This window comes from Cyrtonyx montezumae, unplaced genomic scaffold (genome assembly GCF_038088225.1).
Source record: "Cyrtonyx montezumae isolate F1298 unplaced genomic scaffold, pur_monq_1.0 scaffold_8, whole genome shotgun sequence".
NCBI lineage: Eukaryota > Metazoa > Chordata > Aves > Galliformes > Odontophoridae > Cyrtonyx > Cyrtonyx montezumae.
Window position 1 is genome coordinate 95,791,290 of NW_027072089.1, and position 112,153 is coordinate 95,903,442.

At 40.9% G+C, this 112,153-nt stretch overlaps 1 protein-coding gene and 1 long non-coding RNA gene across 3 annotated transcripts; both read left to right on the forward strand.

Moving 5' to 3' along the window:
• Positions 1-21,893: 21,893 nt before the first annotated feature.
• LOC136058930 (uncharacterized) lies at positions 21,894-24,473 on the forward strand. Its single transcript, XR_010623169.1, has 3 exons — positions 21,894-21,988; positions 22,739-22,860; positions 24,425-24,473. It is a non-coding gene; the product is annotated as an uncharacterized LOC136058930 (long non-coding RNA).
• A 6,403-nt stretch (positions 24,474-30,876) lies between these two features.
• On the forward strand, positions 30,877-98,998 carry LOC136058914 (golgin subfamily A member 4-like). Of its 2 annotated transcripts, XM_065752700.1 has the most exons (25): positions 30,877-30,964; positions 34,763-34,858; positions 56,148-56,246; positions 60,678-60,743; positions 61,693-62,007; positions 64,785-64,832; positions 65,834-65,890; positions 68,262-68,360; positions 68,854-68,992; positions 70,149-70,336; positions 70,845-70,928; positions 71,736-71,883; positions 77,543-77,721; positions 78,750-78,881; positions 79,925-80,080; positions 81,016-85,217; positions 85,967-86,088; positions 87,649-87,779; positions 88,950-89,063; positions 89,998-90,018; positions 90,183-90,251; positions 90,756-90,831; positions 92,423-92,526; positions 96,701-96,787; positions 98,912-98,998. In XM_065752700.1, exons 1-25 carry the CDS (start codon positions 30,878-30,880, stop codon positions 98,939-98,941), a joined length of 6,849 nt encoding a protein of 2,282 aa, XP_065608772.1. In that variant the 5' UTR covers position 30,877; the 3' UTR covers positions 98,942-98,998. The 2 variants fall into 2 exon arrangements, with proteins under 2 accessions (XP_065608772.1, XP_065608771.1); XM_065752699.1 differs by lacking the exons at positions 30,877-30,964; positions 34,763-34,858; positions 56,148-56,246; ... (1 more) ...; positions 96,701-96,787; positions 98,912-98,998 and having other exon boundaries at positions 60,685-60,743; positions 90,729-90,770.
• Positions 98,999-112,153: the final 13,155 nt, after the last annotated feature.

Sequence of the window (112,153 nt, forward strand, 5' to 3'; positions counted from 1 at the left end):
GATACCATCAAATCACCCCTGAAGCTTCTTAGAGAAAACCTACTAAAATCTTCCAACATTCTATGCTTCAAACACGCTCCAGGGTAAATCAACTCTCTATTCCATACTCACTTTTAATTCTGGTACCAAATTAAGAGAGTGATATTGCTGATCTTTCATCATAATACAGACCTTTTACTTTGTCTTACTGACCAACAACAAACATTTCTACTTTTCAGATAAAGCTGTAAGTGAGGTGAATTAAGTAATAAACCAAGACACCAAGTGATGCTACACTTCTTTAAGTACTGTGTATCACTGAAGAGTTAATCGTTCTTCAGAACTTCAGAAATACAATTTCTTTGGCCCTCAAGTCTGGTTTTGGTTAAGCAGTCTTGTTCTCTAAAGACTGTCTGAAACACAGAACCAATCAAGTTTATAGTTTTTGCTACTCTTCCTCTCTCTGAAGAATTACCATGCTCAAATCTTCTTCTGCTCCGATGACGCTGATGAATGGGATGCCTAAACTAAAGCAGGTAAGATCCCTACATCAAAGAACTTTCTTAGTAGGCTGGGAAACAAAAGACAATTTAATGGCATTATAGCACAACCCGAATCTTAACTGTTCATTGAAGATGGGAGTAGTTGCATCAGTGCATGTTACATGCATGTAACACTTGTTTTACTGTCAAAGGCAGTCATTATTTCCTTTCAGAAAGGGTTTCAGATGAACATGCTGTCATGCAAACTTGCAAATTCATACTTCTCATTAGTCAGGTACATACACTGCGGTGTGCATGCATTTCTAGTATATCAATGCTAAGAAGCTTCTCTAATTGTGTGTGTGCAGTTTTCCATGCGTATCTGCACGGTAAAGGGAATGGCACTATACTACAAGCTTGACTAAAGGCCATTTACTCATCCTGCTCAAGGAGCCACAGATATCAGGTGTAACAAACAAGAGTAAGTAATTGGCCAGCAATAGGAAAAAAAAAGAAGGAAAAAAGTTTATTTGCCCAATGTGGAAAAAGACAGAAAAGCTGTGAATAATACAGTAATTTGCCAACCTTACGCAAATATTTTATAGGTTTGTGCAATTCATAGTGATCTTTTTATGCCTCATTCCTACTGTGTTCACAGATTTTAAACACAGGAGAAAGAACTCAAAGTTCAAGAGTTCTCTCAACAGTTAAAAAAATGTCTCAATCTACAGGTTCAGAACTGCATTTTCTGGAGGAAGCAATACAGAAATTGAACAGTCCTTTCCTCATCTGCTTTTATTTTCATGAGCTATCTAAACAAATCCATGCACGCATCAAGAGCCATACAAAACAAGCTCCAGATAAGAATTAGATTAAGATTAGACAGCCTCCAAAACTCATCAGTTTTAAAGTGGCATGTAACGAAGAGACAGTCAAAATCACCACTACTTCTTCAAGACAGCGTTTATTTGGAAGTACTTCAAATGGGATGAATAGAAAGAAGACGTAGCACTAACAAAGGTAGCAAACCAAAAACATTTCCAGATTTATCTGTCTTGCTCTATTATTGCCCTAGGCTAGAAAAATGTTTATATCTAAACAGCATACATAAAAAAAGACTGAGAAGTCCGCTGCTAGTTTATCTTTAGCTCTAAAGGGAGCAAAATAGACAGTGCTCTGCTGTTACTTCCATGACGCTCCTGAGGATGCGAGTGACATTTGAACAACTGACAAGTTCTACACAGCAAGCTATCAGCTGCTTGCTCTCCCTTGGTGGCTCCAAACTACCTTTGTTATCTTTACGGGGCGGGCATGACTTGCAAAGTCATACTGGTACTACATAGGTCATGTGTTGCTCCCAAAGTAATGTCTCCCATGTAGCTTCCATGGAAGCTACAACAGATACAAAGAACACAACAACAGCATTTAATAGAAAGAGCAAATTAAAAAGCTGCACGGCTGTGCAGAACATGGCTCGTCTTTCAAGCTGCTGTCACCACTCCCCTGTCCCACATCAACAAAATCCACATCTGACATAGCAGGCCAAAATAACAAAATTGGAGGCATTACTTTTGCAGCAGCCCTTCTTCATAGGAAACCAAAAAATTCTGAACCTCTAGGGAAGATAATGAGCACAATCAATGCATCTGCCCTCAAATGCTGTTCAAGAATCGATGCAGTAGCAGACTGAAATTTGAAAACCAACCCCTACTAGACGGGAAGTAGCAGGAATTCAGTTTTAATCATGCAGATCTGTTTCGAATGACACTAAGTCCAACAACTTGCTTGAAGAAGTCCTAGGTTAAGTATCAATACATGCTTTTATCTCACATTCAGGCTATATTTTGCAGGCTACTTGCGAGCAGACACTTCTGCTTTTTCCTTACACAGAAAACAAAAGAGCTTATCTGCAACCTCTATGGAGAGCCATGGCTTCATTCAAACAGAAGCTGGAGAAGAAAGAAGGTAGGAATAAAAGAAACTTAACGCTAGTGTTCCCTGAATGAAGTGCACAAGTTTTTAATATCTGAAAGCATTCTTAATAAAAAAAATAAAAATAAAAAAATAAAACCAGAAACTTATCACTGAAGAATATCAAGTAAGAACATCTGTCTGCAGGTTTTATTGTAATTCCCCGATCACATTCACTTTGTCAGCTACAATCTTAATTCACTCTGGTTTTTTTAAATTCTAAGACTATTGAAATTACATCAAAGTTTTCACATGCAATACCTGTAGGCTTGATATTGTAGCACCAGAACTCTGAAAACATGTACCTATTAAAGTATCTATTAGTCTATACATACTAAAATACAATAGATGAGAGGTGAGAAAACACACACCAGAACTCCGAAAAACAGCGAGTTCTGTTTAAGCTTTCTGTAAGCTGGTTAGCGATTATTCGTGTACTACAGAAACACTTCAGCATTCTTCAAAGCCAAACATTTTCAGAGCATTAAATACTGTCTAGTCTCGATTCTTTTTAATACCACTGACAACTGTATATATATATAACTGTATATATAGTGATTTTAACACCACTGACATCAAGAACATTGTTTAAAATGCACTCCTCCTACCACGTAATTAGTATGTATATTTTCAGAGATGGTCCATAGTATCTGCCTCTACTTTCAAGCACGATAAATACTGCCACTGACCTGAATTTTAGGAAGGTTCCACAAATACACGTGACACACTTTTTGCTTCTAACCAGTCTAAATACTTATGAGGAATATTTGTGAAAAGAAGCTTTCACATCATTTATCTTCCTTTTAGTAAAACTTTCCATTTGACGTGAAAACAATCCTCATTAAAAAGCAGAGGTTTTATTCTTCGGCATCCTTGCTGGATTTCAGAATTTTAAGTACAGAATGTGTTTCATAAATAAAATTGCTCATAACAACTCCCTATGCCAAGGGATAACTATAAATCTGAGGTCACTTTAGTACTCTGCTTCCACTCTTAATTCTCCCTCTCTCTCTCTCATCATTCCAAGTGTAATCACTGTATTTAGAGCACGATAATGTTCTTCCAGCAAAACCTGGCATTCCCTGTGGGGCATTCTATGCTTCTCCTGTTTCTCTTGAAGAATAAACTAGAAAAAACAAACTGAGGCATCATAAAATCAAATGAAGTAACAGGAGGCAAAACAGGCAGGAACGATGAACAGTGCAGGAAGCATTGAGATATATATATATGATAGTATGTTATTAGAATGGTGAAGAGAAATGGGGTATACTCATTTTAATATTTTTTATTAAATCAATTAAAGAAGAAGATAAGCTTTTAAGAACATTGTCACCGGTTTGCGGGACAGTTTGACCCAGTACCGTGACAACTGAGGCAGGGGACCCACGGGCCCACACCCCGGGGAAGGGGAAAGGGGAAAGGGAAAAAGGAGAAGGGAGATGGGCCTAGGAACAAAACAGCAGATACGATCTGAGGAGGAAAGCTAATTTACTAAATAGATATCAGAAAGGAAAATAACATAATATAATATAATATAATTGGAATTGAGGCAAATGGATCAAATAAAATGAGCAAGAGAGAGAGTGTCCGATAAACCGAAGGCCTTACGCTAACACTGAAGGCGGATGGCTGCAACAAACACCCACTGCCGAGCTGTGTCCCGAAGGGAAGAGAGAGTCCCGTGACCGCAGACAGTTTTTATCTTTCCCTCTGGGCGGAAATATGTAAACATGCAAAGCATCGCAAAGTCCTCTGGGGAATGTAGTTCTTCTTCTCTTCTGAGACAGGTACACCCGGAACTATCGATGATCCACAGAGCTGGAGCATTAACTCTTTAACTCCCAATACTCCACATAATGTTATGATGTGGAATATTAATAATACAACAGAAATCATAGAACCATAACAAACATGAACATTCTTCAGATGGGGAACAGAAGCAGCCATTTTCAAAACTAAATACAAGTTAAAGAAAACTACTCTGAGTTTGACTCACTGAGTAAGTTGCGCTATTTGAGTGGACAAATACTTGTATCATAAAAGGGAAGAGGAGCATAACCACTTATGTCTTTCCCCTTGTTATTTGTCACTGAAAACAGGAAAATATTTTGTTGGCGGTGCCAAGTCAACGACAGACAAAATCCAGTGAAGCAGTCACACCAACATCACTACGTCTCACAGCTTCACCAAGCAGATTCCACGAAGCTTTGGCCGCTTAAAAGCATCCAACCGCCTTAGCCAAATCGCTCCTTTAACCTTTATCACGTTCTAGTAGATGTCTCGACGCACTTAAAAACAAACGAAAACAGCAAAGTACTCTGTTAAAATGCTTCATAATTTGTCATGGGTTAAACACTGCTTGCTGACACTACGGAGCCCCAGTTAAAAGGAAGGGTCTCTCAGTGACAAATTGAGTCATTCCGTACGTGCAGCAGTACAGAAAAAATAACATTTACTAGAAAACCTAATACTGCTGTTCTGAAGCACAAAACCAAACCACAAGGTAGTCTTCATCTTGTTCCTGCTACTGCTGCAGAAAATAAACTGTCAAGCTGTAATCACTGGTGGTGTTTTCAACAGTCTATGCCAAATTTCAGGGTAACTGGTTACCTCCTGACAAAAATGAGTTAAAAATTGAAATAAATGGGTCCACTGGAAGAAAGCGTATCTTTTTCTCTTTTCCCCAGTCAAATCCAGAAAGTTTTGTTTCACAGCTAGGAGCCTACAATCTCCTCTGACGAGTTTCAGAGAATGACCAGCATTCCCTGCTTTACTGCACCAGTGTACTTTCACATTCTCAAAATCAGTCTTTTGCAGTTTATTTTTAATATGTCCATTAAAACAAGCAAACCACAGTGCTCCATCTAAACCAGAATGAGTGCAGACTGTCTCTAGTTTGTTTATGCAAGCCATTGCACATTTAATCATATTTTATGCTTGATCATTTAGGCTGGTGTTTTCTTGTGGGTTTTGGGGTTTTTTTTTGTTTGTTTTGAAATTTGATAATTATTACTAGTATGCTTAGAAACGTTCATAAGGGTTCACTTTAATACTTTAGTCTACTCTGCCTCAGTTTACTCCAACAGCTAACAGAACTCTCCCAACTTGTCAAACAAAAGGGACAGAAAAACAACCTCCCTGAACGTAAGTTATGTCACAGTAGTTTACTGAATTTAGTAACCCTTGGAGAAGGATTGTAAACGTTTCTTAATCTGGGAGTTGACTGCTACAGCTTTAAGATCCACTTCAGTAGCATTCAACACTACGGGATTTAACCTATAAATTATGACTGTTCTTGTGTAGGAATGCACAGGAAATAGAGTGAGAAACAAAGAAAAAGTCAATCAAAACAAAGTTGGTGGGTTTTTTTTTTTTTTTTTTTTTTAAGTATATATTAAAGCTAAAAAAATAGACAAAATTAGTTGTCAACTGACCTTTTGTTCTGGTGTTAAAGTGCCTTCATCGTTCCACTCTGACAACAAAGATGATCTGCTTCTTTTGCCAGACAGTGAAGGAGACCTGTGGGGGATCTATACAGAGATCACACATATCAGTAACTAATAACGTTACCAATTCAGAACTAACTATTCCATGCTGTCATTTATTTTAACAATTACTAGCTATTACATGTCAGTAAAGCCCTGAGTACATCTTCCTTTTAATGAAACCAAAATCAGCTCCCTATACTGCCTGTGACAGCAGTTCCCCAAACAAAGTCTCAGCAGAAAACGTTTCATGAAACAGCCATGAAAGCATGCAACAAAATACTTATTTTGATTATTAGCAACCGTGGTGCTCTTGGCACAGACTTGAAACTCAAGCTTCATAATACAAAAAGTATATAATAAATCATCAAGTGTTAATATATTTATTTATGCCTCGGAAGTTTTCCACACTGACAGGCGTTTGATCGTTTAAATAAGGAGTACCGTGTGATTACTTTAAGAAATTAATAAAAAAACTGACAGAAGAAAAACTTTTTCTAAAAGACCGATGAAAATAATCTAAGCAAAAGAAAAGGGCAGTGGCAAAACATGACGCATTTTCTGATGCCAGTACAAACTATTTCCTGTCAGTACTGAACATCCATTCAAAGACATTTCACAACTACACGCTAAGAGAGGTTGCAACAAGCCAAGCCAACCCAAGCATAGCTTGCCAGCCTCACCCTCCAACATTTACTCAGAGGACTTCAATATTAAAGTAAGTTCAAGTAAGGAACGTGAAAATATCAGCAAGTTTTACATACTAAGAAACTAACAGATACATATAACGGGACCAGAATTAACAGTGTTACCAAGAAAAAAAGTCTCAAATCCTTTCACGCTTTGTGGCAGCACTGTCATACAGGTTGAGCACACAAATTCCTCCTTTTAAAATGCCTACCTCAAGACTCAAGACTGAGCTGGATGCTCTATATCACGAACATCATGCTATCAGTCCACTGAAAATATATTACCAAAAAAAGAGAGAAATCTTTAGAAGAACTACGCTCACAATACTGCCAAAGCCCATAGGTTCATTTTGCCAAATCTGGATAGCAATAAAGTCCAGTATCACAGAAAATACACGATTATATCAAAATCAGTCACAGTTACGGGCAAGACCAAACACTTACAAAGTCCCCTCTTGAGAGCATAACTCCCCTTAATTCAAACATCCCATTCAGAACCAAATAACTGTTTGCCACGATAGCTCCACATCCTGCTCCAGATCGATACACAGTTGGAACAACAGCAGCAATGCAGTCCTGCCAGTAGTCTGCTTTCCTCTTCCACCCACTGTCTAGCCTAAAACGAGCTGTATGAAGAAGAGATCTTCTCACCAAACAGCGTGAAAGAAATTCAAGAATGTCCATCATCATTTAGCTGCCGTTTAGGAGTACAAAGGCCTCTCCTTCCTCTATACCCGGGGGCTTCTGCACTTGTTATTGCTGCACACACACAGCCCTCTGGACAATTCTGAGCCTCTGAGCCAGGGGCACTACCATGGCAACAGGAGGGACAATTGAGGCTATGTAACAAACGGAACCATTCCGGAACTCAAGTTTGGAAGATCAAACAGATGCCTGCAACTGCAGAAGCAGTTTTTTTCTCCATGTCAGCAGTCAGAAGCTGACATGTCCCCCACCAGACAGGCTTTCAGATGCAGACATCTAGCCCCCATCTGCCAGCTGCTCACGTGGAAGAGGAAGGCCCACAAAGACCTTGTGAGAAATAGCGTTCAGGTGAATGTTATGATGGGAGAAATGGCACCAGCAGCTTTAGTGAGTGTTAGGCTGGTAAACACAGCCTCAGACAACACAGCCAGAGACCAGCTGACAAAGTCCTGTGTCCCTGAGAAGGGATGGTTAAGTGAGGCCTTCCTGTGACAGGGCACAGGAACAAAAAGAGCAAAAATGAACACAGATCCAAGTCCCACAGAACGAAAAATTTCAAGTATCCGGAAAAGCTGGTTTGAAAGTACTTCACTACGAGGTAGCCCATAGTCTCTGTGATGACAGAACGTATGCATAAGTAAACTGCATTCAGGTTACTATCCAGTAACAGCAAGGGAACAGAGGTGTTTCCTACAGCCTGGCGGGGCTCGCAGCACTCTACAGGCCTCGGTAGCTTTGCCCTCCTTCCTCAGTTACAGAATCTATTTTGAAACGAGGCACAAGGAGCTAACAGATCAGTCCGTTTTAGGAACAAATTCAAAGCCAATTTTCTGCTAGTAGTACCAGAGATCAATCGAAAAATAACAACCACAAGAAAATTTTCATACACAAACAAAAATCTGTTCTTGTTCTGTCTGCTCATCATGTCAACCATTGAGTTGCACAGCACTGCAGACCAGGTGAAAGTATCTAGGTTTCATAAGACTTATCTTAAGGCTTTGTCAGTGTTGACTTTAACAGCCAAGTAAAGACTACAACATACCGAACTGGTGGGCACTGGTGGATGCGAGAAAGAAATAAAGAAATGCAACCACATCCACCTGGGCCCAAATTTCTCCACAACATCTATTTCTATTAAGCACTCACACACAGTGAGTATACTAACGTATGACTGTGCTGCTGACTGGGCAACAATACTGTGTACAAAGTACTGTAATCTGACTGCTTTTAAGTAAGTTTTGCAGCTCTCTTTCAATTGCACTTGAAAATTCAGCACATATGCCAACTCAGTATGCTAGTCTGAACCATGAAAAAACCATACATTTTTAACACTCTAGAGAAGACCTAAAATGAATACATATGAAAGGGCTTGTAATTAAACTTGACAAACTATAAAGAGCTTTGCAGGCATTCCATCTCCAGAAGCACCACCCTTACTTGACAAATAAGCAATTAAAAGAAAACTTAAGTAGCTGGATATCAGCAGGGTCGAAACCATGAGACCACACAACTCAGATCACCCATGCATCATGTTACACTCAGCCCAGGCGCAGGGAGCTGACAGCTGATCTGTCAGAAGAGCGCAGTTTCAGCCTGCAGCCTGCCATCCACACCATAATGAGTTCACATCACTTCTACTCTGGTAGTTCCAAGGTTTAAAGGATGCCTAACCCAGCAAAAACCCAAAGAGGCACGGGCTGCCAGTATCACAGAATTGTAGGGGTTGGAAGGGATCTCTAAGGGATATCTAGAGATCATCGAGTCCAACCCCCCTGCCAAAGCAGCTCCCTAGAGCAGGTTGCACAGGTAGCTGTCCAGCCACGTATCTGTCCCAGCACAAAGTCTGATGAAGTAAACTTGTCAAGCTCTTTGTACCCAAATCTAAACAGGCACAGAGAAGATTTCTGCTTCAGCACATGCGTGAAATCATCACAGCATTCCTGGCCACGGCCACTACCAGACAGAGATTGTGAACACAGCAAACCGAATGCTCAGCACTTCAATATGAAACATATCTTCATTTCATTATAAACATATCTTCATCATTCGTCCCCCCGCCCTCGGCAGGTGAGCACGGCGCTGCGCCTGCGCGGCCAACGTGGAGCCGAGAGTTCGGGGCGCTACGGAGCGCAGCGAGGCACAAACTTCCCTTGGGAATACGCTGCCGGGCTCGGCTCGGCTCGGCTCGGCTCGGCTGTGGGGGTGGCTAAAGGCGCGCCCGAGGCCCCGTGGGGCCGGGACCGGGAGGGGAGCGCGGTGGCGGTGGTATGGAGCGTGGGTGAATCGGCGGCCAGCAATGCGTGGTGCGGCGAATCAGGGCCGGGATGTGAGAGGGAATCGGCATGGAACAGGCTCCCCAGAGCAGTGGGCACGGCCCCAGGCTGCTAGAGTTGAAGGAGCGCTTGGACGACGCTCTCAGACTTAGGGTTTGGATTTCGGGTGGTCCTGTGTGGAGGCAGAACCCGATGACCCAGCTCGCGATATCCTGTGATCCTGTGACTCACTGAAGCGCCAGTCAGAGCTCGCTAAACCCTCCGTCGAGTGACAGAGCTCTTCTCTGACGCGCCTGTTGCTGGGTGTGTGAGGGTTTGGAAAACACGCTTGGATTCTGCAGCTGGCTGAAAACCTGCCTGCTGGCAGCCACCTCCTGAAACCTTGTGGGTCCTCTTCTATCTGCACACCTGAGGTGTGTTGTTTACAGATAGGATGTGTGCCCTCAGTGAGACACAGAGAGCTGTTCAAGCAGCTGCCATTCATTCTCCAACAGTGGGATTATTTCAAAACTGCCGTGTTGCCTGTGATGTCATATGAGAGCTAGAAATACACGATGGGATTTGCAAGAAATGCTGAACCGTGATCCTTCTATATCCCACCGCTGTGCGAACAGTGTACCTGGTAATCACAGGCATCCTGACATATTTACACTGACATACGTTGCTGTCACCCTTAAGTAAACTGAGGGAAAAAAAAGTATGTAGATGATTAGTTTGCTGCACTGACCACAAAATGAGCAAGATGCATTCACAGCAAATACATATATAGGTTTTCCTGATTTTTTGCTGCATGTGAGAAAAGGAATCTTTAGTAGAAAATAAACTGAAGGACCGGTTGTGATACTTTTGTATAGGCCGACTTGGAAACAGAGGTCTAGGAAAGAGTTTCTGTCACTTTTGAGGAGGGGAAAAATGTTGAGGAGCAGCCCACACGGAAATGAGGTAGAGTGGGTGATTATATTTAACTGTAGCTTTAAAAAGCAAAAATTTGCTACTTAGGCCTGATGGTTTCTCAACTCCTTCTAAAGCTGGCTTGCATTGACACAGAGCATTCCCAGGCAGTAAGTGAGGGCACTGCCTGGGATACTCTAACCTTTGCACCTCCAGCCTCACCTCCGGTCTTCCAACAGATCCCTGATTCCCACACCTCTGTGCTTTTTCTCAGTGCTGCCCAGTCTCTGCAGCACGTGTAATTACACTCTAATTTTAAACATGTCACTAAGTATACTGTGTGAATTTGATGGCTTGATGCAGATTAAAAGGAAGCTAACTCATACAGTCATCAGATAGAAAAGCAGAGCAGAGCTTACAGCTGCCTTTTGTCTCATAGGGCATCATTATCCTGGTGGGTTATCTGTTCAGATATCAATGGGGTAAGTCAAGTCTTTCAACCTTTCTCTCATCATGTCTTCTACTATTATTGCCACTGCCTGCCCTTACTTTTGTCATTTTTACTTAATGGTTTCTTTTTTTTTTTATCATTTATAACTTTGTTCATTTCTTCATAAAATGTACAAAACATGAAACCAAGCTCTGTATTGTTTCCTTGGAACATTTAGTTGCTGTGTTCTGAACATACCTATTCAAATTCTGAAGATATATCTGATAATTCCACAAAATATGTTCATAAACCTTCAAATTTTGTAGCGCCTGGGCAAGGTTGATTTAAACACATTGCAATATACAAAGAATTTACTTCAAGCTCAATCAGGTCCTGGGGGGAACTGTCTGGAATCACATTAATTCCCACCCCTTCTGGGTTACAATACCTTTTATGTAACTGAATAGTACTTTCTTTCTAGAGGGCAAGTCAGTGAAAGATAAATGTATTTCTGCACAGTTCTGGATATGGTAGATAATCGAGAATAAAAGTCTGTTCCCAAGTGAATCTGTAGCAGTTGTTAATGTATCTCCGTGGGAATGGAAACTGAGCATTAACGTAAAAGACTGTGCTTTCATAGCAGTCTAGACTTCCCTAATTGTCAGTGACAGGGGCCCACATATCCCTGCAGTGCCATTCCTCACCTTGTGCTAGAGCCAGTGCTTGTCAGGCCTTTCCCTCAGCAATTGCTGTGTGTTGACTGTGCAGAAATCTGAACTGACAAAAGAGCAAATAACTTTCTGCTGACTTACTGTGCTGAGTTTCACGACTGCAGGAGAAACAGAGGCAGCCAAAAGCTAGATAGCTTTACATTGCCAGAGTTCTTATTTCACGTCACTCAGGAATGTATCGCTCAGGTCTTTGTGGAGCAATTTGCTTACTTTTAAACTGAAGTAATCCCACTAACTGCTATTTCAAGATAGCTAACAAGCGACTCTGTTTCTCAATCAGTAACTTATCTTGGCTACTAATGACAGCTAAAGTGTTCAAGAAATGGCCTTCAGTCAGCCTAACCTGATTTTCAGAACGCTCTCTTTAAGTTATTGCAGCTCTGTGGAAGTCACAAGAAAGCCCTGGGGATGAATTATGAATGTGGCTTTGAGTACTCTTTTTCCACACCTCAATTCCAAGTACTTTGTGACAAATGTATGAATTTGCTTACAGTTAGTTCTTTCAATCCACTCCTCCATCACAGGTATGGAAAGACCTAAGGAAGTGTCACATATGTGTCATTTCTGATAACTTGTTCTGCTGGTTCAAATTTTTTGAAAGGTTTGCAATCAAGAATGCTTGAATTTTTCTTTAAATCGTCATCGCATTGTTAATGTAATGTCTGATAAAAGCATTACCATTACTCCTACTTAATCTTATTTGATGTAGAAGGAATTGCTATAAGAACAAATTAATGTGAACTGGTAGTAACATAAATGTAAGCAGAAGGAGTCCTAACCAAACAACAGGAGTTACTGACCAGAGCTTACAATGCACACTGCTGCTCTTTACAGACAGCTTAGAGAATGTGTCATTTTGTTGTAACTGCAGTGTTTACAACTCATAACGTTCAAAATATGAATGTTGCTATCGAGTAGTCATGCAATGGAACATACACAGGTGCAGAGGTAGTCAGTATCAGTCAGGAAGTATCTTTATTTCAGCACAAAGTTTTCTAACAGCCACACATTATCTCATAGTACAGTGAAAGTGGTGACAACTTTTTGTGGATGCACCTTACAGAGTGAGAAGAATCACAAAATCACAGAACTGAAGGGGTTGGAGGGGACCTCCAGAGATAAGCAAGTCCAACTCCCATGCAAAGCAGGGCCCCTACAGCAAGCTACGGAGGTATAAAAAGTAGTTGTGCTAGATACATCCTTTAAGTGTATTAATGTGACTAGAACCCTGCCGGTTTAAAAAACAAAGCTGGACTTAGTGAATCCTCAGAGTATGACTTCAGCCTGATTTGACAGTTTTAGGTTTCTGTATAAACGTCATTACTCCCAACTACCAGAAGATGTCAGTGTTCCAGAAGATTACGACCGCCTCTGTAGTCATTGTCAGTAATGCAAGTGCAAAACTATACCAGCAACGGAATGAGAGTTGTAAACTATGCAGAACAGATAATAGCAAAACAAACAAACACATACAACAACTACCTAATCATCTCATCCTTGTGTACGAAGAGCAGACTGCTTTAAGCAGCCTGCTGGATATCTAATACTACATTTCTTTACCATGTGTCTGGCTTGATGGTTGCTTAGCAGTCTATTTATGTATTTATATGTTCATCTGTGGTGCCCGGTTATTGTTCTGAGCTCATTGAAGGAAAAAATGAGCAAAAAGGTTCATCAACAACCATGTGAAAAATATATACGTGAGAGGAATAAGATCTGTGAACTTGCTGAAAATGCTCAAAAATTGAGCATTTTGAGACTCCAAGAGAAAAAGAGAGTCTATGTCCTCTGGAAGATGGGTCAGGCTACTTGGGGTGACCACAGAGAACTGGGCAAGATCTGCAGGCAGAAAATTAGAAATGCTAAAGCCCAGCTTGAAATTAGGCTGGCTACTGCTGTAAAGGAGAACAGGAAACCCTTTTACAAATATATTAACAGCAGGAGAAAAACTAAGGAAAATTTCCCTCCTTTACTCAACGAGGCAGGCAATATAACCACAGATGATAAGGAAAAGGCTGAGGTTCTCAATGCCTTCTTCACATCTGTCTTTAATAGACAGGACAGTTATCCACACGGTACTTGCCCTGACCTGGAAGTCCGGGACGGGGCGCATAATGCACCCCCTGTGATTCAAGCAGAGACGGTCAGAGATCTGCTCCTCCATCTGAACTGCCACAAGTCCATGGGGCCAGATGGGATCCACCCAAGGATGCTGAAGGAGCTAGCAGAGGTGATTGCCGAGCCACTTTCTGCCATCTATCAGCATTCCTGGTTATCTGGAGAGGTCCCACAAGATTGGAGGCTTGCCGATGTGACTCCCATCTACAAGAAAGGCCGTAAGGAAGACCCGGGGAACTACAGGCCTGTCAGCCTGACCTCGGTATCAGGGAAAGTTATGGAGCAGATGATCTTGAGGGAGATCACACGACACGTGCATGGCAATAAAGGGATCAGACCCAGCCAGCACGGGTTCACCAGGGGCAGGTCGTGCTTGTCCAACCTCATCTCCTTCTATGACTGGGTGACCAGACAGGTAGATGAGGGAAAGGCTGTTGATGTAGTCTACCTGGACTTCAGCAAGGCCTTTGACACGGTCTCCCACAGTATTCTCCTAAGGAAACTGGCAGCCCGTGGTGTGGACAGGTTCACTCTTCTCTGGGTGGAGAACTGGCTGGAGGGCCATGCCCAGAGGGTAGTGGTTAATGGAGTTAAGTCCAGCTGGCGTCCTGTTATGAGTGGTGTCCCCCAAGGGTCAGTTTTGGGGCCCATCTTGTTTAATATCTTTATTGATGACCTAGACGAGGGAATTGAGTGTACCCTCAGTAAGTTTGCAGATGACACCAAGTTGGGAGGATGTGTCAAACTGCCTGAGGGTAGGGAGGCCCTTCAGAGGGATTTGGATAGGCTGATTAGCTGGGCTGAGCAAAATGGGATGAGGTTCAATAAGACCAAGTGCCGGGTCCTGCACTTTGGCCACAATAACCCCATGCAATGCTATAGGCTTGGGGCAGAATGGCTTGAAGAATGTAGAGAGGAAAAGGACCTGGGGGTGTTGGTTGATGCTCGGCTTAACATGAGCCAGCAGTGTGCCCAGGTGGCCAAGAAGGCCAACAGCATCCTGGCCTGTATTAGAAATAGTGTAGCCAGCAGGAGCAGGGAGGTGATCATCCCCCTGTACTCAGCTCTGGTACGGCCGCACCTCGAGTACTGTGTTCAGTTTTGGGCCCCTCACTACAAGAAGGACATTGAGGCCCTGGAGCGTGTTCAGAGAAGGGCAACAAAACTGGTGAGGGGTCTGGAGCACAAGTCTTATGAGGAGCGGCTGAGGGAGCTGGGATTGTTTAGTCTGGAGAAGAGGAGGCTCAGAGGAGACCTTATTGCACTCTACCACTTCCTGAAGGGGGGTTGTGGTGAGGAGGGGGTGGGCCTCTTCTCTCTGATAAATAACGACAGGACGAGAGGGAATGGCCACAAGTTGCTCCGGGGAAGATTTAGATTAGACCTGAGGAAGCATTTATTTTCTGAAAGAGTGGTCAGGCACTGGAATGGCCTGCCTAGGGAGGTGGTTGAGGCACCATCCCTAGCGCTGTTCAAGAAGCATTTAGATGAGGTGCTAAGGGATTTAATTTAGTAGTTGGGTAGAGATAGTGATAGGAGGATGGTTGGACTAGATGATCTTATAGGTCCTTTCCAACCTTATGAACTTATGAACTTATAAGGACTTATCACAGATCAGAGCTGGGGACTGATTTTTGCTGTTCTTACTCATTCCAGAAATACAAATCAATCTTTTAATTGGAAACTGGGTCTGCCACGTTCGAAAAGTATAATTCAATCAGCAAGATTCAAAAGATTTTGCTAAAATGCATTAGTTTTCTGGGCAGTTCTGCAACGAAAAAAAGAGGGGTTATTTTGAAATGTATGTAGCCATATCACTTTACAGACAGATACCTCAAGGATTTCTTCATATTTTTTCACAGTTCTTTTCAGGTCATCGTCTTTTTCTGCAATTTTTCTATGCAACTGTGTTGTTTCTATCTGATGATTTTCTATCAATTCAGATTCTACCTCCTAGGCTTTACCTATTAAAAAAAAAAAAAAAAAGAGAAGAGAAGGCAAAATCAAAAGGATTTGGATAATATTTGGATATTATCAATATTTTAAATAAAAAATAAATATTTTGATAAATATTTGGATAAATTAAGTCACAAAATTATTTAAGAAAACTTAAAAATATAAAATTGAAGTAGGTATCTATAAAGAAAACTGTTCAGGAAACTTTACTTTCCACCACGCCAGTGACAATTATATCGCTTGATTCTAATCCATACAAATTTTGTTGTTAGCATTCCAACATGCAAATCACATTTTTTCTGTCTGATGCTGGAACTTCTCTAGAAGTTAAGATCACAATCACTGTTTTCCAACTAATTGTATGTCCTCCTTTATACAGAGAAAAGATTTGAAACAGCTGCAAGTTTTCAGAAATCCCTCACTCTTAGGAGCACTTCCAGTAAGCATGCTGTCAAAAGATTCTTTCTTCTCCAAACCCCAAATTACATTACGGTAGGAAAAGATCAAGAGTGGAAAGAAAGCTGAAATACACTGTACTCTAGTTATAAACACAGGGCACAGCTATCAGGCATTCTGCTTTGCTTGTGCCTGTTCGCAGTAACAGTGAATGAAGCCTATACAGCTCAGCTAAGAAAATGCAATACTGATTCTGTTCTGGTGCGGCCTCACCTCAGGCACTGTGTGCAGTTTGGGGCATCACAATATAAGAAGAACATAAATCTAATACAAATCATCCACTGGAGGGATATGAGTATGGTGAAGGGTCCAGGGGATGAGGCACATGAGGAGCAACTGAGGTCCCTTGGTTTCCTCAAGTCCAGAGCAGGGGAGGCCTCATGGCAGACTACATCTTTCTCACAAGGAGAATGGAGGGGCAGCACTGAGCTCTGCACAGGGCTTCAGGAAATGGCATGGAGCTTTGTCAAGGGAGGGCCAAGTTGGGGGTTAGGAAAAGGTTCTTCACCAGAGGGTGGTGGGGATGGAACACACTTCTGAGGGGAGTGGACACAGCCCCAAGCTGCCAGAGTTCAAGGAGTGTTTGGCCAATGGTCTCAGGTACAAAGTACAAATTTTGTGCGGTCCTTTTTGGAGCCACAAGTTGGACTTCATGATCTTTGTGGAACCCTGACAATTTAGGATATTCTATAGTTCAAGTTTCACTGAAAGGCTTCCTTCAGTGCTGCACAGTCAACTATGCAGCATTACACACCTATACTGCTGAAACCAAAGCAGTATTACAATGGAAATGCTTTCATCTCTGAAAACATTTCTTTTTTGTACATATAAAAAAAAAATTAGTATCAGTGATCTCTTGCTTGCCACTTCATGTTATCTAGATCTGTATGCGCTTGAAAGTTGGGTTGTTGAGACATTAACATCAGCAAGTTTCATTATTTCAGAACAGAAAATGCAGAGGGGGCCGGGGCTAGAATACCTGGGTTATCGATTTGGGCCTGATACTGTGCACCCAAGCGGCTTGGACATCAAGCCTCACATCTCTAACCTCTGGGATGTACAGTGCCTAGTAGGGGCTTTACAGTGGGTCCGAGGGGCCCTGGGAATTGCGCCTCATTTGATGAAGCCATTTTATGATCAGCTTAAAGGAACCGACCCAAATGAACCCCGAGAATTCAATGCGAGCATGAGTGCCGCTTGGCAGGAGATCTTTACGCAGTGCATGGATAAATCTTTGGCGTGCTGGGATCCTAAGCAGCCACTGGAGGTAGCGGTCTCACGGTGCAAAGAAGGGCCCACGGCAGTTATAGGGCACACCTTGAGTGCAACCCCTAAGCTACTGTGGTGGTTGTTCTCTGTGCAGGCAACGCGCGCCTTTACCCCTTGGATCCAGATCCTGGCAGCTTTAATTCAGAAATCGCGTATGTTTACAATCAGAGTCTTTGCTAAAGAGCCTGACGCAATCTATCTGCAGAGTGCCTTTCATGATATCCAGCCTTTACCAGACCTCTTTCTGTTAGCGCTACAGGGTTTTGGAGGGGAGGTGCTCTACTCAGATGCACTGTCAATCTTTGAACTAGCCAGACCTCTCAACATCTCCTTAAGATTTCGCGTTCTGCTAATGCCTCTGGAAGGGCCAACGCTTTTTACCGACGCTTCCTCGGTGACTAAGCAGGGGGCGGTTGTTTGGCATGGCTCTGATGGAAAATGGGAGACCATCATTTTTCACAGATCCTTCTGTTAGTGTCCAAATTCTTGAGGTCAGAGCTGTTGCTATGGCCCTTTGTCTATGGTGGCACATTCCGTGTAATATTGTGACTGACTCGGCATTCGCTGCTAGGCTATTGGTAAAGATGGGAAAAGAGGGGCTACCTAGCTCAGAAGCGGCTTGCATATTGGAGGAAGCCCTAGTGGCCCGCTCAGCCCCTGTTGCGATTTTACATGTTCGAAGCCACTCAGAGGTTCCGGATTTCTTTACAGAGGGCAACGCAATAGCGGACAAGGCTGCAGGTGTTGCAGTTTACTCCATTCGGACAGCACATGATTTACACGCGTCCCTCCATATCGGGGCCAAGGCGCTGGCTCGAACCTGTTCAATTTCTCTTTCGGCAGCCCGTGGTATTGTCCAAGCATGCCCACATTGTAATTCTGCTCCTGTCATTGGTGCTGGTGTAAATCCTCGCGGCGTAAGGCCGTTACAAATTTGGCAGACTGATTTTACATTCGAATCCCGCATGGCCCCACGGGCCTGGCTTGCAGTTACTATAGATACAGCCTCTACCATGATTTCAGTTACGCAGCATGCAAGGTCAAATTCAGCGGCGGCCCAGAATCACTGGGCCACCACTATCGCAGCATTAGGCGTCCCTGCTCAGATTAAAACAGATAACGGCTCCTGCTTCGTCTCGAAATCCACCCAAGCGTGGCTAGAGGCCTGGGGAATTTCCCACGCAACTGGTATCCCCTACAACTCCCAGGGACAGGCGATTGTTGAACGTGCAAATCGCCTCCTTAAGGAGAAGATACGCGTGCTAGGAGAGGGGGAGGGACACAGGGACCGTATTCCGATTAATCGGCAAACAGAAATCCTGTCCAAAGCTATCTATTCGCTCAATCACTTTGAACGGGGCAATAACAACCAGTGTCCAATACAGAAACACTGGCAGCTGAGAATCATAACGGAGGGACCACCGGTGAAGATTAAGACAGATGGAGGACTTTGGGAAAAGGGTTGGTCAATATTGGTATGGGGTAGAGGATTTGCCGCAGTAAAACATCAGGAAACAGGGAACATCGTATGGGTCCCCTCGAGAAAGATTAAACCAGATACGGCAAGTAAAACATTAGACACCTCAGTTTCCCATTTAGGTTCTTCTTGTGGGCCGAAGGTGACCTACGGAGGAGAAGCAGCCGTTGCTGATGAGGCCTCCAGCTCTCAACCTGGATAACCTGCAGGGCAGACAGAGCGTGAAAAGAACGACGAGGGACTGGATGAACATAGCCCAGAGTTTCACACAGCGACGGAGCAGAAGGTCAATGCACACATTGAAGGAGGACTGTGGTGACGAGGTACGGCTATGGGGACCTACTGCTCGGATTTTTGCCTCCATTATCACCCCAATTGGCACAGCCCATGCCCTGAAAGAAATTGAGAGACTGGCGTGTTGGTCGGCGAAGCAAGCAAACGTCACCTCGCAGCTTCTGACGGATCTTCTAACGGACGTCGACAGTATCAGACATGCCGTACTGCAAAACAGAGCTGCAATCAACTTCCTGCTTTTGTCTCAAGGTCATGGTTGTACAGACTTAGAAGGAATGTGCTGCTTCAATCTTAGCGACCACTCAGCATCGTTGCATAAATGGTTGGACTGGTTGAAGCAACACATGCAAAAGATAACAGTTCAAAACGACCCGATTGGGGACTGGCTGAGGAATATCTTTGGGAACTGGGCTAGTTGGTTATCCCCTGTATTCAAGTGGCTAGGAGGTGCCCTCCTGACACTTGCCATATTGTTGTTGATCATTCCATGCATATTCCGATGCACACAGAATTGCTTGCAGAATGCAATAGATCGCGCTTTTGATCAAAGAATAGATTATCATAGGGTCAAAGAAAGCTTGTAGATTAAGGCACAAAAGTAGCCATTAGATAAAAGGGTGTAGGATTGGGAAAATTGCGTTCGCAGTGTAACGGGGCAAGGCTTACATGGCTTACTTGAGAGGACAATAGTATGTATAGGCACAATGCGTAGATTTCGGGATGTACGCGATAGGGTCCTCTTGAGTTGTATTAGACTTGCTTTGGCAAAAAGGGGGGGGAGATGTTGCAGGCACAGAACAAGATCTCGCGAGAAGAGACAATTCCTCGCTTTTGCAAAGTTGCTTCTAGAAAGTCTTAGAAGGTAGAATGCTGCGTCACTTAGGAGTAGTAATGCGCACGCGCGATCCTAACTTATATAGGGATGCTACTGCTAACAATAAACACATTTACTGCTCACTACATTGATGTGAAGTGCAGTCATTTGGCTCCAGCCAGGCAGGTCGGTTGCGCAGACGCTAGCAAGGCTGGATCCGTAGGCCACTAACTCCTGGAAAGGGCAACAGTTAACCAGACCAGGAATTAAGAATTTACCTGATTTTCTTCTCCATTTCTTCCAAGGACTCCTTCTTAACTATGTCGAGCTCCTGCTGATGTTCTTTTCGCAGAGTACGCAAGTCCTTTTGAAGACTGTTACATCCTTACGCAGTTTCTGTTTCTCCCTTTCAGTCTCTTCCAGTTTAGCTTGCAAGTCCTTCTGCTGGTTCTGCATATCACCTAGTAGCTTCTGCAGCTCCAAATCAGATTTAGTTTTTTCTTCAGCATTTTCTTCAAAAGCTTTCAAGCGTTCATTTCTTTCTTCCAGCTGTTGCTCTAAACTTTTTAGGTTTTCTTCGTATTTCAAACTTGTATCTTCCACCTCTATCTTGTGTGCTTCATTTACTTTAGCTAGTGAACTTAAAAGGCATAAAAAACAAAAAGACATGGAGCAAACAGAAGTAGTTAGGCAACTCCAGCAGGCAGAGAAGGTTGCTTTTGAAAAAGGCAGTAGATTTAAGGAGACTGAAGAAAAAGTGCTCAGTCTTGAGAAGAAAATAGGTTCACTGACAGCTGAATGTGAAGCAAAAGAGAGAGAATTTGGTCAAATGAAATCGGCAATACTTAAAAGCAAAGCGGAAGAACTGAAAGAGTTAGAAGAGAGACTGAATGCAGAGAACAGCACTAAGTTGGCAGATCTGAAAAGGAAGGCAGAGCAAAAAATGGGTTCTATTAGAAAGCAATTGATGTCTCAGATGGAAGAAAAGGAACAGCAATTGAAACAAGATAGAGAAAATCAGGTAAGACATTTGGAACAAAAAGTGCAGGAAAGAGAGGCCAAAATTGAATCCCTTGAAGAAAAGATGAAGTCAACAAGAGATTCTGCAGAATTAGAGAGAGAAATGCTACAAAAAGTAGAGTGTGCAAAAGCTGCTGTAGAGCAAGAAAAGAATGAAATACTTAAGAGTGTCCAGCAGATGTACGAAGAGAAAGTTAATGTGTTACAGAAGGACTTGATAGAAGAAGATAAGTCGTTGCACAAGTATGAAAGCGAACAAAAAGAAGGTATCGATTCTCTTCTAGAAATGCAAAACAAACAGAAAGAGCTCCTTAAAAAATTAGAGCGTGCTGAGAAGAGACAGAGAGCAGCAGAGTGTGAATGAAAGCCTCAGGGAAGAGCTTGAAGAGCAGACGAAGAAGTACTCCTCGTTAGTGAATGAGCATGCTCGGTGCAGTGGTGATTTAGCAAGTTCCAGGGAAGAATTGAAAGCTAAAGGAGAAAAACATCTGGATGTGGAGAATGTAATTGGAGATTACTAGAAAAAAATGCAGGAAAAAGAGGCCGTCACTCACTCTTTAGAACAGAAGGTGAGAGAATTGGAAGATAATCTAGCTAAAGTAAATGAAGCACACAAGATAGAGGTGGAAGATACAAGTTTGAAATACAGAGAAAACCTAGAAAGTTTAGAGCAACAGCTGGAAGAAAGAAATGAACGCTTGAAAGCTTTTGAAGAAAATGCCGAAGAAAAAACTAAATCTGATTTGGAGCTGCAGAAGCTACTAGGTGATATGCAGAACCAGCAGAAGGACTTGCAAGCTAAACTGGAAGAGACTGAAAGGGAGAAACAGAAACTGCGTAAGGATGTAACAGTCTTCAAAAGGACTTGCGTACTCTGCGAAAAGAACATCAGCAGGAGCTCGACATAGTTAAGAAGGAGTCCTTGGAAGAAATGGAGAAGAAAATCAGGTAAATTCTTAATTCCTGGTCTGGTTAACACATCGTTTCTTTATTTTTAACCACTTAAATGTTAAGAAGACCTTTTTATAGCTCAATTTTTAGCATGGTAGCACTTCGTGGACACGTGAAACGTTATTTGATTCGTCAGTTTAAAATTTGGTTTCTCATTTGACAAAGCACCACTTGAAATGTTTGTTGATGCTTATTTTCAGCATTACCAGAACAAAAAATTCAGTTTTAGTTTCTTGAAACAAGAAACAAAGTTTATTAAAGCTCAGTTCTGAGAGCTCCGTGTCACTACTCTGTATCTCAAGATCAGTTGAAAGTTCAGACTGTGAATTATGGTGGTGGCAGGAAAGCAAGTGGAACCAAGCATCGTTCATATGCACTGAAGAAAATGTGGTATGCTGTTCAGTGTTCTGATAGCTTATCAGGCAAGGAAGTTCCTAGAATCTGTACCGTGGGGGCCCATTTAATTCCAATGTTTGAGCAAAAAAATTGTGTCTTTCTGGGAAGGAGAATGGGAGGACAATGACACATGATAGTTCAATTCTGGTTTGGTTGTTTTGTTTTGTTCAAATGAAGCACCTGTGTTTTCCAGATGAATTAGATGGGAAGGAGAATCCCACAGAATCCAGAACTAACCCATTCTAAAATGGTTTTGGAAACTTTCCCAAATTTCTTCCCTTGTGAAACTGTTCTCATACTTCTCAGACCTTTATTTTCTCAGTGATTTTTTTTTTACTTTTTTTTGTACAGATGTGAGCAGGAAGACATTGAATTAAAGCACAGCTCTACGTTAAAGCAGCTAATGAGAGAGTTCAATACTCAGCTTGCTCAAAAAGAAATGGAATTAGAAAGAGCTGTAAAAGAGACGATAAGTAAGTGATATACTAATGTAACTGTAAACGGGAAAGGCTGAAAAGTAACTGGGTGTTTTGGTTAAGATATTTTACTTGGAACTGTGATATGTATGCAATGATTTGCTGCTTCCTAGAGAAATCGGGGAAAACTTCTCTTAACATTTAAATGTTAATTGTAACACAATTAGGAAAACATGTAAGTAGTTTTTCTTCCTGAACCTGCAGACTCTATCTTTGATCTACCACTGTCTGTATCTGTCATGGTAACAGTTACCCAAGATAGCCACTGATACTAATTTTTTTTTATATGTACAAAAAAGAAATGTTTTCAGAGATGAAAGCATTTCCATTGTAATACTGCTTTGGTTTCAGCAGTATAGGTGTGTAATGCTGCATAGTTGACTGTGCAGCACTGAAGGAAGCCTTTCAGTGAAACTTGAACTATAGAATATCCTAAATTGTCAGGGTTCCACAAAGATCATGAAGTCCAACTTGTGGCTCCAAAAAGGACCGCACAAAATTTGTACTTTGTACCTGAGACCATTGGCCAAACACTCCTTGAACTCTGGCAGCTTGGGGCTGTGTCCACTCCCCTCAGAAGTGTGTTCCATCCCCACCACCCTCTGGTGAAGAACCTTTTCCTAACCCCCAACTTGGCCCTCCCTTGACAAAGCTCCATGCCATTTCCTGAAGCCCTGTGCAGAGCTCAGTGCTGCCCCTCCATTCTCCTTGTGAGAAAGATGTAGTCTGCCATGAGGCCTCCCCTGCTCTGGACTTGAGGAAACCAAGGGACCTCAGTTGCTCCTCATGTGCCTCATCCCCTGGACCCTTCACCATACTCATATCCCTCCAGTGGATGATTTGTATTAGATTTATGTTTTTCTTATATTGTGATGCCCCAAACTGCACACAGTGCCTGAGGTGAGGCCGCACCAGAACAGAATGAGTATTGCATTTTCTTAGCTGAGCTGTATAGGCTTCATTCACTGTTACTGCGAACAGGCACAAGCAAAGCAGAATGCCTGATAGCTGTGCCCTGTGTTTATAACTAGAGTACAGTGTATTTCAGCTTTCTTTCCACTCTTGATCTTTTCCTACCGTAATGTAATTTGGGGTTTGGAGAAGAAAGAATCTTTTGACAGCATGCTTACTGGAAGTGCTCCTAAGAGTGAGGGATTTCTGAAAACTTGCAGCTGTTTCAAATCTTTTCTCTGTATAAAGGAGGACATACAATTAGTTGGAAAACAGTGATTGTGATCTTAACTTCTAGAGAAGTTCCAGCATCAGACAGAAAAAATGTGATTTGCATGTTGGAATGCTAACAACAAAATTTGTATGGATTAGAATCAAGCGATATAATTGTCACTGGCGTGGTGGAAAGTAAAGTTTCCTGAACAGTTTTCTTTATAGATACCTACTTCAATTTTATATTTTTAAGTTTTCTTAAATAATTTTGTGACTTAATTTATCCAAATATTTATCAAAATATTTATTTTTTATTTAAAATATTGATAATATCCAAATATTATCCAAATCCTTTTGATTTTGCCTTCTCTTCTCTTTTTTTTTTTTTTTTTAATAGGTAAAGCCCAGGAGGTAGAATCTGAATTGATAGAAAATCATCAGATAGAAACAACACAGTTGCATAGAAAAATTGCAGAAAAAGACGATGACCTGAAAAGAACTGTGAAAAAATATGAAGAAATCCTTGAGGTATCTGTCTGTAAAGTGATATGGCTACATACATTTCAAAATAACCCCTCTTTTTTTCGTTGCAGAACTGCCCAGAAAACTAATGCATTTTAGCAAAATCTTTTGAATCTTGCTGATTGAATTATACTTTTCGAACGTGGCAGACCCAGTTTCCAATTAAAAGATTGATTTGTATTTCTGGAATGAGTAAGAACAGCAAAAATCAGTCCCCAGCTCTGATCTGTGATAAGTCCTTATAAGTTCATAAGTTCATAAGTTCATAAGGTTGGAAAGGACCTATAAGATCATCTAGTCCAACCATCCTCCTATCACTATCTCTACCCAACTACTAAATTAAATCCCTTAGCACCTCATCTAAATGCTTCTTGAACAGCGCTAGGGATGGTGCTTCAACCACCTCCCTAGGCAGGCCATTCCAGTGCCTGACCACTCTTTCAGAAAATAAATGCTTCCTCAGGTCTAATCTAAATCTTCCCCGGAGCAACTTGTGGCCATTCCCTCTCGTCCTGTCGTTATTTATCAGAGAGAAGAGGCCCACCCCCTCCTCACCACAACCCCCCTTCAGGAAGTGGTAGAGTGCAATAAGGTCTCCTCTGAGCCTCCTCCAGACTAAACAATCCCAGCTCCCTCAGCCGCTCCTCATAAGACTTGTGCTCCAGACCCCTCACCAGTTTTGTTGCCCTTCTCTGAACACGCTCCAGGGCCTCAATGTCCTTGTAGTGAGGGGCCCAAAACTGAACACAGTACTCGAGGTGCGGCCGTACCAGAGCTGAGTACAGGGGGATGATCACCTCCCTGCTCCTGCTGGCTACACTATTTCTAATACAGGCCAGGATGCTGTTGGCCTTCTTGGCCACCTGGGCACACTGCCGGCTCATGTTAAGCCGAGCATCAACCAACACCCCCAGGTCCATTTCCTCTCTACATTCTTCAAGCCATTCTGCCCCAAGCCTATAGCATTGCATGGGGTTATTGTGGCCAAAGTGCAGGACCCGGCACTTGGTCTTATTGAACCTCATCCCATTTTGCTCAGCCCAGCTATTCAGCCTATCCAAATCCCTCTGAAGGGCCTCCCTACCCTCAGGCAGTTTGACACATCCTCCCAACTTGGTGTCATCTGCAAACTTACTGAGGGTACACTCAATTCCCTCGTCTAGGTCATCAATAAAGATATTAAACAAGATGGGCCCCAAAACTGACCCTTGGGGGACACCACTCATAACAGGACGCCAGCTGGACTTAACTCCATTAACCACTACCCTCTGGGCACGGCCCTCCAGCCAGTTCTCCACCCAGAGAAGAGTGAACCTGTCCACACCACGGGCTGACAGTTTCCTTAGGAGAATACTGTGGGAGACCGTGTCAAAGGCCTTGCTGAAGTCCAGGTAGACTACATCAACAGCCTTTCCCTCATCTACCTGTCTGGTCACCCAGTCATAGAAGGAGATGAGGTTGGACAAGCACGACCTGCCCCTGGTGAACCCGTGCTGGCTGGGTCTGATCCCTTTATTGCCATGCACGTGTCGTGTGATTTCCCTCAAGATCATCTGTTCCATAACTTTCCCTGATACCGAGGTCAGGCTGACAGGCCTGTAGTTCCCCGGGTCTTCCTTACGGCCTTTCTTGTAGATGGGAGTCACATCGGCAAGCCTCCAATCTTGTGGGACCTCTCCAGATAACCAGGAATGCTGATAGATGGCAGAAAGTGGCTCGGCAATCACCTCTGCTAGCTCCTTCAGCACCCTTGGGTGGATCCCATCTGGCCCCATGGACTTGTGGCAGTTCAGATGGAGGAGTAGATCTCTGACCATCTCTGCTTGAATCACAGGGGGTGCATTATGCGCCCCGTCCCGGACTTCCAGGTCAGGGCAAGTACTGTGTGGATAACTGTCCTGTCTATTAAAGACAGATGTGAAGAAGGCATTGAGAACCTCAGCCTTTTCCTTATCATCTGTGGTTATATTGCCTGCCTCGTTGAGTAAAGGAGGGAAATTTTCCTTAGTTTTTCTCCTGCTGTTAATATATTTGTAAAAGGGTTTCCTGTTCTCCTTTACAGCAGTAGCCAGCCTAATTTCAAGCTGGGCTTTAGCATTTCTAATTTTCTGCCTTCAGATCTTGCCCAGTTCTCTGTGGTCACCCCAAGTAGCCTGACCCATCTTCCAGAGGACATAGACTCTCTTTTTCTCTTGGAGTCTCAAAATGCTCAATTTTTGAGCATTTTCAGCAAGTTCACAGATCTTATTCCTCTCACGTATATATTTTTCACATGGTTGTTGATGAACCTTTTTGCTCATTTTTTCCTTCAATGAGCTCAGAACAATAACCGGGCACCACAGATGAACATATAAATACATAAATAGACTGCTAAGCAACCATCAAGCCAGACACATGGTAAAGAAATGTAGTATTAGATATCCAGCAGGCTGCTTAAAGCAGTCTGCTCTTCGTACACAAGGATGAGATGATTAGGTAGTTGTTGTATGTGTTTGTTTGTTTTGCTATTATCTGTTCTGCATAGTTTACAACTCTCATTCCGTTGCTGGTACAGTTTTGCACTTGCATTACTGACAATGACTACAGAGGCGGTCGTAATCTTCTGGAACACTGACATCTTCTGGTAGTTGGGAGTAATGACGTTTATACAGAAACCTAAAACTGTCAAATCAGGCTGAAGTCATACTGTGAGGATTCACTAAGTCCAGCTTTGTTTTTTAAACCGGCAGGGTTCTAGTCACATTAATACACTTAAAGGATGTATCTAGCACAACTACTTTTTATACCTCCGTAGCTTGCTGTAGGGGCCCTGCTTTGCATGGGAGTTGGACTTGCTTATCTCTGGAGGTCCCCTCCAACCCCTTCAGTTCTGTGATTTTGTGATTCTTCTCACTCTGTAAGGTGCATCCACAAAAAGTTGTCACCACTTTCACTGTACTATGAGATAATGTGTGGCTGTTAGAAAACTTTGTGCTGAAATAAAGATACTTCCTGACTGATACTGACTACCTCTGCACCTGTGTATGTTCCATTGCATGACTACTCAATAGCAACATTCATATTTTGAACGTTATGAGTTGTAAACACTGCAGTTACAACAAAATGACACATTCTCTAAGCTGTCTGTAAAGAGCAGCAGTGTGCATTGTAAACTCTGGTCAGTAACTCCTGTTGTTTGGTTAGGACTCCTTCTGCTTACATTTATGTTATTACCAGTTCACATTAATTTGTTCTTATAGCAATTCCTTCTACATCAAATAAGATTAAGTAGGAGTAATGGTAATGCTTTTATCAGACATTGCATTAACAATGCGATGACGATTTAAAGAAAAATTCAAGCATTCTTGATTGCAAACCTTTCAAAAAATTTGAACCAGCAGAACAAGTTATCAGAAATGACACATATGTGACACTTCCTTAGGTCTTTCCATACCTGTGATGGAGGAGTGGATTGAAAGAACTAACTGTAAGCAAATTCATACATTTGTCACAAAGTACTTGGAATTGAGGTGTGGAAAAAGAGTACTCAAAGCCACATTCATAATTCATCCCCAGGGCTTTCTTGTGACTTCCACAGAGCTGCAATAACTTAAAGAGAGCGTTCTGAAAATCAGGTTAGGCTGACTGAAAGCCATTTCTTGAACACTTTAGCTGTATTAGTAGCCAAGATAAGTTACTGATTGAGAAACAGAGTCGCTTGTTAGCTATCTTGAAATAGCAGTTAGTGGGATTACTTCAGTTTAAAAGTAAGCAAATTGCTCCACAAAGACCTGAGCGATACATTCCTGAGTGACGTGAAATAAGAACTCTGGCAACGTAAAGCTATCTAGCTTTTGGCTGCCTCTGTTTCTCCTGCAGTCGTGAAACTCAGCACAGTAAGTCAACAGAAAGTTATTTGCTCTTTTGTCAGTTCAGATTTCTGCACAGTCAACACACAGCAGTTGCTGAGGGAAAGGCCTGACAAGCACTGGCTCTAGCACAAGGTGAGGAATGGCACTGCAGGGATATGTGGGCCCCTGTCACTGACAATTAGGGAAGTCTAGACTGCTATGAAAGCACAGTCTTTTACGTTAATGCTCAGTTTCCATTCCCACGGAGATACATTAACAACTGCTACAGATTCACTTGGGAACAGACTTTTATTCTCGATTATCTACCATATCCAGAACTGTGCAGAAATACATTTATCTTTCACTGACTTGCCCTCTAGAAAGAAAGTACTATTCAGTTACATAAAAGGTATTGTAACCCAGAAGGGGTGGGAATTAATGTGATTCCAGACAGTTCCCCCCAGGACCTGATTGAGCTTGAAGTAAATTCTTTGTATATTGCAATGTGTTTAAATCAACCTTGCCCAGGCGCTACAAAATTTGAAGGTTTATGAACATATTTTGTGGAATTATCAGATATATCTTCAGAATTTGAATAGGTATGTTCAGAACACAGCAACTAAATGTTCCAAGGAAACAATACAGAGCTTGGTTTCATGTTTTGTACATTTTATGAAGAAATGAACAAAGCTATAAATGATAAAAAAAAAAAGAAACCATTAAGTAAAAATGACAAAAGTAAGGGCAGGCAGTGGCAATAATAGTAGAAGACATGATGAGAGAAAGGTTGAAAGACTTGACTTACCCCATTGATATCTGAACAGATAACCCACCAGGATAATGATGCCCTATGAGACAAAAGGCAGCTGTAAGCTCTGCTCTGCTTTTCTATCTGATGACTGTATGAGTTAGCTTCCTTTTAATCTGCATCAAGCCATCAAATTCACACAGTATACTTAGTGACATGTTTAAAATTAGAGTGTAATTACAGGTGCTGCAGAGACTGGGCAGCACTGAGAAAAAGCACAGAGGTGTGGGAATTGGGGACCTGTTGGAAGACCGGAGGTGAGGCTGGAGGTGCAAAGGTTAGAGAGTTTCCCAGGCAGTGCCCTCACTTACTGCCTGGGAATGCTCTGTGTCAATGCAAGCCAGCTTTAGAAGGAGTTGAAACCATCAGGCTTAAGTAGCAAATTTTTGCTTTTTAAAGCTACAGTTAAATATAATCACCCACTCTACCTCATTTCCGTGTGGGCTGCTCTTGAACATTTTTCCCCTCCTCAAAAGTGACAGAAACTCTTTCCTAGACCTCTGTTTCCAAGTCGGCCTATACAAAAGTATCACAATCGGTCCTTCAGTTTATTTTCTACTAAAGATTCCTTTTCTCACATGCAGCAAAAAATCAGGAAAACCTATATATGTATTTGCTGTGAATGCATCTTGCTCATTTTGTGGTCAGTGCAGCAAACTAATCATCTACATACTTTTTTTTCCCTCAGTTTACTTAAGGGTGACAGCAACGTATGTCAGTGTAAATATGTCAGGATGCCTGTGATTACCAGGTACACTGTTCGCAGAGCGGTGGGATATAGAAGGATCACGGTTCAGCATTTCTTGCAAATCCCATCGTGTATTTCTAGCTCTCATATGACATCACAGGCAACACGGCAGTTTTGAAATAATCCCACTGTTGGAGAATGAATGGCAGCTGCTTGAACAGCTCTCTGTGTCTCACTGAGGGCACACATCCTATCTGTAAACAACACACCTCAGGTGTGCAGATAGAAGAGGACCCACAAGGTTTCAGGAGGTGGCTGCCAGCAGGCAGGTTTTCAGCCAGCTGCAGAATCCAAGCGTGTTTTCCAAACCCTCACACACCCAGCAACAGGCGCCTCAGAGAAGAGCTCTGTCACTCGACGGAGGGTTTAGCGAGCTCTGACTGGCGCTTCAGTGAGTCACAGGATCACAGGATATCGCGAGCTGGGTCATCGGGTTCTGCCTCCACACAGGACCACCCGAAATCCAAACCCTAAGTCTGAGAGCGTCGTCCAAGCGCCGTGCCCGCTGCTCTGGGGAGCCTGTTCCATGCCGATTCCCACTCACATCCCGGCCCTGATTCGCCGCACCACGCATTGCTGGCCGCCGATTCACCCACGCTCCATACCACCGCCACCGCGCTCCCCTCCCGGTCCCAGCCTCAAGGGGCCTCGGGCCTTAGCCACCCCCACAGCCGAGCCGAGCCGAGCCGAGCCGAGCCCGACAGCGTATTCCCAAGGGAAGTTTGTGCCTCGCTGCGCCCCGTAGCGCCCCGAGCTCTCGGCTCCACGTTGGCCGCGCAGGCGCGGAGGCGCGCTCACCTGCCGGGGGGGGGTACCCGAGCTGGGGGAGGCCTTTGGCGGCCAAGCGGGGCAGGGGCCGAGCCCCATTGGCGTCTCACCGCAGGGGGCGAGAGAAGAAAAGGAGGACGAGGAGGAGGACGAAGGGCCGCCGAACGCGCCGCCATGTTCAAGAAGCTGAAGCAGAAGATCAGTGAGGAGCAGGCGCCGCCGCGCGGCGTTGGTAGCCGGGCCGCCCCTCTCCAGCCGCAGGTACCCATGGGGGGCTCGGCCCGGGGGAGCGGCCGGTCCTGCGGAGGCGGGGGCTGAAGGTCTCGGGCTGGGACGTCACACCGGCTTGGACGGAGGGGTGCGGGGGCTGCGCGCTTTGGTATGCGCTGCATTTAAGCTCGATTCTCGTTCTGACTTCTGCTCTCATTCCAGAGTCCCTTCTGCTTCCTTCGTTTGGAGGCCTTAGCCCCACGCGTGTTTTTTTAAAGGTGGAAAAGCCGAGGAAGACTTTATTCTCGGCTTTACTTTTTCATTTTTTAAGCGATAATTTACTTGTCCTTTTCTTTCTTTCTTTCTCTTACACGTACCTCGTTAGAAGTATATGATTAGTATTGGTTTCTAGAAGATATGTTTCATAATGAAGTGCTGAGCATTCGGTTTGCTGTGTTCACAATCTCTGTCTGGTAGTGGCCGTGGCCAGGAATGCTGTGATGATTTCACGCATGTGCTGAAGCAGAAATCTTCTCTGTGCCTGTTTAGATTTGGGTACAAAGAGCTTGACAAGTTTACTTTACTTCATCAGACTTTGTGCTGGGACAGATACGTGGCTGGACAGCTACCTGTGCAACCTGCTCTAGGGAGCTGCTTTGGCAGGGGGGTTGGACTCGATGATCTCTAGATATCCCTTAGAGATCCCTTCCAACCCCTACAATTCTGTGATACTGGCAGCCCGTGCCTCTTTGGGTTTTTGCTGGGTTAGGCATCCTTTAAACCTTGGAACTACCAGAGTAGAAGTGATGTGAACTCATTATGGTGTGGATGGCAGGCTACAGGCTGAAACTGCGCTCTTCTGACAGATCAGCTGTCAGCTCCCTGCGCCTGGGCTGAGTGTAACATGATGCATGGGTGATCTGAGTTGTGTGGTCTCATGGTTTCGACCCTGCTGATATCCAGCTACTTAAGTTTTCTTTTAATTGCTTATTTGTCAAGTAAGGGTGGTGCTTCTGGAGATGGAATGTCTGCAAAGCTCTTTATAGTTTGTCAAGTTTAATTATAAGCCCTTTCATATGTATTCATTTTAGGTCTTCTCTGGAGTGTTAAAAATGTATGGTTTTTTCATGGTTCAGACTAGCATACTGAGTTGGCATATGTGCTGAATTTTCAAGTGCAATTGAAAGAGAGCTGCAAAACTTACTTAAAAGCAGTCAGATTACAGTACTTTGTACACAATATTGTTGCCAAGTCAGCAGCACAGTCATACGTTAGTATACTCACTGTGTGTGAGTGCTTAATAGAAATAGATGTTGTGGAGAAATTTGGGCCCAGGTGGATGTGGTTGCATTTCTTTATTTCTTTCTCGCATCCACCAGTGCCCACCAGTTCGGTATGTTGTAGTCTTTACTTGGCTGTTAAAGTCAACACTGACAAAGCCTTAAGATAAGTCTTATGAAACCTAGATACTTTCACCTGGTCTGCAGTGCTGTGGGCAGACTGTGCAACTCAATGCTCGACATGAGGAGCAGACAGAACAAGAACAGATTTTTGTTTGTGTATGAAAATTTTCTTGTGGTTGTTATTTTTCGATTGATCTCTGGTACTACTAGCAGAAAATTGGCATTGAATTTGTTCCTAAAAGTAAAATGGACTGATCTGTTAGCTCCTTGTGCCGCGTTTCAAAATAGATTCTGTAACTGAGGAAGGAGGGCAAAGGTACCGAGGCCTGTAGAGTGCTGCGAGCCCTGCCAGGCTGTAGGAAACACCTCTGTTTCCTTGCTGTTAGTGGATAGTAAACTGAATGCAGTTTATTTATGCATATGTTCTGTCATCGCAGAGACTATAGGCTACCTCATAGTGAAGTACTTTCAAACCAGCTTTTCTGGATCCTTGAAATTCTGTGGGACTGTTTTCATTTTGGATCTGATTTCATTTCTGGATCTGTGTTCATTTTTGCTCTTTTTGTTCCTGTGCCCTGTCACAGGAAGGCTTCACTTAACCATCCCTTCTCAGGGACACAGGACTTTGTCAGCTGGTCTCTGGCTGTGTTGTCTGAGGCTGTGTTTACCAGCCTAACACTCACTAAAGCTGCTGGTGCCATTTCTCCCATCATAACATTCACCTGAACGCTTTTTCTCACAAGGTCTTTGTGGGCCTTCCTCTTCCACGTGAGCAGCTGGCAGATGGGGGCTAGATGTCTGCATCTGAAAGCCTGTCTGGTGGGGGACATGTCAGCTTCTGACTGCTGACATGGAGAAAAAAACTGCTTCTACAGTTGCAGGCATCTGTTTGATCTTCCAAACTTGAGTTCCGGAATGGTTTGTTACATAGCCTCAATTGTCCCTCCTGTTGCCATGGTAGTGCCCCTGGCTCAGAGGCTCAAAATTGTCTAGAGGGCTGTGTGTGTGCAGCAATAACAAGTGCAGAAGCCCCCGGGTATAGAGGAAGGAGAGGCCTTTGTACTCCTAAACGGCAGCTAAATGATGATGGACATTCTTGAATTTCTTTCACGCTGTTTGGTGAGAAGATCTCTTCTTCATACAGCTTGTTTTAGGCTAGACAGTGGGTGGAAGAGGAAAGCAGACTACTGGCAGGACTGCATTGCTGCTGTTGTTCCAACTGTGTATCCCTCTGGAGCAGGATGTGGAGCTATCGTGGCAAACAGTTATTTGGTTCTGAATGGGATGTTTGAATTAAGGGGAGTTATGCTCTCAAGAGGGGACTTTGTAAGTGTTTGGTCTTGCCCGTAACTGTGACTGATTTTGATATAATCGTGTATTTTCTGTGATACTGGACTTTATTGCTATCCAGATTTGGCAAAATGAACCTATGGGCTTTGGCAGTATTGTGAGCGTAGTTCTTCTAAAGATTTCTCTCTTTTTTTGGTAATATATTTTCAGTGGACTGATAGCATGATGTTCGTGATATAGAGCATCCAGCTCAGTCTTGAGTCTTGAGGTAGGCATTTTAAAAGGAGGAATTTGTGTGCTCAACCTGTATGACAGTGCTGCCACAAAGCGTGAAAGGATTTGAGACTTTTTTTCTTGGTAACACTGTTAATTCTGGTCCCGTTATATGTATCTGTTAGTTTCTTAGTATGTAAAACTTGCTGATATTTTCACGTTCCTTACTTGAACTTAATTTAATATTGAAGTCCTCTGAGTAAATGTTGGAGGGTGAGGCTGGCAAGCTATGCTTGGGTTGGCTTGGCTTGTTGCAACCTCTCTTAGCGTGTAGTTGTGAAATGTCTTTGAATGGATGTTCAGTACTGACAGGAAATAGTTTGTACTGGCATCAGAAAATGCGTCATGTTTTGCCACTGCCCTTTTCTTTTGCTTAGATTATTTTCATCGGTCTTTTAGAAAAAGTTTTTCTTCTGTCAGTTTTTTTATTAATTTCTTAAAGTAATCACACGGTACTCCTTATTTAAACGATCAAACGCCTGTCAGTGTGGAGTTATAATAATTATAATAAATAATAATTATAAATAAATAATAATAGTAAATAAATACAATAAATAAGCAAGTGTTACTGTACACTTTTTGTATTATGAAGCTTGAGTTTCAAGTCTGTGCCAAGAGCACCACGGTTGCTAATAATCAAAATAAGTATTTTGTTGCATGCTTTCATGGCTGTTTCATGACATTTTCTGCTATGAGACTTTGTTTGGGGAACTGCTGTCACAGGCAGTATAGGGAGCTGATTTTGGTTTCATTAAAAGGAAGATGTACTCAGGGCTTTACTGACATGTAATAGCTAGTAGTTGTTAAAATAAATGACAGCATGGAATAGTTAGTTCTGAATTGGTAACGTTATTAGTTACTGACATGTGTGATCTCTGTATAGATCCCCCACAGGTCTCCTTCACTGTCTGGCGAAAGAAGCAGATCATCTTCGTTGTCAGAGTGGAACGATGAAGGCACTTTAACACCAGACCAAGAGGTCAGTTGACAACTAATTTTGTCTATTTTTTTAGCTTTAATATATCCTTAAAAAAACAACAAAAAAAACCCCACCAACTTCGTATTGATTGACTTTTTCTTTGTTTCTCACTCTATTTCCTGTGCATTCCTACGCAAGAACAGTCATAATTTATAGGTTAAATCCTGTAGTGTTGACTGCTACTGAAGTGGATCTTAAAGCTGTAGCAGTCAACTCCCGGATTAAGAAACGTTTACAATCCTTCTCCAAGGGTTACTAAATTCAGTAAACTACTGTGACATAACGTACGTTCAGGGAGGTTGCTTTTCTGTCCCTTTTGTTTGACAAGTTGGAAGAGTTCTGTTAGCTGTTGGGGTAAACTGAGGCAGAGTAGACTAAAGTATTAAAGTGAACCCTTATGAACGTTTCTAAGCATACTAGTAATAATTATCAAATTTCAAAACAAACAAAAAAAACCCCAAAACCCACAAGAAAACACCAGCCTAAATGATCAAGCATAAAATATGATTAAATGTGCAATGGCTTGCATAAACAAACTAGAGACAGTCTGCACTCATTCTGGTTTAGATGGAGCACTGTGGTTTGCTTGTTTTAATGGACATATTAAAAATAAACTGCAAAAGACTGATTTTGAGAATGTGAAAGTACACTGGTGCAGTAAAGCAGGGAATGCTGGTCATTCTCTGAAACTTGTCAGAGGAGATTGTAGGCTCCTAGCTGTGAAACAAAACTTTCTGGATTTGACTGATACCCTACAATTGCTAAGAAATGCTAATTGCTAGGAAAAAGATACACTTTCTTCCAGTGCACCCATTTATTTCAATTTTTAACTCATTTTTGTCCGGAGGTAACCAGTTATCCTGAAATTTGGCATAGGCTGTTGAAAACACCACCAGTGATTACAGCTTGACAGTTTATTTTCTGCAGCAGTAGCAGGAACAAGATGAAGACTACCTTGTGGTTTGGTTTTGTGCTTCAGAACAGCAGTATTAGGTTTTCTAGTAAATGTTATTTTTTCTGTACTGCGGCATATACGGAATGACTCAATTTGTCATTGAGAGACCCTTCCTTTTAACTGGGGCTCCGTAGTGTCAGCAAGCAGTGTAACCCATGACAAATTATGAAGCATTTTAACAGAGTACTTTGCTGTTTTCGTTTGTTTTTAAGTGCGTCGAGACATCTACTAGAACGTGATAAAGGTTAAAGGAGCGATTTGGCTAAGGCGGTTGGATGCTTTTAAGCGGCCAAAGCTTAGTGGAATCTGCTTGGTGAAGCTGTGAGACGTAGTGATGTTGGTGTGACTGCTTCACTGGATTTTGTCTGTCGTTGACTTGGCACCGCCAACAAAATATTTTCCTGTTTTCAGTGACAAATAACAAGGGGAAAGACATAAGTGGTTATGCTCCTCTTCCCTTTTATGATACAAGTATTTGTCCACTCAAATAGTGCAACTTACTCAGTGAGTCAAACTCAGAGTAGTTTTCTTTAACTTGTATTTAGTTTTGAAAATGGCTGCTTCTGTTCCCCATCTGAAGAAGGTTCATGTTCTTAAAAGCTTATCTTCTTCTTTAGTTGATTTAATAAAAAATATTAAAATGAGTAGACCCTATTTCTCTTCACCGTTTTGATAACATAGTATCATATATATATCTCAATGCTTCCTGTATTGTTCTTCATTTCTGCCTGTTTTGCCTCCTATTACTTCATTTGATTTTATGATGCCTCAGGAGAAGCATAGAATGCCCCACAGGGAATGCCAGGTTTTGCTGGAAGAACATTATCATGCTCTAAATACAGTGATTACACTTGGAATGATGGGGGTGGAAGTGGGGGGAGGGGAGAATTAAGATTAAGAGTGGAAGCAGAGTACTAAAGTGACCTCAGATTTATAGTTATCCCTTGGCATAGGGAGTTGTTATGAGCAATTTTATTTATGAAACACATTCTGTACTTAAAATTCTGAAATCCAGCAAGGATGCCGAAGAATAAAACCTCTGCTTTTTAATGAGGATTGTTTTCACGTCAAATGGAAAGTTTTACTAAAAGGAAGATAAATGATGTGAAAGCTTCTTTTCACAAATATTCCTCATAAGTATTTAGACTGGTTAGAAGCAAAAAGTGTGTCACGTGTATTTGTGGAACCTTCCTAAAATTCAGGTCAGTGGCAGTATTTATCGTGCTTGAAAGTAGAGGCAGATACTATGGACCATCTCTGAAAATATACATACTAATTACGTGGTAGGAGGAGTGCATTTTAAACAATGTTCTTGATGTCAGTGGTGTTAAAATCACTATATATACAGTTATATATATATACAGTTGTCAGTGGTATTAAAAAGAATCGAGACTAGACAGTATTTAATGCTCTGAAAATGTTTGGCTTTGAAGAATGCTGAAGTGTTTCTGTAGTACACGAATAATCGCTAACCAGCTTACAGAAAGCTTAAACAGAACTCGCTGTTTTTCGGAGTTCTGGTGTGTGTTTTCTCACCTCTCATCTATTGTATTTTAGTATGTATAGACTAATAGATACTTTAATAGGTACATGTTTTCAGAGTTCTGGTGCTACAATATCAAGCCTACAGGTATTGCATGTGAAAACTTTGATGTAATTTCAATATTCTTAGAATTTAAAAAAAACCAGAGTGAATTAAGATTGTAGCTGACAAAGTGAATGTGATCGGGGAATTACAATAAAACCTGCAGACAGATGTTCTTACTTGATATTCTTCAGTGATAAGTTTCTGGTTTTATTTTTTTATTTTTATTTTTTTTATTAAGAATGCTTTCAGATATTAAAAACTTGTGCACTTCATTCAGGGAACACTAGCATTAAGTTTCTTTTATTCCTACCTTCTTTCTTCTCCAGCTTCTGTTTGAATGAAGCCATGGCTCTCCATAGAGGTTGCAGATAAGCTCTTTTGTTTTCTGTGTAAGGAAAAAGCAGAAGTGTCTGCTCGCAAGTAGCCTGCAAAATATAGCCTGAATGTGAGATAAAAGCATGTATTGATACTTAACCTAGGACTTCTTCAAGCAAGTTGTTGGACTTAGTGTCATTCGAAACAGATCTGCATGATTAAAACTGAATTCCTGCTACTTCCCGTCTAGTAGGGGTTGGTTTTCAAATTTCAGTCTGCTACTGCATCGATTCTTGAACAGCATTTGAGGGCAGATGCATCGATTGTGCTCATTATCTTCCCTAGAGGTTCAGAATTTTTTGGTTTCCTATGAAGAAGGGCTGCTGCAAAAGTAATGCCTCCAATTTTGTTATTTTGGCCTGCTATGTCAGATGTGGATTTTGTTGATGTGGGACAGGGGAGTGGTGACAGCAGCTTGAAAGACGAGCCATGTTCTGCACAGCCGTGCAGCTTTGACATGCAAGTGCATCTGAAGCAGAGGCATGTCACTGAATTCCTCCGTGTGGAAAAATAGGCATGTATTGATATTCATTGACACTTGCTGAATATTTATGGAGACCAACCAGTGTGTGAGAGCACAGTGAGGCAGTGGGCTGTGTGTTTTGGTAGTGGTGACAGCAGCTTGAAAGACGAGCCACATTCTACACGGCCGTGCAGCTTTTTAATTTGCTCTTTCTATTAAATGCTGTTATTGTGTTCTTTGTATCTGTTGTAGCTTCCATGGAAGCTACATGGGAGACATTACTTTGGGAGCAACACACGACCTATGTAGTACCAGTATGACTTTGCAAGTCATGCCCGCCCCGTAAAGATAACAAAGGTAGTTTGGAGCCACCAAGGGAGAGCAAGCAGCTGATAGCTTGCTGTGTAGAACTTGTCAGTTGTTCAAATGTCATTCGCATCCTCAGGAGCGTCATGGAAGTAACAGCAGAGCACTGTCTATTTTGCTCCCTTTAGAGCTAAACTAGCAGTGGACTTCTCAGTCTTTTTTTATGTAGACTGTTTAGATATAAACATTTTTCTAGCCTAGGGCAATAATAGAGCAAGACAGATAAATCTGGAAATGTTTTTGGTTTGCTACCTTTGTTAGTGCTACGTCTTCTTTCTATTCATCCCATTTGAAGTACTTCCAAATAAGCGCTGTCTTGAAGAAGTAGTGGTGATTTTGACTCTCTTTGTTACATCTGGAGCTTGTTTTTTATGGCTCTTGATGCGTGCATGGATTTGTTTAGATAGCTCATGAAAATAAAAGCAGATGAGGAAAGGACTGTTCAATTTCTGTATTGCTTCCTCCAGAAAATGCAGTTCTGAACCTGTAGATTGAGACATTTTTTTAACTGTTGAGAGAACTCTTGAACTTTGAGTTCTTTCTCCTGTGTTTAAAATCTGTGAACACAGTAGGAATGAGGCATAAAAAGATCACCATGAATTGCACAAACCTATAAAATAAATATTTGCATAAGGTTGGCAAATTACTGTATTATTCACAGCTTTTCTGTCTTTTTCCTCAGTGGGCAAATAAACTTCTTTCCTTCTTTCTTTTCTGTTGCTGGCCAATTACTTACTCTTGTTTGTTACACCTTGTCATGGTTTTATGGTTTTTGGTACTGGTATTCCACATCATAACATCATGTAGTGCATTTAGAGTTAAAGACTTAATGCTCCAGCTCCGTGGATCATCGATAGTTCCAGATATACCTGTCTCAGAAGAGAAGAACTACATTCCCCAGAGGACTTTGCGATGCTTTGTGTTCTTACGTGTTAACGCTCAGAGGGAATGATAAAAACTGTCTGCGGTCACGGGACACTCTCTTTCCTTTGGGATGGACTCAGCAGTGGGTGCTTGCTGCCGTCCGCCTTCAGCGTTAGCATAAGGCCTTCGGTTTATCGGACTCTCTCTCTTGCTCATTTTATTTAATTCCAATTATATTGTGTTACATTGTGTTATTTTGCTTTGCGATATCTATTTAGTAAATTAGCTTTCCTCCTCAGATCATTGCTGCTGTTTTGTTCCTAGGCCCATCTCCCTTTTCCTTTTTCCCTTTTCCCCTTCCCCTTTCCTGTTTCCTGGGGCGTGGATCCGTGGGTCCCCCCACACCAATCGTCACGGAACCGGGCCGCACCTTCCGCTAAATCGTTGACACACCTGATATCTGTGGCTTCTTGAGCAGGATGAGTAAATGGCTGTCTTGTCTTTTAGTCAAGCTTGTAGTATAGTGCCATTCCCCTTACTGTGCACATATACATGGAAAATTGTACATACACAGGGAAGCTTCTTAGCACTGATATACTAGAAATGCATGCACACCGCATTGTATGTACCTGACTCATGAGAAGTATACATTTGCAAGTTTGCATGACAGCATGTTCATCTGAAACCCTTTCTGAAAGGAAATAATGACTGCCTTTGACAGTAAAACAAGTGTTACATGCATGTAACATGCACTGATGCAACTACTCCCATCTTCAATGAACAGTTAAGATTCGGGTTGTGCTATAATGCCATTAAATTGTCTTTTGTTTCCCAGCCTACTAGGAAAGTTCCTTGATGTAGGGATCTTACCTGCTTTAGTTCAGGCATCCCATTCATCAGCGTCATCGGAGCAGAAGAAGATTTGAGCATGGTAATTCTTCAGAGAGAGGAAGAGTAGCAAAAACTATAAACTTGATCGGTTCTGTGTTTCAGACAGTCTTTAGAGAACAAGACTGCTTAACCAAAACCAAACTTGAGGGCCAAAGAAATTGTATTTCTGAAGTTCTGAAGATTAACTCTTCAATGATACACAGTACTTAAAGAAGTGTAGCATCATCTGGTGTCTTGGTTTATTACTTAATTCACCTCATTTATAGCTTTATCTGAAAAGTAGAAATGTTTGTTGTTGGTCATTAAGACAAAGTAAAAGGTCTGTATTATGACGAAAGATCAGCAATATCACGCTCTTAATTTGGTACCAGAATTAAAAGTGAGTATGGAATAGAGAGTTCATTTACCCTGGAGCGTGTTTGAAGCATAGAATGTTGGAAGATTTTAGTAGGATTTCTCTAAGGAGCTTCAGGGACGATTTGATGGCATTCAAAGGATTAGAGAACACACAGGATCACTTACATCTTTGCAAATTCTGTTTCCAGCATGCTTCAGACCGATTGGCTTGTCTACTTGTTCAGTTTTATTGATTACATAAACTGGTGTTAATTGCACTTAGACATGGACTTGAGAGCATGATTAAAAATAGCAGTTCACGGATGGCTGTCCAGATTTTTTATTTCAGATGAAGAATAGTATCTTAGTTTTTTTTGTTTGCATAATATGAGGGATTTGGTTTAAGCAAAATAATGCCATGGTGAAATTGCACGGCCTTGTATTTTGGGAAGTAAGCATTACCCTACAATTGCTAAGAAATGGTAATTAAAACCATCTGGATTCTTGAAGCTCTTGGCAGTCATGTTTTGAAAGTAATGAATCTAAGCTGAAGATAATCTAAGTTCCATTTTTAAAATGTTCATAATTTTTTGGTTAATGGTGTTTGCCATAATCTATTTACAAGTACTTTCAAAATGGTGTTTCATCATCCTGACTGATGTCGTCTAAACGTGATTCTTTATGAAGCGTTCGTCGTAAACATATCATCGCCGTTTTATTTCTTCTTGAGAATTTACACACTTGTGATTTGTGAGGCCATCAGGTTTGCTTGTAGAACAGTTGCTTAGTGATTATACATTTCTCTATTTGTAGTATTTGCCTTTTTTTTTTTTTTACATATATCCTTTCTGAAATGTATTAAATGAATGCAGTGGTTATAGCTAGGAGCTTTTGCAACAGTTACCACTTAGGAAGATTTTCTAGGTTTATTAGCACTTTTCTTGTCAACGTTTTTTTACCAGGAGCTTTAGCAGAGCTTACTCTTGCAAAAAGTGTTAGTTCAATTCCTATCCTGAATAGAATGTCTGAAGTTTCACACTGCCCTCTTCCTTAAAAGATGGCAAAAGGCAGTCCCACCCTCGGTGAGCAGCACCTCAGTGCCCTTTCTGTTGATGTGACTGTATGTCAGTTTATTGATCAGATATAGAAGTTAATATTCTGAAAAGGTGGGATAGGGACTGCTAAAATGCGTGACCAAGCTGTCACAGTGTTATCCGCTACAGTGATCCAAGGGAAAGAAAGAAGGGATTGAGGAGAGAAAAAAAGAAATAACAACAAAAAAAAAAACTGCGTCAGTGGCCACGTGGCCGCCCGAGCAGAGCTGTGCGCTCCGGGGGAGGGGAAAACAGTGGGAAGAGATGGGTCTACAAAAAAACAACGGCACGATCTGAGAAGGAACGGTAACTTCACTAAATCTAATAAAATTGAACAATTGAGAGAGAGAGAGATAACATTTCCAAACCAAAAGCTGTGAGCTTACGTTAAGGAGGAAACTGCAGGGGAAGCACACGAGGAACTCGCCCAGGCAGAGCGCTGCCTGGCGTCTGGTGCGGAGCTCCGCCCCTCTGCTGCTCCCACAGCATTAACTCCTTCACTGCTGCATGATGCTCTGATGTGGAATACCGGCATCAAAACCACAAAATTCCACCCCTTATTCCACATCATCACATCGTGCTTAACACACATCTATACGTAACCAAACCAGTAATAACATGTTACATACAAACATATATATATACATACATATACATGGAATCACAAACAGCACTCCCCCAGCATCAAATTCCTTTGTGGGACACACTGGACGGCCCCATTTTTATCCATTACCCACCAGGTGCACCCAGGTCCCTGCCCAAAAACAGTTCCACAGAGGGGTTTGCCCTTTCCAGAGGCTGGAAGGACCCACACCGCTTTTCCCAACATGCTCCTTACATGTACCACAGGGACCTTATCTCCCTCTATGGTCTGTAGGGAGCTGGACTGTGTAGGACCCTCTCGGTTGACTGATTCCCCTAGTGTTGACCAACCAGGTGGCTTCTGCCAGATGCTTCTCCCAGTCCTTAAATGTCCTGCTACCCATTGCTCTCAACGTGGTTTTTAACAACCCGTTGTAGCGCTTGATCTTACCAGCAGCTGGTGCATGGTAGGGGATATGGTAGATCCATTCAATGCCGTGTTCTTTGGCCCAGATATCCACAAGAGAATTTTTGAAATGAGTCCCATTATCTGACTCAATTCTCTCTGGAGTGCTATGTCACCATAGGACTTGTTTCTCGAGCCCTAAGATGGTGTTTCGGGCGGTAGCATGAGGTACTGTGTATGTCTCAAGCCACCCAGTGGTTGCCTCCACCATAGTGAGCACGTAACGCTTACCATCGCGAGTTCGTGGGAACGTGATATAATCAGCCTGTCACACCTCCCCATATTTATACTTTTCCCATCGCCCTTCCTGCCAGAGGGGTTTCATCCTCTTGGCCTGTTTAATTATGGCACATGTGTCACAGTCATGGATAACCTGTGCAACGGCATCCATAGTTAAGTCCACCCCTCGGTCTCTAGCCCACTTATAGGTCACATCCCTTCCTTGATGGCCTGAGGTCTCATGGGCCCACCGAGCTAAAAATAGCTCTCCTTTGTTCTGCCAGTCCAAATCTATCTGAGACACCTCAATTTTGGCAGCTTGATCTACCTGATGTTTTTTTTTCTGCTCTTCAGTAGCTCGATTCTTGGGCACATGAGCATCTACGCGACACACCTTTACACCCAACCTTTTTGTTCGGATAGCAATGTCTTTCCACAGTTCAGCAGCCCAAATAGGTTTACCCTTCCGTTGCCAGTTGTCCTGTTCCCACTGCTGCAACCACCCCCATAAAGCATTTGCCACCATCCAAGAGTCAGTGTAAAGATATAGCATGGGCCACCTCTCCCATTCAGCCACATCTAAGGCCAGCTGGACAGCATTACCTATGCAAATTGACTTGATTCTCCTTCTCCTTCAGTGGCCTCTGCAACTCGTCGTGTGGGGCTCCACACAGCAGCCTTCCATCTGCGATGCTTCCCAACGATACAACATGATCCATCAGTGAACTGGGCATATGTCTTTTCATTCTCTGGTAGTTCATTATATGGTGGGGCCTCTTTAGCACGTGGTATCTCCTCTGATGGTGATGTTTCAAATTTCTTGCCTTCAGGCCAGTCCATGATCACCTCCAGGATTCCTGGATGGTTGATGTTCCCCATCCGAGCTCGCTGTGTAATCAGTGCAATCCACTTACTCCAGGTGGCATCGGTAGCATGATGGGTGGGGGGGGAACCTTTCCTTTGAACATCCAGTTCAGCACTGGCAACCAAGGTGCCAGGAGAAGCTGTGTCTAGGTGCCAATTACTTCAGTGGCAGCCCAAACTCCCCTAATATGCTACCAAAATCTCCTTCTCAGTTGGAGTGTAGCACTCCTCCGAACCCCTGTACGCTCGGCTCCAAAATCCAAGGGGTCGGCCTTGGGTCTCTCCAGGAGCTCTTTGCCACAAGCTCCAAGTGGGACCTTCCTTTCCAGCAGCAGTGTATAGGATGTTCTTTACATCCTGTCCCATCCATACTGGCCCCAGGGCCACAGCCCGGGCTATCTCCTGCTTAATTTGCTCAAAGGCCTGCTGCTGTTCAGGACCCCATGCAAAATTATTCTTTTTTCGGGTCACCTGATAGAGGGGGCTTACTATGAGGCCGTAGTTTGGGATGTGCATCATCCAAAAACCTACTACACCCAGAAAAGACTGTGTCTCTTTCTTGCTAGTGGGTGGTGACATACTGGTGATTTTGTCAATCACATCTCCTGGGATGTGATGATGTCCATCTTCCCATTTTACTCCTAGGAACTGAATTTCTTGGGCAGGTCCCTTCACTTTGTTCCGTTTAATAGCAAAACCAGCACCCAGAAGAACTTGGATTATTTGCTCTCCTTTTTAAAAAACTTTCTGTGCTGTATCACCCCACACAACAATGTCATCAATGTACTGGAGGTGCTCAGGTGCCCCACCCTGTTCCAGTGTGGTTTGAATCAGCCCATGGCAAATGGTTGGGCCGTGTTTCCACCCCTGGGGCAAAGGGTTCCAGGTGTACTGAACGCCCCTCCAGGTGAAAGCAAACTGTGGTCTGCACTCTGTGGCCAAAGGAATAGAAAAGAATGCATTGGCAATGTCAATGGTGGCATACCACTTGGCTGCTTTTGACTCCAGTTCGTACTGGAGTTGTAGCATGTCTGGCACAGCAGCACTCAGTGGGGGTGTGACTTCATTTAGGCCAGGGTAATCTACCGTCAGCCTCCATTCTTCACTGGCTTTACACACCGGCCATATGGGGCTGTTAAAAGGTGAGTGAGTTTTGCTGATCACTCCCTGGCTCTCTAGCTGACGGATCAAGTTATGAATGGGGAGCAAGGAATCCCTGTTGGTGCGGTACTGCCGTCTGTGGACTGTTTTTGTAGCAATCGGTACCTGCTGCTCTTTCACTTTCAGTACCCTCACAACAGACGGATCTTCTGACAGGCCAGGTAAAATAGACAGCTGCTGAATGTTGTCTGCATCTACAGCAGCTATTCCAAAAGCCCATCGGTATCCCTTGGGATCCTTGAAATGTCCCCTTCTGAGATAGTCTATACCCAGTATGCATGGAGCCCCCTGTCCAGTCACTACAGGGATGCTTCTGCCAGGTTTTACCAGTGAGGCTTATTTCTGCCTCCAACACAGACTGTTCCTGAGAACCCCCAGTCACTCCAGAAATGTGAATCAATTCTGTCCCTTTATCCGAGGGCATTAGAGTGCACTGTGCACCAGTGTCCACCAGTGCCTTATATCTTTGTGGTTCTAATGTGCCAGGCCATCTAATCCACACAGTCCAATACACTCTATTATCCCTTCCCCCCCCCAGCTGAGGGCAGAGCCCCTCTATTTGTTACCTGCAGTGGCGGGAGCAATTTCGTTGGTGGCTGATCTCTGCTGTAGTTCTCTCACCCGTGCTCGCAGTGCAGGAGTGGGTTTTTTATGCCACTTTCTCACGTCCTCTCCGTTTTCTCATAAGAAGCTCCACATGGCTACACATGACATGATGTTACTGCTGTCATTTGCTCGTGCAGAGAGGCAGTTGCCTTTGGTGGCTGAGACTTTCATCAGTTTGATCAATTGCTTCATCAGATTGTTTGAGTCATGCTCGTCTTCATCAGGTTTTTCCAATACTGACACAGGTTCATCCCTATTCATCAATAATGACAGTTTCTCCAGTATAGTTTTGTGTCTTCTTTATCTCACCTACTGCTTCTACTACACAGCTGCAATGGAAGCACATGATGGCGGAAACTGTTGTTTAAAGTTTTGAAGTGTAATAATCAATTCATAAACTGTGAGTCTTCTGTCTTGACCCTCGTATCTATGGAACATTGCTACCAGTGTACTCGCGTACCTCTCTGGTGCTGTTTTTGAGAGCTTACGATATACATCAGGTGTACACCTTACTCTCTCAGGATCATGGTCCTGGTGTGGATTGTTAGGGACGAAATTGGGATCATACAGCACCTCTACTACAGCTGTTTCTCTCAAAAATTGGATGCCCTTCTCCACAGTATTCCATCTTTCCACCTGCAGTGTCTCGGGCACGGACTCAGATGCGAACGATCCAAATCATTTATTACAGATTTTAACATCCCTTATATACTTTCACAAGTTCTCTCTTGTAACTTTCCCACCCGCCTTTACATATCAACAATGTAACTTCCCAAAACAGTCCTTAACCGTGCATACAGGCGATGATCCAATCAGGGCTGTGAATCTTCCGAAACCACGCACTCTTCCTCCAATTAGGGCCTGCCATCACGCAGCTTACTTGAACTTGTTTTCCTCTTCTTCTGGAAGTGTCCTTGGTTCTCAGCCTTCCTTTCTCATGCTGTTTATCCTGTTCCACAGCTGCAGCTCTAAATATACTTTTTGTATTCCCACAATTCCCCCTTTTTTATTTATTAGCAAACTATTAACATAGTACAAATGAATAACACTCTGTAACAGTATTTATGAAGGCATTTAGGCTATCACAATTTAATCAAGGCTTCAATTAATAAAATGCTGAATGTAAGGAAAGAGACAAGGTTATCATATCGTAAAGACAAGAAATATTTTTAAACTTAATAAGAAGTGAACAAACACACCTTTCACCCATGGCTTTAGGTTCCTGCAACCTGGAAAAGAATCCCTGAGGGTCCCATTCTTTGTGTACTAGTAATTGATTGGAAGATATAAAGTTGCATGTCAAATGGGATCAACATCAGTGGGTAGGTCTGCTAGAGTATCACTAGGGGTATTGCTTTCCTTTGCCAGCTAACATCCTAACTTGGTGATTGTGGCTGAAGCTTGAGTGGTGCTGTTTCAGGGTATCCTGGATCTGAGAGACAAGACATCTCAAGAGCAGAAACAAGCAAATTGTGTATTCAGAGCAACACAGATGGTTAGGGTTTTAGTCAACATACACACACTTACACACATGCAGACATCCATTTTAGATAAGCAAGAAACAGAAACTCCCTAAGCAAACACATTATTAGCTATTGACCCTTGAGAAATGGCAAACCACCAGAAAGAAGAGAGAAAAGGAACATGCCAGCGGTGGACGTGATAGGTAGTGCCAGCAGGGCGTCCCCTGCTTCAAGGTGCACTTTTCCTCTCCCATCCACCACAGACTCCCCTCTGCTCCCACTCTCCTCAGGGTCTGCAGAGTTTTTTCCATTTGTACACCGAATCCGCGTGGCCAGTGCATGATGCGGAGCCCAAGTGGAACACCTGCTTGCAAAACAGAATAAACTATCAAGGTTAGCTCTCTTAGCATATGCCTTTGTCTCAAATGATGCATGGTTATAAAAAACTATTTTGATTAGTGAATTGAAAGAGAGTTGATCATTCTAAAACACAAAATCAACCCTTTGCCTAGGATTCTTTTCCAGGTTTTTGTCTTTGCAAATTAGAAAAAAGGCTAATTGATGGGCTAATAACATCATAACTGCACATTAAAAGTGCTATTTCCATAAACTCCAGCGTTGGCAACATCAAATCCTGTCTTATTTACACTTGATCTACTACTGAAACAGAAAAAGCACACAACAACCTAGATAATGCCCAATAATTCTTCACACTCGATCTACCACTAAAATAGAAGAAACACACAATCCCAGTAATCATAAAGGCTGGATGCTATTTTCTGCCTTGAGATGAGGCCGAACATATCGTGCTGGAACCCATGTAGGACCAGTCCCTGTGGAAACACAAGCATATCCACGACCCCAAGTTATCAGTGGTAAGGGACCTTCCCAATGCCCTGTGGCCATATTCCGAACGTTAACCATTGGCCGTTCCTTGAGCATTGGGGAGGCCCCAAAATGATGGTCCACACGAGTTCTATCTGTGTGATCACGATTCAAAAAATTCAGCACAAGCAAAGCTTTACATAATCTTTCTTGTGGTGTATCCCCCGTATTCCCCCTCTTTTGTTTATTAAGAATGGATTTCAGTGTTTGATGAGCACGCTCAATGATAGCTTGTCCAGTGGGAGAATGAGGAATGCCTGTAATATGTTTAATGCCCCATTCTTGGAGGAAAGTTCGAGTGGCCTTAGAAGTGTACGCAGGCCCATTATCTGTTTTTATAGTATGTGGGATTCCCATAGCAGCATAGGCAGATAACCAGTGTTTACGGGCATCGCGACTGCGTTCACCTGTATGTGCTGTGGCGAATATGTATGAAGAATGAGTATCTATTGTTACATGGACAAATTTTAGACGGCCAAATTCGGGAACATGAGTAACATCTGTCTGCCACAGTTGAAGAGGCGCTGTGCCACGGGGATTTGTCCCAATTTGAGGCAAAGGGGCAATTGCCTGGCAGTCTGGGCATGTTAGAATAATGTTACGGGCCTGATCTGCTGTCAGTTGAAATTGTTTTTGTAAAGCTCTCCTATTCTGATGAAAAAATTGATGAGAGAGTCGCGCTTGCTGGAACAATTGAGGTGTAGCAAAGGCGACAGTGGCTTGATCAGCTTTACGGTTGCCCTCAGCTATAGGACCAGGCAATGTAGTGTGTGATCGAATATGCATAATAAAATAAGGGAGCGTACGGTGAGAGACATAATGTAAAACTCGCTTGAGCTGCGCAAACAAAGCAGGGTTGTTAACTTCCTTAAGAAAAGATCCTTCAATCCGCTGAATGATACCTGTAACGTACAAAGAATCAGTTATTATATTAAGCTTTTGATTCGAAAAAAGTTGAAAAGCTCGGGCTACGGCAGCGAGTTCTACAACTTGAGGTGATCCATTAACAACATGTACATCTGACTGCCACTGAGTAGCAGTCGCACGCCAGAGAACCACTGCTCGATGTGTCTTGCCGGAGCCATCTGTAAATACAGTAACAGCATTAGGTATTGGAACATGTGAAAGTAAAATATTAGGACAAAGGGATAGATCACTCAAATTATGCAGTAACTGATGTTTGGGGGGATGGGTGGAGATCTGTCCTCTATATCCTGCCATAGCAGTTTGTAAAGTGAGTGACTGTGCAAGCAACCAATCTAAATCTTTTTTAGTAGCAGGTATGTAGATGCAATCAGGGTCAAGAGCTCGTAAAATTTGTAAACGATGACGACCTCGCTGTATTAGCATTGCAAACATCTCTACCCGTGATGTAATGGTTTTTGAAAAGGTATGTAGTAAGAATATCCATTCCAGGATAATGAGAGGATCTTTTCTTGAGGTATCCCACTGACATAACAGGCTATATGGCTGATACGTATTTGATATTATTACAAGAGATACTGGTAGTGATAAACAAACACGATGGCAATATCGATGTTGCAGTGATGTTATTACAGAGTCTAAGCACTGTAACGCTTGTGGTGTTAGCTGTCTTTTAGAGGTTAAATCCGGGTCTCCTTTGAGTAGCTGGAACAGAGGGTGCAACTCTTGAGTAGTAATACCCAAAAGCGGTCGTAACCAGTTGATGGTTCCTAACAACTTTTGCAGATCATTCAATGTCTGTACGTGAGGTATTATTTTGAGGATTTGTGGCTGAATGGTGTGAGATGTAATTTTCCATCCTAAGTATTTCCATGGAGAACTAAGTTGCACCTTTTCTTCTGCTATTTGTAAGCCAACAGATTGAACTGCCTGCCTTACAAGCATTAAAGTGTCCTTTAGACTCTCTTCTCGTTCTGCTGCTATTAATATATCGTCCATGTAATGATAAATAAGGACGTGGGGTCTAGCTTTTCGTACTGGTTGTAATGCATTTGCTACAGTCAGTTGACATATCGTTGGACTATTAAGCATTCCTTGTGGTAACACAGTCCAGTGATAGCGCTGAGCAGGGCTTTGTTGGTTGATGGAGGGCACTGAGAAAGCAAATCGTGGTGCGTCTTTTGGATGAAGCGAAATGGTAAAAAAACAGTCTTTTAAGTCAATGACTGCTATAAGCCAATTCGATGGTAACATTGAAGGTGAAGGGAGACCAGGCTGCAATGCCCCCATGGGCTCAATTACCGCATTGACAGCACGCAGGTCCTGTAGAAGCCTCCATTTTCCACTCTTCTTGAGGATAACAAACACTGGAGTATTCCAAGGGCTGGTGGTAGGCACTATGTGACCAGCAGCCAGTTGTTCTTGAACTAGCTCATGTAAATGCAGCAACTTTTCCTTTGTTAAGGGCCATTGATCTACCCAGATTGGTTGTTCTGTTTTCCAAACTAGGGGTATAGGTTGCTGCCAATCAATGGCCCTTATTGAAAATTTGTTTGCAAAATCATGCCCCATTGACTTAAAAGATCACGACCCCACAGAGTATAGGGAACTGGCAAGATGTAAGGAGCAGTGTGAGCAATGCGACCATCAGGCCCTTCAAAAGATAAAATTCGGGCACTTTGTTTGGGCTGCTGTAAGCCCCCAACTCCTACAATAGCAGAACTAGGGTATTTTAGCGGCCATTCAGAGGGCCAATCGCTTGACTTAATGATGGTAACATCAGCTCCGGTATCCACTAGGCCTAATAACTGCCTGCCATTTACTAGACATGATAATAATGGTTTGTCTTTTGATACTTGTGTAGTCCATAGCACGGCAGGCTTGTCCGTGCTTCCAAATCCCCCAATTCGATCCCCAATACCAGGTTTAGTCATAGAATGAAAAGGGATTAATTGTGCTATTTTTTGGCCTTTGGGGATAAAGCAGGGGGGGGAGGGTGTCCATGCCATTATCTTAATTTCCCCAGTGTGGTCAGCATCTATAACTCCTGGTAAAACAAAAAGTCCCATCCGTGTAACAGAAGAACGTCCTATCAGAAAGGCACTGCGCCCGTCCCCAAGGGGGCCCATTACTCCTGTTGGAATAAGAGTTACGTCGGTATCAGTCAGCGTCACTGACTGGGCGGTGGCCAAATCCACTCCTGCGCTGCCGGCAGTGGCTGGTCTGAGTGCGCTGGCCAGGCAGCGGCCAGCTGATTCGGGACCGTATTTACTGTCATAGCGCGCGGTCTCGCGCTCTTCTTCCCGTTTCCCGGGAGATAGCAGGGCCGTGCAGCAACAGGGAGCTTAGATCGGCAGTCTCTCGCCCAGTGTAGCCCCTTCCCGCACCGGGGACAGGGTCGAGTAGGAAGAGCAGAAGCATTTTTATCTGCTTTTTTAGGCTTTTTACAGTCCCTTTGTACATGACCAGGTTCCCCACAGTTGTAGCACTTTATATTTTGAGCTGTCCCTGCACCAAGTCGGGCTGCCAGGGTGTCTGCTAGCGATGCCATTTTATAGCTTTCTGTCCCTACATCTTGACAGGCCTTAATCATGTCAGTAATGGATGGATCTGCATTCTTTAAGGATTGTAGGACCTTTCTACAGTCTGCATTTGCATTTTCTATTGCTAATTGCTTAAGCAAAGCCTCCCGAGCAGCTTGATTTTCTACTTGTCTCTCTAGCGTATTTTGTAAACGGTCAAGAAATTTTATGTAGGGCTCGGCAGCCTCCTGCCTAATTGATGTAAATGATGTGTTAGATGAATTAGTGTCGGGTATCCGATGGATAGCACGCAACACCAAAGTCTTAACTTGTTCAAAGCATTGCCTGTCCATTTGTGCCTGAGCCTGAGGTGTTGCCCGGACCCCCTCCCCCATGAGTTCCTCTATGCCAATGTGATTAAGGTTATTCAGATTATTCATAGTCTGGATGGTAGCCAGTTCCCGATACTCTGTCATAAACACGGTGTATTGCATGGGAGACAGAATTGTTCGTAACAAAATTTTCCAATCGTGAGGGGTCATAACGTAACTGTCACCAATTGCAGTCAAAAGATGATATGTAAAAGGAGACTGAATTCCATAATCTCTCACTGACTTCCTTAGTTCCTTCACTGCCTGGTAAGGCAGGGAGTCCCACTGGGGGGGCTGATTTGCATGATACAACACAGGAAAGGCTTGCAACGTATCAGCATCACCCTGTAATATTGCTTCTTTTCTGCACTGCTCTAAAGCACCATAGTATGCTGTAGGAAAATTTTTCTTTCCCACTCCCTTCAAATTATCATCAGGGGGGGAAATGTTCGATTTGTCGTCCGTATCTACTGAACCAGGATCTGAAAGATCCTCTGGTTCTGGTTCGTTCTCATTTTTTACCAAGTTACAGGCAGGCTGCGGAGCAGCAGCAGTAAGCGACGCAACAGGGGCGGAAGGCGGCAGGGGAGCGGCAACCATCGGGGGCGGAGCGGAGGGCGGGAGCGGCGCGACGAGCGACGAGGGCGGAACATAGGGCGGGAGCGCGGCGAGCGTCGGAGGCGGAGCGGAGGGCGGAGCGGAGGGCGGAGCGGAGGGCGGAGCGGAGATGAACGACGGACGCGTGGGGGAGGGCGGGAGCGCGGGGGGAGATTGCGATTTCTCTTCTCCCCCGTCGCGGGGGGGCTCGGAGCCGCGGATCGGGTCCGGGCAGGGGCTGCTTCCCGAATCGGAAGGCAGAGGCGGGGGTGGGAAGGAGGGCGGCAGAGAATAGCCAGAAGAACTTCTTCCTTGTCGAATCTGTTTAAGCCCTTCCATTATTTGGTGCCAAGCAGGTAGAAGTTTGGCAGCCGTTCTGTCTTTAGTAACAGAAGCCTCCCACAGTTTTGTGCCAATTTTGTCCCAGAGTTCTGCATCAAGAGAGAACCCAGTTTTCGGAAACTCGGGGACATTTTTGCTTATCCATTTAAGAAAAGTAGCTAGTTCCGAATTAGATACAGGCTGATCCTGGAAGTTTAAAACTAACCGTAGTACTTCGAGATTTACTTGTTGCTTCTTCGTTAGTGAACTCCCCATGGTTCCCGACTGCTCACCTTCTGTCCTGCAGAACGGTGCGGGCGCGCGCGAAACAATCTCTCTGAAGTTCAGTCGGGCGACGCTGCCGGACCGGGCTCGCTCAGCCGCGGCTTGATTTGCCCCACGTTGGGCGCCATTTGCAGTGTCTCGGGCACGGACTCAGATGCGAACGATCCAAATCATTTATTACAGATTTTAACATCCCTTATATACTTTCACAAGTTCTCTCTTGTAACTTTCCCACCCGCCTTTACATATCAACAATGTAACTTCCCAAAACAGTCCTTAACCGTGCATACAGGCGATGATCCAATCAGGGCTGTGAATCTTCCGAAACCACGCACTCTTCCTCCAATTAGGGCCTGCCATCACGCAGCTTACTTGAACTTGTTTTCCTCTTCTTCTGGAAGTGTCCTTGGTTCTCAGCCTTCCTTTCTCATGCTGTTTATCCTGTTCCACAGCTGCAGCTCTAAATATACTTTTTGTATTCCCACATCCACCTTAGTCTTTGAAAGGATATCTCTCCTTTACAGCCACTAGTACTCGTTCCCAGAGGGTAGCAACTGCACTCAGACATCTACTAATCCCTCTGTCGATAGCTGGCTCTCGAGCAATGCTTCCCAGTTGGCGGGCTTCGTTGCCATCTAGGGACATGCTGCTGGCACCGTTGTCCCAACACCGCAGCAACCAGGTGACAATAGATTCACCCGAGCGCCGTACAAACTCCTTTCTTGAACCTTGTATTTCAGTCATCTTTAGGGCCCGACGAATAGTGGTAACAGTGACTCCATCATCATCGCTGTCTTCTCCATGTCTCTCACTTTTCTTCGTAGCCTTTCTAGGTGGTGGTGGTGGTGCTGAGGAGGGCCCCTCGCCTGGATCTTCCTCTTCTTTCCATTCTAGGCGCGAGGACACCCGTGTCCATTTCTGGCCTTCCACAGGGGCAGCCGACATTGATGCCGGTGCTTCCTGCGATTGGTCAGGTCTAACTTCAAGGTTTCCATTTTTGCTTTGGACCTCAGTTTGGAAACCATTTCTCTCCAGAATATCAATTATAGCTCAATAAGCACAAGCCAAACCCCAGACAATCCGTTCCTTCTCAGATCTTCCTGAGTCACATGACTCCTTACCTAAACACTCACTGAATTTCTCAGGATCCCACAGGTGCTCAAGATCAAAATTGCATAGTGTTATTAGAATTATATAAATTAGAAGCGGGGATCCCCCCGCTTCTAATTTCTTTCCTAATTTTTTCCACCTTCCCTGCCATTCAACACTCTCTGGTTTTGGGGAAAGCTTCCTCCAAAGGATGTAAATTACTGTTGCCAAGAGTGCATTCAGAAAAACAGATAACACAGTTGCCAGGGTGGCATTCTGAATATAGGTAAAGACCTGAAAAAAGTACCTGGAAACCAATCCAAATTCCGTATAATCTGTCACATTAGCCAGGGTGTTTAGACAGGAGGCATGTAACCCCATCAGCACACTAAAGTAGCTGTACGCAGATATGACTCCGGTGCTGAACATGAGGAGCTTAAAAAGACGCCAGCATGCTCTAAGGTACATGAAAACCCTTAGTCCACTTTGCACCAGATTTACAATGGAGTACAAATACTGCACTGCCCGCATTCTCCACCAACAATTGTCACGGTGTTATCCGTGACAGTGACCCAAGGGAAAGAAGGGATTGAGGAGAGAAAAAAGAAAAAAAAAACTGCGTCAGTGGCCGTGCGGCCGCCCGAGCAGAGCTGTGCGCTCCGGGGGGAGAGGGAAACAGCGCGAAGAGATGGGTCTACAAAAAAACAACGGCACGATCTGAGAAGGAACGGTAAGTTTACTAAATATAAGAAAATTGAACAATTGAGAGAGAGATAACATTTCCAAACCAAAAGCTGTGAGCTTATGTTAAGGAGGAATTGCAGGGGAAGCACACGTGCTGAACCTCCACGGCAGCCCAGAGGAACTCGCCCAGGCAGAGCGCCGCATGGCATCCGGTGCGGAGCTCCGCCCCTCTGCTGCTCCCACAGCATTAACTCCTTCACTGCTGCATGATGCTCTGATGTGGAATACCGGCATGAACACCACAAAACCACAACACAAGCTAAGCGTGTGGATGCAATGAGCAGGAAGGTCCAGGCCTAGAGCAAGAAAGCTAGGAGTCAGAAATGTGGGACCGTGTCTTGCCTTAGCACCTTGCACCAAATCCTCCTTAATTTGCAGTAGAACTTATTCCTAAAAACATTGTTTAGTAACTTGAAATAAGATTTAAAAACTTAAAATAATGTGAACGAAAAAAAGCACATTGTATTTTGGTTCAGTCACTAAACAACACATTTTGTAGTCTCAAGTTGTAAGAAAGTTGAGCTTTGAACTTCTCTAAGTAAAATCGTGAAAGAGAAATATTTTTGAAAGCTGTAGCAGCATCCTAACAGTATTAAAATGCATTACATTGCATGTCTGCATCCTGCTTGAATTCGTTTTCCAGAATCTCACATTTTTAGTTTCTATGCATTTAAATCCCTTCTCTAGTACTGACTTGATAAAAATTAACTAATTCAACTTGTGTAGTTTTTATAAAGTAGTAGAATGCTAGTACTTCAAATAATTTGGAAGGAGTATATATATAATATATTCAATACAGTGAGGATTCTAATGTTTAAGAGCATTAGAAGAGAAGGTTAAAAAATCATGAGACATGCATTATAACTGATAGAATGAGTTTTTCACATGTAGCTTTGAGAGCAAAGTGGGCTCAGTGTATCAGAAGGCAAGTCACCTGCAGAACTTTAAAGAAAAAAAAAAGTCAATGTCAGTACCTGAAATGCTTTCATTACATTGGGCTTGGCTACGATACTTTTAAAAAATTGTGTGTTTATCTTTCTTCTAAATAATCAAAACTGTATTTTTGTGGCTTTGAACTGAATGGTCTAATGCATAATCTGTGCTCGCGTCCTACCTTTATCGGTGTCTGTTGACTCATAAACTGCTGTACCTTTTTATTATGTTTTTAATAGTGTGGAAAAAGAGTAGAATTTTGCAACATTCTTTACCTTATCATTTGATTTGTCTTCATTTTTGTACTTTTTGCATTGAATGACAGCTTCTAGCCGGGATGATAGCAGAGCCTGCTTTTCTCTCTGAGTATACTATCTTTGCTTTGGATCCCACCAAGCAACCTAAGCCACAGAGTGACGGTGTGGTGAGTCCTCCCACCCCGCTTAGCAATGCCTGTAGGAGAGACAGGAGAGTCCTGTACTAGAAGGCAAACCTAGTGTTGCTTGTGGCTTGTTCTCACAGTGGCATCTTAACTACCTTGTTGCTAACCCTGCACTAAAATTCACTGAGTTAGTACCTGATAGCTCCTGGCTGCTGTGCTGTATGATTTGAATTTGTTGTAACACATAAATTAACACGTTATCTGTTACGTGGGTAACAATACTTTACTCAAGCTATAAGTAATTGTTGCACAAATTTGTACACTTGTTGCTTAGAATTCAGTAATGCTACTGAAAGTCTTCCTCTTCATTTTATGTAAGCTTGTGTTTCAAGATAAATAAACATGATAAACACTGAGATTGCATGTAATTTTTAGACACAAACATTTTGCTGCCTACAATGGAAGGCTAAATGTAATTTACTGTTGATGGCAGGAGGAAATCATTATCATAGACACAGAAATTCAACTGCTTCTAGTTGGTAACCTGAATGGTAGGTATTATTGTGAGGCTAAATGGTCTTTTTTTCTGGATTGTTAGATTTCATTTTAAATATATAGTTCTTTGCCTGGAAATGTTGTTTGCGTGATATGCAAATCATGCAAATGGAGAAGCTTGGTTGGAAGAAAACAAGACAACTGGAGAGAAAATAGCAGACAGAAGAAGGAAAGCAGGCTTCTAATTTCCAGATACAAAGCTGTATGATTCTGAGACTGGGATCTCTTCTTTCATGCGCTTCAGAGCCATGGAATTCCTGAGTGCATAGATTCAAAGCCACGTTAAATATGTAGAGTCACAGACCATCCTTGATTCACGATTCCTTACTTTCCTTTTGTGATTTAGCAAGTCTTTCTTGCTGCTCATGCAGAGGCTGAAAATGAAAAGACACTGAAGGCTATAACAGGGTGTACACTATCTTGTGCTGGGTTTGTGTCTCCAGCTAAAAAGGATGACACTGAAACTACTAGAAAAGGTGATTTGTGGAAAATCTTTGTATGTGCCAAAGGGTGTTTTTGCTTTTTATCTCAGAGTACAGCTGATTACTAGCTCAGGCATGGTGCTCTCCAGATTGAGCTTTTTGATGAAGGAGAAAGTTGACATCCAGACTACTGAAATCTGTAGCTTTGGAGTAATTATTCGATTTTGTGTGCGTTTCTTAATTTCTAGGTATCTTGACCACATTCAAAGACTAGTAATAGTTACTTTACATTCTGCAGGTAGAATTAATCATAAGCAGTTATGGTCTGTTTTTCAGTACACTGCAGAATATCCCCTGTACAGCCTCGTTTTGAAAATAATACATGTATGTGAGTGCTCTGAAGTTGCCTTTGGATTCTCTGTATAAACTTCAGTGACAGGAATCATCATCTTGTATATTTTTATACAAAACTGCATGCACTGCAAGTTATTATAATGCGGGAGTTAATGTGTTACCAATGAGTATTGAATAATCTTACCTGTAAAACTAATTTTATTCTCTAAACTTTTTGAAGAGTAGTGCTGTCAGTTGGGAAGAATTTGGGAGGGGGCAGTTGAAGAAGAGGAAACAGTGATGAAGAGTCTTTAAGGAAGAGGAGTGCTAATTATTACAAGAAAAACAAAGATAAACATTTGGGAAGCCTGGGTAAACTAAAGAAACAGGACAATGAAGGTTTCGTGAGCACACACAAACATAAATAAATTTTGCTAAAACAGATGTATTTCAACGGTGTGTGTATGGGTGATGTGCGATCCAAGAGAATGGGCATCAGGGTGAAGAGGCTTTTTTGCTCTGTATAGAGGAAGCTAGTGTAAGCTCTTTACTAATTGAGCTTTGTGGATTTCCTTACATGAAGAAACAGTGCATTCTTAAAAGTTGAGGCATTTTTTTTCAAGGAGAAAAAACTATTGGATGAGAATATATTCAAAAACCTTCTTCCTTCCATAATTTACTGAAAATTTTGCAATACTTGAGGAAGAGAGGAAGAACAGTAAAGTGTTTTTAAATACAGACACTTAAGCTTTAAACTTTTAGACATGAAAACATTTATACCTTTGGGAAATAAATAGTAAGATAAATTAGTTTGCATTTCAGGAACAGGGAAGTTGAAATATCCCTAGAATCCCCTAAGAGTCTCAGTTAAAATTCAGCTTTGGTTTATATAACTTAATGACAGAAAGCAAACTTTTTATAATTATTTTAATAATTGTAGGCATAGCTGTCTTCAGATACAGTTACAATTGTTGTGTTACATTCTGGAGGATAATGAAAGAAAGGTTTCTGTCGGTCTCCAGAAAACCTGTTGTTTCTCTGCAGGTTTAAGACTCAAAATGACTGCGCTGTTTGCTTCCACTTTCATCAAGACAACTCTTGAGGCTTATGAAATGCTCCTAAGCTCTTCAAAGTCTCTTGAATCTATACTTATATATAGCAACCTCTATTCATACTTAACCTTTCACTTTACGGGTACTTCAGAATGACCCTTTGTCCTAGAGCGCAGGCAGTTAGAACTGCAGCCGCTAGGTATGTGTGAAGGTCCAAGTTCTATATGGAAGATAATGATTGTGTCCTTGTGATTTATTCTGATAGCAAATACAATCCTAAATATAGGTTCCACTTCTGTTTACGTAGACTGAAAGCAAAGATACCAGCACAATGAAGATGAAAACTTTAAAAGAGGTGGCATTAGATCTAGTTTTGTGATGGCATTTTTAAAGGGCCCTAACAGTTGAAAAGAATACTTTTTTATATGTATTTGTAAATGCCTTATTAGATTTAATAAGTCTAATTGCTCTTGTTCTAAAATGACTTAAATGTTATTAAATTGTCCTTGTGAAGTAGATGTACAAACCCTGTGCAGCTTCCTTTAATTCTGTTGACGATAATCAGAATACATGATTTTTGAGAGATGTAGTTGGTGTGAATTCTTGCTAAACTATGTCTTTTCTCTCTTGTTCTGAAGTGCTAGACCTGGACTCACTACCAAAATAAAGTAGATGCTTAATTATTAACTATAAAGCAGAAAGTTAGATGTTTTTATTTGGATTACCCTTACTGTTAGCTTTCCAGTTAGGAAATGAGAGAACAGGTAATGCAGCCCAGAATAAAATGTGGGAATGCTTTAGTTTAAAAACCAGAAAGGGCTCTCAATCCGCTAATACCAAGCCCACCATGACAATGTGGTGCTGTTAAACAGAATGCAGATTTTGCTCAAGCCAGATGAATTGCAATTTCCAAATCCAAACAGACTTCCTACATGGCTTGTTATTGCTCATTTCACATAGTTTGATTCTGTATGGATGAATGATAATTTCTCGGGCTTCCTTAGCTGACTGCATTTCTATCTTCTGTTGTGTTTTAATACTTTATTGAGCTTGGTCCATATCAAACCACACTGAAGCCCTTTTTTTATTATTTTTTTTCTTATGCATTTCTTTTTTATGCTTATACTTTCATGCATATCTGCACAGATTAGAGGGTATGGGCATAATCATATAGCAGATATAAAGGTGATAATTGATAATTTTAGCTGGATACATACCTTTGATTTTACAGATTGCATATGAATTTCCAGTTACATCTTGATTAGAAAGTTACGTTGGTCTTAACCCTTATATTTTCTTAATGTTTTGTTCAACGTTTTTCAGTGCTTCTCTTGGAAAAAAGAAATATCCAAGAGAGTTTCTACTTTGTTCTTCTACATCAGTCTGACCTGGCTTAAGCACTGGAAAACTGTCAGAATTTCTACAAGTTAGGGAGCACCTGAGCACAGGGCAAAAGAACAACACAACAGACAAAGGACAGAAACATCTGAAATCTGTAATGAAAATAAAAGTATTGCTTTTTGTAGATTTTCCCTCTCCTTATTTTGGGAGTATAGAGAAATGTGTCCAGTCTTAACACAAGATGTGTTGTCTGCAAGTCTAATATTAATTCTGGTCTTTCTTGGAGTCTCATAGTGTTAACAGCATTTTTATGCAGGTAGCAGGTTTTTGTGGTTTTGGTTTTTTTCTTCTTTTCTTTGCCTTCTTAAGTAGAGGAGGATAATGTGATTTCAGTGTTCCTCACATCAGCTGTAAACACCAGTTCAGTATATAGTTTTTTTCCCCTGCTATGGTTTTGTCTTTTTCTGATGTTCCTTTGATGTGTGCATAAATGTTACATGAATAATCATCATGAATAATTTAGTTGGAAACGTTGGCGTTTGCAGATGTCTCATACTAATCTACACACGTAGCTGCTTTGTAGTTCTCTATATTGCAGCAGTCTGTTTTGAGTTTAACAAAATAGATTGTTTGCATGAACATACTGTAATATACATTTTAAAGAAAGTACTAGAAACAGAGACGTGAAAAAAGCACGGGTGTTATTTGTAGGAATGGAGAAATCTAATCATTAGTCTATTCCTTTTAACAGTTGTTTTTTCCTCCTGCAGAGTTTACCTAAGCAATCAGTTCCCAGATTCACTGAAAAGAATGGAAGTGAGCCAGCATACCCTCAGGTACTTATGGGGTTTTTGTTTTGTCTTTCACTGCCATGTTTCATTTGTATTTAGCCACATTACCCAGTGTGCATCTTCATGCTGGAGAAGGGATGTGAAGTAGTTTGGCATGTTACTAAGGTGATATTAAGATAGAGTTACTTCCTAGTTGAAGGAAAAGAATTGATAGGCTTAAAAAAAGTCATCACTAGTGATAAAGTTGGAGGTCATTCTTTGATACGTCTCAGAAATAGGTCTGGGTTGCTCGAGTGGGATTAGCAGCAGTTCCTAGTATGTGCATTCCAGCTTTTGTGTGGTCTGCATCATTTGGTAGTGCTGTGAAGTCACTGCTGCAGTACCAGCAGTGTATATTTCCATAGCATAGACTCTGCTGTTTTAAAACCACACAAGGACTTGTGTTGCGTAAATCAGTAATTGCATTTTGTGTAAAAATCATTAAGCCATTTAAAATGAAAAAAAGACTCTTCAAGATCACGTTAGAACTCTTGTACAAGGACTTTTACAATTGATTTATTTTCTCAGCCATAGGAAGAGGTGTTTGTATCTCTGATATAAATGCAAATAACTTCTGTTTAATACATCAGAAAATGAGTCATATTTAAATTGTATTTTAATTTGAGATAATAAGTAAACGTGGCTATTTGTTTTAGTTACATATTCACTTTTTAATGGGTTTGCACAGAAACACATGTTTACAGGAGAGTAAATCAGAGCTGCAACGTATTGAATTTAGTTGTTCTCTGAAGCTGCACACACCTGGTAGTTGCATGCCTGTTTTGCACAGAGGGGTGACTGTTAAGGGAATGGAAGCTTTTTGATGTCACCTCTAAGGTGCTCTGTTGGGTGGCAGTGGTTCTTAGGCCCTACTCAGGTCTCTGTTTCCATAGCCTTAGTGTTTTGTCTGCCTAAAACCAGTACAGAAGTAACTTCTTGCTTTGGGTTTTTGCAGCCAAGTGATACTCAGTCTTTCACCCAGCATCTTCAGCACCGAGTTCCCTCCATGGAGTCATTGGTTCGAAGCCCAGTGAAGGAGTCCCTGTTCCGCTCTTCTTCTAAAGAGTCCCTGGTACGAACATCCTCAAGGGATTCACTGAATCGGCTGGATGTGGATGCAGCTGCTCCCAACTTCGATCCACCTTCTGACATTGAAAGCGAGACTGAGGAGGTTTCAGGAAAGGCAGACAGCCTCAGCAAGGAGCAGCTGCTGCAGCGACTCCGCCGAATGGAGCGCAGCTTGGGCAACTACAGAGGAAAATATACTGAGGTAAGCAGAGGCACTGGATGGAGAGGAAGGAACAAAGTAAGCCTAGCACACCACAGTAGTGGGTCATCATTTTTTATCTGCAGTTTTTCTCTGCTTGGAACAAATAGATCCTCTTATAGCTAGCATGGACTTGTAATTATGATATTAAGTCTGGTTATGTTTGGCCTAGACAAGCTAAAAGTTTTTTGATGTCAGTACAGTGTAGGAATACTTTTCACAGAATGGCTGAGGTAGGAAAGGACCTCAGAGTCCATCTGGTCCAGCTTCTGCTCAAACAGGGCCACCCAGAGCACATTCAGGTGGCTTTTGGAGTTCTCCTAGAACAAGTCTCTGCAACCTCTCTGGGCAGCCTGGGCCAGTGGTCTGTCACTTGCACAGCACAGAAGTGCTTCCTAGTATTCAGAGTGGAACTTTCTAGTATTCCAGTTTGTTCCCATTGCTTGTCTGGGAACCAGTGGAAAGAGCTTGGCTCTGTCTTTGCCTTCCCTTCAGGTATTTATGGACACTGAGGAGAGCCTCCTCTACTTCAGGCTGAACAGTCTCAGCCTCTTCTTGTTGAAGAGGTGATTTGATCTCTTCATTATCTTGATGGTGGCCTTCTCTTGGACCCTTTCTACAATGTCCAGATCTCTCTTGTCCTGGGGGGCCCCAAACTGGACTACTCAGTACTTCAACTGTGGCCTCACCAATGTTGCGTAGTGTGGACAAATCACCTCTCTTGACCTGCTGGCATTGCATTGCCTGATGCAGCCAAGACTACCATTAGCCTTCTAGGCAGCAAGGGCACACTGCTGACTCACATTCAGTTCTGTGGCCACCAGGACCCCTAGGTCCTTCTCTGTGGAGCTGCTTCCAGCTGGACACTTAGGATTATTCCTCCCTAAGTGCAGGACTCTGCATGTCCCCTTGTGGATCTTCATGAGATTCCTGTCAGCCAGCCTCTCCAGCCTGTTAAAGTTTCTCCCTTTTCATCTGGTTGGTAAATACTTCCTTGCTGCTGGCATCAGAGATCAGTTGACTGTCATTTTGTGTGAGTTTTTTCCTTGGATATTTACCCAGGAGGGTAAATATTACAGGTCCAGGAGGTTCTGTGGTGAAAGTGTGTACCCAGGCTGGTGCTGGTGTTGAACATGGTGCTGAGCATGACTTGTGCTGACTTGATGGCAAACATGCTTTGCTTCTGTAACTTGTTCTGAAGTACGCCTACACCATGTACTTCACTCCATGCATTTATCAGAGACGGGCACTTTATTTTCAGTCATTAAGTTCTGTTCCCCACAACTTTTAGGTATAACACTATTGGTTTTTGTTTTTTTTTTCTTTTCAGTGGAAAGCAATGATATCAGTAATGTTGCTACTCTCTGAACTGTTTTGAAAACCAAAACCTTCCAGGTTGTTTTATTTATTCATTTATTTTTTAAGAATACGTTTTGTTGTATTTAAAACTAAATGTATGCATCCGTTTTTATTATTTTTTTTTTCAGTTATTTAAATATGTGCTACCCACAAGTACAGAAATTTGTGTGTAGATTTTTGGCTATCAGTGTCAAAATCCATGCAATCTAAGACGTACATAGCAATTATTGTGTTTAACACGTCTTAAAAAATTAGCTGTTTTATCAGTTCATTCATTGTTATCTCCCACTATATTTTCATTATCTTCCAGCTGGCATAATATTACATTTTTAAAGGTTTCAGTTAAAAAAAAAGTGTTGTTAAAATAAAAGTTCTCCATTCTGTAGCTTTTGCTTTGTGTTTTTAGAGCAGTCTGTCCAGAAAATCATAATTTTCTGTATCAAAAAGCACTTTTAGTGTGCGAGTTTCTCCAGTTGAAAGGCATGTTGGATTTTGGAAGAAAGGCATTTGAACATATAGAGAATGTGAAGATTTAAATTTTTTTCTTATTGAAAGTAGAACTCAAAGTTGTCATCTCAAAACAGTAAGGGGAACCATCCATAGTAGTTTTTGTTTCTTTTAAGCATGAAGTAAATATAACTAAATTTAAAAGTAGCTTTGAGTTCTGGAAATATCTAATTTATTTTAAATAATGTTTTTAAGATATTTCTTGACTTACAGATTTCAGGTTTTGATGTTTTGCATTTGTTTTCCTATACTTTTTCAGTAGTTGGAAAAGGGTGTATTCTGGTTCCAAGAGCTGTTATGCTCATTCTGCTTTGGACAGCTTACACAATTGTGATCAGATTTTTAATTAAACTAAATTGTGCAGTTACTCATGAAGTCCTTTTGTCAGCATACAATGAAAAATATTGTTCATTTCTAGTCTTTCTTAGTCTGCTTGGGTATGTGCAAAGCACATGGGATGAGAACATTCATCTAGCTTTTTCTAGAGTTGAAAGCGTACTTTGTAAGGTAAAATCATTTTTAAACTTAAATTCTCTGGGATGTGTACCCTTAAAAATGTACATCCCCATGGAGGCAGTTCTCTGGGCTGTAACTTTCTGATGTAATTTTTTGACCACATGTACTTAAGCTTGGGAGTTTTTAGGGTTATTTTCAATGAGGGGAATACTGTTCGTGAATGCTGAGTAACCTATTTGTTTTGATGTGTAGACTTTTTTTCTTGAGTATTTGAGTTATTTTATAAATGAAAAATGTGAATGTTGCACAAGACAATTGTTTTCATGTATTCCTGTCAGAAGAGCTTTCCAACTGAAGGAAGGAGTTTGAAAATGCTAATAGTGATACAACTAGGCAAATTATTTTGATATCTGTAAGTGTATGCATTACCATTGTTATTCATGATTTCTGTATTTCAGCTAGTGTCTGCTTATCAAGTTATCCAGCGAGAGAAGAGGAAGCTAGAGGTAAGCATTACTATTCTTCCTCTGCTATTTGAGTGATTTTCTGAATCTTGAAATAGTGTGAGTACACATTTAACTTTCTGTCCTTTCTTTATATTCATTTTTATGCATTTGTACACATTTACATATGCACGTGTATTTTATTTATAAAGAAAATAAACAGAAGACTCTCTTAGCTTGGTACCCTTAGAAATCTCAGCTAATACTGGTTTGTGCAGATAACAAGAGTTGTTGTACTTCTGTCTTTTTGATTGCATCAAGTGAATTCAAGTGGTAGATTGCCAACTCAGTTGGCAGTTCAATACAATACTTATGCATCAAGTTTGACTTGAAAGAAAAATAAATACAAACATGTCATGATTTTATGATTTTTGGTACTGGTATTCCACATCATAACATCATGTAGTGCATTTAGAGTTAAAAGAGTTAATGTTCCAGCTCCGTGGATCATCAATAGTTCCAGGTATGCCTGTCTCAGAAGAGAGAACTACATTCCCCAGAGGACTTTGCGATGCTTTGCGTTCTTACGTGTTTACGCTCAGGGGGAAAGATAAAAACTGTCTGTGGTCACGGGACACTCTCTTTCCTTTGGGATGGACTCAGCAGTGGGTGCTCGCTGCCGTCCGCCTTCAGCGTTAGCATAAGGCCTTCGGTTTATCGGACACTCTCTCTTGCTCATTTTATTTGATTTATTATCTTTAATTTCAATTCTATTGTATTATATTGTGTTATTTTGCTTTCCGTTATCTATTTAGTAAATTAGCTTTCCTCCTCAGATCGTTGCTGCTGTTTTGTTCCTAGGCCCATCTCCCTTTTCCCTTTCCCCCTTCCCCTTTTCTAGGGCGTGGGTCCATGGGTCCCCCGCACCAGTCGTCACGGAACCGGGCCGAACCTGCCCGTAAACCGTTGACAAAACACTTCCACCGAAGTACAATTCTCTGAATTTATTTATGCTTTGTACTTGTAGATAGATTTAATACATGTACTGTTTATTCGTTTTTAAGGGCATTCTGAGTCAAAGTCAGGATAAAGCACTTCGCAGAATTGGAGAACTGAGAGAGGTAAATTCCTTGATTGCTTGAATGTTTACCCTCCGCCATACATGCAGAGAATCTTTCTCTGTGCCTAGTTTTTTATTTTAAATTCAATTTGGAAAATGTTTCCTATTGCACAGCAGGGTTATCAATGCTTGCTTTTATTGCCTAACACAGGGCTGTTTCTCTTGCTTATTTCCTGTTTTGCAGCTTATTGTCACAGTTTGTAGTACCAACTGAATTGCTTTGCTGTTCGTTGTGAAATTGATAGAATTGCATGTGGTTATTGCCTGGCATTTCTTGCGGCTCTGCGACTTCTTGCTTTTTTAGCACTTATTTACCAGGATTGATACTTCGTTGAAGTTTGAAAGGCTTATATGCATTGGAATTAAAATGTTTTTGTTAGCAAAAGGGTTGCGTGGGTACTGAACTTTTAACATCCTTTGACAAAACTCTTTGATTAGAGAGAGATTTATGCGATGTATGTATTCCCATGTGTACAGGTATGCCTAATATGTTTAAAAAGGGATTCAAAATATAAATTTGTAGAAACTACTCTTCCTTAAAAATCTTACCAATTTAAAATTTCCTAAGATCTAAGATTTAAATCCTTTATTATTAATTTAAAATCTTCAAAAAACAATTATTTGGTCTTCTGAAAGCCTGAGTATTACAACATGAAGTCAGACATTCATAAAATCTGAAGTAATAGTAATTAAAACATACCAATAAAATGGAAATATTTAACTGTGGAAACTAAAATGCTACAAAATTCATCATTCATCGATGTAGCCACTTATCAGTTAAAGGCAGTTAAAAACCAAACCCATAAGAGCTGTCCTTCACCATATTCTTCCCATAAATGTGTTGGATGAGACAAGGCTCTTTTGAGGAGGCAATACAAGAACAAATTAAGTTTTCCTTGTTATGTGCTAATTGCTCAAATAATCCTTGTACATAAATACTTACTTTGTGTTAGGTTTTGCATTAGGTTTTTCCTATTAAAAATAATTCCTCATCAACAGTTGTCAGGCAAGGGCCAGGAAGGGCTTTTGAATTCAGAGGTCTATTGCAGTGTTGGTTTCAGAACATTTTGTTGGCTTCTTTGCTGTGCAAGGAATTTCCTCTACAGTTCTGAAGCACAGGGAAGAGTTGTGATCAGTAGCTGTTGAGAACGAGAGGCAGCGTACGGTTCAGAAGCGAATGTAGTTAGTTGAAAAGAGAGGGGAACAGCTTTGTAGCTGCCTTCCAACACTGTCCTTTTGGTGGTGGCCAAGCGTGGTCAGTGCTCACAGCTGCAGGTGTCATAGTTGGCATTTGCTGGTTGGGGAAGGGATAGATAGCAGGAGAGCATGAAAATGGGTTTGGGAGTTGGGTGAAAGCAAAGCAGGAGGCATTCAGTGCCTTGCAATTTGTCTCGTTTGCTTTTTCATCCCCTTTATGCTTTCTGTGATGCAACTAGGTGTGGCTAACAGATCCCATATCTACCGGTGGTCCTTGCTTTTACACAAGCAACACCCTTGCAGAATAATGATTATAGACCTGTTTAGTTTCTGGGGTAAATCTGGGTTAAATGTGCATGTGGATGAGGTAAATAGAAAGTTAAAAATACATGTATAAAAAACGATCTGCAGTGCATGAATAAAACATGCATGATTCTGGTTTTCTCAGTGAGAAGTTGAATGCAAATTATCATCCTAACAACTAATTATTTAGATAACTATTTTAAAATAGATCAACTTTAAAAGCAATCAGAAACCACCTTGAAGAAGTATTTTATAATGTCATGTAGATATTGCTTACATATTTAGGTTACATCTACATGTTTCTAAAGGTGTTCATCCAAATGAATTAAATTAAGTAGCCAGTAAAACCACTCAGAAGTTTTTTTTTTTTCATCCTTTGTCTCACTTGAGACACATTTAAGGTTTAAAAAAAGCAGTCTACTTTCTGTTGTTGCAAATGGCATGTGTCATACTACAGTTCTAGTGTACTGAATGAGCATAAGAGAAATATACATTTCTGCTTTTTATGTCGATTAAATCTGGTGCCTAAATGCAGATTCTGGTTTACCAAAGTGGATTCTTCAGTTCCCAGGAGAAATGTGTGTGTGGAAAACAGTTTTTAGGAACAAGCTTGAAGTGATCCTGAGACAAACTTGTTTTCTGGAAGAGACAATCCTTGATAATTTCTTATTGGATCTAATCTCTTAAAATTTAAATGCTGGTATTAGAATTGGGTTTTCCTGTTACGTTGTTTAGTAAAAGAAATAGATGCTACAAGGTATTTTTTGAAGTTACAGTTACAATGAGATTTTTATTATTTCATAATATATGGATAATCTTTTTAAATTCACATGTCAGTTTTCATTTGAAATGTGTTTATCTGTGATTCACAGGAGCTCCAGATGGATCAAGAAGCTAAGAAACATCTCCAGGAGGAATTTGACGCTTCCTTAGAAGAAAAGGATCAACTTATTAGTGTTCTGCAGACTCAGGTAGAGCACCATACCCAAGAGATGTTTTTAAAAATTAATTTTTCCTAATATTTTTTTATGAATCTCCTGTATTGAGTGTCCATGTTGTACTGTAAATGCTGTTGTGTTGTGAAGCTTGAGAATTTATGATTTTCTAGAAATTAAATAGATCTCTTTAGAATACCTTTGAAAAACCTCATTCGTGTTAAATACAGATGTTTGATCTCTTTAATGTCATTGTTACCAAGAATGTAACAGGTATTTGAGCTAGAAATGCTTTTGTAAAACGCATGGATTTTCCTTAGTTGATCTTTGTTGTTTCTCCACTCATAATTATACTATTTTTGCAGCTTGAAAGCATAATTGTGACTTTAAAAAATGTTAAAAATAACCAGACGAATGTTTCCTTTCTCTGCTTCCTGGAAACACTTTTCTTAATTTTCTCTTATTCTGCAACTGAAAATGTGGTCATCTTAGAATCCTTGCCTTTTAATGGAAATAACTTTTTGTTTAGGTATCGTTGCTGAAGCAGAGGTTACAGAATGGTCAGATAGACATTGAATTACCTGATCCCAATAACCAGTCTGAACCACAAGTTGAAAGTCAAACTAAAGAAGTGAATGCAGAAAATACTGTGGAACCAGGAAGCAGTGGTAGGTACTGGGGCTATTTTAAGAGGTCTTGATTTTGGGGGGAATACACTTGCTATTATTTACGATGGAGTAGAAGAACATAAGGCTCAACGTATTTTCTAGAAAGATGCTTTTTCTGGAAATAGAATGGCACCTAGAGGACACAGTAACCATTCAGTGTGCTGACTTTCTATAGGAATTCAAATCTGGTCCATCTAGCCTCTGTAAACAATGTTAACATTAGTATTGCTGTTCCCACTTCACATTTTCAGAAGATTCTGTCTCCCATAAGCAAGGAACTAACTCTAGGGTTTAGAAGAGGCAGTTGCCAGTCCTTTTTGTTTTGTTTTGTTTTTTTCCAGAAAAAGTAGAAGGAAAGATGAATTTTGATATCTGAGCTATTGACCAGTCTCTTTTAAGTCTTCCTTTCATCAGGAGATATCTGAGCTCTAGAAGCCTCAGTGTTGTTCAGACTTGGTGATTGATGGTGAGATAACATATTGCTGGTATACCGTGGAAGTATCCGTCTCAATTTCATAGAAGTTAGGATTCAGATGGAGAGATGAGCATGGATCTTGAAATGATCTTTGTTCAGGATCGGCCATGATTTTTCTGTTTAGATAACGTGTGGTGTTAGAGCAAAGATTTTCCTAACCAGCATCATGTCTTTTCTAACCTTGTGCTGCTTAGGAAGTACCATATGCATTTAGTCCACAGGAATCAGTTTGGGATGTTTGCTGTGCTCAGGTCTGCTTCAGGATTGTAGTGTGTAAGACCCTATGGTCATGAAAGGAATGACTAGGAATGTGTCTGATCCTGTTTTCAGAGCACCAGGACAGAGTATACGGATATATCTGTATTCTAGAGAAGAGAGTAGCTTTTCTTGCTATGAAAAGCCATTCATACAGAGAAGAGCATAGCTTAGAAAGATCCTGAATTTGGCCTTTTTTCTGCCTAATGCAATATTGCCAGCCTTGCTAGACTAGAATTAACGTCGAACCCAACACTGTGAAAACAGGAGTCTGGAATGCATTTAAAGTAGACAGTAGGAAGTTTTGCAAACTTTGCACAACTTTTAATTTTAAAGAAATGTGAGTTAACCACCATGTGAATTACGGAAGTAGGTCTGCATTTTGGAAAAAGTGTGCACGTGGTAATGTTGGCATATTGTCTGCAGAGGGTAATGAAGATTCTGTTAGAACACTGGAAACTCTTAATCAGAGGGTGAAGCGCCAAGAGAACTTGCTGCAGCGCTGCAGGGAGATGATTCGCTCACACAAGGAGCGCTGTGCCCAGCTCACCAATGAGAAAGAGGCACTGCAGGAGCAGCTGGAAGAGAGACTTCAGGAGCTGGAGAAAATGAAGGTAAAATGCTCTTGACTTGATGTCTAGCTGCAAGAGTACTGTAAGAATCCCAGTACTCGCAGAATTGATTCACAGGGCTCAAACATACAATGCTGCATTGCTAAGGTCACCTTGTAAGCCAAGATGCAGGTAGTGGAGCAGATGCCTTGGGTGTATTTCTTGCCCATATCACCGTTGCAGCTCTCTCATTCACAAGAGACCCTGTGCCTTCCAATACCTGCATTGTTATGGTAGCTATGAGGCAGCTGGGAATGTTTAGGAGTAATTTTAAAGCTGCCTGCTTTCATTTTTCTGAGCTTTGCTCTCTGCTTTATCTCCAAGGCGTAGTGCAGGGCTTCGTTGCTAGCCTGTTTAATGTTTTTAATGTAACAACTGTTTTGGTCATGTAACAGTCTAGAAATCATTCTTTCTAAAAGCCAAACCTCAAGTGCTTGCCAGAAGGAATTTTCATGTGGATGGCAGCATTTAAAGCTCTTGTGAATGGGCTGTGTTTTTTTTTTCACTTTAGGACCTTCACATGGCTGAGAAGACAAAACTGATTACACAGCTGCGTGATGCCAAAAATATGATTGAGCAGCTAGAACAAGACAAGGTAAATAAGAAGTTTTCTATAAACTGTAGTATGGGAAGAGGAGTGGTTGAACTTGAAATATCTGACTTAACAGTGTTTGAAGCAGTTCTTAGTCAGCTGGTTTGGCTTGCATCCAGTTTATAAGCAAATCATTTAAGCTGGCTGAGAATTTTATTATATAAATACTTGAAAATATTTGTCTCTTAGGTTATATGTAGTGCTGCAAGTGCATGTTATGCAGGACATAATTGGAAAAGGCATAATAATAAGCAAGTGGACTCCCGTGGTTACACACCTCAATGCAAGCTGTAAAAAACCTGATGAGATGCATTGTACAGGAATTAAACACGCAGTGAAGTAGCTGTCATTTCTTAGGAATGTGAGGAGTTTCTCCACTTTTGTTCTTTGTAAGAGGTTTGTAATCACAGTTTTTACTTGGAGTAACTTTTGGTGGTGGTGTAACAAGCAGCATAGCTAGCACTCATCTACTGTGCTTGCTCTTTAAGGAGAAGCAGTAGTGCTTTGAGTTTGCAGAATGTATATTTCAAAGAAGAATGTCTGTTCCAAAAAACAAGTTTTTTTGATGGTTCTTGTTTCCTGGAGGAGTACTTTTAGCCACTAGATAAATCTTGTCTCTTCAAAATAATTCCTATTCTGATGTTTTTATTGGTATTTTCTGTTTTCTGATCTAGAAAAATACCATGATTTCTGATTGTGTAGTAACGGATTAAAGTTTATTTCTAACAAGGAGGGTGTCCTGGCTTGAAATTGTTTTCGATATGCATTTTATTTGTTTGTTAGCTTTTATCACAAGGACCTTTTCCATAGGGCATGGTAATTGCAGAGACAAAGCGACAAATGCATGAAACGTTGGAAATGAAGGAGGAAGAGGTGGCCCAGCTACGTGCTCGTATCAAGCAGATAACTACACAAGGCGAGGAGTTAAAAGAGCAGAAAGAGAAGTCTGAGAGAGCTGGTAAGAAACGGAAGTTTATTACCTTTCATATTTGATCATAAGAAAGCTTCAGCATGTTCTTTTTGCAGTTTTTCATCAGGTGTTATTTGGAATGGTGTTAGAATATGCTTTTTTTTTGTTACGTTCTGCTGTGTCATCCCTGCTGACATCCTTGCTAACTTCATTTCCGCTCATAATTTATAACTTTTTTGTGTGATAGTCTACTCTTAGTACAGCCAGAGTGAGGAAGGAAGCTGCTGAAGCAGCTGTACCTTCTTGGTAGCAGAAAAGATTGACATAGAGTTGTATTGTTGTAATTCCTGGGGAGAAACTTTGGAAATATATATATTTTTTTTTTCAATTACCATGCTAACACCATCTGTATTTGACATAGAAAACATAGCAATTAATGCATAAGAAATTGGAAAGAATTAGAAACAGAAGGATGTGTTACAACCATAACAAATATTTTCTTTCAGTACTTGTAGCAGAAACGTTTTAATCAGTGACGATACTGTTGTTTCAGGCTTTTGTAACCTAGTATTTGTACAATTATTGCGCACCAAAGTATGCTGCTATTTGGAATTTGATAACAGTAGTTGCGTGTACTTTCAGTCAGTCCTCCCACTTTTTTGCACTGTATCTTACATTCTTAGGGAAACATTCAGATTGTTCCCATAGGCATTTAGAGAGAGTAGCTCACAGTCTTGACAGAAGCTATGATGTGATTAGTTGCATGAAGAGTAAAGCATGCCATATTGTATTTTTTTCTCTCTAAGTATTGAGAAATTCAAAGCTTACATCTACTGGCAGTTTATTTTAAATCTATGTAAGCTGAGGTCAGAACTTTCAATTTTAAAAGTGGGTTCGTGATACGGAGGAGCAGATTCCAAAACCGGGAAAGGAAATGTAACGACGCACAAAGCAACGAGTGAAAATAACAAGTATTTTGATGGTGCCCTCCTTCCCTGTCCTTTCATGAGCATTTATAGCTTTGAAATCCATCTTTCAGAAATCACTGCATCCTTGTCTGAAATTGGATTTTGCTCAATTCTGGGAGACTAGAAAGCTTAATTACATTTTGTAAAAACAAACAAACAAGAAACTATCAAGGATATATCAAGAGTATTTTAACATCCCAGAGATAGGAAGTTACTGCTGATGTTGTGTGAAGCACAGCAATTTTTGAAGCGGTAGAAACCTTTAATGAGGATCTGATATCCGTGCACTCCTGTTTGTACAGTAATTTCATCATGTTTTCACAGTTGGAATCTGAAAATGCATTAAATACTATCTGTCTTTGTGGAAAAAACGACAACTGCAGTGACAAGGAATTTAACTTAGGAATATTATGAAGAGATTTGTGTGTTCAGTGTTCGTTTTTATTTTTAGGTGCGTATGATAATGTTTATAATGCATAAGTGTCTGTTTTAAGCACTTAGGTTTTTTTGTTCTCTGTTAAGCATGCATATGCAGATGTTGGAACCTCTGATAAATTAGTGCAGTGAACTTCATTAGGTTTTCTATTCGTTCCAGAGAAGTTGTGACACACAGCTGAATTGGAGCTTAATGCAATCAAAATCACACTTCCGGCATTTGAAAAAAGACCATGAATATTGGGAAAGCTTGAAATTAGTTCTGTGTCACAGCCTTTGATTTTCACAAGTTCTGTGAAGTCGACAGCTTGAAGTATCTTGAGGTCTAACGTTGGGTTTTTTGACTGGTTTACACGAGGTGATTTTTGATTGTAGACTTGATAATTTTCCTTATTATGATACAGTGAAGATTTACTTCGTGCCATATTGTATTGTAGAAGTGTTACATTTCATCTACAGTATGCCAAAGTAAAGATAAGCAGTGATCCTTTTGTACTTGGCATTTATGTCAACCTACAGTACGACACTCGGACAAAAATTGATGTATTTTGTACTTCATATTTTACATTTTGCCAGTGTCACGTATTTGGGTTTTTTATTGTAATTAAATGACAGTGCTGAAAAGCACTAGTATTGGATTTAGTACAAGAGAGAGTAGTGACAGTGTAACGTGAATGCGATCTCATGTACTGAAAGATGCATGTCCTTATTTTGTGTGTGTTGTGTCAACTGTAACTGAGTGTCCCCAGTTAATGTTCAGTTTTTTTATAGTTAGAAGTTCACTGCATTGAAATCTCACAGAGCATCTTGTTTTTGTGCATCCACACATGCCAATGAGTGAATCACGGTGCCTTTCCCAAGCCTTGTATGAACAGGACTGGGGTAAGGGCTTTCTTTTCTTACATCAAACGTTGGGTACTTGGTCTGGGCTCTGAAAGCAAATTGTGTGCTTCTCAGGCGATGGCAGTTCATTAAGTGGAAGCAACTGCAGCTGTTATTGAATGCTTTTCAAATTGCGTACATGATCTGTATTTTCATTTAACAATAATATTGTTAAATTTACTAATTCTGTCACTAAACTGGAAATTCTTTGCATATGTCATCTTTGACTTCTCAGAATGCAGTTAACTGATGGCTTTACGTTCTGTGAAGTAAAATAAACAAGCAATCTTTAGAAAGTGAATTCCTATTTCTTCACTTTGCTGCTTTCTGCAGGCGACATTTCCTTTGCAAGGTTAATTAGTTTATGCTTTGCACCTTTCTGTGGAGAATAAAAAAGCCTCAACTCTGCATTGAGAATCCCACGTAGCTGAGCGAACCAACTAGAGGAAACAAATTCAACCTTTATTTCTCAAGTAGCTTTTTGATGAGGTGCCTGCGCTCATCCTTCGCTAAGAAAATGTAAACGTCTCTTGCTGTGTCTGTTCTGTGCTTTGTGCACAGTGTCCAGCAGTAGATGGCACTGCAGTTGAAGGTGATATGTGTTTGCAGTACTGGCAAGGGTAATCAAGAAGCCTTTGCAAAAGGAACTCACGTTACGCAGGGTAGCAGAGGGAAGGAAAGGAGTGTTGGAGCTGATACTTAGGATTATTGTATGTGAAGCAGTTAACTTTCTGGCACGTTTTATAAAAATCAGTTTTGCAACCTGGCACTACTTAGACTGTGCCCAGGCTCTGTTTAATTTTATATTCTGCACAGGAGAAAGGCTCCCTCTTGGTCTGCTTTGGTCACGTGAATGAGGCCTTGCAAGACTTGTCTGAAGCTTTGTTGGCGTGTTTGTTAGCATTTCTGTTTTTCCAGTGAGTCTTTATGAGACCAGTACCTTAGAAAGAAGGATCTTTCCTCAACATTAGCTGTGCTGATTGGGAGGAGCACTGGCAGTGACTTTACTTGCTCTTGGGATTCAGAATAGGTGTGCTTGGATAAAAACACAGGCTTCTTATTCCAAACTTTTATCCACAGTGGAATTAAAAGCTTCAGGAGATTAGAAAAGAATAGTAACAATAGTAATTTAGACTGTGTTCTCTCTCCCTGATGTTAGCTGTTCACTCATTTTAAATTTGCTTGTGTTATGCTACACTAGAATTAACTAGTTTAATCTAAAATGTCCTGTTTTGCTTAAGTGCTAAAAGTGCCTGAGAAGCATATAATTTAACTTTTACAGAACCGTGTGTGTTTGTGAAGTGTTGCTTCTTTGTGCTTCCATTCCCCCTTGACGTTTCATCCAGCAGCTCTGCCTAGTGTTTGCGGTAGCATCCTGCTTGCAGTTATGGCAGTGCAGCTGTCATCCTGCATGTTGCTCAGCTTCCACTCATCAGCAGTCAATCCTAGTGCAAATTTGAATCTTCTGTTTAGTGAGTTTGTGGGTGCTGGCAGATGCGTTAGATTTCCTTTTTTGGAAGGAAGAGATTTCTCAAATGAAAGAGATTTTGTTACTCGTAGCAAGAATCAGAAAGGGAAACAGGGAAATCTCTTGAAATCCGTTAGATGCAAGTTTTCTAAATCATACTTTGTAAAAGTTTGCAGGATTTTTTAGTCTGATGTGGCTGTTTCTGTCTGCTTTGGCTAGGTTTGAGGGAAGAGGAGAGCAGACACTACCAGTCTCCAGATGCAGCGGTGCAGCCTGCATTCATGGGCTGGGGCACAGCGGGAAGGAGTGGAGTCCTGCTGGCCCAGGGTGGCAAATGTCTCAGTGGGGATGATAAAGAACGTGCTTGGAAAAGGGGTGGCTCCCTTTCATAAAGAGCTATTGGCCTCGTGCATGCTGGCATTATACTTTATACTGTTTTGCTCTTGGACATAATCTCCTAGATTTTTGTAAGGAGTTCTTGACGTACCTTGTAAGGAGGTATCCAGGTAGAATTAGGAATAAAAACCTGGGTGTGATTACGTGGTTTGGATTGTCATGGTCAGTAACAGACCTACTACATCCTAAAACATAATTGTTGCTGTGAGGAGTCAGAGAAAAGCTTCCTTGCAAAACAGTTGGAAAAGGTCATAAATTGGATGAATGCAATTTTATGGACTGAAGTAACTTGGGAACAAACTTGTGGCATTGGTTCAAAAAGTGCCGTTTGTTCATAAAGACTGGTTTCAAAAGTTATCAGAAGATTTTGAGTAGAAATTGTTATTCACTTCTCAAGTTCATGCCTGAATATTATTAAATATGGTTACCTGTTTGTATTTGTTTCACAGAAGATGATTACAGTAACTGTTGTGAATGCCTACTAAGTAATGGTGTATCAAGGAGACTAGGGATGCGTCTCTTTTGGGTTCAGAATCAAGTGGAAGAAGGGCGAGCATACTAAATAAAGTCTTCAAAAGTGATTTTGTATGTGTTCCCAGACTAATATCCAAGTTTCTGTGCTCTATGAAATTACAAATGTGATACTGGTACTGTGATTGCAGATTTTACAGAGTTAATTTCTGCAAAGAATGTACCCCATCCTATGCTGCCTTGAGACTGGATTTGTCTTTGACGTGCAGCAGAGGCTTCTCCTGTTCGTGCCCTTTTCAGGAAACAGGACTTCCCTGATAGTGGTTACTTCCTAGTCCTGTGTAAATCTGCGGAGATTCTGTCGTCGGTTTTAGTGAGGATTTGCTTTCTTACTGTGTTTAAATGATCACCTCAGAAGTGAATGAAATAGGCTTGAATGTTTGTTATCATAAGAAGCAGCTGTCAGGTTATTGCTTCCGATGTGTAAATTAAGAGGTGTTTCAGCAGACTTGCATTACTTCCATTTGTGTTCTTCGAAACATGTTAGAAATACTCAAGTTCTTTTGAGAACAAATGCTAATATTTTTTCCTTTAGATTTTTTTTTCAAAGTTTGGAAACATAAGAGAATCTTCACGAAGCCACATTTTTCCAGTGTCCCTTCTCACTGCGTTCATAGCAGTTTATATTGAGTGTAGACAGAGAAAGGATGAAATTAGCAAAACCCATCTCTACGCAGTACTGGGGAGAAGATTGTAAAGGTTATGCTGTGGGAAAGAAAATTCTGTAGTGAATAAAGTACAATGGTATTGTACATCAGTATTCTGTCCAGGAAGAGTTTTTTTCATGGTTTACTAACAAGGGACAAAGTTATTTAAGTGTATGGTCAGAAAAGGAGCCCTAGTTTGACTTATGTGGTTGATACATAACGATTTGCAGGGAAGAAATAGAGGCTACTGAAACCCAACAGCATCCAAGACGTTTGCGGCCATTTATCTTTTTTTTTTCCTTTCTAGACAATAAACTCATGTGAGTTCTTGATGGATTCCTAAGCTCACTAACATAGTATTATTATTTTAACCTTTACAGCTTTTGAAGAGCTTGAGAAGGCTCTGAGTATCGCCCAAAGAACTGAAGAAGCCCGGAAAAAATTACAGGCAGAAATGGATTTAAAAATCAAAGCAGTAGAAAAGGCAAGTGAGGAAGAGAGAATAAATCTTCAGCAAGAATTGACCAGAGTGAAGAAAGAGGTGGCTGAGATTATGAAGGTAAAAGCTGAAACTCACCGTTATTTCTGGTTTTTAACCTAATCATTAAATGACAAATAAGCTATAGTTGTAAAGTGCATTTAATATATCAGAGCTTTATTGTAGAATTCCAGTTTTTAAAACATTGTAGAAAACTTAATCTCTGAAATTAAAGATTTACTCAGCATTTAAAGTGAAATAAAAAACTTTGTACTTTTTCACTATCTGTTTAAAATCAGTAAGTTTCTCATTGTAAAGTGAATTCTGGTTCCATGGTGTTTAATAAAAAGTATCAACTAGAAGTACACTTGTGACTTTGAAGAGAGATGATAAGGATATATTCCAGTATTTACTATGGATGAAGAAATTAATGTCAGTGAACTCACACAACAACGCTAGGATTCTGAGCTCTAATGCTGAGTACTTCCAGTAATTACGCTAACCTAGTAAAAGTTTTAAGAACTTGTTGCCAACTGTTTATCACTAAGTTAAGAATAGCTAAAATCGGCTTGATCAAAGCAAATTTCTTTCAGCTAGTATCAAACACGTGCTGCACATGTCTTGCAAAGCAGTAAATTTCAGTGCCTGTCTTGACATTTGTTCTGTTACTAATTTTCACTGATGCTTTGAGAGAATGATTTATTTAGATAATGTTATTCATGAGTAAAGCACATATGTAAGGTCTGGATAGCTGTTTAGTAGGTCAGGTGATGATACTCTTCTGGCTCATGAAATAGTGGGAATAGAGGGAAACTCACAGGCAGCAGCTTCTGTTCCAATTTGTTACTGCATTTCACCTAAAATTGTAAACAACAAGTTCACCTTTTAGAAGAGTCTTTAGAAAGTGTGATGTTTCTTTACAAGAACTGTGGCAAGTTTGAAAATAACATCTGTCAGGTCTTATTACTAGTAAGCATCTCAAATAACTGTTACTTACTAAAAGGAAGCAAAAGCTGTTTTCCTTTCTCTGCGCTGTCTTTCTTATTGAGAAATAATACCAAGTGTTTTGTTATTTAATTTTTTGAAATTAGTTTTTTGGTGATTCACAGAAGTCTTCAGAAGATCGTATTACTGAACTGGAAAAATTTCATGAAAAACAAATGGCTACCAAAGATCAGGAGCTGAAAGAGAGATTGCAGGCCCAAGAAAAAGAGTTCCATGAGAAGATGAAGGCAGCTCTTGTAAGCATTCCTAAAATGTGTAGAAAGGCATTTCTCTAAGTGTGAGGAGGTGGGTACTAGAAGTCTTAAATCTGACCCATTCCACAATGGGAGTCCTAGTGCACTCATGATATGAGTGCCCTCTTAAAGTCAAGGACCTCAGAGACATCAGAGCATGAAAGATAAGCAGCTACGCTGATCCAGACTGAGTTAATGATAATCACTGTTGGTAATCACTGACAGCTGAATGTTCTGTAAAAGATTATTACTGTTTTTTTTCTTTAACTCTCTTTGTTAGACTTTTTTTTGTTGTTATTTTTTTAAATTTCTACCTCTGGATTAATTAGATATTGGTCACAGCAGCTGGAGAAAAGGAAGTACAAAGAACGAAGTTGCTAACTGAAAAGTATTTAAATTTATTATGTCTGGTTATGTTATGACAGACTTACACATTTGGTTGATCTCTGGAAGAAAAATAATCCTTGTAGGTCAGGTGTCAGGGATCACTGGGGTTCTCTGCTGTTTTCTGTAATCTGTAGCCCACTTGAGCTCATTGTGCAGTTTCACTTAGCAACTAGGTATTCTTTTGTGTTGGTCTTTGGTGGCTGGTGACTGAAACAGAGGATGCTGACTGTTCCTTCCTGAGCATATTCTTCTATTTGTTTTAAGGTTACTTCTTAATGATAAGAAATAGAAATATAAAAATCTTCTAGCAGTATTAAGTGGAGACAGATGTTTATTCCCCAGAGATGTTACTCTCAATAATGGTGACCAAACAAAAATGAAATGCTGAAGTTGAATTATGTTTGTCATGGATTAAATATCTAAAAAAAATCTAAAAAATAAAGTAGAAGGTAAATGGTTGCCTAGTAAAGAAAATGGAAATATAGATGATATTATGTAGATATGTCTATATAATAGATACACAGCATGTGTTTGTACGTATAGAAAATATACGTAATTACTATATGAGTCCTATTAACTTGTGTGTAAATTTCCTATTTTACTGTTTTTGAAGATGTGGACCATCTTTATAGTGTATTGTCTTACTCATTTTGATGCAGGAGAAAACTCAGAGTGAGTGTTTAAAAACCCTTAAAGAGCAAGAGCAACAGGAATCCCTAGCCTTAGAAGAACTAGAGCTGCAGAAGAAGGCAATGCAGTCAGAATGTGACAAGAAACTTGAGGAGATGCGTCAGGAAGTAGAGACTTTCAGAACTGTGAGTAAATGTTAAAGGAAAGGAAACATCCTCTAAGAATCCCTTTCAGTATGTTCTTAATAAGTTTACAAATAATGTAGATGTTATATGATCAGGTTTGGTTTAATTACATCTTGTTTTAGTAGTGACCAAAATGTAATGTAGTAAGCTACAGCTTGTAAATTTTTTACAAGATCTGACTTCAAAATAGAGCAATCCATTCACTTTATATCGTGGTGTAGGATATAAATTGGTATTCATCAACATAGGTTTTATGTGCGTGGTAGAGGGGAGCAGTGCTTTGATCTGCTTAATTTATGGATACTGCTACCATACAAAAACTTACAAAGATGCTTGAGTGGTAAAAATTGGCTTAATTTTTTGAAGTGTCTTTTGCTTTTTGTCACAGAAAAGGTCATATTTTCTGATAAGGCAAGTTTGCATGTCATTCAATCACTCTCGAACTTGAAGTTGTAGATTTTGCCTATGGATGAGTTTCAGCTTTACAGCAGCAATTATGTAAGAGAGGGAATTAAGATAAAACTAGTATATAGGTATAAAGCCCAATAGTCCTTGTAGACTCTAGAAACCTTTAATCCTATTTGTTCTTAAAAAAAACAAAGAACATGGTATTTTTTTTATACATTGCATGAATTAATTCCTTTGAATTATTTATTTCCAAGTTCTTATTTTGTTTGTTTTCACTGCAGAAGAATAGGACTTTTTTTCCATTAGCTAACTCACTTAACTTAATAGAAGCAAGGTTGATAGTGAGATAGATAAACTAAAGGCTGATGTAAAAATTGTTACAAGTAATGGAAAAAATTAACCTGAAACCATAGTTGCTATTTTCCTGTGTGAACTTGTTGTTGATTGTTTTTTGGTTGTTTTTTTTCCCCCAAATTGAACCATTTGTTACATTTGAAATATACTTTTAAAACTGTGTTTTCTAACAGCGAATTCTTGAATTGGAGAGCTCTCTTGCAAAGTGTTCACAAGATGACAGAAAGCATTCAGAGGAATTAAGCACTGTGATGGAGTCTGAAAGAAAGCAGCATAATAAGGAAGTGAGCGATATAGTTGAAAAACACAAGGAGGAATTGGAGAACGCGAAGCGGCAGCAGGAAAAGCTTTGGACTGAAAAACTTCAAATTTTACAGCAGCAACATGTTATTGAAGTACAAAAAATGAAAGAGAAGCAAGAACAAGAAATAGATACGATACTGAAAGAGAAAGAAACAGTTTTCCGTACACATATAGAAGAGATGAATGAAAAAACATTAGAAAAACTTGATGTGAAACAAACAGAATTAGAAACGCTGTCTTCTGAACTATCTGAAGCACTAAAAGTGCGTCAGGATTTAGAACAGGAGCTCTCAGAATTGAAAAGTAAACTAGATGAAGCAGAACAAGAATTTGAAGGAAAGTTGGAAGCAGAGAGGAATCGGCACAAAGAAAAGGTTGAAATTATGTTGAAAGAGCGTGAGATGTCTATTCAAGGAGTTGAGAAGGTACTGAAAGAAGAACTGAAGCAATCGTTGGAGGAGAAGGAGAGGCAGATGGCGGAAATAAAAGCACGTGAAGAAGAACTAAAGGAATCTGCCCAAAGATGTGAAGCTGAACTTGCCCAAGTGTCCGCAAAGCTAGTGGAAGCTTCACAATCTCAGCAGGATACTTCTAACGAGCAGGCAAAGCTCTATGAAGAGGAATTAGCAAAGCTCCGGCAAAAGCTAATGGACCTGGAAGGAGAAAAATTGCAACTTAATGAGCAGTTAGTAAGAACTGAATCCCACCTGAATGAAGTCAAGAATGAGTTAGAATTGAACATCTCTCAGGTACGTGACCTGAAACAGCGTTTGCAAGAGCAAAGTAATGAAAATGCTCAGAAAGTGACATCTCTAACACAACACTATGAATCTCAATTGAAGGATCTACAGGAAGAAGCTGATAAGGCAAAGCAAAGTCTGTCTGAGAAGGAAAATGAAATTGAACACGTGAAGGAGGTACAGAACGAAGAAATGGAAGAGCTTAAACAGAAACTGTTAGCGACAGAGGAGAGAATTAGTACGTTACAAGGAGACTATGAAAATAAGCTAAAATGTCAGGAAAACAGAATGGAGAAAATGAAGCAGAAGTCAAAAGATATGCAGGAAACCTTCAAAAGGAAAGTTGCTGAGCAGGAATCTAAGCTAAGAAAAGAGCTTGAGAGTAAGCAATTGGAGTTCAGTCAGAAAGAGAGTGAATTCAATGCTAAAATGTTGGAAATGGCACATGCCAGCTCAGCTGGAATCAGTGATGCTGTGTCAAAACTAGAGTCTAATCAGAAGGAGCAACTGGAGAGTCTCGCTGAGGCTCATAAGAGGGAGTTGGAAGAAATTAGCCAGACTTGGGAAAAGAAACTCAATCAGCAGCTTGAAGAGCTCCAGGAAAAACATGAAATGGAACTGCAAGAGAAAGAGCAGGAACTTGGAGATCTGAAAGAGAAACTTGCCACCTTCAGCTCTGAGAAGGAGGGCTCAAGGACAGAAATAAGCCGACTGAAGGAGGAACAGGTGAAGAGGAATGAGACCCTGAAGCAATTGCAAGAAGAGCTGAAGCAGTCGCTGGCTCAGTTGAGTGCTCTGTCGAATAGTGAAAGTGGCCTGAAAGCCCAGCTCCAAAAGCTGGAGAGTGATCTTAGTCAGTCTCTGAAAGAGAAATCAGGACTTCAGGAAGAGATCAGTAAACAGAAAGCAATTGAAGAAAAGGACAAAGCTAGAATTAGTGAGCTGGCTGATACGCTGAAAACCTTGGAGGAGAAACTCAAGACTGTGCAATCTTCTCACAGTAAAGATTGTGAAAATTACGAGAGAAAAATTGAAGCTTTTCAGCTACGAGAAACTGAGGTTAAGGAGCTCGTAGCACAATTAGATGCTTCCTGGAAGAGTGCTGAAGCTCTATTGCAGACAAAGAGCAATGAATTAATTGAAAAGTGTAATGAAAAAATTGGCATAGTCACATGCAAAATTGCAGATTTTGAGCGCCAAACTACAAAAATTAGAGAAGCGGTGATGGTTAAAATGGATAAGTCAATGCAGCAGCTGCAGGAGAAGGACAATTTAATAAAGTCCATGAAGGCTGATATTGAAGAACTTGTAACAGAAAAGGAACAACTGCAAAAAGAAGAAGGGCATCAGAAGCAAGCAGCCACAGAAAAAGAAACTTGCATAACACAGCTCAGAAAAGAGTTATCAGAAAACATCAATGCTGTCACCTCAATGAGAGAGGAACTCCGGGAAAAGGAATCAGAGATCTCAACTCTCAACAAAACAATAAATGAGCTTAACGTTAGACTTGAAAGTATGGTAAGCTTAACAGAGAAGGAAGCGGCCATTGCTCTGTTAAGCAAGCAACATCAAGAGGGGCGACTAGAGTTGTTAAACCATGTGCAGGAGTTATCATCTAGTGTTGAGCTACTGAGTCAAGAAAAAGCGTTGGCTCTTGAGCAGGTAGATCATTGCACAGCCAAGCTGACAGAGTGGAAGACAAAAGCACAAACGAGGTTTACACAAGATCATGAAACTATAAAAGATTTGCAAAGCAAACTTGAGCTAAGCAATACCCAAACCAAGAAGAAAGACGAAGAGCTAAATAAGCTGAAGAAGGTGCTGGCTCAACAAGGCAAGGATCTGGATAGTTTAAAAAGTGCGTTGGAACAAAAAGAAAACAGGATAGAAAAACAAGAAAGTGAGTTAACTGAGGAGTTAAAAATCCATGCAGCAAGAGTTGCTGAATTAGAAGAACACATTGCTCAGAAAACTTCAGAAAATGATTCCTTGATGGAGGAACTTAAAAGGCATAAAAAACAAAAAGACATGGAGCAAACAGAAGTAGTTAGGCAACTCCAGCAGGCAGAGAAGGTTGCTTTTGAAAAAGACAGTAGACTTAAGGAGACTGAAGAAAAAGTGCTCAGTCTTGAGAAGAAAATAGGTTCACTGACAGCTGAATGTGAAGCAAAAGAGAGAGAATTTGGTCAAATGAAATCGGCAATACTTAAAAGCAAAGCGGAAGAACTGAAAGAGTTAGAAGAGAGACTGAATGCAGAGAACAGCACTAAGTTGGCAGATCTGAAAAAGAAGGCAGAGCAAAAAATTGGTTCTATTAAAAAGCAATTGATGTCTCAGATGGAAGAAAAGGAACAGCAATTGAAACAAGATAGAGAAAATCAGGTAAGACATTTGGAACAAAAAGTGCAGGAAAGAGAGGCCAAAATTGAATCCCTTGAAGAAAAGATGAAGTCAACAAGAGATTCTGCAGAATTAGAGAGAGAAATGCTGCAAAAAGTAGAGTGTGCAAAAGCTGCTGTAGAGCAAGAAAAGAATGAAATACTTAAGAGTGTCCAGCAGATGTACGAAGAGAAAATTAATGTGTTACAGAAGGACTTGATGGAAAAAGATAAGTCGTTGCACAAGTATGAAAGCGAACAAAAAGAAGGTATCGATTCTCTTCTAGAAATGCAAAACAAACAGAAAGAGCTCCTTAAAAAATTAGAATGTGCTGAGAAGAGACAGAAAGAGCAGCAGAGTGTGAATGAAAGCCTCAGGGAAGAGCTTGAAGAGCAGACGAAGAAGTACTCCTCGTTAGTGAATGAGCATGCTCGGTGCAGTGGCGATTTAGCAAGTTCCAGGGAAGAATTGAAAGCTAAAGGAGAAAAACATCTGGATATGGAGAATGTAATTGGAGATTACCAGAAAAAAATGCAGGAAAAAGAGGCCGTCACTCACTCTTTAGAACAGAAGGTGAGAGAATTGGAAGATAATCTAGCTAAAGTAAATGAAGCACACAAGATAGAGGTGGAAGATACAAGTTTGAAATACGAAGAAAACCTAAAAAGTTTAGAGCAACAGTTGGAAGAAAGAAATGAACGCTTGAAAGCTTTTGAAGAAAATGCCGAAGAAAAAACTAAATCTGATTTGGAGCTGCAGAAGCTACTAGGTGATATGCAGAACCAGCAGAAGGACTTGCAAGCTAAACTGGAAGAGACTGAAAGGGAGAAACAGAAACTGCGTAAAGATGTAAACAGTCTTCAAAAGGACTTGCGTACTCTGCGAAAAGAACATCAGCAGGAGCTCGACATAGTTAAGAAGGAGTCCTTGGAAGAAATGGAGAAGAAAATCAGGTAAATTCTTAATTCCTGGTCTGGTTAACACAACCTTTCTTTATTTTTAACCACTTAAATGTTAAGAAGACCTTTTTATAGCTCAATTTTTAGCATGATAGCACTTCGTGGACACGTGAAACGTTATTTGATTCGTCAGTTTAAAATTTGGTTTCTCATTTGACAAAGCACCACTTGAAATGTTTGTTGATGCTTATTTTCAGCATTACCAGAACAAAAAATTCAGTTTTAGTTTCTTGAAACAAGAAACAAAGTTTATTAAAGCTCAGTTCTGAGAGCTCCGTGTCACTACTCTGTATCTCAAGATCAGTTGAAAGTTCAGACTGTGAATTATGATGGTGGCAGGAAAGCAAGTGGAACCAAGCATCGTTCATATGCACTGAAGAAAATGTGGTATGCTGTTCAGTGTTCTGATAGCTTATCAGGCAAGGAAGTTCCTAGAATCTGTACCCTGGGGGCCCATTTAATTCCAATGTTTGAGCAAAAAATTTGTGTCTTTCTGGGAAGGAGAATGGGAGGACAGTGACACATGATAACTCAATTCTGGTTTGGTTGTTTTGTTTTGTTCAAATGAAGCACCTGTGTTTTCCAGATGAATTAGATGGGAAGGAGAATCCCACAGAATCCAGAACTAACCCATTCTAAAATGGTTTTGGAAACTTTCCCAAATTTCTTCCCTTGTGAAACTGTTCTCATACTTCTCAGACCTTTATTTTCTCAGTGAATTTTTTTTACTTTTTTTTGTACAGATGTGAGCAGGAAGACATTGAATTAAAGCACAGCTCTACGTTAAAGCAGCTAATGAGAGAGTTCAATACTCAGCTTGCTCAAAAAGAAATGGAATTAGAAAGAGCTGTAAAAGAGACGATAAGTAAGTGATATACTAATGTAACTGTAAACGGGAAAGGCTGAAAAGTAACTGGGTGTTTTGGTTAAGATATTTTACTTGGAACTGTGATATGTATGCAATGATTTGCTGCTTCCTAGAGAAATCGGGGAAAACTTCTCTTAACATTTAAATGTTAATTGTAACACAATTAGGAAAACATGTAAGTAGTTTTTCTTCCTGAACCTGCAGACTCTATCTTTGATCTACCACTGTCTGTATCTGTCATGGTAACAGTTACCCAAGATAGCCACTGATACTAATTTTTTTTTTATATGTACAAAAAAGAAATGTTTTCAGAGATGAAAGCATTTCCATTGTAATACTGCTTTGGTTTCAGCAGTATAGGTGTGTAATGCTGCATAGTTGACTGTGCAGCACTGAAGGAAGCCTTTCAGTGAAACTTGAACTATAGAATATCCTAAATTGTCAGGGTTCCACAAAGATCATGAAGTCCAACTTGTGGCTCCAAAAAGGACCGCACAAAATTTGTACTTTGTACCTGAGACCATTGGCCAAACACTCCTTGAACTCTGGCAGCTTGGGGCTGTGTCCACTCCCCTCAGAAGTGTGTTCCATCCCCACCACCCTCTGGTGAAGAACCTTTTCCTAACCCCCAACTTGGCCCTCCCTTGACAAAGCTCCATGCCATTTCCTGAAGCCCTGTGCAGAGCTCAGTGCTGCCCCTCCATTCTCCTTGTGAGAAAGATGTAGTCTGCCATGAGGCCTCCCCTGCTCTGGACTTGAGGAAACCAAGGGACCTCAGTTGCTCCTCATGTGCCTCATCCCCTGGACCCTTCACCATACTCATATCCCTCCAGTGGATGATTTGTATTAGATTTATGTTCTTCTTATATTGTGATGCCCCAAACTGCACACAGTGCCTGAGGTGAGGCCGCACCAGAACAGAATGAGTATTGCATTTTCTTAGCTGAGCTGTATAGGCTTCATTCACTGTTACTGCGAACAGGCACAAGCAAAGCAGAATGCCTGATAGCTGTGCCCTGTGTTTATAACTAGAGTACAGTGTATTTCAGCTTTCTTTCCACTCTTGATCTTTTCCTACCATAATGTAATTTGGGGGTTGGAGAAGAAAGAATCTTTTGACAGCATGCTTACTGGAAGTGCTCCTAAGAGTGAGGGATTTCTGAAATCTTGCAGCTGTTTCAAATCTTTTCTCTGTATAAAGGAGGACATACAATTAGTTGGAAAACAGTGATTGTGATCTTAACTTCTAGAGAAGTTCCAGCATCAGACAGAAAAAATGTGATTTGCATGCTGGAATGCTAACAACAAAATTTGTATGGATTAGAATCAAGCGATATAATTGTCACTGGCGTGGTGGAAAGTAAAGTTTCCTGAACAGTTTTCTTTATAGATACCTACTTCAATTTTATATTTTTAAGTTTTCTTAAATAATTTTGTGACTTAATTTATCCAAATATTTATCAAAATATTTATTTTTTATTTATAATATTGATAATATCCAAATATTATCCAAATCCTTTTGATTTTGCCTTCTCTTCTCTTTTTTTTTTTTAATAGGTAAAGCCCAGGAGGTAGAATCTGAATTGATAGAAAATCATCAGATAGAGACAACACAGTTGCATAGAAAAATTGCAGAAAAAGACGATGATCTGAAAAGAACTGTGAAAAAATATGAAGAAATCCTTGAGGTATCTGTCTGTAAAGTGATATGGCTACATACATTTCAAAATAACCCTTCTTTTTTTTGTTGCAGAACTGCCCAGAAAACTAATGCATTTTAGCAAAATCTTTTGAATCTTGCTGATTGAATTATAATTTTCGAACGTGGTAGACCCAGTTTCCAATTAAAAGATTGATTTGTATTTCTGGAATGAGTAAGAACAGCAAAAATCAGTCCCCAGCTCTTATCTGTGATAAGTCCTTATGTTCTCTAGCAGTTTTTCTGTGCTTGAAATCATAATGACAAAAACAAGCAAGTTAAATTTTAAGTTCCACTAGAAGGTGGTGTTGTTTCTAGTAAGAATACAGTGTTAGTGGCATCCTCACAGTTTGAGACATACTCTATCTGGATTAACACCAAAGTTCTTAAAGTAAGTTTCTTTTCTATGCATGATGCAGTCATTTTTTTATTTTTTATTTTTGCAAGTAAAACTTCCATTTTACTCGAAATTTGATTGGTGCAATTGGAGGCAAAAACGATGACATTTAAAGTACAATAAGCTGTAGTGTAAACCCTGCACCAATTCAGAGTGAAATTGAATCTTTTTCACCAATTGTGAACAAGAATTGCACGAATCTTAGGGGTTTGTACAAGTCACATTTTACAGAATGTTGTCATCTTTTTTTAGTTGTTTCTTTTCTATATTTTAGCTACCTTCTATGACTAAGCGATGTGCATGGAGTTTTGATTTATTTCAATGGACAGTTGTCAAGAAAATGAAAGAATTTAGATTCCTAGTATAAAAAAAAAGTAAAAGATAATCAGCTAACTATGCTAGCTCTTGAGAGTTTTTAAATAGAATTCTATAAAGAAACTGTAGAAATGTAGAATCTTGTTAAGCTCCTGTGGTTGGTTGTTCTTTGCTCTTTTTCACAAGCCTTATCCTGAATTTGAGACGTACTGTTTCTGTGTATGACCAAAGTGTTTGCTTTCAGTCTGTTGCTGTAGAGTCATAGAATTGCTCAAGTTGGTAAAGACCTTCAAGATCATCTAGTCCAACTGCAACCAAACCATTCTACCATAAGTCTAACAGCCCACCACTAAATCGTGTCCCTGAGTGCCACATCCACTCGTTAAGGAGTGAGTGGTTAGATGATGATTTATTGTTTAACTGTTATTTTCTTCCTTTAATTTGAAGGCTCGTGAAGAAGAAATGTCAACAAAAGTTCATGAGTTGCAGACACAGTTAGAGGAGTTGCAGAAGGAGTATGAGCAAAAGATAGCAGAAAAGGACCATCGAAACAGTCAACATGTGAGTGGCATAAACTTTATTGTTACATCTCTAGCTGTGAAGTGTTTTAGTCGTCATGAAACTCTACTCTTACAGCTTAATTGGACTTTATCTGATCTTCACCTTCACGTATGCTTTTTATTCTTTTAGATGCTAATCTACTTCCCAAGTGAACCTGTGCTAATCTGCAGTATTGATATTACCTTTTTTAATGAGATGTTAAGAAAATCTTTTGTGATTTTTTTCTCTGGGGGTTGGAGGGGTGAGGATTTTTTGCGTTCTGTGTGTTTCGTCACTGTTGGCTTTTTATGTTTGTTTAAGAAGGGAAGGAAATTGCTGCGAGTCGGTGAGGGTGATTTTTTTTTTAACTGAAATTCCCAAGATTACTGAAATACCTTTGAATACATTGAGGATGGACAGAGAATTCTTTCCTGAAAGAAGTGTCTCCGTGGTTTTGTCTTTCTGAGAAGACGTTCTAGTTAGAGAAATTCTTGTTTGACAGGCAAAAATATTACTTGTTTTTACACTGAGATGAGGAAGAGTATATGCAGTGTTGTCACTGATCAGAAAATTTGTATCAACCTTCTTTTAAAGGCAGTCATTTTGATAGCAAGCACCATTGGGGATACTACGTATTTGGAAATGCTAGGTTAGGCAAGTTACCTTTATGATAATTGTATTACAGACTCAAGAATTTAAATATGAGCTTTGATACTTATCAGTACACATAAGCATTAAAAAGTACTTTTCGGGCTAGTAGAGTACGTAAGCATATTTGTCTAAGAATGTGTATGATTTGGTCATTTCAGTTTTTATCATCTTGGATTAGTCAGTGAAGTGAATGATACTTTCGCCTTTTTTTCCCCGAATTATGTTCAGGGAATGAGAGATTCAGGTTTTTTTTTTTTTTTCATATTTGCATTTTCATCTGACTTTGTTTTTGTTCTTGTTCTAGGTAGCAATAGCAGAACTTCAGGTAAGTTTTGAAATTATTTTTATTTTCTAGGTAATGCTTTGTCACATTACTTCGAAACTAGCAATACTGCTTTTAGGTTTGTGAGAATTGAAAGGCAAAAAAAAGTGTATTAAAGAGCTGTTGGGTAGTTTATTGAAGTTTTCTGTATGTGGCTGTTCTTTCAGGCACAGCTCGCACAGAAGACAACACTAGTCAATGATTCAAAGTTGAAAGAGCAGGAGTTCAAGGAGCAGGTAAGGCTGCTGCCTGAGCAAGGGTTGAAACATTCTTTTTTGAGGGTTTGTATTTGCGCTATTAAATGTTTTGTTCTTTTCAATCGATGACGTAGCACAACTTGATATAGGAAGTATGATTCCAGTACATGTAAAATAGTTCTGATTCATACATTTATGCACATTTTCAAAATACCTCTCAGTCGAAATGCCGAATGTTGGTGCCGCAAGATTATCAGAACCAGTGGCACAATGACAATTTTCTGAATGCCCCTTGTGCAATTATGGTTCCCCACTTTATCTGAATTAAATCTTCTGGCTTTCGGTGAAATAAGTAATTTCATATCTGTTGTTTTATAAATGTGCCTATATATGTATATACATGTATATAGGTATTGAAATGTGTATATATGTAGATATTCTTATATGTCTGTGTACACAGTTTTCATGACATTTACCTGAAACTTCTTAAGCATACTTTTAATTTACTTTTAACAGTTCTGATCTTGGCTGTTCTTTGTTTAGATTCATGTACTGGAAGACAGACTGAAAAATTATGAGAAGAAAATGGATGTCACATCAGTTGGAACACTGTATGGAGGTACGTATGTAATTTTCATGACATAAGTTTGTTTATTTGAAAGATATGTTTTCATTTAGAGAATCTATTAAAATACCAGGTTTTCTGGAACACTTTCATAACGTTTTTCTGCAGTTCATGTATCATTTTTGTTTGACGTCTTACAAGTGGAACAGCTCTGTACTAGCATTCTGTATCAGTTCTGAATTTCTGGGGGGAGTGATATAGGCAATTTCAGTAAAAATAGCATGGGGGGAATTATCCCCTAGCAAACAAAATAAATGCTTTATGACTCTTAAAAAATCTTAGCTGTGCAGTTAATTCATTTCACAAGGCTTTCTTGTGTTCCATGTCAAGACTCTTGCTGTTCTTGTGACTAAAGGTCCTGTGCAAGATCTCCTGCTCTGAGATCTTGGTTACCATACTATTACTTTTCTTACTCTATTCATATATTTTAAGAACTCTCCTCGAAAAAGTTGTTTTTCAGAGTTACTTTAAGCAAGTCACTTTCTCATTATTTTTATCCTCTCTCTGTGGATCATTTCTTCTCTAACCTAAGTCCACCTACTCTCAGGACTTACATCCAAGGTAGTCCAGTATCTACTCTGGACACCTAATTTAATTTGCCTTTGGCCTGTGATGTTGGGCTTACTTAATTATGCATCTGTCTGTCTTCCATCTTCATAAAGCAAGCAAGACAGATGAGAAATCCTGCTTTGAAGGCCTCTTGAAGCTTATTGTAGTGTATTAGTAGATACTTTGTGGCTTGTGACTGTCTGGTATTTTCCATTCTTCATGAAACAAAGTTTAGCTATTAGTTTATTCTCCGTTAAGCATTCCTCATAGAAGTTATCCTTCACTTGTTGTCTTTGCTAAACTTGATGATTATGTTCCTACTTTGGTATACCAGTGCCTATCACATTCACGAGTGCCTTTTTCTTTCTGTAACTTTGTACTCCTCTTTTTGTTTCCTTGTATGTATCCGGTATCTCCTGTCTTATGCCTAGTCTGTAAAGCAGCTGAAGTTTCTCTCTTGATCTCATTCTACTATTGTTCATGTTTCTTAATAACCCTGTAGTTAATACAAATAAAACACATTGAATTGAAAAAGATATTAACACTTGTAGTTACTTCTTTTTTTTGTTTTTGTTTTTTTACATCTACTTTTCCCATTTTTCATCTATCTTTAATTCAGGATCTGTTCTATCAAATTATCTTTTCTGCATTTACTCTGAAAGCTAAATTGGTATAATTTCTGATTTCAGATGCATTGATACAAAATTGGAATCAACTCATAGCCAAGAAAAACAGCGGAATCTAAAGAAATGGGTTTTAATTCTATCTGGTGTGCATTTAAAAGATGCATGAATTTTCTTTTAAAAATAAAATTTCATGAGTAGCACATTGAGAATTTTCAATTAAATGTGCCGATGTATTGTATATATTAAGCTACAGGAATTTGTTCTAAGTAGGTTTTAGGCATCTAGCATAATTATGTTCACTACTCCAGTGTTTCTTAGCTGATTACATTTTGTTTCAGTCACTTTCAGACTATGAGTAACTTACAGTCTTATGAGTTAATCTCACTATGAATATACTTTCGTTTACACAGATGGAAATCTTCGTCATACTGACGTTTCTCTCTTTGGAGAGCCTACTGAGTTTGAATACTTGAGGAAAGTGCTCTTTGAGTATATGATGGGTCGTGAGACAAAGGTATGGAAAGTTGTATGTGGTGATGTGATGTGGGTTAGAATGAAGGTTAGCTTCCTTGCTGTATAGATCTGAAGTGCCATGTTGGTGGTTCATCACGTGTGGACTGTCATTGTAAAAAGATTCAATGGACTTCAGGGTTGTTTTTTTTTTTTTTTTTTTATCAAAGACAGGTGCTCTGTGTCTTTATAAACTTCTAAGGAACGATGAGATAAAGCGATAGAACATGGGGAAATGAAAGGAGAGAACACTGGGGAGGGGGGGTGGGAGTGTCATATCTCTCACCAAGGTACTTAATGGAGACAAATACCTCTACAGCTAGGTATGGTTTTACCAGCAGAAGTCTTGCTGTCAAGCTTGCCTACTATACTTTGAAAGCTGATGTGCACTATATTAGCAAACTACTTTTGTGATGTTATCTTGGTGCAAATGTGAATAAGTAACAGCTGTATTGTACCTTGTTCGTAGCTCTGAAGATGGTGAAATTTTTTTTTTCTAATTGTTCCATGTACCTTCTCTAGGGAGTATTAACTTTTAAAAGCAGAGAAAAGCTGCACAGTAAGCTCCTTGTTAATCATTGTTTATATATATAAAGCATGATGTAATGATGTGGAATAAGGGGTGGAATGTCTTGGTTTTGTGGTTTTTGTTGTGTTGCTGATATTCCACATCATGACATCATGTGTTGTGTTGAGAATTGATTAGTTAACACTCCAGCTCTGTGAATCATCGATAGTTATGGATATGCCTGTCTCAGAAGAGAAGAACTACATTCCCCAGAGGACTTTGCGATGCTTTGCACTTTTACATGTTTCCGCCCAGATGGAAAGATAAAAACTGTCAGTGGTCACGGGACTGTCTCTCTTCCCTTTGGGATCAAGCTTGGCAGTGGGTGTTTGTTACAACTGTCCACAATCAGCGTTAGCGTAAGGCCTTTGGTTTGTCGGATACTCACACTCTCTCCTGCTCATTTTATTTTATTCATTAGCCTCAATTCCAATTATATTGTATTATATTGTGTTATTTTACTTTCTGATAGCTTATTGAGTAAATTAGCTTTCCTCCTCAGATCATTGCCACTGTTTTGTTCCTAGGCCCATCTCCCTTCTCCTTTTTCCCTCTTCCCCTTCCCCTTCTCCGGGGCGTGGGTCCCCTGCCTCAGTTGTCACGGTACCAGGTCAGACTGTCCCACAAACCATTGACACATTCCTTCAGTTGCTTTGATTAAAAGGTATGTCTGTTTGTGTATGTATATATTTGCCCTAGAGATTACACTCTGTTTAATCGGAAGTTGCCATTACAACATTTCCTGTGCACAGGCTCCTGAAAGCCGATGAGTTTGGGGAAAAGTGTGTCAGAAAAGGAAAGCCGATGAGTTTGGGGAAAAAAGTGTGTCAGAAAAGAGAGACGTTGAGCTTCTGTAATAACTTGTGAAGGCATTGTTTTAAAATTGATGCAAGTGAAAGAGGAAGAGAATTTAATTCAAATAAAGAAGCATAATAAAGCATAAAATTTTCAAAGCACTACAGCTATTAGCTTTGGGAAATCAGATTTAGATAGGTAATGAATTATAAACTTAAATTGAACAGGATTGTATTTCTATCGTATGTTCGTATTAATCTGATATCTGATAACATCTTAGAAATTTATATTTGAGGATAAATGTTCTAATATATTGCAAAAAAAAGGAAAGGTTTCTGGTGTTGTTTGTTGCTATTAGCTGATCAAGGTTGTAGTTGTATTTGTTAAAGAAAAGCTAAAATGAAATGTGTCTAACATATTAGCTAATTTAAATATGAAGGTATTTTGGTGGTTCCTTCCCTTTTGCTTCAAATAGTACTTTCAAGCAGATCTCACACGCTGTTTTTCAACCACTGAATATGTGCGTGGAGGACACTGAGCTTAGCTCCTGCTCTCGGTGTTGTATGTCATACCTTAAGTTTACTTGGCTTATGTCTCAGTACCTTGACAATGGTTTGGTTTCTTCCTGCTACACTGACTGGAGATCCATAATAAATGGCAGTGTGATTGATAAAATCCACTTAGTACTTTGTGAACACAATCAGACTGCGTATGAATATGCACTTCTTTTGTTCTCCACACATTGAGTTAAAAGATCTCGACTGCAGTCAACCTCTGGTACAGATGTACCCTCTTCTTAGGTTTTATTTTCCTGGACCAGATGAGGCAGTTTTTTCTGTTTCTCCCTTACAAGATATGCACTCTGTTCCCCAGGCTGTTCTAGTGGCCGTCCTCTGTGTAGGGTGTCCTTTTAGAGTAAACAAATCACTCTGTGCCTCAAAGGCAGTTCAGCAGTGAAGTTGGTCATCTCTGAGGGCATGGTGTGCTCTTTAGTGAAAGCAGTTCAATAGAAGCTGTGCTAAGTATCCTGAACAGTTTGCCGTTTATGCAGCCTGCTAAACAGTTCTGGTATTGCAACGAGTGGAGGGATAAATGAATGCATCAGTAGTGCGGAAGTGCTGGAAAGCTATGAGAAGTGATGAGGGTTGGTAGTGGTTCAGGAGCTTCTCCTTGTAGCTTCATTATGCCACTTGGAGTCTGTTCTGAGGTCAGAAAGTCAGTCTGAATGTTGTATGCGTCTGATAATTGTGTTTCCATCGGCTAGATGCATCAAGTGAATCGAGTAGCATTGAGCTGTGTTCTGTCAGACTTGCTTCAGGCTTTGCTGCTCTCCGGAACACATCAGAGATGATAAAATCATGCAGATGTTCTTCTGGCACCTGGCTGTGCTTTTGTGCATGGCAGAATGACAAGGGATATGTCTGTAAAACTCCTGCCTGAGTTTTGAAAGGTCTGGCTTTGACCCGTGGCTCTCCAAATGAAGGGGGCTGATGGATGGCACTGTGAAAGCGTTACTTAGAAAGATCACATAACTGCATATATTGACCTCAGTAAGCAATGCAAGCTAGCATCTCTGACAGTAGGACTGGTTTGTGAAAGCTGCAGGTCTGTCAGTAGCTATGTACAGAGATGCACACACAGGAACATCCGTCTATGTTCACAGTTACTGCTTTGTGATTTCTAGTGACATAGACTGTTAGTGAAGCAGTTTCACAACTGTGAATAGTACTGAATTCTTCTTCAGAATCTCTCTCCGTAGCAGCCCCGAGAACACGGAAAATTTCAAGTCACTGAGAGCGATGAATTACAAAGCACACTTTTTCAGGAAAGAAGCCTTCAGCCTCTGTTTAAGTTGGCACATAAGAATCCATGCCTTCATGCAGTATTTGCAGCATTTGTGGATTTTTTTTGTTAACATTTTCATGCCTTTGTGTCCTGTGGGAAATTGTCAAGAGATGGCTTTCTTGGTAGCTCAGTCATCAACAGTTTGAATAGATGCTGAGCTCAGTGGTTTCTCATCTTTTAGTCCCGTATCATTGTGATCAGGGTTTTGGCAAAAGAGATGAGAGAAGCAGAGGATCTGTTTGTGGCTCTGGGAATGTTCCTTTTAGTATCTGGGAACGGCACTAAAGGCACTTTTTACTTATGGGAGCTACCAGTGAAGCTTTTTTTAATCAGAAGGTTTCAACAGGACTTGTTTTATTCAGTATTTCTCCCTAAGGAACTATGGATAGAAGCAGTAGGTGCGAATTAGGGGTTTACCTCTAATTTTTAGCTGTGGCTGTTTTTGTCGTGCCGCTGCTTTGTTGCTACAGTCTCCCTCTTCATTCCACAGGTGAGGCTGCTGATAAACAGCGGACTTGGAGAGCAGCAATCTTATCTCATCCACGTTCTTGAAGAGCAACAGCTACTGCTTCTGTAGCGATCGTTTTCTGTTTGAGCTGCCCTGCAGTTCTTACTTTGACCTTTCCTGTGGAGGTCAACAGAACCATGTTCTGTGCCACTAATCTGTTTTTAAAAGGGAAAGAATTGCTTGCTTTGCACAAAGGTTTGATGTTTCTTACACATTCCATCTGAGGTTGTCTAAATTTCTTTGCCGTTTAAATATGAGCTACTGTGTACCTGCTGACAATATTTTGACAACTGCAGTCGTCCGTGTTTCATTTCTTTGTGTTTCTTCACTAAATATTGGAGTGATATGAATATAGGTGAAATCATAGGAACTCTTTCAGGTGCCACGTGCCTCAAATGAGTTTTTCAGAAAGGCTGTTTTAGGTAACATGATAACAATTATAGACGATCTGGTTCTTTTCAGACAATGGCCAAGGTTATAACAGCAGTGCTGAAGTTCCCAGCCGATCAGACTCAGAAGATACTAGAACGAGAAGATGCACGACCACTGGTAAGTTGTACCAATAAGCTAAGTTCATGCAAGAGGTGATGCTGCAAGAATAAGAAGTTGGAAGCTTTCTTTGGATGTCTCTTTCACACTTACTTCACTCAAGAGAACTCCTTTTTTCCACCTCTTTCATATTTTCTTAACTAGAATTTCTGGCTAAACCACATTCATGAAAGCTACTATTCTGAGATTAATTTTCCTACAAAAAAAAAAAAGATTAAATAACACAGATACTCTTCTAGTTAGATTCAGAAGTTTCTGTGGATTCATAGCTGTTTTAAGAAAAATGGTAGAAGTGGGAATTTTTTTCAGCCCTGCAGTACGATATTTGGTAAGAACAACATTTGCTTGTAGAATAGAAAACTCACTAGCTTGCTCACCTTTTGTATGACAGAAGTGGAATATACACGTGGAGTTTTGTGTCAGCATCCTAACAAGGATCTTTTTGTTTTGTACTAAAGGGATGTCAAAATATGGCAGGTTGACTATCAGTGAGGACAAATGAAAAATAAGAATTTAAAGTGTTTTCTGCAGTACTGCCTTGTTGCCAGCGGTGCTGAGTAACACAAGAGCCAATCTTGTACATCTGTGGGGGAGGAAATGAAGTGATGGCAGTCAGTCTGCACAGGTGCATGCATTAGAGAGTAAAATTGGTGGAACACTGAATTAGTGAGTGATTCCTTTTAATTGTAAATGATTTAATATTGCTTATTATTTTTTTAATTGAAGTATTAGATTAGGAAAGTGTTCGGTATTTCAACATCTTCCTGTAGACTCTGTAGCTTTGTGAGCTTTGCAATCTTCAATACTTACTACGCTTATAAAATTGTGTAAATGCTGATGAAAGTAAAACAGTAATGTCTTGTGTGTCACAGGCATCGTATTTTTGTTCTCAGAAGGCTTTTTCTTAAACCATTTTCTCATCTCTGCCATGTTATTTGAAGTTATTCACACTACTCTTGCTTCCAAAATGATAGGACAAATTGTAAATAAATAAAGCAATAACTATGGCTTTCCTAAGACTCTTTTCTCAGACCTTCAGTTAGAAAGCTGACTTCCTATTTTATTTCTATTTATTACTTGGCACACAAGTAATATTTATAGGAAGATCTTGAGATGATCAAAAGTGAGGTTAGAGTTGGACCTTGTATTTCAGTTCCCTGTGCTTTTTGGTGTTTGAAACCTGGTCTCCCCAAAAGGAGTGCTTGCAAATTCTGATACTGGACAAAACTTTATGTTAATCCAGCGTATTGTGGTACTTGGGACTAAATTTCACTGAGTTGTACAGTGAACCTTTTTCCAGGCTGCAAGTGCTTTGATTGTTAAGGACATCAGAATTCAGAGAAGTTAATGTCCTGTTGAGAAACTTCTTGGGTGCCATATAGCAGTCTTCCTTGGCTCACATTTAGCCTGTCACTTTTTGTCCTTTCCAAGTACACAGAGGTGAAAAATGCATACATATGAAGGGCAGAGTCATTTTTGTCTTCAGCTTCAAATTTGTTTACCAAACAACAGTATTTATGGTGAATCTTTTGTTGTTCTGTTCAGGACTGAGACAAGTAGGGGAATCATTTATTTTTCTGTTTAGGGAAGTGCTTGGAGTTTCTTTGTTTGCTGATGTGTACCGACATGGGTATTGTGTTTCTCCACACAATAGCAGGATTATGCCAGTATTTGAAAGTATCCAGTATTAAGATCTCATGAGTAATAATGGTATAAACTAATAATAGAAATGTATATTTTTAACATGAAGCTTAGTTGGTTTTGTTTGTTAATTTTTAGCCAAATGGTTTGAAACTGATTTGAATGCGTAAATTGTCAATTAACTGTGCTACTAAAAAGGAATAAATGTGTGCATTAGGAAGTACCTGTGAGTACTTGTCCTTTTAGCATCCGAGTCTGCCTGTGGGAATATACTGGAAAGGTTTCTGCTTAAACCTTTAAGAGATTCCTCAGTAAAGAAGAGTATGCTAGACCAGTCTATCTCCTGCACTAATATGCTGTTTACTACTTCCTTATTGTGGTTTAATTGTAGCAGTCTCTCCTGTGGTTAGTGGATGTTCACAGCATTCTTACCTACGCTTTTACCATGTAGTCCAATAAGCTGTTTTCTTCCTGGCTTTGTAGTTTGCCTCACCTCGCAGTGGTATCTTCTGAATATGCCATCAGTCTGTGCTTAGTTAGCATGTGGGTGAGTGAAGCCTACTTGTACTTGTTTTGGTTGGAGATGTTAATTGTTCTGCTTTTTTTTTTCCCCTCTTGCCTGCTTTCATTAATTAAAAAGATTATAAACCTTTGTTCTGTGAGTGTATGATAAACATTGTTTTATCCTTACATTACAAATCCAAGTTTGATTCATGGTCTCCGTTTTTATTCAGTTATCTTTTAAGCCTTTCACTTCAAATCCAGTAGTGAATGCATTTCATTGCACTCCAAAATGCTTTTGCCTAGATCACTTCTTGACAAAACCAGCAACTATTTTCTCTACCCCTCTGTTGAAACTAATTGTATTGTTAGTAATGATAGGACAGAGCTCTTTACTACATTACTGCAGGAAGTACGTTGGAAACTTAACTTCCTGTTGTGCTGTCTGTAGTGCTGGTGTGAAACCTTTGGGCATCCTCAGCTGTCGTTGGTGGCTGTCACAGGAGGGCCTGACTTTTGGCTTTATTGTTAGCAAATGCCTGCTACAGCTTCGTAGCTTAAGCCAGTAGGCATGGAAGCTTTGCAGCCCTCATTATTAGATTGTAGTTTTTTAGTTTATCTCCAACGTTTCTGCAACTTATATTAGTGGTTAGCCAGCAAAAGGAATAATTTTCTATAGCATGTAAAACTTAGGCATTGAGGAGATTTTTTGCTTCATTGTGGAGGTAGCAATTTTTTTTTGCTAGCCCTCAAATTTGATTTCACCACTACAATTTGGATGACAGGCCTATTGCAGAGAGGACAACCATTGGCTGGAGATTTTCAGTGCATTGATATGCAACAGTGTGGTGGACTTAACTATTTCTAGTGATACTTCTGACTGTTGTGCTTAATTTATTTTCTTTTTTTTTCTTTTTTTCATCAACTTTCCCAATTGTTCTGGTCCTATCGGAACAAAATGAGTTAATTGTAATTGCTTAATGATGCGGTTGTTTGACTTTATCTGAAATTCTTGCATCTCCTGTTCCTATTAATGCATATTAATTTCATTATTAATGTCAAGTGCTTCTGATTTGCTGTTAATAAAATAACATCTCTTTGTTTCTTTTAACTTTCTCATCTTCTAGTCGTGGCTACAACGATCCTGAAGAATCACAACGAGAATGTCTCGTAACAGTGCTGCTTAGGCATACAGTCGTATCTTTGGTTGTTGCCCCTTGAGAGGGGGTGAGGAGAAAAGCTGTTATTCACAGTCACCAATGGAACAGCGAGAACCAAAGCTCAGCACCGCCTTTGGACCATGAATATAGTTACAACAGCCTTGATGAGAATCGATACTCAGGGGTTATCCAGGGATGAGTCTTTTTTCTCTTCTATCAAACACTCTTCTATTTTGTGTTAAAGGTTATTTTTTTAAAGGAGAGAAAAGACTATCCTAGGAAGGAATTGCCCATTACTGTATCTCTATACAGGTGTTTTTTAAGAGCTGAAATAAATGGTTTGTCTCTTCTATTTATTTTTTTATTTTTGAACGAGTTGTGCAATACATTTTAGGATGGACAGCAGTTGAGGTGGTTTTCCGGATGAACTGGGCACTCTTGTTTGACTACTCCTCTACTGATCCGATCTTCTGATTGTTTGCTAAAGGTCACTTCCTATATGCTTTTGCCTACAATAAATCCAACTTGCAGTACCTCATTTGTTTACTCCTAGCTTTTGTACTTTATTTTCTGGGAAAAAAATAAGAAGTATATGACTGTAAATTGTAAATAGTTAATACATAACTGTATCATATGCTGATCTGTGACTGTTGACAGCACTAATCTGATGGGAGCTGAGAAGGAATAAAGTTTATTTACTGTATAATTTTGAAACTTCTTGTTGTATGCTTTTTCTTCTGAAAGACTCCAACGTTTTGTTGGACGTTTCAAGACACCCTTACTTGAGACGTTTCCAAGCTGAAATTGCTCTCATATCAATGAGCTGTAAGAAATCAGTGGAAATACTCAGATTTTCTGGGGAATACAAACTGTAAATGTCGCGGTTGTGTGGTTGTTTGTTTTGTTGTTGATATTACACATCATGACATCATGAGTTGTGTTGAGGGTTGAAAAAAGAGCTAATTCTTGGGCTAGTGGTTAGGAGCCGGCATTCTCACTGCCACGGCCCGGGTTCAGTTCTCAGACAGGAATACCCAGAATGCAGCTGGAGCATTAAACTCTTCAACTCCCCACACACCACATGATGTCATGATGTGGAATATCAACAACACAACAAAAAACCACAAAACCATGACAGTGAAAGAGGTGCATACTGAGCTGATAGCCAGCATCAGAGTGTAGCAAGCAGGGAGATTTGCTTCGTTAAGGTTTTCAGTGGTTCAAGGTGATCAGTCCTCCATGAGTGTAATTTTTGATGAATGTCCGTAATGGTTTCATCTATAAGAAGTTTTTGCTTCTGCAGTATATCTGATCCCTGTCTTCCAGTGTGTTGACAGATGTATCAGCAGCCGGTGCCAGACTTCCAGGATATGTTTGGTTCTGAAAAATTGCACGTTCCTTCCTGGTTGCCTGGGGATTTGTGGGATTTGGCTACTGCTATCATGAGAGCAACCCAAAACATGGACTTTGTGTTTCAGGTTTCCATGTAAGGTATAGGTTTTCTTAGACTTCGGGAAATTAAATGTGGGGATCTGTTATTTGGACAGTGAGTTTCATTATGATCTCTTACTGCACTTTTCTCTTTTTACAGATAGGCTGTTCTTCATGTGTTCTGTCTCTCTTATTTTCCTTTCATGTGAAAGTTAGTGACTATGGGCTGTGCTTTGTCAAGCGTGACCCAAGTGCAGCAGGTCAAATTGAAACTGTCTGTAATATTCAGACGGAGGACAGAGCAAATAAATGACGGGGTATTTTTTCCCGTTTGAAGTGACCTAATTAAAAGAATGCGGGGGAGGTCACAGAGTTAAACACAGAGTCACAGAATTGTAGGGGTTGGAAGGGACCCCTAGCCCAGGTTGCACAGGTAGGCATCCAGGCATGTCTTGAACGTCTCCAGAGAAGGATGACTTCACAACTTCTCTTTATTATCCTTGATTATGCTTTTTTAATTGAAATAAAAAAAATGCTCCCCGAGTCCGCTTTTATGAAAAAGTTTTCCCCTTCTATAGATTACTCATAAACAATCACGTAACTATTTGTTAACCTAATGGGAAAAGTGTAACTGCAAGGTTTGGGGCAAACAGGTTTGAGCTGCTTCTAAATAAAGGCATTCCTTCAGAATTTAAATAGAGAAAATATGGAGGGTGATTTTTTTGTTTGTTTGTTTCTTGGAGTATCATCACAGACACCAATAGCAGTTCTAATGCAATGATACACTTAGAATACTCCAGGCCACAGATACATCAGATTATAAAATTCCTTGCTTAGATGCCTATGGCTAACAGCCAAAGACAGTATCAAAGTTTTGGCTGCCTTTTTACCAAAGGTTAGAGGATCCCAAGTATGTTTGGAATGTCTATGTCCTCTGGAAGATGGGACAGGCTACTTGGGGACACTACAGAGAACTGGCCAAGATTTGCAGGCAGAAAGTTAGAAATGTTAAAGCCCAGCTTGAACTTAGACTGGCTACTGCTGTAAAGGAGAACAGGAAACCCTTTTACAAATATATTAACAGCAAGAGAAAAACTAAGGAAAATTTCTCTCCTTTACTTGATGAGGCAGGGAATGTAACCACAGATGATAAGGAAAAGGCTGAGGTTCTCAATGCCTTCTTCACATCTGTCTTTAGTAGACAGAGCAGTTGTCCACAGGGTACTTGCCCTGGCATGGAAGTCCGGGACGGAGTGATCCTGTGATCCAAGCAGGGACGGTCAGAGATCTACTCCTCCATCTGAACTGCCACAAGTTCATGGGGTCAGATGGGATCCACCCAAGGGTGCTGAGGGAGCTGGCAGAGGTGATTGCCAAGCCACTTTCTGCCATCTATCAGAATTCCTGGTTATCTGGAGAGGTCCCACAAGATTGGAGGCTTGCCGATGTGACTCCCATCTACAAGAAAGGCCGTAAGGAAGACCCGGGGAACTACAGGCCTGTCAGCCTGACCTCGGGATCAGGGAAAGTTATGGAGCAGATGATCTTGAGGGAGATCACACGACACGTGCATGGCAACAAGGGGATCAGACCCAGCCAGCACGGGTTCACAAAGGGCAGGTCGTGCTTGTCCAACCTCATCTCCTTCTATGACTGGGTGACCAGACAGGTAGATGAGGGAAAGGCTGTTGATGTAGTCCACCTGGACTTCAGCAAGGCCTTTGACACGGTCTCCCACAGTATTCTCCTGAGGAAACTGGCAGCCCGTGGTGTGGACAGATTCACTCTTCTCTGGGTGGAGAACTGGCTGGAGGGCCGTGCCCAGAGGGTAGTGGTTAATGGAGTTAAGTCCAGCTGGCATCCTGTTACGAGTGGTGTCCCCCAAGGGTCAGTTTTGGGGCCCATCTTGTTTAATATCTTTATTGATGATCTAGACGAGGGGATTGAGTGTACCCTCAGTAAGTTTGCAGATGACACCAAGTTGGGAGGATGTGTCAAACTGCCTGAGGGTAGGGAGGCCCTTCAGAGGGATTTGGATAGGCTGAACAGCTGGGCTGAGCTCAATGGGCTGAGGTTCAATAAGGCCAAGTGCCGGGTCCTGCACTTTGGCCACAATAACCCCATGCAATGCTATAGGCTTGGGGCAGAATGGCTTGAAGAATGTAGAGAGGAAAAGGACCTGGGGGTGTTTGTTGATGCTCGGCTTAACATGAGCCGGCAGTGTGCCCAAGTGGCCAAGAAGGCCAACAGCATCCTGGCCTGTATTAGAAATAGTGTAGCCAGCAGGAGCAGGGAGGTGATCATCCCCCTGTACTCAGCTCTGGTACGGCCGCACCTCGAGTACTGTGTTCAGTTTTGGGCCCCTCACTACAAGAAGGACATTGAGGCCCTGGAGTGTGTTCAGAGAAGGGCAACAAAACTGGTGAGGGGTCTGGAGCACAAGTCTTATGAGGAGCGGCTGAGGGAGCTGGGATTGTTCAGTCTGGAGAAGAGGACGCTCAGAGGAGACCTTATTGCACTCTACCACTTCCTGAAGGGGGGTTGTGGTGAGGAGGGGGTGGGCCTCTTCTCCCTGATAAATAACGACAGGACGAGAGGGAATGGCCACAAGTTGCGCCGGGGAAGATTTAGATTAGACCTGAGGAAACATTTATTTTCTGAAAGAGTGGTCAGGCACTGGAATGGCCTGCCTAGGGAGGTGGTTGAGGCACCATCCCTAGCGCTGTTCAAGAAGCAAACGCTTCTTGATGAAGTGCTAAGGGATTTGATTTAGTAGTTCAGTGGGTAGGGATGGTGATAGGAGGATGGTTGGACTAGATGATCTTGTAGGTCCTTTCCAACCTAATGAACCTATGAATCTATGAACCCCATGCTGTGAGAGAATGCATTTTTATTTTTTTATGTTGAACTTCCCTCTGGTTTTACATGCAGGCCGTGTGCATTGCATGTATAGCTTTGTGCATCCTTATGCATGTGCGTAAAAGCCAAAAGATCTATTTATAGATCTGTTCATATGGATGTAAAATGTTTACCAAGCATCTTCTAGTATTCTAAGCATCCATCTCTTAATTTCAATTATATACATGCAGGGCTTTTATTCCTGTATTACCTCTGTAGCTATGCTGATGTTTATTGGCAACGTATAGTTTCAAACTTATTATAAAACATTATCTATAAATCCTTGCAGCTTTTACTTCTGCCATTTGTAGTTCCTCTTTCTGTGAGCTATACTGCAAGGTAGTTTTCTTTTCTACAGACTACTTGGTATCTGGTCCTCTTCTCTACAGTGAGACCAGATAAAACTTGACTGAATGCTGAGGTGAGTTCATTTTGTAATTCAGACATCCTACATCCAATCTTTCTGTCCGTCTATAGCTGTGCTACAATAAAACCAAATTCCTCTATGGAGTTTTCTATATGGAGCAACTTATTTTTTTATTTGCTTTTTCATGGAACAGTGTCTTTCCCAGATGTCGTTACTGATTCACAATGGGTAACAAGAGCTAGCAGCCTTTCCCCTGCTTCCTTACATCCATACCCAGAAACAGGAATCCTTGTGTTTCCTCACTGGTGCCCAAAAAGACAGTGAACTTTGGACTTGAAATTGTATGTGGGTGTGTCTTTTCATACTGTTGCTTATTAGAGATGCTGGAACAGAAGTAAGCATCAAGTTGGACGTTGTTCTGTGCCTGATCTACGAGTTGTCGCCTTTATTGTTCCCTTTTCTCACAGGCTGTCGTTTACACTGATTGTAGACCCCCCCCTGTAAGCACGGATGCAGTTCCCTTCCTTAGAGGAATTTTAAAGGCACGTTGGCTCTAGCTTAGGAGGGACATCTCTAAGAGATTTCCTTCAGTGTAAAACAATGACAGCTATTTTCTTCTTGCCCACCTCCTACCATGTGATGTTCTAGAGAAGCCGTCATTGAGCCCATGGCAACTGTTGTCTTATGGCTGTGCTGGAAGACCACGGTATAGTGATGGGAGTGTTAAGATGTGTCAGATGATCTGCTCTTCTCGGTTGCAGCTTCTAGATCAGCCCAGGTCATGACAGACGTTGCCTTGTAGTTGTTGGGCAAATTAATATGGTAGTTACTTGGGTTCTAATTAAGCATGCCAAATTAACTAAAGCTGCTCCAGTTTTGTTGGAAGCTTTTTTTCTTTTAGAAAAGATATCCAATGCACACATGGCCCTGGGGCAGACCAGGTTTGGGGTCTGGAGACCACCCATGGGGTTGATGCTTAAGCCTGAATCTGGGGCACTTTCTGTAAGAATTTACTGAAAGGAAAAGGAATGAATAGCAGGGTGTATGCTGCAATCTTTGTCGCTGTTTTGGAAACTTTATTGCTCCAAGAAAATATTCAGCCTTGTTATTTAGATCAATGATTCCTATTTGTTACAATGCTGACATCTGCAAGAGAAATTGCTGTTGTGTTTAGTGGCATTACGCATCATCCACTTTTACTGGAGTAAGGGAAGCACTTAAAAGCTTTCTATCTTGGATCAGACCACGTATCTGTTTCAAGAGTCAAGATGATCAAACAAGCAGTATGTAAAGACTTAGAAGAGGCCTCTCTGTGCAGCTGACTTTACTTATGCTCTGTGTTTCCCAAACTGCGTTTTCTTCTGCTGCTGAATCTTCTCCATCTTTCTCACTCAAGCCACAGACTCCAGAGAAGCGTCAGAAATGGGAAACTAATGAAAAGAGAGAGAGATGTACTGAGTCAAGTTATCCGGGGAATAAAGATGCATCGTGTCAGATAAGATGAGTGTTAAGTGTTGAACATAGTGCTGGTTTGGTGAGGAAGTTTTGAGCATGCTGTTTTTACAGTGCCTCTGACCAGCACTCTTGTTGTTCCTGCAGCTGCTCAGAGAGAGTGAGTCAGAGTAACCCACAGCCAGAGGCACAAACTGCCTGTCTGTATGGGAACTGTTGAATCACGGCCTGAACCACTGATTGATCACCTAAGGCAAGCACTGAGTCAGCTGCAGGGACACAGGTGAAGGTGATATACCTGTGTGATTGGAAGGGGTGGAGTCTGGCTCCACCTCTCCCAGACCCCATTTAAGGGCTGACCACCACCAGGGAAGGATCTCTTATTGGAGTTCCCTCTGGTGTGGAGTTATCAGCAAGCCTCAACCGTCATAAAAGGTGAGCCCCCCCTTTACTTACCAGTAGTCTGTGTACTATCTATATACAGCCTTACGGAAATATACTATCCTCTATGATATCTTCTCTGAATTCCATCCTTTCGAATTATCCACCCTGTGCTGTCTGAATGACTTGAGTCTTCTTCTATGTAATGAAAGTAATAATTAGGATTAGGTTGTTTTCAGAAAGCGAATGTTTTGCCTTCCCATACTGAACTCTACCTTCAGCTTCCCTGAAAAGTGTTTCCACATAGAAAGTGACTGTCCTCACCTTGCAGTCCTACAGCCATGGTTGGTGTTATCTGTGCATTCTTTAAAGAACAAGCTTCAGCCCAGGATTTCAGTGCTGTTAGTCAGCAAATTAACATCTGATCCAAACATGAATTCAATACTGGAGGTAGATAAATGAGGTCATTTTCTTTTTTTTTTTTTTTTTTTGCCCTCAGCTTCAGGTAGCATGTTTAAGTTGTACTTGAATTCTTCAAGATGAAGGGTGTATCTGTGTATGTCATGCGAGGCCAGCAGCCATGGACATAGCTTCTGGGCTGGACCCGCAGACTCCTGTGCCAGTAGAAATGGTGTCCCACAGGGGTCAGTGCTGGGACCAATACTCTTTAGTATCTTCATCGATGACACTGACAGTGGAGTTGAATGCACCCTCAGCAAGTTTGCTGATGATGTCAAGTTGTGGGGATGGTCAACACACCAGAGGGATGAGATGCCATTCAGACATAGCTTGAGCAGTGGGCCCAGGTGAACCTTGTCAAGTTTGACAAATCCAATCCAAGTGTGAGGTCTTGCACCTGAGCCGAGGCAACCCTCACTACCAATACCAACTGTGCCCTGCAAGGACAGGCTGGATGAACTGGGGCTGTTCAGTGTGGAGAAAAGAAGGTTCTAGGGAGACTTGATAACAGCCTTTCAGTATCTAAAGGGGGCTGTAAGAAAGAAGGGGGACAGACTCTTTCACAAGATCTGTTGTGACAGGACAAGGGGAAATAACTTAAAAAGGAGAGATTTGGGTTGGATTTATTAAAAAGTCTTTGACAGTGAGGATGGTAAGGCACTGGAACAGGTTGCCCAGAGAGGTGAAGGATGTCCCATCCCTGGAGACTTTCAAGGCAAGTCTGGATCAGTCCCTAGGCAACCTGATTTAGCTGTGTACGTCTCTGGTCAATGCAGGGGAGTTGGACATTCAAAGGTCCCATCCAACTCTAAAGGTTCCATGATTCTTTGAAATGTTCGTACAAATTGAGAGTGAGCAGGAGAGATCCAGGGCCGCCCCTATTTTTCCTCAAAACCGGGATATCCCTACGCTACCTAAAAATACTGTGGAAGTTTTGCCTGTCTTAAAGATCTCTCTGTGCTCAGCCAATGAAGAAGTATGAGAGCATTGTGATAGTCCCTAAAATGGGATAGGCCTTCATTTGTGGGTGTGTCTTTTTCTGTAGTGTTTTTTTATTTGTTTGATTTTCCAAGTGACTTACCCAACACGATAACACACGGCCCAAAATGGCAAATGTAACTGTGGTCTTTGAGGATAAGTGTGGTGGCTGCGCATGTCCGTGCACGGGGCCTGCTTTGTTTCTGCCTGCAATTATGGACAGATAAAAACACCTTAGTTGCTTGTAATAGCGTGCATTTTGAAAATGACAATTATTGATAATGAAGGCAGCCTTTTTGCTTGGAGAGCTAGACTTGACTCTGCAACTTTTGGACAGCCACATGTGGAAACCTCACTGGGCCAGCTGGCCTAAGCAGGAGCCCTGCAGGCCCAGGGAGCTTTGTGTAGGTACTGAGAGTCTCCTCAGTTCCTCTTTCACACACTACACCTTTGCAGATCTTGATGAAATGTTTTCTTGTTTGCATCTGCTGACCCCTTTCAGGACCTGTATATTGGTGTCTGCTCAGGAATGGCAGCTGCCTGTGGGTGAGTTTGCTCGAGTCCCTGAGGAGCATGGGTCTGCTGTTCGGCCTGCATAGCATCGGGGGAATGAGCTCAAGGAGCAAATGCATTAAATCACAGCTTTATTTTTAGGTTGAGAGTAAGAGTGTATTTCTGGGAGGGATACTGACCGTAGGGTAAGCTGGAATTAACATTTACTTTAGATAAGTTTTGATATCAACTAAAAATAGAAGTTGGTTTATGTATTGCTGCAGACATCCTCCAGCATGATCCGGATGGTTCTCAGAAAGCCCCTTGTGGCTACAGTAATGGCATGCTATGGTTAGGGGAGCCAATAAACGCAGTGGGCAGGAGGAGATAAAAATAACTTAATACCCTTCTGACAAGGTGACGAGTTCTCCTTACATTTCATGTCACTGCTGCTGTCAGTTAACTGTGAACATAGCTTGGTTAATGTATACGCTGGGATGTCTGGACTGATTCACCATGTGCCAGGGAAGTTGATGTTATTAAACATCTCACCTGATTTCATGTGTACAGGGACCAACACAGAGAGGCTTGTCCTGGTTTTGTGGAGATGTTTCTGCAGGTCTGTATGCGCACACAAGGAGGGTGAGGAGGCATCACATACCCTCCACTTTTTCTAAAGGTTCTGCATTTCTATTTAATCTGAGGTTAGGCTGAGCTTGAGGTATTTCTGTCCTATGAAGAAGCCTGTACCAAAACCCTAAAACTGCTAGTTCTAGCTGGTCAGTTAGTTCTTCTTAACAAAGCAAAGGGGCTGCTAGGAGCATGCAGCTTTGCTTTAATAGTGATGCTAAAGGCAACTCAGCAGAAATCAGCAGGCAAACCACAAAACAGTGACACTGATCTCCAAATTTGTCTTATTTTCTTATGCTGCTGGTCTGTGGGTGGCAAGATTGCCCCCAGCACCTCTCTTACAGCAGGACTGTTCACTGAGATGTAAGAGTAATGTAAACTGGAGAGCTTGCTGTGTGATCACAACTGTTGTACCTCTCAATTTCTGTTCTTTGTAGTGAATACTACTGGGGGATTGAAAAGTTCTTGCCTCAGTGCCACTGTTCTTTGATTGAATTATATCCATAAAACTGTTCTGGAATGAGGATTGGCAGAGGTTGTTTTATATGTGTGTATATATATGTATATTTTAAGTTGTTGGCAGCAACACAGTACACTTCTTGTTATCCAGATGCTCTAATTAATGTTTTTCACATTCTTAAGCTAGATAAGTAAGCCTCTTCTGCCATATCTCATTCTGATAACAAATCCTATTTAGTCCCACAGTTTACTTTTCGGAACTACTGTGTATGTTCAGCACACACCAAATTAAGCCATAGCATAGTAGACCATTTAGGAATAACTGGGTCACAGAAGGGTCCCACGTGTCAGAAATTATTTAGTTAAGGGCTCAAACTTCAACTGCCCACGCACAAAACTGCAGAAAGTGTCATTGCTGGAGGGGTAGAATGTATTTGGGTCTCTTGGAGATGATAAATAGGTTATTGTTCATCTGAACTTTTCACACAAGTATTGTATGATAGTTAACATATGTAATAATAAACATGAAGTGGCTAGCTAATGAGAAGCAGATGTGCCAAGAATTCCAAGCAAAACGTTTGAAAGCTGTGATGTAAATTGGTCTTTCACACAAGTGGTCCAAGCTCAAGTGACCACCAGAGTCTCAGAGGAGTATATTTACAAGGAGAGGCTAAGCAGGAGAGGCAGCACTTTGCTGTACAAATCTGTGAGGCTTAATACAGCACTGAAAAATGGTAGACCACAGGACCCACTGCGTGGCCAGTATGTCATGACTTTCTAGTATCTAGTACACTCTTCCTCCTTATGTTTTTTGTTGTGATGTAGAAAAATGCTTGCAGATGTGCCCCATTGTCCTGGGGATCCTTTTGGAGATGGATCTGCAAAGCAGATACCAACTGGGGATAACGGTTAACTTGTGTAAGAAAACTGTGATAAGAATCAATTGTGGCCCTGCCTTCAACTCCCTGTTTATTGGATATGAGCCTAAGACTGATGCAAAAACTGTCTTTTGTGGCAAGTCTAATCTCCTTGTGATGCTGGACAAAGAAGGGTAATCAGGAGGGAGATGTGATTTATTGTTTTTCTTTGATGTATTTCTCCAGGTAGCCTAGCACTTTTCTCAGATTACCAGGGCTGGCAGTAAAGAGCAAATCTTCTGGGAACAGGGAAGAAATTCTGTGAGAAATCACAATTTCACCATTCACCTCCTTTATTTGTAATACCCATGAGGTTATTAAGAAGATTATGGGTAAAAGATACAGGCTGGGGCAATGCCTTTTGAAACCTATTGACCCTAACTGGTTTGATACATCCAACATACTCACTAAATCTGTCTTGTAAATTCCAACGTGGGAGAGAGCTGGCTGATTAGCCAACCACCATCAAGTCAGACAAGACTGGGATGATGCTGGCAAACAAATTCAGTTAAAAACGTATGCACAGAGGTATGTATATCTGTTGTGTTTTGGCAGCCAACATCAACTATATTGAGGCAATGTAATACATGATGTTACAGGGCTGTCGTGTAAAAATAAGCATTCAACTTAACGGTTGTGTTTTGAAGTACCAGAGATTCATATGCTTAGAAAGTGTTTTAGTATGAGCTGCAGGATCAGCTAGTTTTTTTGTCTTTGCAGGTCTTACACAGAAGTTTGTTTTAGAGTTGGACTTAAATAATATTTGAAGTTGTGCTAGACCTTTACAAAGGTTGCTCTGTTCCTCTAGTAAGGAGAAAACAAAGTGAAAATAAATGGTAAAGTTGGTCAAAGGGACAAGTTGCATGCAAGGTTTAAATAGCAGAAGCACAAGTGTTTCAGAAACAGCTTTTCTGAGGTGAGCAGAAACACTTTGTAAAGTTGAAGATGTAGATAAGATGCATTATTGGTATCTAGAATGGTGAGAATACTAAACAGAAAATGTTAGTTGGGTGAGAAAATGAGAATAAAGAAAAACTACAAGGGGATGCTTACAAAATCTAGTACTTGAGGTTTGGTGCCCTTTTTCACACCAGGTAACAGTTCTTCGTGGCAGTTGTTCTGCTGTGTTTTTTTTTTTAAAGCTTTCACTCTATAGTGAGGTGCTCCGTTTGACCTAGAAATGGCAGTTCACTATGTTTAGGAATTTATTTGCGTTGTTCCCCTTTTGGTCTAGTTTTAGGCACATCTGCATGGTATACTCAGGGTAGCTTCTTTGAATCACTTTTCACTTGAGTGAAATTCAATAAAAAAGATGACTTTAGAGAATAATGGTCTGAATACAGGAACAGATGTACGTGACACAAATAAGACAATTGAGAAATAGATCAGTTGATTGCTCTTCAGTTCCATGGATGTTCCTCATTTAATAATGACTAAAGAAATGATGAGGACAAACTCTGGAAAAATCTACTCTAGATGTCAGGATAATACATAACAGTAATTCACTATGTGGGTAGAGCTATGTGCCAGGCCTAGATTTCGGCACTTTCAGATAAAATTGGTAGAGCAAATACACTGTTCTGTTTTTTTGGGGTTTTTT

Excerpts from the sequence above, each read along its gene's own strand:
- LOC136058914 (XM_065752700.1), top strand. The coding sequence starts at position 30,878 with ATGTTCAAGAAGCTGAAGCAGAAGATCAGTGAGGAGCAGGCGCCGCCG. Across the intron at positions 56,247-60,677 it reads AGCCACAGAGTGACGGTGTG|AGTTTACCTAAGCAATCAGT; the intron begins GTGAGTCCTCCC and ends TTCCTCCTGCAG. Across the intron at positions 92,527-96,700 it reads TGATGGGTCGTGAGACAAAG|ACAATGGCCAAGGTTATAAC; the intron begins GTATGGAAAGTT and ends GGTTCTTTTCAG.